General features: G+C 36.1%; 1 protein-coding gene across 1 annotated transcript; it reads right to left on the bottom strand.

Annotated features, from left to right (window-relative positions):
- Nucleotides 1-28,298: 28,298 nt before the first annotated feature.
- On the bottom strand, nucleotides 28,299-112,664 carry LOC131062778 (F-box protein SKIP31). The gene is made up of 9 exons (XM_057996509.2): nucleotides 112,220-112,664; nucleotides 85,229-85,536; nucleotides 84,968-85,046; nucleotides 58,265-58,375; nucleotides 57,940-58,114; nucleotides 57,663-57,781; nucleotides 57,435-57,501; nucleotides 28,802-28,862; nucleotides 28,299-28,623 (listed from the first exon to the last, which is right to left on the bottom strand). The coding sequence occupies exons 1-9, from the start codon at nucleotides 112,358-112,360 to the stop codon at nucleotides 28,590-28,592; spliced, it is 1,095 nt and encodes a 364-aa protein (XP_057852492.2). The 5' UTR covers nucleotides 112,361-112,664; the 3' UTR covers nucleotides 28,299-28,589.
- Between the last annotated feature and the right edge of the window lie 31,515 nt (nucleotides 112,665-144,179).

Here is a 144,179-nt window from a genome sequence, read left to right as displayed (position 1 = left end):
ATCATAGATGACTCTCTCACCATGAATAGGAATATGCAGGATACACTAGACATCCTCTAATGTGATAGATGCCTTACTGGTAGGAAGATGAAAGAAACAAGTCTCCAAATGCCACCACTCAATTAACGCGGTGATCAAGGCCCTGTTGGTCGTAATCTCCGGAAGATGCAAAACATGATATAAGCCAAGATGTCTAATAAGTGCAATATCCTCGGCAAGTAACTAATCATGAAGATTGAGATCACTGGGTCTGTCTTGTCTGCAACCGAACATGCCAAGATTCTCCTGCAAGCAAAACATGATGAAAATATCAGATATCCTAACTCACGAGAAAAAATGATAATATGCATAAGAAAATATCAACATCCTCCAACGCTTGCACAACAATAATTACTTATGTGTGACATTAATTAATAATGCACTACGTTTATAACAAATGTGATACAATTAATACTTATGAGCAATAGTTATGCCCAATGTGAAATTCACAGTCTTATGTGCAATGTTTAATACTTTTGAAATACATTTATACGATTGTGTAACAATTACTATGAATGCAAAACAATAAGCACGCATGCGACAAAACTAAAATACGAATGCACAAATGTTATGAATTTGAGGTTTGAGATTTTTTTTTAAATTGGACAAAATTAGGAAAAAAAATGAGCAACATTTTCAAAATTTACCATGTCTCTCGTCCTAGGTGGTCTCTGATATGAGCGCACTCACTCGGACAAGTGTTGAGGTGCTCTAAAGCCAAACATGATGATCAAATACTTGCAAGAATGCTCTGAAAACTCACAGAAATCAATGAACTCAAAAGAAAGCAAATGAAAGGGTGAAATTTCTATTTATAACTCATAAATTAAGGTTTTTTTCTTTTCGACGGTCATGGTCCCCCTGAATTTCAATGCCCTTGTAGGCTAGTCAAACAAACTTGAAATCGCACAAAAAAATGATTACTTAGCAGTATTGTATTGTTAAATTGGCCTCAGTTCCATAATTTTTCGACCACTTTTTTTAGGGACCATATTTACACCCTAAACGTCACCAAGTTATACTAGCGTAGAAAAATTTTTGTTTGCTTTCAACAATGTCATTCCAACATTGTCACAAAGAGAGGCAAATGTAGACACCTAAAAATGTCTCATTAATCATATACTAATAATTCATCTAATTTATTAAATAATTATTTAATTATTTAATTAATTTAATTAATCTTATTCTTCTAAATTCATATTTCTTCATCTTATTAATTATTCAATTTCTATTATTTCATCAATTAATCATTTAACCCTTTCTAATATTAATTAAATATTTATTAATTTATTTTGTGATATTAATCCTTTAATTAAATAATCTTTACTATTTAATTAAATTCAATTTCTAATTAATTAAATAATTTCTTTCAATTATTTAATTAGTTAATTAATTCTTAAATTCCAAATCCCCAAATTCTAATTTTGTTTAATTTCATTAATTCTTCTAATTCAAACTCAAATTCATATTCTCTCAATTTCGTCTAATTTCAAATATATGTGCATTTCAATTTCATGATTTCAAAAATCAAATTGAATTCCTCATTAGGTTTGCATGAATTCAAAGATCAAGTTGAATTTAAATAAAATCAAAATTCAATGAACATTCAAAAATCAAATTGAGTTTCTTAGTCAAGTTTTAAATATATTCAAAAATCAAATTGAATTATAAAAATTCATTATCATGCAAAGATTAAATTGAATTTCTAAATCAAGTTCAAAAGCATGCAAAATGGAATTGAATTTCAATAAAATATCCTAGAACACGTGTTAAATTAATCAATTCAATTAATTGATTAATTAATTCCTATTTCTATCTTCCAATTTGTTTTTTTTCCCAAAAGGCTATTAATCAGTCATCTCTAGTTAACAATTCAATCTATTTAATTGATCAATTCAATCAATTGATTAATTAAATCATTTATTTAATATTTCCTTCAATCATTCTTTTTTTTCATCATTCAATCAATTTTTTTTTCGATCAACTAACTCATTTATCTATTCAATCTATTCAATTCCACTCACAAATCATCAGTTCAACTATCAATCATCTTTTGAGCTCACTTGAGTTCCACCTCTTAATCAATCATCTCAAAAAATCTATAAATTCAGCATCAACTCTCCATTTTCAACAATCACGAACTTTGAATCTATGTGTCATGTTTATGTAGGTTAGTAGTGCAATATCTGAAAGCCAACATCAATACTCAAGGAAGAGAAGGAAAATGGATGCTATATGTGATAATGGAATAGCAAGTTTTGATTTATATTACACATCTTTATTGTCGTGTTTGTCTTATTCCATTGATAATTATTAGAATTCGTAGCTAGAAAGGGGATTCATTATTTTCCTATTATTCTAATTGACAATGATGAATTTTACTGAGTTACATTCCCAACACACTTCACAACAACTGGATTCTTTCAACCTCTCATATCTTCAACACAATTAGCCATTCACAAGAATGCCACACTAACTCATCTAGATCATACACATACATATATTTTCTCTGAAAAAACATAAACTTCCAAGTCGACCAAGACAAAGATCTAAAATAGGTCAGTACTAAACATTCCAGTGGTGGGAAGGAATGATAAGTAGACCACATCACAATGTTCCTCGTCGAACATATCAACATGTTGTATGTATTACCAATGTCGAACCCAAAATAAAAATGTCATTACACACCCTCGACTTTTGGATCAAGCCGGACTATAATGCCCCGCCAGGAAACCCGAAGGGATAAAGCTAAAACACAACAATAGAGTGCAAATATATTATTATTTTTAAGTTAAACACAACATAATGGTACAATGAGTTATCATAAGTTCAGATACTGCAACGGAAAACTAAATAGCACCTAAAGAGTTTCCCAATGTGATTACTTAATTCAACATTTAACTCAACTCACATTAATTAATCCCGTTAAGTTGATTAACTTAATGTCAAGATAATACTTAAACAAGGATAATTTATTTCGATAAAATAAAAATATAGATCACATGATAAGGTTCATCCATTGAGGTCAAAAGTATAGGTCACATGATTAAGTTCATCCAATAAAATTTAACCAAGCATTATGTACAATCTTACATTAAACATATGTCATGCATCTAATTTCATAACGTACTTTAATTCCATCATAAACTAATGAATACTTTCCATGCATACTTAATTCCATAATCAATAACTGAATACATTCCATTATTCAAATCTACATTCTTCATGATCCAATTTACTGCATTTAATAAAATGACTACATACATGCATTGAAGATTAACTTTATCTAATACACATTATACATACTAACATAATGTCATCCATACATGATAAATTAAAAGGAAAAATAAAAATGTAAAACACCACATAACACCGAAATGATCTCGGAGTTCACCCCTAGTGGGCTACATCTTTGGGTTTGCTCAATTGCAAGACCCCTCTGATAATTAAATAATAAAGAAGAATACATAAGGTTCACATCATATACAATCCTGCCATCAAGGCGAACATAACCAATAATACATACGGCCCAATTGGTCAAATAAATACATGAATGATCCCTCAATAGGAAAGGATCCAACTGAACATAATAAGAAGCAATTGCAAAAGATCAACTGGAGCATCCACGAAACTAAATCTTCGCAGCCCAAGGTCTAACATGATATCAGATTCTCACGAGGGCATAAACATCAGGGCAACTCCTCAACAATGATCCTATCAAGACAACAAAACAACACACTAGCGAACATAAGGGACAAGTGTCATCACATAACCTGGTATGGTTACCATGGCAGATCTTCATAGGTTCTGACCCCATCCACTGGTTTACCTCGTGAAGACAAGGTTGATGGTTTCCATTTCAAGCCTTCTCACTGCATGTCGAGTTTGTGCTAGCACTCATCCCATGCATGAGGCACAATTATCTTACTTAGTGATTCATTAACTAACTCTCTAATATGCTATTACATTATAACTTATTTAGACACACTTTTGATGGGTTACCCAGCAACCACTGTGGGCATGACCCTCAATCGAAAGCCACTTTCCCAAATGACACTAGACTATACTCAAACGAACTCCTAAACCAAAGAATACACAAGGTCAAGTAAACAAAGTTCAACACAGTAGGAATACCTACTTGGTCAAACAAGACTTCATACGAGGTGTACTGGCTGACGGTACTCTAACTAAAGACCTGACCAGCTATGGTCAACCAATAACCAACATTCAACACCCACATAAGGGACATGACCGGTTACTACACCACCACAAGACAACAGTCAAAACTCGAGATCGAGGACAGAAATAGGTTCCAAATTCAAACTTACGACAGGATCCAACAAACAAAATCAAAGCCAAATACAAAAAATTAAACATGAATAGGGATAGATTGGAAAAGACAATCTTCTTTCCTATTGTTTTCACACAACATTCGATCCAGTTTTCTAGAGGATCTAAGTTTTCAAAAAACAATAACAGAAAATCAGCATACAAGATAAATTCAATACCACAATTGGAATAGTACAATTTTGCATATTTCCCAATAAAAAGAGAAATATAAATTAAACAGTTTATTTTACTGAATGAAAATATCATTTACTTGCCAATTTTCCAAACGATACATTACTAAATTTCCAATGTTTCCAAATTATACATTATTTTATCCTTTTCCTAAAAAAGATACTTCCTGTGATAGAAATCCTGGATGAATACCCTATAAACAATCTGAATCAAACCTCCAAGCTCCAGTTCTGGTTTCCAATCTAGCCTCCAAAATTTCTCCAAAAATATGCATTTTTTCTTTTTCTTTCCCGTGAACTCACGGGCATAATATAGAAAAATATTCAACCTAAACTTTTAGGTTGAAAAATGTTTTCTAATAAATCATAATATTTAATAATAAAAGAAATTTTTTTTCTAATTTCCAAAAAGTAAACGGAAAAGTTATTTATAAAAATCATTTCTTTTATTTCTCTTTTCTCGTGACATTTAATTAACTTTTCTAAAAGTAATTAAGGCAATAGTTTTAACTCTATTTTATTTTTTATTTTTTATTTTTAAAAGGGGCAAAAAATTAAATTAATTCTATTTCAAATAAATTTAAATCTTTCATTTCCAAAAGCATAAACGGAATAAATTTATCATTTAAAATTAACAATTTAATCGAACTTGCAACCAACTTGAATTAAGCAATTCTAATTAACGATTAATCACATAAAGGGAACCTATTTAATTTAGTCCCTTAATTACTAATGTGTAAACACACATTAAATCAATTTAAACATTTAAAGATTAATTACTCAATTTAATCATACACAAAACATGCAACCCAAGAAAGCCAAACAGACAGACGACTCACATACCCCACCAAAGGGGATACTGACGGACGATTGACGATGCTCACTTGAGTACGACTATGGTCAAACGAGGGTCTCACGACCACCTAATCCAATTTCTAAGGGTCAATGAGGAACACTCAAACCTGTGAATCTAGGTGGAGACAAACCTCGCACCCATGCGGTACGGTACCTGCAATCTCCTACAACCATGAATCACACATGCATACATATATTTATTTAATAAAAATGTTAGCCCAAGATTAATAATACGAATCGAGAGAACTAATAAGCTTACATACAAATTGATGCAAAAACAACATTAACCGGTACACACTATAATCAAAACATCTGACTATAACATTATAACATGATAAACTAACCAAGGTCAAACCGAAATTAGAATCTGATTAGGGCAGGGGTACTACATTCTCCCCCCAGGTTCCGACTTACTCCTGGAAGTCGTAAGGCTAGATGGAGAACATGTCGCACGCATTAGCCCTGAAACTCATTCAACAAATATCAAATTGCACATAGGAATCTTTTCACAAATAAATGAAACATTATTGCTAAATCCTCTACGAATGTCATTATCCATTGGCAAGATACATCTAAATCCATACTTTTCTTAAAATATTCTAAGAACTATCTATAAACATAGCAGAGAAACAAGAATTTTCTCCCTTTCATCATACTAAATTAAAGCATAAAAAGAGGTAACCAACAATTACCATACTCATCTACTAATATGACAAGAAAACATGTCATCATGATCGATTTCCTTTACCAATCCATCTTTTCATAAAACTTTATCGCATAGAACTAGCTTCAAAATTCAAATTCTACAACCAATTTAGCTTTCATGGAATAAGAGCAACATATAGAACACAATTGCTTACACTTGCCAGGCATATAAGAACCCTTCCAATGACTATGTCCCATAACATAGTGACAAGATAACACAATTTTACTCCATGATTACACATAATAACCATCCACATAACTGGAATGCACAACTCAAAAGGCCACATGTGAGCATGTCTAATGCTCAGTCAAAGATAACATACACGATCGGTATCTCTATGCCTGATCTCAGAACAATAACATGATCATAAATATCCAACATCTCACTCAAGGCTCGATGGTGCTAGGGCATACCATAGCGGTGCTACCTTCTATACAAGACCTTCGTGAACATCCCTTGTTGAGTAAGGTGGTTAGCCTCCAAGAGATAGTCACCACACATAGGTAGGTAGTGGATCCTAGCTACATCACAGCCTCACATACCCCCATCCTCAAGGTTCCCTACGTCTACTTCCTCGTACACACTCAACCAAGACCGTCTCATACATCCTTGGAGAGGAATTCACATTTCAAACACAAGACCAACATACGAAAACAATAAAGATAAACCGATTTAGCCACCAAGGTACAGATGAATAAAGATAATAAACCATCAATTTCAACAATAAGGCAAGCAAATAATCTGGAATTTGCAACACCAAATCAAGAAACCAAAGATCACAAGATCGTGGCTAAACCTTCAAAGTCAAAGTAGAATAAATTGCTTGTCCACAAAGAAATAAATAAGAATATCACAACTGCACATAGCATCAGTATGTGACTAGCATCTAGCCACCAACGAGGAAGGAGGGAACAATCGTATAGCTATCGTAGTAGCTCATCATGTGGTGCGGCCTAGTCACACATCCACACGGCATGGCAGTGTGCACCTCGACATCACCTTGCATCACATCATCACGCGGCATGGCAATACTCCAAGCAGAGAAGACACGCAATGGATGTATCTTGCATGGTAGTGTACCTCGCGAAAAAAGGCACGTGCAGGTCATGTCCCGCATAGCGACGTACCTCTCAGGATACTCATCGTAAGCCAGCGGTATACATGGCTAAGGTCCACCCACATGTCTACCAACACCTACTAACTAGCAACTCATGTGGACAAAACCTACCTTTCATGAAGACAAGGCAAAAGATCCTCCAAAATACACCATCACAATGCTCAAGAATTGCCATCAATATGCTCAAATAAAGGAGAGAAATAGGTTGGCACACATAAACCTTATAAATTGGTTCATCAAATAGGGAAAATATTGAGTACACCTTTAATACAATTTCATTATATAACTATATTTTCCCTCAAAATAGAGAAGTTAAATTCGTTTCACGTCGACATTACTCGTACGTCGATCCATACTATTCAAGGAATTGTGACTTCTAATACTACCCCTTAACATATTGAATTATCAACAACTCGAGGTTTGGTACTCAGTAGGGTAACAAATAAGCAACATCTCATAAATAGTATGGTTTTCCCATACTCATAAGTAAACATATCCTCCATGGTTGATTATTTCACCATCCCATGGGCACATAAAGAAAGCACAAGTTTGTTACATTACACAAAGAAAGCACCAGTACTGGTTTAGTCACATTTACGGGAAGTACTTTTCAGTACGCTATCATCTACTCAAGGAAGGTTTTAATTATGCTTTCCACATGAATAACTAAAAAAAGTTTATTCTAGATACAAGTACTGAAATTATAAACGATTCAAAATTACTTAAGGAAGTAACGTCATTCCTATATCTTTCACTAATTCCACTAAGCATTCATATTCACATTACTAGACATGCAAATTTTCTTTCCGAAGCTTAAGACTTTCATCTTTCAATAAGAAGTCAAAATGCAAAAATACAATTTCATATGTTTTATAAACATTCTATTTAAATCAATACATCCTTTCTTTGAAAACCTAAGGTACGATAAGAAGGTAATGAGGAACTATCAACTAAATAATATATATTAATGCATGCACATCAAACAAGCTTTTTCATTTTGCACTCTCTAGTCAAGCTAAGTCATTATATATATCCAAAAGCAAGTTCAGTGTAGCAATTTAAAAATGTGTCCTCAATCAAATCGGTATAATGAAACACATAAAACAATCTTTCATGGAACACATTAATATATTCTTAGCCACTATAACATGTTCCCTTTTTATACCTCTTTTACCAAAAGACAGTTTCACATAACAACTATTCACACATTAATGCACATTACTTAAGATAGAATTTAATTATGTTACTCCTACAATACACATGGAGAATCCTCTTACAAAAACATAAAAATTTTCCTCCCAATAACCATTATGATCTTTTAAACCCATAGCCCTCTTATTATCTAGAAGCACAAAAGCATCATAAGGTTCACACAAAGGTTCAAGAAGTCACAACCTTTCTCTTGCAATAAGAAAACTCACATAAGAGATAAATATACATATAACAAACATTTTAATTTCTAAAGAGAAAGAGGAGGAAGGGTGATAATCGTTCAATTTGCTACCAAATAAGCCTTCAATGTCTATCATACAAGTCCTTCAAGTGGACAATACTAAGCTAGATCATAATCTTAATACAAGCACATTTTGTACTTTCGTATTCAAGACAATCACATATAATCACTCAAAAAGCACCAACATCAAGAAGGTGAAAGCAAGGTGTGAACACACATGTTACACACAATTAAGGTTTGCTCAAAAGAATACACAAAAGAACAAAACACGATTCCTTAAGATCTTCAAGATCCTATGCCTCAATCACACACATACAAAAGGTGGACAAGCATACAACATAAGGTCGATACACCTCACACCAACTAAGGACACAAGCGACACCAAAGATCTCAGTGTATACAACTTGGCTCTGATACCAAATGTAATGCTCCGCTAGGAAACCTCAAAGGGATAAAGCTAAAACACAAGAATAGAGTGCAAATATTATTATTTTTAAAGTTAAACACAACATAATGTTACAACGAGTTATCATAAGTTCAGATACTACAACGGAAGACTAAATAACACCTAAAGAGTTTCCCAACGTGATTACTTAATTCAACATTTAACTCAACTCACGTTAATTAATCCAATTAAACTGATTAACTTAATGACAAGATAATACTTAAACAAGGATAATTTATTTCAGTAAGATAAAAATATAGATCACATGATAAGGTTCATCCATTGAGGTTAAAAGTATAGGTGACATTATTAAGTTCATCCAATAAAATTTAACCAAACATTCCGTACAATCTTACATTAAACATATGTCATGCATCTAATTTCATAACGTACTTTAATTTAATCATAAACTAATGAATACATTCCATGCATACTTAATTGCAGAATCAATAACTAAATACATTCCATTATTCAAATCTACATTTTTCATGATCCAATTTACTGCATGTAATAAGATGACTACATACATGCATTTAAGATTAACTTCATCTAATCCACATTATACATACTAACATAATGTCATCCATACATGCTAAATTAAAAGAAAACATAAGAATGTAAAACACCACATAACACCAAAATAATCTTGGAGTTCACCCCTAAAGGGCTACATCTCTGGGTCTGCTCAACTGCAAGACCCCTCTGATATTTAAATAATAGAGAAGAATACATAAGGTTCACATCATTTACAATCCTGCCATCAAGGCGAACATAACCAATAATACATACGACCCCATTGGTCAAATAAATACATGAATGATCCCTCAATAGGAAAAGATCCAACTGAACATAATAAGAAGCAATTGCAAAATATCAACTGGAGCATCTCCGAAACTAAATCTTCACAACCCAACGTCTAACATGATATCAGGTTCTCACGAGGGCATAAACATCAGGACGACTCCTCAACAATGCTCATATTAAGACAACAAAACAACACACTAGCGAACATAAGGGACAAGTGTCATCACATAACCTGGTATGGTTAACATGGCAGGTTTTCATAGGTTTCAGCCTCATCCACTGGTTTACCCTGACAACCTATTCCAAACCTCCGGCCCATCCAAGCATCATGTGGACCCAACACAACCTTTCGTGAAGACAAGGTTGATGGTTTGCCATTTCAGGTCTTCTCACTGCATGTCGAGTTTGTGCTAGCACTCATCCCATGCGTGAGGCACAATTATCTTACTTAGTGATTCATTAACTAACTCTCTAATATGTTATTAGATTATCACTTATTTAGACATACTTTCGATGGGTTACCAGCAACCACTTTGGGCGCGGCCCCCAATCGAAAGCCACTTTCTCAAATCACTAGACTATACTCAAACGAAGTCCTAAACCAAGGAATACACAAGGTCAAGTAAACGAAGTTCAACACGGTAGGAATACCTACTTGGTCAAACAAGACTTTATACAAGGTGTACTGGCTGACGGTACTCTAACTAGAGACCTGACCAGCTATGGTCAACCACAAACCAACATTCAACATCCGCATAAGGGACATGACCGGTTACAACACCACCACAAGACAACAATCAAAACTCAAGATCGAGGATAGAAATAGGTACCCAATTCAAACTTACGACAGGATCCAACAAACAAAATCAAAGACTTTTCATTTCTTAAGAAAATGTGAATACAGAAAATTAAACATGCATAGGCATAGATTGGAAAAGAAAATCTTATTTTCTATTGTTTTCACACAACAATCGATCCAGTTTTTCTAAAGGATCTAAGTTTTCAAAAAACAATAACAGAAAATCAGCATACAAAATAAATTCAATACCACAATTGGAATAGTACAATTTTGCCTATTTTCCAATACAAAGAGAAATATAAATTAAACAATTTATTTTACTAAATGAAAATATCATTTACTTGCCAATTTTCCAAATGATACATTACTAAATTTCCAATGTTTCCAAATTATACATTATTTTATCCTTTTCTTAAAAAAGATACTTCATGTGATAGAAATCCTGGATGAATACCCTGCAAACAATCTGAATCAAACCTTCACGCTCCAGTTCTAGTTTTCAATCTGGCCTCCAAAATTTCTCCAAAAATATGCATTTTTTTCTTTTTCTTTCCCGCGAACTCACAGGCAAAATATAGAAAAATATTCATCCTAAACTTTCAAGTTGAAAAATGTTTTCTAATAAATCATAATATTTAATAATAAAAGAAATTATTTTTCTAATTTCCAAAAAGTAAATGGAAAAGTTATTTGTAAAAATCATTTATTTTATTTCTCTTTCTCATAACATTTAATTAACTTTTCTAAAAGTAATTAAGGCAATAGTTTTAGCTCTATTTTATTTTTTATTTTTTATTTTTTATTTTTGAAAGAAAAAAGAAATTAAATTAATTTTATTTCAAATAAATTTAAATCTTTCCTTTCAAAAAGCATAAACAAAATAAATTTATCATTTAAAATTAACCATTTAATCGAACTTGCTACCAACTTGAATTGAACAATTCTAATTAACGATTAATCACATAAAGGGAACCTATTTAATTTAGTCCCTTAATTACGAATGTGTAAACACACATTAAATCAATTTAAACATTTAAGGATTAATTACTCAATTTAACCATACACAAAACATGCAATCCAAGAAAGTCAAACAGACAGATGCCCTGCATACCCCACCACAGGGGATATTGACAGACGACTGATGACGCTCACTTGAGCACAACTATGGTCAAACGAGGGTCTCACGACCACCTAATCCAAATTCTAAGGGTCGATGAGGAACATTCAAACCTGCGAATCCAGGTGGAGACGGACCTCACACCCATGTATTACTGTACCTGCAATCTCCTGCAACCATGAATTACACATGCATACATATATTTATTTAATAATATATATAAATTGATGCGAAAACCACATTAATTGGTATGCACAATAATCAAAACATCTGATTATAACATTATAACATGATAAACTAACCAAGGTCAAACCGAAATTAGAATCTAATTAGGGCAGGGATACTATACGGACCCAAAAATAGCACTAAGTAACATCAGCAACACATCTTCCAAGAAGCCAAGACTTTGGGGAAATCACCAAACGCCCAACGACATCACATACATTCCAATGTTCCACTACTACTTGATATACCACATTCGGACTTAACCCGACCACGGAATTTGATATCAATGACAACATATAACATAATGCTAACAATCCCCCCTTTTTGTCATTAATGGCAACATCCATCACGACAATAAGCATATCAACACACATCATACCCTCTCTCCCCCTTTGACAACAATGAAAAAGGCAGGCAAAACTCCCTCTATGAAACTCGCTCATGCTCCCCCTAAGAGGAAGCACTCAAGCATCAATCTAGAAAAGAATATATAGGTTGCTCACTGGACCAATGCACATCCAAATGCACATTAGTTCCAACTGGAAAGGGGTAATACCCCTAACTTCTACCAGAGATACTCTAAAGTATCTTTACACAATGCCTTAGTGAAGATATCTGCAATCTGTTCTTTTGTAGGTACAGATTCAAGGCTTACTTCATTATCCACACTTTTTCCCTTAAGAAGTGGTACCGAATAGATATGTGCTTTGTTCTGGAATGTTGTACCAAATTCCTTGAAATATTTATTGCACTCGTATTGTCATACGTGATTGAGATAGGGTCATCAAACTTTACACCAATGTCCTTCAGAGTCTGCTTCATCCATAAAGTCTGTGTGCCACATGAAGATGTTGCAATGTATTCTCCTTCAGCTGTAGATAGAGACACAAAGTCCTACTTCTTACTCGACCAAGTAACTAACTGGGAGCCAAGAAAGAATGCTCCTCCACTTGTATTTTTCCTATCATCAACACTTTCGGCTCAGTCTGCATCTATATAAGTTGTCAAGGTAAAATTTGAGTTGTTGGGATACCACAAACAAAACTCTTATGTGCCTTTCAGATATCTGAAGATCCTTTTTACTACCACAACATGTGATACTTTTGGTTCTTGTTGAAATCTGCCTGCAAATCAAACTACATACATGATATCATGTCTAGTGGTGGTAAAGATATAATAGTCCCCCAATCATTGACTTGTACTGACTTGCATTTGCCTTAAGAGATTTATCATCTTTGGTTAACTTACATTCGATGGTCATAGGTGTAAACAATGCTTTGGAGTTCTCCAATCCAAACTTTTTTAACAACTCTTTGATGTACTTAGACTAAAAAATGAAAATCCCTTTATCATCTGATTAACTTGCAAACCATGGAAGACTTTTAACTCACCAATCATGGACATATGAAACTTCTTTTGCATCTCATTAGCAAAACTTTTGCACATACCTTTATTTCCTCCAAAGTTTATATCATCAACATATACTACAATTAAAAACAAAAAGGAAATGATGTCTACGACTCCCATTCCCGCAGTCCCCCCCCAGGCTATTTCAAACTGCCCTGCGTCTGCAACTCCCACGGTTCCTGCCCAAGCTCGTCCAAACAACCCTCGCTCCTATGTCAATGTGAATGGTGTATCTGTTGGGGTTGTTGTTGCTGTTGGTAGCGGCGGGGGTTACTCTGCGTCGTTTACCGTTGCCTCACCTCTTCTTTCTGTGGAACGTTTTGTGCGTGATGCTCCCCTGGTGGTGGGTTATGCTGGGTCCCCCACGGTTGGTGTCCCGGATCCGGTTTTGGACTTGGACGCCATTGTTGCTGTTGTTGATGCTCATGTTAATGGAGACTCTCCTCTTACTGGTGGGGCTCCTGATGACCCTTCTGTGACTGCTAATGCTCTGCCCAGACCTCCTTTTGCTGGGAATCGTAGCTTTGCTCGTGTGGCTAGATCTGCTGCCCATCCTTCCAAGGGGGTTCATCCTCTTCCTTGTGCCAAGATTTCTCTTGTTGTGGTCTGTGGCCAGGAGGTTGTGAAGAATATCGATTTCTACCAACACAGTGCTTTGGTCTGTAGATTTGATGGGTTTTGGCCTTCCCTTCTAGACCTTCATCATTGGGTGAGTGATTCTTGGAAGCCTTTAGTTGATCATGGCATTGAGCTTTTCCCGTGTGCTAAAGGTTTTTTCATTGCTTCCTTTACCTCTACTCTTGATTGTGATTTGATTCTGGGAAAGTTGTGGTCCTGGGGGAATTACTCTCTCTCCATTAAGTTGTGGTCTCCTTCCTTTAACCCCCTTACTGAATCTCTATCTATTCGTCCAGTTTGGGTTCGCCTCCCCAATCTCCCCCTCCATTTCTAGGAGCCTTCTTGTTTTGAGGCTATTGATAACTCCATTGGCAGTTTCCTAAAGGTTGACGATGCCACGACCTCCATGGGTCACTCTACCTTTGCTCGCCTATTGATTGATATTGACATATCTCTAGCCCTCCCGAGGGATGTGGTGCTTATGGTTGGGGATAAGCCTTGGGCTCAACCACTGGATTATGAGGGCCTCCCCTTTCGCTATCGATGATGCTTCTCAACGGAACACTTAGCTTCAGCCTGCTCTCTCTCCTACCGCAGAGGCACTGCTACTTGGTGGAAGGACACTACTGAAGATCACTTGACAACCAATGCTTCTGACTCTGTCTCGGTTGAATCCTCTCGAGATGAGGTGCCCCTTATTGTTGATGATGCCTTTGCTAAGGTTACTATGGTTGTAGACTCTTTCGTCCCCTTGGCTCCTTCATCTGTTGCTCCTGATCCTCAGCTTTGCTCTTCTCCTGGCAATTTTGTTCTTCTTTAGCAGCAGCCTATTGTGTCTCTGCAGCATCAGGCTGCTGGTGTATTGTTACAACAATCTAGTAGTGTTTCTACAGGGTCTCCCCCGCCTGATTTGTCTTTGAATATTCCTAATGATAGTGTTGCCTGGACGGTTGTTTGTCACAAGCGGAAAGGAAAATCTACCCCCCTTCCCCAGCCCCCCCTTCGTCAAGGTGTGGATTCTCCCCACTCTTGAGTTGGGTTGGTTTGTTGACGGTTTGACAGTGGGTTTGTTTGCCCTGTCTAACTTTGTTTGTTCGAGGTTTTCACCCTTGCTTGGTCTATTTATTTCTGTTAGCCGTTTAGCTTTGTAAAGGGTCAGCGCCCATGTTATCGCTGCTTTATTTATCAAAAACATATACTACAATTAGGATTTTACCTTAATCAGTCTTGAAATATAAATTATTGTCAGTCGAACCAATCTGACATCCTTGATCAATCAGGTACTTGTCTAGCCTTCCAAACTAACTAGGGGTTTGTTTTAGTCCATACAAAGCCTTCTTCAATCTGCAAACAATGTTTGGATCATCTTTCAACCTGAAACCTTCTAGTTGTTCAATATACACTTCTTTCAATTCTCCATTCAAGAATGTTGATTTCATATCCATCTGATAAACCTTGAAATCCTTAAATTTTGCAAATACCAAGAACATCCAGATTGCTTCCATCCTAGCAACTAGGGCATAAGTTTCATCAAAATCAATGCCTTCAATTTGAGTATAACCTTTGCAAACCAACCTTGCTTTGTTTCTTACAACCTTTCCATCTTCATCCAGTTTGTTCTGGAATGCCCAATTAATTCCAATTACATTCTTGTCTTCTGATCTATTAACTAATTCCCATGTCTGATTTTTCTCAATTTGATCCAGCTCTTCTTTCATTGCATGCATCCAATTTTGATCATTACAAGCTTCTTCTATTGTCTTTGGCTCTACAGATAGTAAACACAACAAGACTTGTTCTTGAGCTGTTTTGCTTCTTGTAATGATAACTTTACTCTTATCTCCAATAATTTGATCTTCTTAATGATTCTTCTGAACATATCTTGGAGTCTTGGATGTAGATGTCAAAGCATCTTGATTATTTTTTTCTTTACTTTTGATTTCCTCTTCCTTTTTTTTTTCACTGGACTCATCATATTCATATCTTGCCAATATCTCTGAGTCTTTTGAAGTACTTTCATCAACTTTCACATTTGCACTTTCAACAATCTTATTCAGCCTCTTCTTGTAACACCGGTATGCCTTGCTCTTTGTTGAGTAGCCTAACAATATGCCTTCATCTACTATGTTGTCGAATTTTCCAAGATTAACCTCATCTCTCCAGATATAGCACTTGCTCCCAAACACTTTGAAATATTTATCTGTCAAAGTTCTACCATGCCAAATTTCATAGGATGTCTTTGCATATTTCTTTCGATATAAAATTTTGTTAAGAGTGTACGTTGTGTGAATTGCCTCTCCAATAGACTTCTGGTAATTATGCTTCTTTCATCATAGTTCTAGTTGCCTCTTGTATAATTCAGTTCATTCTTTTTACCACACCATTCTGTTGTGGTGTTCAGGGGACAAATAACTATCTTCTAATGCCATGTTTCTCACAGAAATCGTTAAACTCATCAGAAATAAATTTTTCTCCTCTATCAGACCTTAAACACTTGATTTTCCTATCAACTTCTTTCTCAACTTTTGCCTTCAATATCTTGAATTTCTCTAATGCCTCAGACTTCTCTCTTAAAAATGCAACCTAAGTCATTCTTGAATAATCATCAATCAATAGCATGAAATACCTCTCACCTTGCAAGCTCCTTGTTCTGGTCTGACCATATAGATCTTTGCATACCAAATCCAGTAATCTGATGGATGAATAGTCTTTTCCTCTAAATGTGCTCTTTGTCTTCTTTCTGACTTAACATTCCTTACAGATGTTGTTATTTGGTTTTGCCAATCTTGGTAAAAACTAACATGTACAAGGTTATCAAAGTTGATATGACATATCCTCCAATGCCATAGCTAGTTGTCAACAAGTTGGGATAACAAACAGTGTCTTGTAGCTCCTTCTAGTTGATACATATTTCCATTTGTCCTTCTTCCAACCACAATAACCATTCTGAACTCCTTCGGGATCTCACATCAATTATCCTGAAAAACAACATTATATCCATTTTTGCACATATGTCTAACACTCAGCAGATTATGATGTAAACCCTTCACATAGTAGACATTGTCAGTGTTATACTTTCCATCAAAAGTAATTGAACTGATCCAAACAATTTGTGTTGCCTGATCATCTCCGAACCTAAACAAACCTCCATCATATTTTTCAAGTTTTATGAACTTACTCTTATCACCAGTCATGTGATTTGAGCATCCACTATCAATCAACCATTCATTCTTATCTCTTCTAGCAAGAAATGCAGTAGCAACAATCTTAAAAATATCAAACATAGGTGCATCCTTTTCTACCAGAAACAAACAATCACCTTCTTCATAGCTTGATTCATCATCTGAAATGTCAGCATCATCTTTAACATAATAGACTTTCTTATTGAATTTTCATTTGTTTTCCCTAAACTTTTGTCTTTTTCCGTTTTCTGGACATCTCATAGCTATATGACCAATCTTTCCACATCTAAAACATTTAAAGGGTAACATACCTTTGTACTTGTCGGTGCCTTTCATCAAATTTCTCACAAAATTTGCTTCCATCTCATCTGGGTTGTCATCATCATCTAGACCATCTTCAATTTCTTTGAATGTTGTATTTGATTTGTCTTTGTCCTTTCCAAACTTTCTCACTTCAAAATACAGTCAAGGTACCAAGTACTTTCTCTCTAGTGAACTTCTTCAAATCATAGGTTTCTTCAATAGTTGAGATCTTATCACTATAACTCACTGGTAGAGTCATCAACATTTTGTCAATTACGTCTTCATCATTCAAAGTGCCTCCAAGTTCTTTGATTTCATTCACTGTGTTGTCAACCTTCTCAAAATTGCTTACTATATCTTCTACTTCCTCCATCTTCAAGTTTTCATACCTTCGCTTAATTGTTAGCCTCTTTGTCAACTTAACTCTTTCATTTCCTTCATAGATTTCTTTTAGCTTTTGCCAAACCTCATAAGTAGTATTCAAGGAAATAACTTTTGTCAATTCAGTTTTTAATAATGCATTGAAGATAGCATACATGTCTTTTTTCATTTTCTTCATAGGCTTGAATCTCATCTGGAATAGTAAGACCATTTGCTGATTGTACATACTTAGTCTCCACCGCCTTCCAAGTGTTGTAAACCAGAAAAACAAGATAACCTCTCATCTTCACTTTCCAAAAACTATAATTAGATCCTTCAAAGATAGGGATAGATAATTTTTGTGTCATCGGATCATGATCTACCTCAAGTGGTTAAGCTCTATATCAAGGAACCAAAGCTCTGATATCAATTGTTGAATATCCGGGCAACTGAGAGGGGGGGTGGAGTGAATCAATTGACAATTAAAATCTTCTTTCAAAACTTTATTCACACATCCGGAACAACTAGCAGAATTAATCAAGATAGATAAAACATGAAAGCATAAATCAGACACAAAGAACACCAGAATTTACGTGGAAACCCAAGAAGGGAAAAACCACAGAGAATGCTAATTCTCAATATAAAAACATCGGTTAAGGTGATTTTTACAAAGGATGGATCACTACCAAGAATGTTCATTGCAGAAGGGCTCATTGCCCAGAAAGGCTCACTACAAAAGAAAGAAAGATAGAAAAGAAAATCCACCATTGAAACACAATCTGCATTGTCCGAACTGCTTCCGGTAACTATCTACAACACACTTCACAACAACTGGATTCTTTGAATCTCCCATATCTTCAACACAATTAGCCATTCACAAAAATGTCACACTAACTCATCCAGATCATACACATACACATACTGTCTTCGGAAAAACATAAACTTCCAAGTCAGCCAAGACATAGATCTAAAGTAGGTCAGTACTAAAGATTCTGGTGGTGGGAAGGAATGAGAAGTAGACGACATCACAACATTCCTCATCGAACATATCAACACGTTGCATATATCACAATTTTGGTGAAGTGACACTCCACAAATTTGATCCAAAAGATCTAAGGGGATGCATATTTTTCACTAAGACTTTGTTAAGTGTTTGGTAGTCAATGTAGAGTCGCCATTTATCATCCTTTTTGGGTGCAAGCACAATTAGACTCTAATTTTCCTTGATTGACCAATTCTTGGAATTGTCATTGGAATCATCATTCTCCCATACTATTCGATAGTATAAAAAAGTATTTGGAAGAGAGGGTCTAGGAATCAAGTCAATTTTGTGTTGTATTGAATGATGCATGAGAATTCTTGTATAGTTGGCAGACTTCATTATATTCATACAAAATAATTTTAAGTTGTTGCTACAATGTGGTAGGCACAAAATTGCATGATGCAAGAGCATATTTGCCTAATTACATAGATCTATTTGCACAAACCAAAGCACAAACTTCTACATGTGGACAATTGTTTTAATACATTGTTTAACTAATATTGGAGTTAGTCTAGATTGTGGCAACATTTCATGTAGATTGAAATACTAATCACCTATATTAACTCTATACCTTAGGGTTTCGCACTATAACTACCTTCACAATGATACACAAAAGATGTGTCAAACAAAATATCACATACTTATAGAGGTGCAGCATCACAAGTGTGTATCACATATAGGTTTAATTAACGACACATTGGTGACTTGTATCTTTATCATCTTGTAATCATCCCAAAGAATGTGGTATTTGATGAGTGTTAGTGTGGAGTCCAAGGTAGTGATGATATTCTTTGACTACCACTATTGATAATTACATGTGTAGACTTGCCATTTACCCAACACTTCATGTGAAAACTCCTCTCATTACTTGAAAATATTTGCAAAGTTGGTTGCATGAGCTTCTCGGTTAGATTCCTCATATCAACATGATTTGGCATTGCATTGTAGCCAAAGTTTGTTGTTCATAGAAGTTGGTCACTATACAGGTGAGAGTGATGATAGTTTCTCCATTACAAATTTTGTGGCCACATCTGTTTGTCATTATTTGGTACATTCTAACTTGGTGTTTGGTGATGACAATCAAAAGCTCTTTTGTGGTTTTTGTGCAAGCACATTCTAATCATCTATATGAATGAAACTTTTAATGTGTAGGTTTGCCTTTGCATGAAGATATTCATTGCTTTATTTTTTACTTTGCTTCAATTTTGGATGTGTTGTGAAATGCTTGACCCAAAATATGTAATGTATAAAAGTTTATATTTGCATGAATGAGAGGCAAACACTCATAGCATGTGGAGCAATAATGGTATAATCTCTCTATTGGTGTAGCTATTGGGATTTCATGTACTTGTCTTCATAACTTTTAAGGGGATACTATTCATCTTGTAGGGCAATAACATATTGATTCCAAGTTATGATGGGAGTGCACTCTCATGCACTAATTACTTGCCACCAATGATGCATTGTAATTGACATTATTAGCCCCAATAATGAAATCTTCTCAATGGCATTAAGTTTATTAATAGAGAAGTATAAATCAAACTAACAAATCCAATTGCCCAATGTCAAGGTCAATCCACACTCTAAATGGATTATCACTAGTGTATGGTCGCAATTGCATTGGGGCTAGTTCAAGTTGAGTCATTGTAATTTCCCAAAGTACATTAAATGGTGGATGTTAGTGTGATCAATGCAACTTAGTGGAGTACTTTGACTAAACTTTGGTTTTTAAGAATGTTTTAAATTTTATTTTTCTCATATGGTTAACCCATACTTTTTCCAACTGCATTCACTTGTATAGCATTTTTATTTATTCACTTGTCATTTCTATGTCCAATCCTTACTATGAACTCGGGAAAATTTGGTTATCAATTTTGTATTCAATTTGTAATTGGCTTCATTTTGTTTATCCTCTTATAGATTAGTAATTTTTTCATTAACAAGGATATAATTTCACCTTTGATACCAAATAAGTATTGCCTTGTTTAATCCATTTAAGTTGTGTCTTAAGGAAGATTTTAAAACTCCATAAAAATTGTCTTCGCAAATCCATTGAATGACCAATGTTGAAGTACTACTGTGGGATACATGCCAAAATGTAGGTCATAGAATGTCGATTCTTCTTATGTCAAGTTTGCAATAAATAAAAAATAAATAAGGGGTCATGTTTCCAGTTATATCCATTTTGGGTTATGCTTCCAGTAATACCCATTCTTTCACATTCATATTCATTTTCTTCTATAATGAGTATTTTGTGATATGATGTCATGTTGATTGTATATGGTGGCACTATCCATATTGTGATGCTCATGTTTTGATGTATCAAATTTATCTTTCCCGTGGTCATGGAATTTTGCACTTATCATATCACAAGGTTATACATGGCCCCTTTAAACCGAAATAGACTCCATCAATCTTGTATTGATCATTTTGAGGTAGTTGACGAATTTTATTTAGAAGATTGATGATCATGATATTTGAGACAAACATCAACTTCTATGTCAAATGTTTCTTAGATCAATTATTGTCATTATTTATACTTGTATTTCTTGAGTACCCCTATTTTAAGATATCCCCCATAATTATACTTCCATTTTAGAGCTATGAGTTGTGTTATTGTTGTCCCAAACATTGTTTGATTCTCGTAGATGTAATCAATGCTAGAAAGAGCATGTGAATATCTCGACACCCCTGCCTAGTAATCACTTATACAATCATCTTAATTTTCTTCTACCAAATTTGTATGGGACACGACTGCAACCTCATCTCTTATGATGTCAAAACATTGCACTCAACAAGACCTGATCCCTAGTAGGCTCATTAAAAATATTTCAACTTCACCAATAAACCAAGGGCATCATCTTAATTTTCAAAAATAGAAGTTTGGTGATAAAAATGTCTACGACTTAAGTTTAGTAGAAAAACAATAATCATGCTAATGGATGCCTTCCATCTAATTGCTAGAATTTACAAGTCACAAAGACAAATGCTAAAATATGAAAAAGGTGATGAAATAAAATATTGCATATAAGAAAAATATTTTTTCATCACAAACTTGATTCTAAATAAAATGTTTTAATATTTTTCAAATCAAAAAGTGTGATTTGTTTGTGTCCGTTGGAAATACTAATGCACCATTGTAACTTGGGAGCACCTAAATATTGTGTTCATTTTGTTTGGCATGGTCACATCATGAATTTGTTCTTTACCATATGGAGGATTCGTTGTTCACGTCACTATTGTGTCAAGCAAATGAAATACAATATTCAAAGGCCTTTAAATTTAAGACACACACCACTAATATTCCTACAACTAGAAAAAGCACCAATGACACTATTTAGCTTTGTCATTTACAACATACACATCTAGGTGTACCTCCTAGTATTGAATGCATCAAGATTGCTATGCCAAGGTTGCAATGACACATTAGTATGCCATGTCTCTAATGATTGATCTCTCTGCTGAGAAAATTAGTAGTATGTCTTAACCATGTCAATGGACCATATACATTCTTGTGAGCTTTGTCAACCATAGCACTACCACATTATGTTACTTGGTTTCCACCTTTGCACACCATCTGACAAACAAAATGTCTCAAAGAGCTTGAATGTTTTGATAGAGAACTAGTAGTCAGATTTTCATTTCATTTTATTTTTTGATTATTCAAGTATCAGTGACCCAACAACTTGGAATAGTTACTTGTGGTGTTTTAAGAACAAGGCAAAACCACTAGTTTCTGAGATATTCCTATTGTATACTGTAAAATTTGGAAGCTTAAACTATTGTAAAACCAACAAAGATCCAACCACATAAACCCTAGTTCTACAATCAAGAATCCACCATACACCAATGAAGAACCTAAAACATGCAAATCACAACAAAATAGAAAAATTATACCACATGCTTGTAGGGTTTGATCTCCATTAATCTTGTTTTGATATGATTGCTCTCAAATTTTATGTGTGCACAAGAGCTCAATAAAGAATGAATTATGGTTGTGAAGTTGCTTAATCGCATGAAGATTGATTGATCGTTGATTAGTTAGGTTGTTGGATTAGTTAGGGTTGTGAAAGGATGAAGGAATCCTCTTATATAGACAACACCTTAGAGGTATAGGATTAAGAGGTGAAAGGATAAAAGGTTGGGTAAGATTAAAGGGTAGGTAGAGAAAAAGATAAAATTTAGAAACGTGGTTAGAATAAAATCAAGAAATAAATGACAAGTGTCATGGAAGGAAAAAGTTAATGAATTAATTAAATAAATAAATAATTCATTTAATTAATAGAGGAAGTGGGACCAATTAAATAAATAAAATATTTATTTCATTTAGGGAGGATAATTTTAATAAATAAAAATATATATTTAAATAAGGAAAGGCTAGAAGAGGCGTAGTGAATTAATTAAATAAATAAATAATCTATTTAATTAATAGAAAGCTTAGGAAAAAATAATTAAATAAATAAAATATTTGTTTAATTAAGCTAGGACAATTTTAGGTGTCTACACCTTCTGCCCACCAACCTCGAGAAAACCTAGCCTCAACTGAGCCATAAAATGTGGAAGCACTAGTTGAAGACTCAAACCTAGGTCTCACCTATGAGAACCCAACAACTCTACCATTGCATCAAGGCCAAGTGGTTTTTTCTATTTTCACATTGATGCCAAATACGATGACATTTTTAGGCATGGTCAAAATACCTAGTATCAACCCTTTAACTAGCAATTACTAACACTTCTGTCGAAGCTAATGTCGTAAAGCTTTTATTATTGCTACAAAATAACCTTTCCAAGTTGCAATGTTGGAAAATAGATTATGTCGGAACCAAAGATGTGAAGGGGCAAGTAGCTAAGTGGTAGAGCACCCTAACAACAAATGGGAGGTCATAGGTTTGAATCATAACTAATCCATGAAAATTTCAGCATAATATCAAAGTACAAGTGAACAACGTCAAGACAATCAGGGATCTCCAAGCACTTGCAATGTGGCTCAAAGAGACTTGTTGAAAATTAACCACACCCAAACCAAAGATGGATTGGCCACCAAAAAGACTAGTAGCTTTGTGGTAAAGTCCCCTAACAGCAAATGATAGGAAAATTTAACACCCAATATCATTACCAAATGTGTTATTTTAACTATCATTATTTTTTTTTAAAGCTAAATAAATATTTTTCCAACAACACTGTTATTCTGTAAGTCCAACCTACTTGTTAATGCTTGAAAATTAAAAAATTGTTTTGATATTATTTTTAAATGTTTTTTTTCAATAGATAAAAAATTTAAGTGCCTTACCGAGGGTCAGGCAATTGTTTTACCTAACACATTGAAGTCTAATTATGATGTACTTCTAACTGTTTCTAGCAATTAAATTAAAAATTACAACTGCAACACCAAAGGCCATGGTTTTGTCATTTACTCTGGCCTTTAATAATTGGAGATACAGAAAAGCTATTATCAAGCATAATCAAAATAGACAAAAAACCTATTGTTAGTTATCGGGCTTTGCTTCTGTTGGCAGGGGAGCGTGATCAACCTCTAGCTTTGGATCAATATCTACTCATGTTGGTGCTGGCTAAACTACTGCTTCTGCTCGTTATACCTTTGAAACTGTGGCTGGTGTCGCTACTGCTACTTATGATGTTATTGGTACTATTGGTGATGTTGTTGATGGATATGAAACTAGTAGGGCTACTGGATATATCTGCTACTGGTGGATATGCTCTGATGTGCTAAATCAATTGCTCGAGACGGCTAGCTTTGCCCCTACGTAATTCATTCCTTGTCGGATCATGGTGAGCTTTCTGGCTTAGCTTGCTTTATGGCTATGGGTATATATAATCTACTGAGTCGACTGCTTCATCAACTGTATAATCTGGATCATCAAGAGAATCTGGTACTGGTGCTTGAACTATTGCCATTGGTCCTACTCCCGCCACACCTTTCATTTCTAGGTCTCAATCTCGTCCTGGAACTGCTCATGCTTCTTTCATCATCTATCAGAAACATTCACATTTTACTCCCACAATCACATAAATTGATTGAGTAGTTTACCCGACCCCTCTCCTATAGTTGGTGGTGAAGATCCAGATCGAGATCTAAAGCGAACTGAAGATTCATACCGATAGCCATAAGCAGCAAAAGTTGATCTAGTACCAACAATTGAACCAACAGCTTACTCTGTTGGGTCATTCGCTGGGTTTTGATAGTGTGTTTGGGCTGAGTTTGGTTTGATACCTAAGTGCTACGAAGGTGAACTCTTCTCGATTTATATAAACCGGTAAGAAAAAACTATAGTGGTCATGGCCTCGACATTTCAAAAATTAACATTCTCAAGGTTAGTCCCGATAGAAGTAGTTCATTCATTAGCCAGATTCTATACGTAACATGTTGGCTCTCCACCAATAGATCGATATGTTCCTTCCAACAGCTAATCTTGCTAAGAGACGGATAATCGACGTCTATCTGGTAAGCAGAGACGCCTCTTCATCCTAAGATCGACGAACTTTTTCGACAACAAAGATAGGCAGATCGTCTTTTCGAGAGGCGGATATTTCTTATCGATCGGCGGTACATATAATTAATTAATTAATTAATTCTAATAGTTATTATTATCCATTATTCATGTTCCTGTGAATTCTTCAAAGTGGGCACGTAATTGGCTACCCTACCTGGCAATAGATATAACCCTCCCTGGTAAATATTTTGCAATATTTTAATGTTTGTTCCAAACAATATGCTACATCCCTGCTTGACAATAGATATAACCCTCCTTAAAGGAATTGCAATGAGTATAAAATAAATATCTAGATCCCCGTATCTATTGACACGTCTCACGAGTAGATTTGTTCAACACAGAACTTGTACCCACGAGTAGATTTGTTCGACACAGAACTAGTACCCACGAGTAGATTTGTTCGACACGGCAGATACTTGTACCCATGAGTATTAGAATGGAGACAACATAATTTTGAAAGAAAATTAAAGAAAGTGAGTATAGAAATGACCTCCTATTTTGTAGGTGACACCCTACTTTCCTGCCTTGTAGGGTAGGTTACACCCTACTTAATTTTGAAAGAAAATGAGTATAGAAGATTTAAATGACCTCCTATTTTGTAGGTGACACCCAACTTTCCCTCCTATTTTGTATATTTTTCGACACATCGAATCTTTTGTTCAACACATTAGAATATTCTCTTTTGTTATTTCCTCAACAAGGTTATTGTTAGTAGAAATGCTAGTTATTGAAAGTAGAAATGTTTTGCAGTTATTGGAAGTAGAGTTTAGAGTTCAACTAAACTTGTCTCAACTTTCTTACCAAAACAACCTCAAAAAAAAAGATGTCTGACAAATCTACTAAACCTAGAATAAAGTCCCTAAATTTTCAATTTATATTTCTCGTGGTCCTCAAGCCTCCCGGCAATAGACCATATAAATTGATAGGGGTAGGGGCCCTCCCTCCCTATATGGCAAGTTGCCCTAACTGACTGTACTCTGAACTGCCCATTGTAGACTGTACTCCAAACTGTCCTAATCTTATGAAGAGGCCTACTTCTAATTAATTCTATTGCCAGTTGTAACCTCCACTGGGCTTCACCTTCACTTCCACATTGTTAGTTGTCCACCTTCGACTTAAAATATCTTGTCCCGGATAAGTAATCTTACCTTCTAGTTCAAATATCTTGTCCCTTGTCCTAATATTAGCAATTAGAATCAATTACTACAAAATTGAATTCTACGAAATGTAGGTAAATTCCACCTCTTTCCCTTGGAAATGGAAATTCAAAAAACCATGCGTGGGGGTATGCATTTGGATGAAACTCAAATTCAAACTGAAAAAAGGAATTTCCAAAAAATGCCCTACTAAAGGAATGGGTGGGGGCATGAAAGCAAAGGCCCATAGAACTATAGGGCCATTTAATGTCCTACTCACAGATGATTTGGAAAATTCAAATGAATTCAAACTGAAAGCAAACAACTAACAATCTCCCCCCACATGAAATTGAACCTATCTATCCAAAGCTAAATTACGGTCAATTCCACCTTTCTCCAAGCTAAATGGAAATGAAAAAAACCATGTCTGGGGGCATGCATTTGGATGAACCCATTTGAATGGAAAAGTCATAATTCATTCAAACTTCATAATGCCCTTACGTCATTTTCTCAACAGGATGATATTACTTATGTGAAGGCTGGAACAATATCCTAATATTTGAAGGTTGAAACAAACAAACAAGATAATTTTGGAAGGAAGGAAGGGACAGCGCTCATGGGAGACTCTTTATTTACTAGTTGGCTGATAGGTAAGGGACCCCTCCGCCCCTATCGGGGCTCCGGCCCACTCAATCAACATGAAGGCTGGAGATAGATGAAGGCCCCACCCCCAACTGGGGAAGGCCCTATCTTTACAATGATGATATTACATATAGAGATTAGTAGGGTCACCTTCCATCTGAAAGTTTGGGTTCGAATCCCATCTAATCTGAAGCATAGAGCAAAAGTGACTCCCCGGGTGGTAGGTAAACACCAACCGGGGATAGTTCTATGCACGTCTCCAAGTTAGGCTATCGTTTGTCTAACTTGGCAACTCTGGCTATACCCAACCAGACCTGGTAGTAAACTGTATGAAGGGACCCACGCCTCTAGATTGGGATTAGGGACTGGCGGAAACACAAATTCCCAACCAGCCCAAAGAAGACATCATCTTGAGTCACCCCCCTTTGGGGCACTCAAGAGCATCCTAGCCCCAATCTAGAGTGGGGGGAGTTCCGGCACCAACCACGGGAGGGTGGGGCAATTAGTGAACAAAGACAAACTGGGGGGTGGGGTTTTGCTAACATATACCTATTGTATCTGCACCTGGCTTTGCTTCTGTTGGTAGGGAAGCGTGGTCAACCTCTAGCTCTGCATCAATATCTACTCCTCTACTGGTGCTAGCTAAACTACTGCTTCTGCTCGTTATACCTCCGGTACCAGTTGAAGGATGAGGTGCTAATCAGATTAGGATATGTAAATAAATGTATAAAGAGATGGTTATATTCTATATAAATCTAGTCACCAGAAACTATGGATATATATATTTATTAGAGGAATTCAAGTAATTTTTAAATCTTCTTAAAATTTGATTACAATAGAACTTTTGGCCCATAAATTTTAGATCAATATTAGTTCAGATCATTTGTTATACAGAACGCCATAAACAGTGAAAAGTATTTAGTAACTAGTAACAGTACTAAAGTATTACATCGTTTTATATTTGCTTTGGATTTACATTCAAGAATCAAAACATATGATACTAGTAACAAAATGCATTCTGACTATATCGTTTTTAAGTATTAACGAAACATCCCCATGGTGAGATATACATAAATAAAATTTTCAAAAAGAAAACTGCTATAAATTATCAACAGATGACAATAGATTACAACCTGGGTATTGAACTGCTCTTGCATATCTAAGGTAATGATACAAAGCTTAAATTCAGGCACTTTAAAAAAACTCAAGGTTTATAAATATAACCGGCATTGAAGAAAAAATTTTGACGAAGATACTTTTGCCAGCCCTGATACATGCTAGTCAATTTTTCCAATCTTAGTGATCCCTCATATTTTGTTGGAGCCAGGATATATAACCTCCCTGATTAAATTAATCATATCAATCAATATTAAACTTCGCAAATAACCAATTGAAGAAATTACAAAAGGCTAGCACCGACAAATTAATTGATATTATCATTCTAAGAGGCATTTTTTGGGCAGTTGTCACAAAATTCAGAAAAGAAGCAAAAGATGTGATAAAGGAGGCAGAACTTTACCTTAATGCCAGTTCAAGCTCTTCTTCATCATTACAATTATATCCCAACAAGTATGCTCGTGCTGCACAATATCACAAATGTGTAATAAAATTATAAAAGTGATCAGCTGACAAAAGAAAATCAACAAAGCAACAAAAGTTGATTGCAACAATACAAATATTAACACAAATCAACAATATGAACGAACACTGAAAAAAGGAAATTTTACTGAGTTGACTCCCCAAATAAGTATGAAACTCCTAATCAAGAACATAAATGAGACATGCAAATGATTGATTTGCTTGATTGGAGAGGGTTGGGAAACATCTGTAGTTTGCTTGCTTGCTTCTGTGACTTGATCAATGCCAGGTCAAAATATCTACTTCCGAATTCCCTTACTGTGTGTTATAGACAATGATTTTGAAAGGTTGGGAATCACTATTACGACTGTATACTTGACTTGCTTAATATAATGCTTTGTATGATTGTGTTTTCATTGATGTTGTATCTCGTTCCAACCTTAAAAAGGAAAAACTAGGTTTTCAGTTTATTAAATAAAGGATGGAGCTATTGTATTTGTCCTGGTTGGAAACATGGGAAATAGAAACAATGTTGACTTTATATTGATCATATTACAGTCTCATGTCATTTCAACCCTATTGGAAACAATAGCATGAGTTCAGAATTCCTTGATCCTTGCAGAGGCACCTGAAGCATGAGGATTGTGAGATTTTACTCTCCTCCAATATACAACTTTGAATTTAGTAGAATGCTTGATTAAAAGTTGTATTTATGGGTGAAAGAGCATGTTGGATGATGGAAAGAAAAGAGAATACAGAGAAATTGTGAGGATTACCATTAAGCTTACTCTATTGGATGGATTCCTTATGAGTTTTTAGCTATTGCCTCATCCTCTCTGAAAGGTAAACAATACTATTAACTAACTTGATAACTTGTATCCAGTTAAAATGAAATGATGTCAGCACTCTATTATTATTTAGCCTTCTAGCTTTACCTTGTAGTGATTGACATACAACCTTTTGGTTTACATATAGGAGACTTGGCAAACCTATATGATTTCAATCTCACTTTAGGATGGGTGTAGACTACTGACTTCATTGTGACCTAATTAAGCCCATTAGCTATTATATATTATTATTTGTTGTTTTGAAGTTCTTGAAGTGATGATGTAGATCAAATAATGAACAAGCTTGAAACGAGAACAAGGATTCCTTAAGCATAACTGGAATCCAAGGCTCTCCACAAAGAGAAATATTTGAGATATCTCATGGGTTTTGTAGTTGTGATATACTCATAGGTGTAATGTCCCCATTTTGAAATAGGAATTAACAATAAATAATAATAGACAAAATATAATGTACTATAACTAAAATCTAATTAAGTTAATGAATAGTCAAAAGGCATGGAATGAAGAGTTGTGACTCTCAAACATGAAATATAATAGAGAGAAGAGATCATTTGAAAAGGGATAAGGAAGAGGGAAGAAATGAATGAAGCATCGGAATCAAGGAGGGATTAATGGAGAAAGAATGAATGGGAAGTAGATAAGATTGTCTCTTTCAAAGGGCAAGAATTATGAAAGGTTGTACTATTTCAAAAGGTGCTAATTGTGAAAGGTTGCGTCTCTTGTCAAGGAGCAGGCATGATGAAGAGATGTGACCTCTCCCTTGCATGGGAAGATATAAAGGGAAGAAGGTTCATTTGAAAAAGAGATGGAAGGGAGATCAATTTGGAAAATGGTGACTTGATTGTTATGAAAGGTGGTTCCCCAATTCCTATAAAAGGTGGTGCCCCAATTCCTATGAAAGGTGGTGACTCTTCCACCAATAAAGGAGAGATCATTTAAAGGGCAGGAAGAAAGAGGGAACAAAATATATAAGGCATAAAAAGCAGATTTAGGAGCAGACCTAAATCAAGAAGTCAATCAACATCGATCAGATCAGGTTGAATATTAATAATTAATATACAACAGTTTGAAAGTACTTGTGGTTTGGTATGAGTTATTTATGCATAGCATGATGAATGTTACTTATATCTGCTCATTGATGATTAATAATATGTTGTGGTTTATGACTGATTTATATATATATGTACATATAGAATACATGCATAATATTGGATTCTTTATATGTACTGATTGTTGATTAAAGTCATCCATGGTAGAGAAATTGGGGAATTACAAGTAGGGGAACGGTGATGGGGTTATCTTCTAGGTATGCCACCTCATGGTATAAGACTTGGGAGTCCCATGGGGCCAAAGGGGTACAAAGGGTACTGCCTTTGGGCTTAGAAAGGATGGACTTTTGGGGTACCCTATTGTGAATGCTCCTCATGCTCTCTATCATGGTAAATAAATGAATTTAGAATGTTCAATCATGGGAAGTAGGATAGAAGTGGCAAGATCAAGGCGAACAGTTATAGGACATCTCACTAGGTACATAACCTCATATGGATGGCAAGGGCCATATGAGGCCAAGAGGGATGGTATATCAGCTCTTGGGCCTAGGGTAGAGGATCTCTAGAGCACCCTATTGAGTCACCTTATCTTAGTTCTTTATGGTTGAATTTCCCCAATAAATTAGAGATATCTTATGATTAAGTTTATGTTCCTAACCCTAGTAGGAAAGTTACTTGAAATGGTGATTTTAGGGCAACAAACCAGCACATTTACAAAAAGGGGCATTACAATAGGTCTTGGGCTAAAGGATGTTTGTAAAAATTGTAATATGTTGTATGTCTTTGTGTTTTCACAGCTTGTATGATTGTCAGGTGACTGCATTGATATGCATGGGTGTTGGCAATTGAACACGTCATCTTTTCCTTGTTAGTCCCTAATGTTGAAGTCCCTCATGTAGAGAGGAGCTATCTCACATTGACATGATCAGTTGGGGAGTCTATGTCTCTATGCTTGATGGAAAGGTGCTTCCATGATGTTCCTTCTCCTCCTCTACAGATGACCAGATGGACACCACAAAGATCATCACTCTAATGCACTTCTAAAGACCTTTGTTTTGATCAACTCTTGACTCAATCACCAAACGGTAGTTCCTTTATGATACTTATGGCAGAGGAAATTAATTGTACTTGTGATTCTTTGGTTTGAGGCACCATGTGTTGGATATTTTGTCATTGATGTCAAAAGTTGATGATCAAGGTTGTGTAAATTTCGGAGGATTACTCAAAGTAATAGAGAATTGGAATGAGTTATCTGTTTGTCTACTTGAGCTGCTTGGTTGCGTGGTTGCTAGGTTGAGCTACTTGGTTGCTTGCTTGAGCTACTCAGTTGCTAGGTTGAGCTACTTGGTTGTGTGTTTGAGTTACTTGGCTATGTGTTTGAGTTACTTGGGTGTCAGCTTGAGCTGGTTGCTTGTCCACATCACTTGCCTGCTTGTCTACTCCTAAGTGACACATCACCAGTGGAATATTTATTAATGCGATGGTCTGATTTCAATGTTGAATCAGACAGTCTTAAAGTTTAGTCAGTACGTGGTATAGTTGTGGCTTAATTCTTCCTATGCGATGAATGTTAAAATAAGGTTGGGCGGCTCATTTAAATTTCTGACTTATAATGTCTTTGCAGCTTATTAACAGAACTGACACATTTATCAGAAATCAGTTTAGGGGCTTAATAAAGGATATTCTTCAGCAAACATAGGATGAAGTTTATCAGCTGAAATACGTGGCATTGGGATTTTCTTTTATCAGCATAGTGGGCTGTGAGACTTCTGACACGGCAGTCTTCATGATTTCCTTGTTTTGGCATTGATGTTTGTGGCATGATATAGACTCGCCTTGCCTTATTCTTTGGTGAATTTTTTTTTGGTGTATGGTATTGTTGAGACATGGACCAGCTAGGACTCAAACCTAGGACCTTCCATACGCTGCTGGAGTGCTCTACCACTGAGCTACTGGCCCCTCTTGGACCAGTCCATCATCGGTCCAGGTGTCGCTTATTTCCAACACCAACACCCCCCCTTAAGCCACACCTCTCGTGTGCTTGGGGCTCCTAGCCTGGACCTGGCTCTGATACCATGTTGAGACATGGACCAGCTAGGACTCGAACCTAGGACCTTCCATACACTACTGGAGTGCTCTACCACTGGGCTACTGGCCCCTCTTGGACCAGTCCATCGTCGGTCCAGCTGTGGCTTATTTCCAACACCAACAGGTATGCTCACGTTGCTTCATATGCATCTTTTTGGTCTGCTGCAAGTTTATTTTTTGATATTTTAAATACTGTGGATATAAGGACCATACAACGAAGTGAAGTATAGGGTGTGTAGGAGATGATTGTGCTGAGTGCAATACAGAGAAGGATCATGCACAGTTTCTAAGGAGTCTAGCATTATTTTCAGAGTGAGGAGCTTATATTTGAAAGATACTTAATGGAGCTGCACACGTGAGAGTTTTTTAATGTAAAATGTGAAGATCTTTCTAAAAGTTTCAGTAATTTTTTAGTATGATATCTATCGTTGATTCATTATAGTCAGTGTTCGAACAGGGAATAATTGGATTTGATGTTGTTTCATAGAATAAGTGCACTCCATGCGAGGAATTGTAGTAGTAATGTGATCAGTTCATTTGTGTTACTAACTTTATGTCCATGCAACTTTGAGGACAAGAATGGATTCAGGCTTCTCTTGTTGCAAACCCTAAATGAGGTGGTATATAACAGAAAATTGGATCCTTGTTTGATCAAAGATTAATTAGTTGTTTGATACAATATCTTTTAATGCCTATACCTTTGCATCAATTAGGCATGTCCAGTTCCATATGTTATATTGTAGTTATGCCCACTTGGCTATAGTAGGAGATTTAAAATCAATACATTAAGATGTCTATATCCATCTTTTTTCTATTTAAAAATAGAATTTATGAGTTCTAAATACATGGGTGTTTCTTAAAAACTGATCACAATTGTTGCATATTCTTCATTCAATATCATTACTACAAATAAGTTTTACTAATTGTATTGAATGAATAGATCATGCCTTATTGATCACTTGGCTGCTATATTTATGAGCTAGCTTGTCTTAGAGACTGATAGGGAAGTCTTACATGATCATAAGGATCACAATGTATTTGTTATTGTGTTTATATCATGAGCTTTTTTCAGTCACCTAAAAGCTTTGGCATTGATGGACTTTTGACACTGATTACCACCTGTGTCATTGAGCGAAACTACGAGATACTGCGCTTGTTATGACTTAAGATAATTTGTTAGCTAACTTGATCTCCTCCCTGTTCATGTTGAGATTGACCAAAATAGAGCGGTTGCAACAATACACTATAAGACAACTGTGATTGTCATTGTAAGTTGCAATTGACTTGATAAACTATGAGTAAGGATGGAAGTAAATTACAGCTTTGGAGTTTGTGGTTCAGCTTAAAAAGCTTACTGTGGTATGAACTGTAATATGTATTGCTGTATTTAAGTTGATAATATACAGATTATCAGCTATTAAGTGGTATTAGCTCTGACATGATGAGACTATCACTAGTAGGCAGTTTGTGAATGAGACATGCAATGTCTTGTAAATACAGTATGATTGAATAAGGTATTCCTCACTGTGCCATGAAGACAGACCTGCATTTTGGTACATCTTGGTGTAAAGTCCCCTACTAAGTTTAGGCTTGTCTTAACCATAATTAATCCATCTCAGCATACTTATGACTTAAACTAAATTGATTAGGAAACAAAACTATCTTTAACATGAATCCAATCAGTGATAACATAGGCTTCTTCTTGATATTAACTTAAGTATTCTATCTGATTTATATCCTAATATACATATATCTTCATATATATATTTATATACGTTATTTATTCTCAGATATTATCATTAAATATTACTGCAGAAGCAGTTCTTATAAAACATTATAATAATTATAATTATATTATTATTATTATTATTTTTTGGTAAGGTCTGCCTAGGGGGGTGTTGTGACGTTTTCACACATCGCCCCATTGCCAATGGGGACCCATGTTTTTTGCTTTTTAGGGTTTGTTTTTTGGTCTTTTAGGGTTTTGTTAGTTAGCCTTTGCATTTTGAGTGCTGTCGGGGAGATCAATAGGATAGCAGGTCCTGAAAATTTGGCTAAGTCTGAAAGTCCTGATCCTGAAATTTGGCTAAGTCTGCAATGCCCTGAAAATTTGGCTAGTCTGAAAGTCCTGATCCTGAAATTTGGCTAAGTCTGGAATGTCCTGATCCTGAAATTTGACTAAGTCTGGAAACTGAAAAACCTCAAAAAACTAGATTTTGCAATATAACTCCTGGAGGTCTGAAACCACTCTCAAACATCTTTCTTCTTTCTTAAACTTAAATGTTATATTCCATTAAAATTGTCCTGATAGAGAGTTCGAAAAGTCAAATTTCGCTCCTGTCCTTCACTGAGGATCCAGAGCGAATTTCGCTCATGTCCCTCACCAAGGGACCAGGGCGATAATACTTATTTGAGCCATTCCTGACCTTGTTTGGACAAATTGAGACATCAAAGGCATGGTGAAGGGCAAAATGAGCATGATAGAGCATCCAGACTTGATCAAAAACAATGAAATGATGAAGTTTTTGCCTAGAAGGTCAAATTCGCTCCTGTCCCTCATTGAAGGACCAGAGCAATTTTATTCATATACACATTTTTAGACCTTGTTTGGACTCGAACTTTTATTCATAGCATGAAGCAGGATGATATCTTCCCTAGCAAAGACATTTCATGGTGAAAAGTGAAGCATTTGGGCCTGGAGGACAAAAATCGCTCCTGTCCCTCACTGAAGGACCGGAGCTTGAAATCCAAAATTGCCTTGTCCTTGAAAGATTTGAACGATTTCGCGAATTGAGAAGATCAAAGGAGATACATTTTATCAGTTGAATATAACTTGAAAGCGCAATCATGAGGAAAATTGACCCTAGAAGCAAAATCGCTCCTGTCCCTCTGCCAAGGACCAGGGCGAATTTAAGTGATAGCTCCCGTCCCTCTCTCAGGGACCAGAGCGATTTTCCCTATAAGACAGGTTTTGGGCGAAGATCAAGTAAGTGTTAAGTTTGAGGCAAGCAAAGGAGGCGTAACGAGTCCGTTGAAGATAATTTGAAGATTGCAAAAACGCCAAGTGAAGCCCATATTGTCCTAGGCGCTCCTGTCCCTCTCCCAGGGACCAGAGCGATTTCTTCCTTAGACAAATCTCTCGCCAAGATGAAGCAAATTACATGTCAAGGATGAGTGAAGGGAAGCATAGCGGATCCATTGAAGATGGTTTTAAAAGTTAGCAAAGCATGATTGAGCCTACAAGTGAAAGTTCGCTCCTGTCCCTCAGCCAGGGACCAGGGCGAACTCAAGGTTATTTAATATTCCCTCCAAGCTTAAATCACTCCAAGCTAAGACACAAAGGGGCAATGATGTTTGGAACGCCTCGGAGAGAAAATAAAGTATCAAAGACCGCAAAGGTGATGGAAATGCCCAAATTCGCTCCTGTCCCTCACCAAGGGACCAGAGCGAAATGTTCAAGTGTGTCCAAGTTTAAGTTGCCACTCACATTTCAAGTGTTCAAAAGGGGAGTAAGGAACATCATTTTACACCGTGAAGACAGTTGCAAGTTGATATAAACAAGGATGAGCATAAGGAACAAAGGTTCGCTCCTGTCCCTCACCAAGGGACCAGGGCGATATTCACTCAAATATCAAATTCCAGAAAACATTACCCTTTATATTAATTCCAGAAAACATTATTATTATTAAATTATGCATAAGAATGTTATTGGGCTTCATATATTAAGCATTCGTATTAAACACATCCCCATGCATACCAGCAAGAACAAAGATGTTACTGCTTGTAACTTAATAACAGTTCTGATCTGATCTGGACTACCTTCCTGATTATTAATATCTCCTATCTTTCAGTCCTAATCCCCCCCACAAATTTCATTTACAATCACTATATATATGGCTAATTAATTCTGAAGAGACATATTGTATCTGAAAATAGATATCTCTTTGAAAAGAGACATCCTTTCCTTTTTCTGATCGCTTCCATATCATGATTATTTGTTTTATATATGACGGTGTTCTTTCATGTAATCGCACCTTTCTGTTTGGTTTCTTTTTCTTAACAAATCGGTTATTATCCCTTTGCTTCTTTTGCAAACTGTTATTAACAAAACTTATTAACTAATAATTTCGGTGTGCTCATTAACTAATAATTTCGGTGTGCTCATTAACTAAAAATTAACAAAACTGTTATTAACAAAACTTATTAACTATAAATTAAAAGAGTTGTAGAATGACAAGCAAGGAGAAGAGACATCATGGAGAAGACATTTTTATTTAAATATTACTCCTTGTGGAGCAAGAATTACAGTTCAACCAACAGTACAAAGCCCCTCTAGGTTTGGAATGGAGGATGAAAACCAACAATTCTGAAAAGCAATTTCACATGAAGATTGTCATTGTGCAAATCTGAGTTTGTACTAGAATACCCTTACAACTGGCAACGGATTGTAACTTTCTAATCACAAATAATCAGGCAATTTTAAAGGCAGAAAATTAGACATAAATAAATGTAGAATCCGGACAGATGAATAGCCACTCCAAAGGAATTAATTTAGTCATTCTGAACTATATTCTGAGCATTAAATCTGATTTAGAGAATAAACTTTTAACTGTAAATTTGAGATCAATATCATCAAGATAAAATAAGGATTCCATGTTTATATTTAATTGTGTAAATTATAGTAATTGTGAGCTAGGGTCTGTTATATTCAAAAAATAGAAATAAATGGGATATTAGAATGGTATTAGAGCTGGATCTTCCCATCTTGCAGGATTTCCTTCCTATGCAATCAAGTGACAGAACTACCAGATATCATCTAAGGGAATATATAAAAATTCAACATCAATTTCCTAAAAAAGAGAAACAAAATCTCCTTTGGATTTGAGGCGGAAGAAGTAAATAGAGAGAGAGAGAGAGAGAGAGAGAGAGAGAGAGCAGATATCATCTAAGGGAACTTAGAAAAATTCAACATCAATTCCCTAAGAAAGAGAAACAAAATCTCCTTTAGATATGAGGCAGAAATAAATATGAAGAGAGAGAGAGAGAGAGAGAGAGAGAGAGAGAGCTTCGAAAGACCCTGAAAATGGGTTTGAAAGGAAGTTTGACCTTATGATAGATATGATGGGGATATTGTTACATATGATGAATAACACCCAGAAAACACCAAATTACAACAACTAAAATAGTGATGCAAGCTCTTTTGGAGCCAATAACAGGATAAGAAGAAAAGTCAAACATATAGAACCATGATTGGGTCTATTAGACCTCTTCGTTAGAGGGAAGAAGTTCCCATAAGGGAAGCACAAAATTCGATGCAAGAGGATGTTACTGCCTATCATGGAGAGTATAAAAATCTCTTTTTAGAGATTCAAGAAGCAATGTCTCTCACAAATTACATGAATATAAAGTGAAGAGAAAATGGATCAAAAATTGAGCCTAGACCCCAACCAAGACAGAACAATCATCAGCAAGCTTTGGGTAGGTTAACATTATCTACATTCGATGGTTATAATCAGTGTACTGCCTGTTCGTGGGTGTATAAGTTATACATATCTATTTCTGAAACCTACAACCAAGAATGATGCCATCGAATTCACCACCTTACATTTAGAAGGAACAACTCACAAATGGTGATACCATGGGTTGGTCACCCAAGGTCATAATCTAATTGACACATGACGAATTTCCCAAAAGGTTGATTGAAAGGTTTGATCAAAAGGATCCTAAAATTCATTTTAGAAAGTTGGCCTAGTTAAAACAAGAGGAAACAATGGAGACAAAGTAGAGGAATATTGTCTTTTTTATCAAAGGATTTACTGAATCTCTTGAGGGTTTGGTTGCATTTGGTCCATTGACCCTTCAAGAGACTATTAAAAGAGCTTTGAACCTATTCAATGGCCAAGAATAAGTTCTACCAAAAACCCCTCCTATATGGCAAGATAAGAAACCTTCTCAAAAAGGGTTTTCTCAACAAAGGGCATTACCACCAAAAAGTGGTTTTGATGAAGTGACCAAAATTGAGCTCCACCAAAGCAAATTAGGTTTTCTTGTCGAAAACCATGGGACCCTGGGCACAAATGTCATGTAGAAAAAAGTTAAAGTACATTACAAAGAGGTAATATTTTATGAGGATTCAGAGAAGAAAGAACTAGGACCCAAAGTTGAAGAATGTAAACCTGATTCAGAAATTAAAAAGGAAGGCGAATATCCAATGGGTGCACTTGCAACATTGTAATGTGCTCCTAAATAACATCCTTTCTGAGTAGGAGTTTTGTAAGGACGCAAAGTCACAGTTCTAATTGATAGTGGAGAAACACATAACTACGTTGATGAAAGGTTGGTTGCTAGAAGAGAATTGCAAACAAAAATTTAAAAAATTCAATGGATTCAATGTAATAGTGGTTGATGGTTTTACCATTCCATGTACCAAGAGAATTCAACAGTTGGAAATTGCCCTTGGCAGACACAAGGTGCAAGATGGCTTCTATGTGGTGGGCATAGGAGAAACTGATGTAATTTTAGGAGTGCAATGGCTACAACCATTAGGAGAGTTTTCTCAAAATTATCAGAGTATGGAGCTAAGGTTCAAAATAGAAGGCAAACAAGTAGTGCTACCAGGCATTACTAATGGAACTCCTAGAATAATATTAGAAAAAAATGGATAGGAGTTTTAGGAGTGGACAAGTAGCATGGGTGGCACAATGTTTAGTAACTTCTACAACCACTACAAGTAAAAGAGCTTATCATGTAAACATGCAAACACTCCTAGACAAGCATGGCATGGTTTTCAAGGACATTCCTCCAAGATTGCCTCTTGATAGAGGATTTCAACATATAATAGAACTAAAAACCAAATCAAAACTAGTAATTACTCCTTATAGGCATCCAAGAAGATTTAAGGAAGAAATTGAAGAAATAATTAAGGGAACTCCTAGAGATGACTTATATCGGGCCAATTTCTAGCCCTTTTTCATCTTCAATCGTCCCAGTGAGAAAAAAAATGGTACCATACAAATGTAAATAGATTTCAAAACTTTAAACAATAAAACTAAAAAAATTGGCTTCCAATTCCTAAAATTGATGAGATAATCAATGAATTGCATGGAGCAATGTGCTTCTCAAAAAGTGGCATAGAACTGCATAGAACTGCTTTTTTATATCATTTTGGACATTTTGAGCTTTAGTTATGCCCCATAGTTTAACTAATTCTCCTACTACCTTCCAGCTATGTAAGAAACATGTGTTTAGAAATCATTTGAGGAAGTTTGTCATAGTATATTTTGGTGATATTCTGATCTACAGCAAAAATCTACAACATTTGGATGAAGTTTTGGGAATTCTGGAGCAACTGTCTTTTTTGCTGAGGAATTCAAATGCAAGTTTGGATTAATAGAGATTCTATATTTAAGGCATATTATAGTGCTAAAGGAGTGCATATACATCAATAAAAGATATAAGCTATTTTAGATTGGCCTCCCCCGACTAATTTGACTTAGTTAAAAAGGATCTTGGGGCTATGTAGCTACTATAGAAGATTTGTCAAAGGATTCTCACAATTAGTCATTCCCTTGACAAATTAGACCATGAAGGGAGCATTTGTCTAGACAAAGACAACTCAATAGACTTTGGATAAACTCAATAAAGTAGTTTCATGTTCTATAATAGCTATTACAAACTTCTAACTTCTTTTTGTTCTAGAATGCGATGCCTCATGTGAAGGAATTGGAGCAATGTTAATGCAAAAAGGGCACCCAATAACTTTTGAAAGCAGAAAGCTAAAAGACACTGAAAAGAAATATTCCATTTATGATAAAGCAACGCTAGCTATAATGCATGCTCTTGACAAATTTTGAAAATATCTGGTTTGCGAAAGGTTTGTGGTCAAAACAAATCACAATAGTTTGAAGTTTTTTCTTAGCCAAAGAGATTTGAACAACCAACAGAAGTGGGTGAGTGAGCTTAAAGCTTTTTCTTTGACATTGAATATGTCAAAGGTAAGAATAATGTAGTAGCTAATGCTCTCTATCAAGGAGGCCTTAATTATGTTCATTGTCAAAAATTTCTTTTGATTGAAAGGCTAACATAATAGTAGGATATGGGAAGGACACATTTTACCACTGATTCTTGCAAGAAGATAAAAAATGATAGATATAAGGTAGTAGATTATCTTATTCTTTACAAAGACGAAACCCGTCCTACCCCAGGATTGAAGGTAAAGGGTAAAGTTTTTAAGGCCACACATGACACACCACTAGCAAGTCATCAAGGTTGCTTCAAGCCCTACTAACAAATTAGGGAGAGTTTTCATGGAAGGGTCTCAAGGAAGACATTCTTAAATATGTTAGGGAATGCCTTATCTGCCAACAAAATAAAATAGAACATGTTTTCTCTATAGGATTATCATAGCCTTTACCAATCTGGAGCCAAAAATGGAAAAGTATATCAATGGATTTTGTTACAAGACTCCTAAAGTTCAAGTTCGGGGTAAAGATTGTATATATGTTTGTGGTTGATAGACTTACTAAGTATGGTCATTCTTTGCCATATCTATAGAATTTAGGCACCTCAAGTGGCCAATTTGGTTTTCAATGAGGTTTGAATGCTTAAATAGATGGTAAGTGATAGAGATAAACATTTCCCCAACTTGTTTTGGCAAGAACTCTTTTATTTATAAAGAAATGAATTGTCTCCAAGTACCAATTATCACCCACAAGCTGAAGGATAGACAAATAATCAACAAATGGATTGAGGGTTATTTGCAAACTTATGTAGCAAGGCATCAAACAGCCTAGATACAATGGCTTTATTTAGGGGAAGATTGTTACAATTCTATACATCATAGTTGAAAAACTCGGACTCGCCACGGACTCGGCAAACCAAAAATTTGGACTCGGACTCGGACTCGTGAAAGACTCGGCAAGGACTCGGCAAAAAAAAAACCGTAGTTTTACAAAAAAACATAAAGAAATTAATGCATTTAGAGAACATAAAAGCCATAATTGAAACATTACACATATCACATACTCAGTTTCAAACTTTCAACTCTAAAATGTATAATACCAAGATTTCTTCAACGCTAATTATGCTTTTATATGGAGCCTAATCAGACTCAGAGGTTAAATTTTCCCTACTTCCATCGGCGCAATTTCCCCCTATATTTTTCAACGGGGGTTTGGGGGCAGCACCACCAAGTTGGGGTCAAGGGGCATCGCCCCTTGCGGGGTCAAGGGGTCAAGGGGCAGCGCCCCTTGCGCGCTCCCCCTTCCCCAAAAATACTTTTATTATTTTATAAAGGCATCGAGTGTTATTTTTCACTCCCTCAGTTATGCCAAATGAAGGCAATTTAATTAAAAAAAAAAAAATTTAAAGCTTGCATGACTTTTTTTCTGGGTCACGCAAGTCCATGCAAAAGACTCGCGAGTCTTTCAGATGGCGAGTCGACTTGTGGCTCCCATGGACTCACGAGTCCGTGGCAAGTCCACGAGTTTTAAAACTATGCTATACATATCATATGTTCATTGGGATGACACCCTTCAAAGCCTTATATGGTTATGATGCTTTATTCTCTGTGGATATGGTTGTCACTGACAGAAAAGTCCCAAGGGAAAAGGATTTAGTCAAAAAATAATTGGAATCACTCAAGGAGAGCTTACCTAGAGCACATAATCAGCAAAAATTATATGCTAATCAGCATCGAATAGAGTGGGAGATATGGTCTTCTCAAGGCAAGAACCTTATAGAATAGAACAAAGAAATTGGAACCAAGATTCTAAGGCCCTTACATAATCAAACAACAAATTGGGGAGGTCGCATATGAATTCAAATTGCCAGAGAACAGTAAGATTCATATTGTATTTCATGTCTCTTGCTTAAAAAGAGCTTTAGGGGGTCAAATTATTCCTTCAATAGAACTACCCCACTAGATGATAAAGGGAAACTTATTCTGATTCATGAAGCTATTATAAATTTTAGAGAAATAAAGCTAAAGAATAAAACAATGACAAAATATCTAGTTAAATGGAAAGATCTTCCCAGAGAAGATGCAACATGGGAGGGTGCAGAGATTCTTTATCATCACAATTTACAATTGCTAGAGGACAAGCAATCTTGAGAAGGGCAGACTATAATGTCCCCACTTCAAAAATAAAACCCAATGCCCATATTTTCCACTAGGCTTTGGATTTTCTATACTAAAAGAATGGACTTTGATTCAAATTGTTAATCATGTCTATAGGAATTAACCTAATTAGGAAGAAAGAAATCGTTCAATTACATTTTTGTATCAACCAATACTTAAACTACAATCATAAGTGATCCAATTACTCGGTTTTCTCTGTAGAACAATTCTATAGACTACCATTAATATCAATGACATCCACGTCAAGGGATTGGCCTCCAACTACTAGCTTTTGGTCAATGAGATAATTGTTTAGGCACCATCACCTCTACAGGCTATGAAACTCTTAACAATATGCAATTTCCAAGGATTAATGAATATCAAGAAGAAGCTATAGTTTAAGAAAAATTAAGAAAGTTGTGGAGTGCCAAAGGAAGAATTAAATGATGTTACTATTTTAATCAAAAGACATTTGAGGAGTGGTGACTCTTGGGGAAGATAGCCTATTTAAGAGAGGCCAAGCGAGGAGAAGGGACATTGTGAAGAATACAATTTTTATTTTATTATTATTCTTTGTGGAGCAAGAACTATGGTTCAAACCATAGTTGAAAAACTCAAACTCGGCAAGTCCCAAAAATGTAACTCGGCAATATTCAGAAAAAAACTCGACAACTTAAAAAAATGCTTAAATTTCACTAGAAACGCATTTTTTTTGCAAAAAAACAAGGAGATGCATCTAATGAGTCAATAAATGAGTACATAAACGAAACAAGTCAAGCCTAGTTATATTTGATTGATTTAAATGCAAACTGGGTACAAAATGGCATCCTCGTGTGGAATGTTGACGGCTGATAGTTTGAAACAATGAAAATAGAAAATCATTTTTGTAAAACTAAAAGTAAATACCACATCAAAACAATTTACATCTTCCTCTTCCCAGCTCTAGTGAAAACTAGGGGAGAGGTAGAACTAGAGGGTCTAGTCTTAGGATTCCATTGTGGCTCCTCCACCTCGCCAAAACTGAGTTGAGGGTAGCACCCCCCGCGAGGGTCTGGGGGTGAGAGAGAGAGAGAGAGGTAGAGAGATAGGTCTAGATCTTGGGGGAGAGAAGAGAGAGTGAGATAGAGAGCGGTAGAGACAGGGGATAGAGGAAGAGTGATAAGGAGAGAGATAGGTCTAGAATTCAGGGCAGACAAAAAGAGTGAGATAGAGAGAGCAAGAGAATACTGATAGGAGCCTACTGATTACTCAAATTTGACTGTCTAAAAATTTATAAGATCCACTAAAACCTAGAATTTGCATTATAACTCCTAGAGATCTGAAACCACTCTCAAACATCCTGTCAATATATACATGAATTTAACTTAAGAATAAGTCACATTTCAATATATGTATAAGAAAGGAAAAAGACATATTGAAATGCGACTTATACTTAAATGTTATATTTCATGTATATATTCTGATGAAGAGAATGAGAGTGACTTGAAGAAAAATTGGTGTGTTTGGGCCTCTTTTTTTATGCAGCCGAGCCAAAAAAACTCCGCACGTTTTTCACAAAAACTAGGCGTGTTTTCTCTACCCGTTTTTAGCTAAAAAACTCAAAGCAAAAAGAAACTCGCGAGTTTTTAAAACCTCGCCGAGTACTCTATGAGTATTTCATCAATGGTTCAACCAACTTGACAATGAAACTACTCCAGGTCTAGAATTGGAGGATAAAACCCCACAATTCCAAAGAGTGATTTTATACGGAGATCACCATTGTGAAAATCTGAGTTTTAATTAGAATATCCTTACAATTGGCAGCAGATTGTGACTTTTTAAGGACAAATTATCAGGCAGTTTTAAAGGCAGAATGTAATGTCCCCTTTTGGGAGGACACTAAATCTTGCCCACTATTCTTGTAGAATTAATGCAGGTTATGTATTTTCAATCTAATGTGGTAATTTGGACAGATTCAATTCGATGTTGTTTCCCTCTTTGAAAGCTGAACACTGCTCTCTTGGATAAGTGCTATTGCTGAATGGTTCAATCTGTATTTGATTACTAAAGGTTCTCTACTCTCTTAGGAGAATTGATGTTAATTGTATTGATTTCCTCCATTGATTAATAAGTCCCATTCAATGCTTGGAATGAATTCTCCTTTATACTTTATTGGTGGAAGGGTCACCACCTTTCATAAGAATTGAGTCACTACTTTTCATTATTGCCCTTGAGAATAATATATTATTCCTCAAATTGATCTCCCCTTTTTTATCTCCTCAAATGAAAAATTCTCCCCTTTATATCCTCCAATGTGAGGGAGAGTCACACCTATTCCTAACGGTCACAACCTTTCACAATTACCACCCTTCAAAAGGGTCACAACGCTTCATCATTGCTGCCCCTTTGGAAGAGTCACTTCCTTATCTTCTTCCCATTAATGCTTCCTTAATTCCTTTGTTCCCTTCTTTCTTCCTTCATCTCTTTTCTCTTCAAATGAAGTTCTCTTCTCTCCCTTTTATATCTCATGTTTGAAGGAGTCACATCTTTTCATTTCATGCCTTTTGACCATTCATTAAACTTAACTAAATTTTAAATATCTTAAATTTTATTTTTATTCTTTTATATTTTAATTTATCATTATTATTTATTAATAGTCCTATTTCAATAAGGGGACATTACAGTATGCCCTTCCCAAGATTGCTTGTCCTCAAGCAACGTAGGTTTCAATGGACTGAATCATTAAGGTCCCAAACCAATCCTTGGAGATTTGTATTCCTTATTTATTTTGGTTGACACAACGATTGCAGAATATCATGGATATCTCTTTGCACTAAAGCATGGGTGATCTTAACATATATTAAGATGAGGATTAGTAGTATGGCACATATCTATTACCCTAAATAAATTCATATCTTTTAGGTTTACTCTTATTATTCTCATATTCTAGATCAACCCAAGGCAATAATCATAGAGATTCATGGAATAGACATGCTGTGAACACATCAGGCATGAACTAAACACTGAGCATACACATGAAAACACGAAGCATACACATGAATATATATAGACATAATGAATATGCAAATTACAATAAATATTATGACTAGCTAATCAACCTATAACTAATCATTGCTTAGTTCGATAGGAACTCGAAAGGGTGCCAGTAAACTGCCCAACCCAGCTAAGATCGATAGCATGCAATATCCAAGTCATGGCCATTTGCATCACATCCAACAAGCAGTAGGAACGTCCAACCAAGACCAAATCCATCCCTTGGGGTAATCAACTCATCACTTAGACCACAAGAGGCAAGAACATCCAACCAAGACCATATCCATTTCTTGGGGTAATCAATTCATCACTTAGTCCACAAGAGGTAGGAACATCCAACCAAGACTAGATCCATCTCTTGGGGTAATCAATTCATCACTTAGCCCACAAGAGGCAAGAGCATCCAACCAGTACTAGATCCATCTCTTGGGGTAACCAATTCATCACTTCACCCACAAGAGGTAGGTGCGTCCAACCAATACCAGATCCATCTCTTGGGGTAATCAATTCATCACTTCGCCCACAAGAGGCAGGAACGTCCAACAACCAAGACTAAATCCATCTCTTGGGGTAGTCAATTCATCACTTAGCCCACAAGAGGTAGATACATCCAACCAGGACCAACTCCATCTCTTGGGGTAATCATTATTCCACAATTCACAATAAATCTCTTCCACAAATCTGCATATATTCCTCTTATATTTTGCTCCAATATTCCTCACAACTTCATAAAATCTGCAAGTAATCTACTTAGGAACTGCCCTTTATCTGCTGGTATGTATTTGTTTTATTATTCACATTAAACACACATTTCCCACTTCTTCCACAGCATATTCTCTACATGCCACAAACTTAATTTATATCTTCATCACCGAATGGAATGATGCATCTCTTCAATAGAGAACTCCTTTTGAAAATTCATGACTTTTAGTTCCAAAATGATTTATTATCCCAAGTGCTGCTATATTTCTCCTTAATTATAATTTTATTCTCTTGAACAATTTGTGCACATTATTCACTAATTGCTGTCTTTTAGTCATATTATATTTCTATTAACATCTCTTCTATATCTGCATTAACTCCTTTTCTAATATGCAGATCTGATACACCTTTATTTCTCACACAACATCTACTTCTTCTCCTTGCTTGCTGGAGTATATATATTATTCCTTGTATTCTTCAAACATTTCTCCCTTAAAAGATTTTCCATTTTACTTCACACTACTCTCTTGCTCAAATCTGCTTACATATATTCATGTATCTGCAGTTATACTCAGAAACCTGCTCTTAAAACTGAGTTTTCATCTTGTTTTCTTATATTTTCTTCATGCATAAATCTGCTGTTTATAAAAATATTTATCTTTTGTTCCTTATAAACTCTTCATATATCTCACTTCAACTCACACATTGACTTATGTTTTGATGATATAACATCTTATTCTCCCTTTATGGTTACTCGAGCCCTTTGGAAAGGGGAAACTTTATGGAAGGATACGTTTACTCAAGGAGAGGCGTCCTCAACGTTAATGTGTCTTCAATTCACTGATATGCATGTAACTAATCACTTTGTTATTAATCTTCTTAGAGATAAGTGCTGCACCTTATGACTTATTAATCACTTTATGTTTGGCATTTCTCCTTTTAATCAATAATGATTCATACTTGTAATGGTATGATTATAATCTGCTGTCAGTTCCCTCAGGCTGGCAGGAACAGTGCTCTGATGAAGAGAATGAGACGGGCGTGAAGACAGGGATGCCATTTTCACAAATTTTCCACCATTTTTGCTTAGTGTTTGAATTTCTAAGCTGGGGTCATGGGAGACTCCTAGGAGTCCCTGAGACTATTGAAATATGACTTATACTTTAAGTTATATTTCATGTATATATTGACACGATGTTTGACAATGTTTTCAGATCTCTAGGAGTTATAATGCAGATTCTAGGTTTTAGAAGATTTAAAAAAATTCAGACTTGAGTCAAATTTCAGTAATCAGCAACCTCCTATCAGTATTCTTTCGCTCTCTCTACCTCTCTTTATATCCCTTCAACTCTAGGCCTGTCTCTCTACCTATCACTCTTCTTCTAACCCCTCTCTCTACCTCTCTCTATAGCACTCTCTTCTCTTTCCCCCAAGATCTAGACCTATCTCTACATCTCTCTCTCTTACCCAGACCCTTGCCAGGGGTGCCACCCTCAACCTCGTTTTGGTGTTGCCCCCTGTTGTGACGTTTTCACACATCGCCCCATTGCAAATGGGGACCCCTGTTTTTTGCTTTTTAGGGTTTGTTTTTTTTAGGTCTTTTAGGGTTTTGTCAGTTGGCTTTTGCATTTTTGAGTGCTGTCGGGGAGATCAATAGGATAGCAGGTCCTGCTGGAGTGAAGTCCTGATCCTGAAAAATTTGAGTAAGTCTGGAATGTCCTGATCCTGAAATTTGACTAAGTCTGGAAACTGAAAAACCTCAAAAAACTAGATTTTGCAATATAACACCTGGAGGTCTGAAACCACTCTCAAACATCCTGAAAGTATATATGGAATATAACTTAAAGTATAAATGTCACTTATACTTAAATGTTATATTCCATAAAAATTATCCTGATAGAGAGTTCAAAAAGTCAAATTTCGCTCCTGTCCTTCACTGAGGATCCAGAGCGAATTTCGCTCATGTCCCTCTCCAAGGGACCAAGGCAAAGCGCTCCTGTCCCTCACCAAGGGACCAGGGCGCAAGGGGCTTATTTGAGTCATTCCTGGCCTTGTTTGGTCAGATTGAAACATCAAAGGCATGGTGAAGGACGAAATGAGCATGATGGAGCATCCAGACTTGATCAAAGACAATGAAATGCGGGAATTTTTGTCTACAAAGGTAAAAGTGCTCCTGTCCCTCACCAAGGGACCAAAGCGATTTTCTTTATATACACCTTTTTAGACCTTTCTTAGACTTGAACTCTTATTCATGGCGTGTAACAAGATGATATCTTCCTTAGCCAAGACATTTCATGGTGAAAAGTGAAGCATTTTGGCCTAGAAGACAAAATTCGCTCCTGTCCCTCATTGAAGGACCGGAGCTTGAATTTCAAATTTGCACTGTTCTTGCAGGATCAAGACAATTTTATGATTTGAAGAGACCAAGGAAAACATGATTTATCCATTGAATATAATTTGGAAGGCTAACAAAGCACAGATAAGTTCATAATTGCAAAATCGCTCCTGTCCCTCTCCAGGGGACCAGGGCGAAAGATCTAAAGGACTATCTCTTCTCTCCAAATTGGGAGGAACCTAGGCCAAGGCACAAGTTTGGAATGATAATTGGTGTGCTTCGGGGTGAAATGGAGTTGCAAGGACCACAAACTTCGATGACAATTGGCTAAAGCGCTCCTGTCCCTCTCCAAGGGACCAGAGCGAGGGTATTGACATTCGTTATTTTTTACCATGCTTGGGCGTTAATATCCTCCAAATCGCATTAGATGCCAAATCATCAACTTCGAAATATTTGAAAAAATTAAAATTAAATTGGCATTTGATAAATTAATTTTTAGCCTCAGAAAAATCGAATTTCTATTATAAAGGCATTTAAAATTAATTTTTGTGAAATTAAAATTAAAAAAGATGGAGCGCTTGAGGTATCATTTTTTTTATATTTTATCAAGTCGGCCTCTTCTTTTTTTTCAATTTTATTTATTTCGGAGCCTATTTTATCAAGTCGGCCTATGGGGAGGTAAAATGGTGAGCGCTCTATATATTTGGGGCATGCTTTCATTATTCAAATCATTCACTCATTGTTTCAAGTGCGATTTGGAGAAGCAAGGAAGGAGGTGCGAAATCTAGCTTGTGTGGAGCGAATTTCTACCAAGTGTGGAGACTAAGGAGGGCGAAATTCATCTTGAAGGCTATTGGAGAGGCGTATTTCTTGCTAGATTGGAGGATAAATTCCAGATGTTTTGAAGGTATTTGAAGGCGAATTTCCAGATTTTTGAAGAGGAAGGTGGAGTTCTTTTCCAAGCTAAAGGAGGTGCATTTTATCCAAGGGAGAGCTTTGATCTACACTTTGCCTAGCAAAATTCATCTATTTTTACATCATTTCTTAGAGTTTAAAACTCAAGAGGAGGTATGGCGAAATCATCTTGACACCCTTATTCAAGGTTTGATTTTTTAGACATTTTTTGGAAAAGTCTAAGTATTGCATGGTTAATTAGGAAATGATAACTCAAGATTTATCATGAAGTTTCCTAATTAAAATCTTGAATCTTCCTTTTAAAGTTTAATTTTTAGATTTCAAGATATATTACTAATTTTGAAATGTTGTGTAGGTATCAAGATGGCGACTCCAAAGCCCGGAGGATCTACAAGTCGGCAGGTTCTCATCTAGGACGATCAAGCAAGGACAAGGGCGACCTCCTCCAGCCTAGCATCGACAAGGACAGCCTTCTTTGGACTAACGTCATCAAGGGCGACTTCTCCAATCCAGTATTCCAAGGCGAGGTACAACAATCATCCTGCACATCAAGGACACAAGAAGTTAGAACAAGGGTTCGTTGAAGAAGCAGATAGTTCCAGATGAAGTAATTAAAGCTAGCTTCTCAACAACATCAAGTTGAATATTTACCAAGTTACAAGTGTCAGACGAGGTGGCATCCTAGTCATCACTTCTCCAGTCAGTGTGGTCCACCTCAGCATTTCCAGATTCAATGTACCTAACTCATGGAAGGTGGCACAAACTCCGATGTACCTACCCCAGCTATCCATTGGTGGAATTTTCTAGAGAGGACATGTGTCCAAGCAATACAATTTTATCATTGGTCAAGCATTAAATGTTATGTAATGGTTGTAACAAACCCTAATTAGGGTTTTCATTGTTGAATCTTGGCCATTGATCTCGAATTGATCTAAGCCATCGAATTGTATTGAGGGCACTATATAAGCCCTGGCATTTCATTTTGTAAAGGATATAGATAAGAGTTAGAATATAGTTGGAAGCAGTTAGAAGACAGATAGAGAGTAGTTAGAAGGTGATTAGCTAGTTGATAGAATAGCAATTAGAGTAGAGTAGAGAGAGAAGGCAAAGATTGTTGCCAAGATGTTGTTGTAAAAGACTTGTAACTTCATTGAAGAAATGGTGAAATTTATGGGTCGATTCGACAATTTGCATGGTCTCTATACTTCTCGTATTTGATTTCATGTTATTAGATGAATGGAAGAAATGTGCTTGATTGATGGTGGAATTCGTATATCCATAGTACTAGCAGTTTGTTGATTGCAAACTTGCCTTGTGTAGTCAACTGGAATCATTCAGCTTAAGCTTAACTTCAATTGTCGCTTCTTCATTGATATGCATCAACCTGATGGTGTCTATGCCTGCAGTGATGATTTGAACATCATAAAGCTTTCCTTCGAAGATCGCACTAGCCTTGTGGAGATGGTCCTGGGATGTCAAAACAAGACTTAGTTAGAATTTCATCAAAGATCATTCGTTGCTCCTACATTCTTAGTATTAGAATTAGATCCTTTCCTCACCCTCCTCTTTTTTTCCTTTTTTTCAAGTCTAAGCTAGTAAGAGCCTGTGTTCCAGCAATATTCAAAGCAGATCAAACGTTCAATCATCAAATGTAAGTCCCCTTGTGATTCCAGCAAATCACATCATACCACAGAGAGCTTATCCACACGTAGAGACCCTACATACAAGAACCTTGAAGTCATCCCAATTGATCCTTTTCGCGACATCTTCAGCATTCGGAGGCTTTACTCAAGAGAGGATAAGGTACCTTTAGGTATTTTATTCTGTGTTTGATAGTGTACAAAATACACGTCAACACCCCCGAACCCCCATCAAACTATAATTCTAAGGAAGTAAGAACTAACAAGACAGTGATGAATCATGATCATAAATCATATTTTCAATATAATAGAAATCTCCAATTTCATAATTTCATTTGTCACCTTTTATTTAGTATTCAAGAAATCTTATTATTTAGTATTTGCAAGTTTGCTATTTTACTAATTTGCCATAGTTTCATTTGAAATATAATTCTTCTACATATTTTCATAACTAGTTTTTCAAGTACTATATGTATATCAGCACCACCACCCCCCCACCGTCGTGCCCAAACTTAGGCCCTTTGTCCCCGCGTCCCCAACAGCCGTGGAACACTAATGCTTCCTTAATTCCTTTGCTCCCTTCCTTCTTCCTTCATCTCTTTTCTCCCCAAATGAAGTTCTCTTCTCTCCCTTTTATACCTCATGTTTGAGGGAGTCGCAACTTTTCATTACATGCCTTTTGACCATTCATTAAACTTAACTAAATTTTATTTTTATCTTATAGATTTTAATTTATTATTAGTATTTATTAATAAATCCTATTTCAACAAGGGGACATTACCCAGAAAAGGAGTTTCACTTAAAAATAAATCACTGCAGAATTAGAACAGATTGACAACTGCTCCAAAGGAGGTAATTTAGTCATTCTAAACTATATTCTGAGCATTTAATCTGACTTGCAGAATAAACTATTAATTATAAATTTTGGATCAAGATAAAATAAGGATTTTATATTTAATTGTGCAACTTATTATAATTATGAGCTAGGGTTTGTTAAATTTAAATAATAACTAAATGGTATACCACAGCTATTGGTACTATGACCAAGTGTTTGAGAGTGTAGGTTGGTTCTTAGTATGGAATACTTGTAATTGTAACTTAGGATAGAGAATAGACTAATTTTGAACTAATACACTAGTTCATTGTCTTAGTAATGATAATCTATGATCTTACTATCATGTTTTGGTTGCACATTTATGCCTATATCTAGAAAGTTCTTATTAGGAAGCAACTGAGTATCAATATAGATGGCCATTGTAGACTTTGTTTGACTAATTTAAAACAGGAGACTTCATTACAATTGAATTGATATAGTGATGCAATCCATGCTGGAGTGCCTGAAAGGTTAGCCAATCTAGGCAACCTACTTCACCAAAATTAAAGAAACAATAAACACAAATTACTGTCGACCATTTACTAACAATGAAAACTTAAATTCAGACAATAGCAACATGCATGCCTTTTTTTTATTTGGAATTTTGTTCAAAAGGAAGCATTAGCGCATTATTGGCATCTGGTCCTACAACTGAAAATAGCTACCTACAACAAATTAAAAACGAAGTTACTCTAAAAACTACAAAACAAAATAGAATACTAGGTGCTACTGGTTGCTACAAATCTATTGTTACTTCCCATTCTCTACATGACTAGAAATCACTGCACAACTCATCAAACTTTATGTCCTTTACTTTCTCTCTACGAGCTCCTCTAAAAATCACCATCTATATATGAGCTATCACTAAGACCTAGGGCTCACAGTCAACAAAACAAGACTGACATCACAAATTAGGCTTGTCCACATACTACATTCTATAACTGCCAACTGACACAACCGTTACAATTGAAGGTCATAAAAGGGCTGCTACAGCTCTTATAAAAGGTAATCACGTCCACTCCACACTCAATTAGCCGATATGTAACTGCCATGCTAAGTTTAGAATGTGCCAGAGAAATGCCTTTGAGGTGTCATTACTCCACAGAACTGCCAAGTTTAGCATTCCAACCTACTAGGTGACCAGTGGAACACTAAAATAGGTCAATAATCACATCCTACGCCCACAGTAGGGACCTTTTAGAAATCCAAGTGACATCCGGAACTTGCAACACGAGAAAACAACAAAACAGATTTTGGTCAAAGTAAGGTGAGTACTTAGGATGATCATTACATTTGTAGAGGTACTTGAACTTATTTATAACTTGCCATTACCATATATGATCAGATGTTGATTCAAGGATCTTTATAACATTGTTGTAATGGAAAGGTACATATTATCTACACCTTTACTTATATCAATTGATCTCCTTTAAGAGCAGGTAAACTGAATTTCATGTACTCATTTATTGTTGATTACATGGGAGACCATAAAATTGCATGAAAATGACTACATGCCATCCATATACCTAGAATATATGAAAATACACTTTTATTTGATTGACTTGCCTTTCTAGATGATTAATGAAATATATGTAACCTTTGAGATATTAAGATAGTTGTTGCACTAGATTCTTTACTGGGTATGCCAACCACAAAACAGCTAGTCTCTTATTACAGATCTTTGGGAATCATGACTAATGCTTCTAATGTTATTATATTACTTAAACAATAGTTAAGAAGGGAGTTAATTTGTCTACTAGCCTTAGAACCTTAATATGATTTGGTAGATTTATGCGGAGGATTCAACATTCAAGAATTGGAAATTACTTTATAATGTTGATAATTAGACTTTGGGATTGCGAGTGTTACATAATGCAGTAGATTCCCTTAATAGCAATAGACATTAATATATTTATACATGTTACTTTTGGATGTTAAACTACATATCTAGATGTTATTTTTAGAAGCTTAGGTATTACAATTGATTGTCCGAGCTAGGTTTAGCATCCAACCACTTTCTTGGGAACATCTTTAGGCTCATCTAGCATTTCAACTAAATCAGATCCATGAGTGATCTTGCCTCAAGTTGGGAAAGAGATAGCCGTTTTAGCCCTTTGAACTTGAAGTGGGTTGCTTCCATATTCTAAAACTAGTTTTCTTCTCCAATCTGATTTTGTTTCTATATAGCACTCCCTCCCTTTACATACTCAATGAATAACATTCCTTGTCCACTTTAAAAAAAGGATATGATTGATAATATTGTTGGGAAGCACATATAACAATAATATTTTCAGATCACTTGGATCCCTCCCTTGTAACCTCTCAACCATATGATAGTATTATATATGTTGTGGGGTACGCTCATCCCAAACCCTGTACCTGGCCCAAATGGATCAAGAACCCAATTCACAAACAACCTCTCCAATGCACTTAGGGAACAACCCAAGAAACCAAGTACTCCCAAGTATCTCTAGGTCATTCCCTATGCACACCCAAACCTACCCACTAGGTGTTCCATAAGTGAACATAAATATTTTTAAACAAACACATTTGCAAAGAAAAATTCCCTAAAACTTGAAAGGAAATTCTTAAAGGTGACCCACAAACACAAAACACAAATTCTCCCTTATATCATTCCAAATTTCCAAAACTCATTATTTGTCATTGCTTAGGGTTAGTAGTTAAGGATTGCAAAGAAGTGTTTGATAATTGCTATGAGAACCAAATAGATTACGTCAAAAAGATTCATTATTCAATGTAAGTTTTTTAATGTTTTTTAAATTTTTTTGCAACTTTTTCATAATTTATTTCCAAGCTTCCTATGCTTTTCTTTAACGTTTTATTTTTGTTTCTTGAATTATCATTCATTTTTTAATGTATCTTAGGGTTTTATTGTTGTTTTATCCTTGTTTTTTTATTTTAATTTTTTTATATTTTAATGTGGCCTTAAGTTATTATTTTCCCCACTTTCCTTATATTTGTTTGTTTTTAAACTAAGTTGCCGGTTCGGGTTCGAGCATTGGTTTGGGGTTGAAGAACCGGTATGTCGGTACGGCAAAATTTTGAAAAGGGGTTTGGGTTTGTTAGTACAAAAAAAATGTAAAAATTATATATATATAATTTTTTTTGTATTAAGTATCATAGAATCACAAAGCTCATTTTTTGCTCATTCAAGCATCCACGTTACAAACTTATTACAAATACCAGGTCCTTTCGAGAAAACTTATTACAAATACTAGCTCCTTTCGAGCACCAAACTAGAAACAACAATTGGAAGACCAAGGGTCACAACTTAGAAATCCACTTTAAACAACCAACGGAAGACCAAGAGTCACAACTTAGAATTCTACACAAAGGTGTCCCTCATGGGAGTTGAACTTGGGTCTCCACATTGAGAACTCAATGCTTTAACCAACTAAGCTCAACCCCTTGGACTATATATATATAATTTATAATATAATATATTATAATAATATCATTATCATATAATATAATATATTGTATTATATTTTATAATAAAATTATAAATCAATAATATTATAATATTATAATATAATATATCTATTATATTATATAATAATAGTTGATTTATAATTTTATTATAAAATATATCTATTATATAATATAATATAATATATATCATTGAATTTCAATTTATTAAAATCTTTAAAATTAATAACTAATGAACATAGTTTAAAACATAAAACATAAAATATAAAGATATGTTTTATTTTAAAAAGAAAAATTTATAATAAAGCAAACCTAAAGATTAAAACTGAATGTTAATTATTAAACGAGTGTCAGCATTCATTTTCTCCGTCCCTGGGGTAGATAGAGTAGACACACTATGTATCGTTCCCCCTCGAATCAATTGGACTTGCAACTACAGCTGTTCGTGGATAAAGAACCAGCCTCACTACTAGCCACCACAAGATATTTACGAATCATTCCAGCGATTCTTATCCTTCGACGTGGAAAAAAAAGCAAAAATAAGGGCTTTTTATCAAATATATTTTTACAAGAAAAAAATCCTTTAAAACCCATACGAATTTTAGGCAAATGTTGTGACTTAGCATATAGCTACTGGAGTCGCCGAACCGAACTTCATACCGTATACGAACCACGAACCACAAACCATATTCAAGCAATACAGGGGCCTATATAGGCAAACCCAGTAACTTAGTTTTTAAAGATGTACGTACAACTTTACAAGTATCCATATAGTTTGTACTTTGTAATGGCTGCTAATCTAGTTCAATGAGCCTAGCAACATGACAATTCAAATTTGAACAAGCAAAACCTCTCGTGTCATCATGGTTGAGCATCTTTTGGAGGCGAGAATTATCTTTGGTGTTGTAGTCAACACCATAACAATTTTATGAGCACATATAGTCAAGAGAAAACTGACATGTGTAATGGCTAGTCAAGGAACCAAACTTTTTCAAAGTCGAACAAACATGGCTTGCCAATGAAGTAAGTTCTCTCTTATATCAACAAGCAAGAAGAAGTTAATAGTGCAAACAAGTGAGCAAAATTAAGATCTCATCTTATAGCCATGAAAGGATCGCACAAGCCACTTGTAGGGTCATCTTCTGCTACTCCAATAATGGCTGTGACACATCCTTTCATTGTGACACTATTTTCCTAAGAAGAAAATACCCTCTATTGTTATTCATGTATAAAATAAATTAAATTTGTAATCTTGTCTGAAAATCAAGCATAATTACAACATTGATAAATTAACAAAATACTATCTTTGTAAAACAGTTCAATGATTTTTCAAATACAGATGAAAGTTGGAAAGGAAATGAAAAAAAATTGAGAAACAGAAGTAAAAGAAAACAAATTTGCTCAAACTTGCATAATAGCATAGAATTTGAAATTTGTGCAAATAAAGAATGTAATAATAATCAAAGAATCCAATGTTTTCCAACTCAAAGAATGCAATTGACATATTAGTAAGTGTGTCTTACTAAGTTGCGCAGCTGTTGTCAGAGGCTCTGCTTCATCACTGGCAGCAATATCATCTTGATGATGTCCCTGGCATTCAAAAAACAGGTTAATATGCCAATCAAACAATTAGATTCAACAAGAGTATATCAATTTTACTTTAACCCTTGTACTTACAGATCTTAATAGAAAAGAAACCATCCAACCAACTTAGCAAAGTATCACAGAAAATCAAATACTCGTTTTCTTACAGGGTCCACTTCCTCTTCTGATGTTGAAATCCACTGTTGAGAACAACGACCAGATATGGTACATACTAGAAGTTGGTTTGATGTATCATACACTGTTTCTTGGCAAGTGTGATCACAGACTGCAGCAGTAAAGATAGATAAATTTTCTAACCCCCAAACAACTTGCATGTACCAGATTGAACAATACTGCAGACAATTCTCCCAGATCAAAAATACTATGGAAAAAACAGAATAATCTGCAAGACAAGAACAATTTGAAAACAAGGCCCCAGCATACCATGCACACACCCGGTGTTTTCACATAGGAAAAAATTGCCAACTTGAGAGTATGTACAGGTGCTACCAGAACATACATGGTCCCCTGTAAAAACATCAGGCAAACCACAACTCTGCTTCCATTGACTTATTTGGTCATCCACTGTTGTAACAGCAAGCGTCAGGTCTTCCTCTAGCTGCAAGGTAATGACAACACATAATATTACCAAAATGAAAAAAACAAGGTACTCATTTTTAAACTAGAAAAGGCTGTGACATTTTGTAAACTTATTCCAAATTTGAAACTGAAATAACTACGAAAAAATAGTATTGACTGAAAAATTCACCTTTGTGGGACTTGGAGCTTCACTACGCTTGGCAGCTTGAATTTGTATATAATACTTCTGAAACTCGATGGGTGAATCCCGAACAAAATCATTCATGTCAGCACTGTCTTGCTGATAATAAGAAAAACAAGCTAAAACGTTAGGTAGTCTTACGATTGTTTCAAATATGTAAAAATACATTTTTCCTTAAGGATGCAAATTATCTTTTGCAACTCTAGAAAATTCCTGACTATTGAGATTTTATTTCATATATGTAAAGGACAGTGAATTATCATCATTGCAGATGATTGGTAAACAGTATGACACTCACATTCCACAAGATGCCACCAATTAAACCACTGGCTTTGTATATCAAAGGCAAAACATTGCAAATATCATTCTAAAAACTTATTTACAACCTCAGTTTGACAATGGCAAACAGATGATAAATATAACAGTTAATTTATTGTTAAAGACATTCCAATACATAAACATTTTTCAAAATATCATTCACCATATCCTAAGGATCATATGATTTCATCATTTTCATAATATGGCCATACTTGAGCAATATAATACAAAAAAACTATTTTACCCATTAAAGACAGGTAGCACATCAGTAAAATCAACCTCATTCACAACACTTATTTACGACCTAAGTCTTGTTGTGACCTTTTCACACATCGCCCCATTGCTAATGGGGACCCCCTACTTTTTAGGCCCTCCCGGTCCTTTGGCTTGCGTTTTTGGGGTCTTTTCACAGCAGTCCCGTCAATCTCTCTAAGCTTGCAAGTGAGTGGGGTCAATTTCATCAAGTCTACTTTTCGTTTGAGCTAATTTGGTTAAGTCTAGGGCATGTTTTGGTCATTTTCGGGTTTTGTCCTTCAGTCCTAGTTTTCAAGGGTTTCTTTTAGGGTTTTTGAAAAACTAAACTTAGAACTGGAATCAGGACCCTTCAATGTACCTCCCAGTAAAATTTGAGCGAATTCTGAGCACTTACTATTTTTAGTAAGTTTCATTGCCTCCCAAATTGGTCTAATTTTGCTAAAAATCAAACTTACTATTTTTAGTAATTTCTATTTTTAGTAAGTGCTTTCCTGACCTGTTTTGTCCAAACCCTAACATTTTGAAACACTTACAATTTGGGAAAATCTATTTTGGCAGGTTCATCCCTGAAGACGCTAAAGACTGAACATTCCTGAAGATCATTTTTAAATCCGGAAGAGTCAGAAGGTAGACAAGTTGGATCAAAAATTTGGCGTTGTATTTCAAGTTGCATCACAATCAACTTGAAATGCTTTGTCAAAATCCAATAATGCTAACATTGGTTGTTTTGTTACCTTCTACTTCAACAATTCAAAACTTCTTTGTGCTCCGGATGTCCACTTGAAGTCTTTCCTATCTCCCCTCATTGTCTCAGCCATAGGTGTACAAATACTATTGAAATTTCTAAAGAACTTCCTATAGAAAGTAGCCAATTCATGAAAAGATCTTACCTCTCCAATATTTATAGGTGTAGGTCATTCAATAATTTCTCTAGCCTTCTCTGGATCCATCTTTAATCATTCTACCGAAATGACAAATCCCAAGTATACCAACTTTGTTTTCATGAAACTACTCTGTTTTCATGAAACTACACTTCTTGATGTTTATCAGTAACTTCTCTTCCCTCAACCTCTAAAATACTTGTCTGATATGCCACAAATGCTCTTCTCTAGTCTTACTGAAAATTAGAATGTCATCCAAGTAGACAATAACAAACTTACCCAAGGATTGCTTCAATACTTCATTCATCAACCTCATGAAAGTGCTCGGTGCATTAGTCAATTCAAAAGACATCACCAACCATTCATATAATCCCTCATTTGTCTTAAATGCAATCTTCCATTCATCTCCCTCTTTGATTCTGATATGATGGTATCCACTCTTCAGGCCAATCTTTGTGAAATATTTTGCTCCACTCAAACAATCCATAATGTCATCCATCCTCGCCAATGGAAATCTACATTTCACGATGTTCTTATTGATTTCTCTTGAGTCAATACACGTCCTCCATTCTCCATCTTTCTTCGGTGCTAGTATAGCAAGTACCGCACATGGACCTAAGCTTTCTTTGATCAATCCTTTTCTCAGCAACTCCTACACCTATCTGTTCAGCTTCGCATTTTCATTTGGTGTCATCTAGTGTGCCGCTTTATTTGGCAAACTAGCTCTAGGTATGAGATCCATGTGATGACTGATACTATGAACCGATGGTAGTCCATTTGGCATATTCTCTAATATGATGTCCTGATACTCTATTATCCCTTCTCCGAAATGCATTCTGCCTCTTTGAAATCTTCCTCTTCCGGACCTGTCTCTACTCAAACTTCTTGATTCTTCAATTTGGTCACCATCCTATCCCATTTTGTGATTTTCTCCTTTCCTTCCTATTCCTATCCAACTGAACTTCTTCAACCATAAAGTAGCATGACCTTTCAACTTAGTTTTTGCAAATCTCACTCCTTCCAGATCTTCAATTTCCTCATATTCGAAGTATTCCTCCATATCATTTATCCAATCAATCAATTCCTCAAGGTTTAGATTTCCCACGTAATTTTGAACCTCAATTTGTAGGTCTCTTGGTGATCTTTGGAATAGCTTTCATCATCTTTATCTGATCTGATTCTTTGTCTTCTTCTCCGAAATTGTCTTCAACTAGGTTTTGGTCTAATTCATCATCACTTTTGCCTTTCGGTCTAGGGTTTAGGCCTCTCTTTCTATCTTCTTCTATAGCATCCAATCGGACTCACATTGCTCTCATCATCTCCATCATTGTATCCATTTTATCAGCAACATTTGTTACAGCACATATTCTCCTTGGCCGCATCTCTTCCTTGGCTCCGATGCAACTGCCTCAATTCGACAATTTGGCTACAAGGTTTCAACTACCTCATAGTCGACGATCGATTGACAACACTTGTAGTCTACCTCAGGTCGACGATCTGTTAACCACAAGGAATGCCTCTACTCCACAATGACTTGAAACTCTCTCCAATACAACTTGGTGCAATCACAGATGGAGGGTCCAGATAGGACTGTCCAACCATGCAGCATAGAGATCAACACAACTGAAATAACTCAAGAAATGCTTAGCAAACAAGAAGATTGATATATTCACCATTAGCAACATTCATTACATCATATGCCTTCATATGTGGAATGACAATGGGCTCACAGGTCTGCCACAAGACATTACAGGTTACACAATGAGCGCATTAACCTGATCACGACCCCCCAGACTAGCAGATCGAATCTAATGATCAAACTTACTACCTAACTAATTCCCTATCCTTTGAATGATTACAAAATGATCTCATATATGCTTCTCTAGCTTCAACAAAGATTCGCGTCAGCCTCAAAGGTCTCAATACCCAAGAATGATGAAACATGTGAGTTGGCCTCAAGATAACAAATCATACAACGTGGAGGATGAAAACGTATTGCAGACCATAGGAATGGATTTGCCTAGTGTTGTGACCATTTCACACATCGCCCCATTAGGATGGGGACCCCCTCTTTTTTCTTAGGTTTTGATTTTCCCTTAGCTAGGTTTTCTCTCTGCTTGCTAAGTTGTGAGTGAGTGAGTGGTCGCCTGGGCTGGGTAGATTAGGGTTTCTTTCAAAGCTGAGTGCAGTCTGGATTTGGGAAGTCAGATATTGTCTACCTTGAACCCTAAGATTGTCGCAAGAGGTGTTTTACCTTTCAGAGGAATAAGGATGGATAGATTGAGCGAAGCAGATGGTAGGTCTTAGGTCAAGGTAGGTCTGGATTGTTGGTTTTCTTGTCAGAGTCTTGTTTTCCTCCAGGTCAGAGCCTATTAAGCAGAGTCAGTGGCCAAGGGGAGATTCAGGGGGCGATTTCAGGAACTGATGAGCAAATTCACTTGATGATGATTGAAGAAGTCTTGGAAAGTTATATCCAAGGCAAGGAAAGGAGGTTTGAGGTGTAAAATGAGCCAAAACCAAGATTTTTGCTCCTGACCCTTCCAAACGGTCCAGGGTGAAATTCATATTTCCTCTGCTCTGCTCCTTGTCTTGACCAAGTTTGAAACTTCTACTGCATGGTGTCGGGGACTGGAATGCATTTTTGCCTTAGGAAGAAGGTTTGAAGCGATAAAATGATGGAAGTTAGCCTGGAAGAGGAAATTCGCTCCTGACCCTTCCAAAGGGTCCAGAGCAAAATCCTCATTTGACCCTCATTTTGGCCTAAGACATGGAAAGTGAGGATTTTTGAGTCAAGTGGATGGCAAGTAGACATGATGGTACTAGGGAGAGATAAAGTTGATCAAGTCTGGAATGAAAAGGAATGGAATTCAGTGTGAAATCAACCTAAAATAGGGAATTCGCTCCTGAGTCCTGACCCTTCCAAAGGGTCCAAAGCGAAATTCCAAGAAGGCACCCTTTTTCTCCTTGTTTGCACTAAAAATCTTGTTCTTTAGGCATGTGGTGAAGGTTTTTTATGTGTTCTTGCCTAAGAGGTGATCAAAAGCATTAAAAGTTGAGGATTTGGACCTAATGCATGGATTTTCACTCTTGACCCTTCCAAAGGGTCCAGAGCGAAATCCAATTTTCCTCCACTTTGCTCAAGGATATGACCAAAATTGTAGACTTTTGAGGCATAATTGAGAAGGTTTGATGCACGTTTGCCTTAGAGAGGAGGTTTTAGACCTTGGGATGATGAAAATCAACTCAAAAGGAGAATTTCGCTCCTGACCCTTCCAAAGGGTCCAAAGCGAAATCTTCCATTTTGCCTTCCTTTGGCCTTAAAAACCTAGTTTGACCTTGCCTAGACCCAGTTGGATGATGGATTGTCTTGATTGCGATTGAAGGAAGTTGAATTGATCAAGTTTGAAGGAAAATGAAATGAACCTAGGTGAGAAAATAGCCAAGGATAGGGATTTCGCTCCTAACCCTTCCAAAGGGTCCAGAGCGAAAATCCCCTTAAGCCTCAATTTCTCACTTATCAAGGCCAGGTTCATAGCTTTTAAGGCATGTATGGAAGTGTTTGACTTGTTCTAGCCTTAGGGAGTGACTTGAGGTGGAGGAGATGAAGGATTTTAGCCAAGGAGGTGAATTTCGCTCCTGACCCTTCCAAAGGGTCCAGAGCGAAATTCTTGAAAACACTCATTTTCCCATTAGCCAAAGTCAGGACCAAGATGGAGATGAAAGGAGAGTGGTCTATGTTTGCTCCCAAAACAAGATTGAAGTTTGAAAAATGAACAATCAAGCCCAAATCATGATTTTCGCTCCTGACCCTTCCAAAGGGTCCAGAGCGAAAATCTACCTAGACCTCATTCCCTTCCTTGTTTGACCAAATTTTGATTTGCAAGGCATGTTGAAAGGAAGAATGGACATATTTTTGCCTTTGGAAATGTTTGAAAGCAGTGGAAAGTGAGGATTTTGACCAAAAATGGAAAAAATGGAAATTTTGCTCCTAACCCTTCCAAAGGGTCCAGAGCGAAATTCCTTACAAACCTATTCTTTTAGCCTTGCTTGGGCTTAAAACTTTGTTCCTTGGGTGAGAAATGATGAGGTTTATCTTGTAAGGGAGAATGAGACTGAAAAGATGAAGGATCAAGTCAAGAATGAGAAATTCGCTCCTAACCCTTCCAAAGGGTCCAAAGCGAATTTTCTCAAAACCACCTTTTTTCCCAATTTTGTGCCAAGCCTAGTGCAGACTAAGGTGAATTTAAGAAGGAGAAGTCCTTAGGAATGACTTCAAATTGCCAATGCTTATCAAATTTGAAGGAATTGAGCCAAATAGGGTTTTCGCTCTGGACCCTTCCAAAGGGTCCAAAGCGAAAATTCTTCAATCACCTATTTTCCTTGCAAAATCAAGTCAAACTTGGGTTTTTATAGCTTGGATGAGTGAGGAGAAGTGTTTTCTTGCCTTTTGAGGTTGATTCAAGTTGAAAGGATGGAGGAAGAAGACTAAAAAGTGATTTTCGCTATTGACCCTTCCAAAGGGTCCAGAGCGAAAACCCTAAAAACCACCTTTTTCTCCAAAATTTGAGTGAAATCAGGCCTAGACAAGGGTGAGAGAAGCCATTTGGATTGCCTTGGAAAGACTCTTGATCACCAAAAATGCAATTTTTGAGCTCAAACTAGAAAATCGCTCTTGACCCTTCCAAAGGGTCCAGAGCGAAATTCTGGATAGGTCCCGTCCCTGGCTAGGTTTTTGAGCGAATTTTCCTTTTTAGGCCTTGTGAAGATCAAACAAATGTTGCCAAGTTGAGAAGTGGATTCAAAATGAGGGAGTCTAGATGAGTTCAAGTGAAGGAGATTGAAAATTGAGCCTAAAAGGTGAATTTCGCTCCTGACCCTTCCAAAGGGTCCAGAGAAAAATTCACAAAATGTCACGTTTTCCTCCAAGATAATGTTGAGTCAAGTAAGTGATCAGGGTGGATTTGCCTTAGAGATTGCCTTAGAAGAGATTGTGAGTGAAACAAAGATGAGTTTTGAACCTAAAAAGTGAATTTTGATCCTGACCCTTCCAAAGGGTCCAGAGCGAAATTCTCATCATCACCTAATTTGCCCATGTTAGATGCTAAAAAATTGAATCCCTAGACTTTGTTGAGTTAAAGCTAGCATATGCTCACCTTTAGGAGAAATTTGGAGTAAAAAAATGAGACAATTGAGGCCTAATCAAGAAAATTGCTCTTGACACTTCCAAAGGGTCCAGGGCGAAATCCTTGGAAAAGACCTATTCTTCACCTTGTTTGGATTAAGACAAAGGCAATGATGATAAGAGCATGAAGTGGTGATAAATCAAGGATTGTGAAGATGTTGATTAATGGAGTAAATGAGCCTAGATTAGGAGTCCAAGCAAGCCTCCTTGGGGTGATTTAAGCCTTCCTCATACTTTGAGCATTCTAGTGCCCATGGAAAAAATGTCCCTTCATCAAACCTTGAACAAACTCTAGAATCCACTAGGTTTATCTATATCTTCTCACTAAGTTGCTAATCAAACCTCATTTAGGGGGCTAAGACAAATTCGCATGAGCTAAGGCACTTATAAAATAAATTATTTAATTTCTTTCATACCTTCAAAATTAAAAAATTTCATACTTTAGCGCTCAACACATTTTTTTTGTGTTTTATCACCAAGTCGGCCAGCTTGTAGAGGGTTTTATTTTATTTTATTTATGCATTAACCAAGTCGGCCTAGTGGTAAAATGATAGGAGCGCCCTATAAAGGAGAGGTGTGTTTTGAATTTTTTAATCACTCATTCATTTTCTCCTATGCGAATTTAGAGAGCAGACCTAAAGGTGCGAATTCCAGCAGACTTGGGTGAAATTTTTGATTAAAGAAAATTGGTTGAAGGCGAATTTCTTGATTGAAGAGCTGGTTAAGAGCTAGTTGAGTAAGAATTCCAGCAGGTTTAGGCAGGCTGATTGAAGGCTGGCTGGAGGCTGATTGAAGGTTAAGTCATCAAAGGGGAGGACCTGAAATTCAGATCAAAGACCTTTGTCCAGCAGATCTCCATTTTCCTTTATCCATTTTCTCAAGGTTGATAGCTAAAAATCAAGGAGGAAGTACGTATAATCTGATTTTTGAAGGCATCTTGAGGATTAGATTTGATTTTCTATATTAATCCTTTGTAAGATTAAGTCTTGCATAATCTGATTTAATTCATAAGTAATATCAATTTGAAAATTCATAATTCCAAGGATTTATCACATTATTTTCAAATTGTAATCTTTTTATTTCCTTGAAAGGTCTCAAATCTCCTATTTTAAGATATCATGCTCAAACCTAACTTAAGCGTTTCTTGTAGGTATCAAAGGACGACCCCCAAAGCCAGTGGATCTACTACCCGGCAAGCTCTCATCAAGGAGGATCAGAAGAATGATGATTTGGAGACCAGGATCATGTCCAAGTGGAGCAATATCGAAGACACCAATCTAGGAAACTTCAATGTGAAGAAGTTTCGGGAAGCGCCCTACATCGGCAAGTCGTCACATGTTGCCAAGAGAATAATTGAGAGTGGCATCATCAAGGCCGTAGGTTTCCCTCCTGCAGTCAAGTGTCACGAGTTGATGATTGAATGTGCCCGGCACTATGATTCACATTCAAGGACGGTCGTAGCTGAGGATGGAACTATCTTAGCCTACCTTTCAGAGGAAGCTATAAGTGAAGCTTTTCATCTCCCGAAGCAGAGAGACATGATCTACAAAAGTTTGGAAGGAGCTAGGTCTATCTATGAGGATGATCTTGATTCCTGTTTGAACTTCATCAACAAGAATTAGTTACTCAAGAGTAGACCTTGCTTGAACAAGATTCCCAATACGCTGCACAGAATTGATTTCCAAGAAGAATTCAAGGACTTGATAACCATGCTCAATCGGGTTACTGGTGCCTCTCAAGCCTTTTTCTTCGACAAATGGATGTTCTTCATACAAGTGATTGTCCAAGGAAAAGGAAAGCTCAATTGGGCTAGAATCATTAGTAATAACCTGGACGTGCAGTTGAGGAGGCTAGCCCCTACCAAGTCATTTCACATGAGTTCATATGTTATATATTTCTTAGTCAGAAATTTTGAGTATGCAGGGCTACCACACAGAGGAGTTGTTGGGAGAGGACCCAAATAAATAAGAGTTTGTGATTCTTATGTTCAACTACATCATCTGCCAAGGAATGACTACAAGCTAATCAATGACACCTTCACGATTTATATCACCAGGACATTGCAAGGAGGGATTCATCATCGATTGTCTCCAGAGGCACAGGACCTCGTGAAGAAGCATGGTGCATGGTTCATTCAATTTCCAAAATTCACCTATATCAGGGTCCATGGATGTCCTTCACCTCCCTATATGTTGCCAAGGTATCCTACAGATAGGATAATATTACTTGAGGTGACCAGACAGTTGGCAGCCTATGCTAGAGCATCAAGACATAAGCATGGAAATGGAATCCCTGTACCCATTCTACTAGGGAGTTCAATTGAAGTATGCCCTAACTCTCAAGCCATGGAGGATGCAGAAACGGAGTTATCTCTATATTCGTTCACATCCTTTGCCTCAAGGGAGAATTTTGACCCACATGGTCACATGGAAGAGACAGTCGGGAAGAAGTACAAGCATGAGTTTCAAGTAGAGGACTTCTAGATGAATATTCAGGATGATATAGAGGTGAAAAGAAAGATGCATTCCAGATTATCCTTGGATCTCATCAGGAAATGTAAGGTTTATAGAGTAGCCGATCAAGCCCAGGACAGTGGAAGATATCTCCAATCTTCCTATGAGAAGGAGGATAAAGAGGTGAGGATAGATTGGAACAAGCCTGAAGTTGCAGACTTAAGAGCATTAATGGACCCCGTTTTAACTTGCACTCGCAGATGGGTGGACATACAGCATCAAAAGTTGAAAGAGCAGAATGTATCTATGACATTCACCCTGGAAACAAGAACAGAGGAAGGAGAAGCAAGTGTGAGTGACAATGAAGAGCACACAGTTATACTGAGAGGGGGGGTGAATCAGTATAATGAAACTTTTCAATTCAATATTTTATATGATAGAATCAATCACTAAAAATAATTTTGCATATGAACACAATAACACAAAGATTTAAGTGGAAACCCAATGCGAGAGAAAACCACTGAAAATGAATGCTATATATTTATGTTCTTTTACAATTTTGTGAGCACCAACCCACTGGAAGCACCAACTCTCTCTGCTGAAATTGTGAGCACCAACTCACTCTTCACAAATCTAATTTTCCATCTTGAACATGTTGCCGTAACAATGGATGATGGACAATGGTAACACTCTTTAAATCTGCATACACATCTTCATACAAATATGTCACAATTTCTTTCTTAAATCTGTTGTAAGCTGATCATAAATCTGCCTTACTCTTCATTTCAAATCTGCACGTGCTAAGTTTATATATCTGCTATTATATTGTAAACTTATGCTCTTTTAGGACTGATTGTTCATTTTTCTCTTTGCACACCTCTTACTTCACCTACGTGAGGTATATTTTCAAAAATCCACAGTTTTATACAAAGTATATATATCCAGCATATCAACGTCCTTCTCAAAGCATTTTTAAAAATTCATATATATATGTGCTAGTTCCACCGGTTGCAAACCAACATGACTTTTAGTTTGAAAAGTCATATCCTTCAATATTTCAATAACTTCTTTTTTTTAAATTCTATTAATAAACTTTTTACGGGAGTATTTGTTTGCCAAACACTTTTGTTTATATTAATAAACTCTTATGCCACTATACCTTAGACAATACTTTTCATAATAAACAAACCACTGAACTTAATGAAGCCCGATAATATGTATTGTAAAAATAAGGTATGTAATTTATTTACGATATTATTTTCTCCCAGCCGGTATTAAGTAAGTTCCGCAAAACACAACGTTTAATAATTTTTGCTGTGGAGATTTATTTTTCACTTTTAATTTTGCCGCTCCATATCTATCTCCACTTTAATTAATTTAAAGTGTGCCGCCGATAATATTGTTCAATATATTAACGCTCATGAGGTGCCGTAAAAAATACTTGGTTAATACATCCGCCATCAAAACATTTTTTCGCTTTAATAAACTTGCCGCTATATTAATATATTTGCCAATAATTATAAAGTCTTTCCATATTATATATCGGGTAATAAATATATCGGATTATTTATAAAGTCTTTCCATTAATAGTTTTCATTTGATTTCTATTTTTGCCTTCAGATAATGATATAGATACGAACCATGCTCACTGTAATCTTCTGCTTCATCGTGCTGATTTGCCAGGAAACTTCCAAACCAACACCCAACTCTAGGATATATTTTAGATACTTTCATTCTTTCTGTGATGTCATTTTAGATGCTTCCTGCTTTCAATTAATTTGACATCATAACAATACTTGCATCAATCTCCCCCTTTGTCATTGATGGCAACCTTACAATCCAGATTGCTCCCCCTCAAACCAACACTCCCCCTGTCTCCAATTTACCCCCCTTTGACATCAATGGCAAGGGATTTTCTGTTGTTTGTAACCTGCCCCTTTTTAATGTATGCTTCATACGAAGTGCTTACTGAGAGGATGAGAGTGATATTACTCCCAATTTAACCCTTAGGTACTCAAAAGTCTCTTTTGGAAGAGGCTTTGTAAAGATATCTACTAACTGTTCTTTTGTTGGAACATATTCCAACTTTACTTGCTGCTCAAGAACCTGGTCTCTTAAGAAATGAATTTTGATAGGGATGTGTTTTGTCCTAGAGTGCATCACTGGATTCTTTGACATACTGATTGCACTTGTATTATCACAATAGATATAGGATGATCATACTCAATCTTAACATCTTGCAAGGTTTGTTTCATCCACAATACTTGCGTACAACGTACAACATGCTGCTGCTGCAATGTACTCTGCCTCTGCGATAGATAGAGCTATTGAAGCCTGTTTTTTGCTCAACCAAGATACAAGGTTGTTGCCAAGGAAAAAGGCTCCTCCACTAGTGCTTTTGCTATCATCCTTGTCACCTACCCAATCAGCATCTGTGTATGCTTTGAGAGTGAAATCATCACATTTTGGGTACCACAATCCAAAATTCATTGTACCCTTCAAATACTTGAAGATTCTTTTAACTGCCTGTACATGTGTTTCCTTTGGTGATGCTTGATACCGTGCTGCTACACCAACAGCTTGCATTATATCTGGCCTAGTAGCTGTTACATATAAGAGACTTCCAATCATGGATCTATATTGAGTCTGACTCGCATCAGGGGATTCAACATTTTTACTAAGTTTGCAACCAGTGACCATAGGAGCACTGACAGGATGGCAATCCTCCATTCTGAATTTCTTCAACATCTCCCTAACATACTTAGTCTGTGAGAGAAATATCCCTTCATCTGATTGTGAAATCTGCAATCCCAAGAAGAAAGAAAGTTCTCCAAGCATAGACATCTCGAATTCTTTTTGCATGTTAGAAGCAAATTCTTCACACATTTGATTCTTACTACCACCAAAAATGATATCATCTACATAAACAACTACAATCAACAAATGATTACCTTCACATCTGAAGTACAAATTACTATCTATTGCTCCTCTTTTAAACCCTTGTGTTTGAAGGTAGTTGTCTAATTTGGAGTACCATGCTCTAGGGGCTTGTTTGAGACCATAGAGTGTCTTCTTTAATCTGCATACATAATCTTCCTCTTCTGACAGGATAAATCCTCGAGCTGTTCAATATACACTTCCTCTTCTAAATCGCCATTTAGAAAGGCTGATTTCACGTCCATTTGATAGACTTTGAAACCCTTATGACTTGCAAGAGCTAGAAACATTCTGATAGCTTCCAATCTAGCAACTGGGGCAAATGTTTCTTCAAAATCGACTCCCTCCACTTGTGCATAACCCTTATACACAAGTCTTGCCTTATTTCTTGTAATTTCACCATCCTCATTCATTTTATTGCGAAAAACCCACTTGGTCCCAATGACATTTTTGTTTGAAGGTCTTGGAACAAGCTCCCATGTGTGATTTATTTCAATTTGGTCCAACTCCTCATTCATAGCATTTACCCAATACTTGTCTTCACTAGCTTCATCAAAATTCTTTGGTTCTATCTTAGAAAGTAGACAGAAATGAGCATGTTTTGTGGTGGTAGCTAGTCTCCTCCTTCTCTGAATGTTTGTATCCAACTCTCCAATAACCAAGCTTTCTGGATGATTTTTCTGAACAAACTTTGATGGAGTTTTTGATGGTGTTTTTAAAGGTTTCTTTGATGGTGTTTTTGATGGAGTTTTAAAACTTTCTTGTTCCTCATTTTCACTTTCTTCTTTTAATTCTTCTTCATCACTTTGTTCCTTAGGATGATCTTCTATAGATTTCTCAAATTGCTTTCCTTCATCTATCTTCACATTAGCACTTTCAACTATCTTGTGAAGTCTTTTATTGTAGCATTTATAAGCTTTGCTTCTGGTGGAATATCCAAGAAAGATTCCTTCATCTGATCGGGCATCAAACTTTCCCAAGTCCTCTTCATCTCTTCTAATGTAGCAAGTGCTGCCAAAAATTCTGAAATAATCAACAATTGCAGCCCTTCCTTTCCATAGTTCGTATGGTGTCTTGTCATCGTTTACCCTTATTTGCGCTCTATTCAATATGTACACTGCTGTGTGAACTGCTTCTTTCCAAAAAGTGTCTGCAATCTTTGATTCATTCAACATAGCTCTTGCCATTTCCTGAACTGTCCTATTCTTCCTTTCGACAACTCCATTTTGTTGTGGAGTTCTTGCTGCTGAAAGTTGTCTTCGTATTCCATGATTTGTGCAAAAATCTTCAAACTCATTTGAAGTGAATTCCCCTCCTCGATCTGATCTAAGACACTTAATTTTGACATCCATCTCATTTTCAACTAACTCTTTGAAGGCTTTAAATTTTGCAAGAGCTTCAGATTTTTCTTTTAGAAAGGCGACCCAAGTCATCCTGGAGTAATCGTCTATGAGTAGCATAAAATACCTTTCCCCTTGCAAACTTTTTGTTCTGGTTGGTCCGCATAAGTCTGTATGTATCAGCTCTAGAGGCTTTGAAGACGAGTATTCTTTGGATTTAAAACTTACTCAAGTTTGTTTCCCAAATTGGCATTGTTTGCAAATGACATTAGATGGTTTTGTAATTCTAGGCATATCCCTTACTGCTTCCTTTTTGCTGATCTTGACAAGATTGTCAAAGTTAAGGTGGCCTAGCCTTTTGTGCCATAGCCAGTTTTCATCCTCTTGAACAAAATTACACGTTTCTTCATTTATTTCATTTAGAATATATAAATTATTTGCAGTTCTATGGGCATTTGCAATGATTCTTCCATTCTTTTTAATCTCACATCTCTTAGACAAAAATGTCACACTATGTCCTTGATCACAAAGCTGGCTAACACTTAATAAATTTTCTTTTAAGCCTTTGACATATAGCACATTCTCAGTTTTAGTCTTTCCATAGTCTAAACTAAGTGTTCCTTTACCTTTTATTTCTCTTTTTGTGTTATCACCAAACCTTACTGATCCTTCATCTGCTGGTTCAAAAGAGATGAATTTGTTTTTGTCCCCTGTCATGTGCCTTGAGCATCCGTTGTCTACATACCATCTATCCTTCTTGTTCTTTGCATGAAGAGCTATTTGAACAAATAAGGATTCTTTCTCTTCTTGTTGTTTTTTTCTTCCAAGTCATTCTAGATGTTTCCTCCCTTTTGATAGGTACATCTCCCTTTCTTGGTAAACTAGGGAAGACAGTTCGGCAGAATCTGGCTGTGTGTCCAAAATTGTGACACTTATAACATATTACATCATAATTCATTAGAGGAGAAAATGAATTATATTTCTTTGGAGTGAAGTTAGAAATATTTCTAGTATGACTTCTACAATCAATTGCTTTATGACCAAACTTATAGCATGAAAAACAATGTCCTTTGAATGGATAATAATTATTAGTTACATGTGATTTCTTTATGTGAGATGTTTTCAACATATTTGTGGGAGGATGAGATTTTTGACCATCATTCTTCCTTCTTTTGTTTTCTACTGTCTTCAATGAATCATCCAAAGTTTTTGACTTAGTAGCATTTGCTGTTTGATCCTCTTCATGTCCTAGACCTGATTTAATGAACGTAGGTCTTTGTGCCTTAAGAAGTTGATCCATTTTCTTGGTGCTGTCTTCAAATTTTTGAAGTTTCCCCAAGTCTTGTTTTAAGGAGACAATTTCTAATTCTAATTTGTTGCATCCTTCCTCTTTTCTTTTAAGCTGATCCCTTATTTCCTTCTCATTCTTCTTTGCTTCCTCCAAGTGTATTTTTAAGTCTTCAATGAGCTTGCTTGATTCTTGTAATTTTGTCTTATATTTTGAGACCCTTCCTTTTAGCTTTTCATTTTGTTTATATGCATAATGTAACTCTTCTTCAAGATCTACATCTTCTTCATCACATATAGCCTCTTGTCCTTCTTCCTTCTCATCTTCATCATCTTCGACTTTCATTGCCATAAAAAGAATCTCTTCTCCATCACTGCTAGACATATCTTCAGAACTTTCCTCCGATGAACTGGAACTTTGCTTAGAGTAGAAGCTTTTCTTATGTTTTGAGTAGTTCTTCTTGAAGTATTTCTTTCCTTTCTTCTTTGAATAGCTTTTCTTCCCCTCTTCACTACTATCACTTTCATTTTGAGGACACTTTGAAGCATAATGCCCAACCTTGCCACAATTGAAACATTTGAAAGGGAATTTGCCTTTGCCCTTTTTGAACTTTCTCATGAAGTAAGCTTCAGCCTCATCTGATTCACTGCTTGTACTCTCTTTTGGTGTATGATTTTTGTTCTTGCCCTTCTTTGATGCTTTCAAAGATACCTCCTCATTTCATAGGCTGTGAGGATTCCAAACAATTCATCTTTTGTTAATGTTTTCAAATCCTTCATTTCTTCTATTGCTGATATCTTAGGATCAAATTTCATTGTCAATGTTCTCAACAACTTTCGAACGAGAGGTGTGTCTTCAACTTCTTCTCCTAATGCTATGATTGCATTTACGATTTCATCCACACGCAAAAAGTAGGTGGCGATATCTTCATCTTCCTTCATGTTAAGGCTTTCAAATTTCATTCTAAGTGATTGAAGCTAGGCCTCTCTTACCTTTTCATCCCGTTCATAGATACTTTTCAGTTTGTTCCATATCTCTTTTGCTGATTTGCAATGCATGACTTTTGTAAATTCAGAATCAGCCAAGCTACATAGGAGAGCATGTTCTGCTTTGGCATTATTCTCACTTTTCCTCTTTCTTGCTGCATCAGTCGGAGGAGTTGATGGAGGTGTGTATCCATCTACCATGGATTGCCAAACATCATAACCAAGTGCGTTCAGATAGGCTTTCATCTTGATATTCCAAAATGCATAATTTGTCCCATCGAAAATTGGATTTCTAACTGCATAGTTATCTACCATTGTGCTCTCTTGAGGATCTACCTTCAAGCTATAAGGCTATCTCCGAAGGAACCGGCTCTGATACCAATTGAAGAGCACACAGTCATACTGAGGGGGGGGGGGGTGAATCAATATAATGAAACTTTTCAATTCAATATTTTATATGATAGAATCAATCACTAAAAATAATTTTGCATATGAACACAATAACACAAAGATTTAAGTGGAAACCCAATGCGGGAGAAAACCATTGAAAATGAATGCTATATATTTATGTTCTTTTACAATTTTGTGAGCACCAACCCACTAGAAGCACCAACTCCCTAACTCTGTTTTGTGAGCACCAACCCACTGGAAGCACCAACCCCCGAACTCTGTTTTGTGAGCACCAACCCACTGGAAGCTGAAATTGTGAGCACCAGCTCACTCTTCACAAATCTAATTTTCCATCTTGAACATGTTGCCGTAACAATGGATGATGGACAATGGTAACACTCTTTAAATCTGCATACACATCTTCATACAAATATGTCACAATTTCTTTCTTAAATCTGTTGTAAGCTGATCATAAATCTGCCTTACTCTTCATTTCAAATCTGCACGTGCTAAGTTTATATATCTGCTATTATATTCTAAACTTATGCTCTTTTAGGACTGATTGTTCATGTTTCTCTTTGCACACCTCTTACTTCACCTACGTGAGGTATACTTTCAAAAATCCACAGTTTAATAAAAGTATATATATCCAACTTTCAAAAATCCACAGTTTTATACAAAGTATATATATCCAGCGTATCAACGTCCTTCTCAAAGCATTTTTAAAAATTCATATATATATGTGCTAGTTCCACCGGTTGCAAACCAACATGACTTTTAGTTTGAAAAGTCATATCCTTCAATATTTCAATAACTTCTTTTTGTTAAATTATATTAATAAACTTTTTACGGGAGTATTTGTTTGCCAAACACTTTTGTTTATATTAATAAACTCTTATGCCACTATACCTTAGACAATACTTTTCATAATAAACAAACCACCGAACTTAATGAAACCCGATAATATGTATTGTAAAAATAAGGTTTGTAATTTATTTACGATATTATTTTCTCCCAGCCGGTATTAAGTAAGTTCCGCAAAACACAACGTTTAATAATTTTTGCTGTGGAGATTTATTTTTCACTTTTAAAATTGCCGCTCCATATCTATCTCCGCTTTAATTAATTTAAGTGTGCCACCGATAATATTGTTCAATATATTAACGCTCAGGAGGTGCCGTAAAAAATACTTGATTAATACATCCGCCATCAAAACATTTTTTCACTTTAATAAACTTGCCGCTATATTAATATATTTGTCGATAATTATAAAGTCTTTCCATATTATATATCGGGTAATAAATATATCGGATTATTTATAAAGTCTTTCCATTAATAGTTTTCATTTGATTTCTATTTTTGCCTTCAGATAATGATATAGATACGAACCATGCTCACTGTAATCTTTTGCTTCATCGTGTTGATTTGCCAGGAAACTTCCAAACCAACACCCGACTCTAGGATATATTTTAGATACTTTCATTCTTTCTGTGATGTCATTTTAGATGCTTCCTGCTTTCAATTAATTTGACATCAATGACAATACTTGCATCAAAGAATGCTTCTCATTCTAAGGGATCAAAGAGAAAAGAAGGACCTAAGAAGAGAGAGCCTTCCAAGAAGAAACAAAAGGTGAATCCTGATCGTCCACCAAGTACATCTTCTAGGCATGAAAAAGAAACAAGTCAAAGAGATCAAAGACAGATAGTGTATGAGATTGATGAGTCTATGGAATCAATGGTGCAGAATGATAAACAAGGTAAAGGACAAACACCTCAGCATTCATCAAGCCAATCTCTCCAGGTTGGGGCTAATGAGCAACAAGAAGGAAGGAATGATGATGAAGCAACATTCCCCTTCAGAGAAGATAGACCTCTGCCCAAGGAAATACAAGTGAGGGAAAGAAAGTCTTCTATTCCAAATTGGCTAAAAGAAAGACTGACAAGGGTAGTTGTGGTCGAAGAGGAAGAACAAGTGTTCAACTTGGAAAGTCTCATAGGAAGTTCCCATGAAGAGGTCGAAAAGAGAAAGGCTACGAAGATGTCAAAGGTAATTAGAGATGAAGCAGGATCCAGAAAGGTACAGATAGCTATACCAATAGTAGACGAGTATGAGGATGAGATTCTAGCAGAGGAATATGATCTAGAGACATTTGATCTTGGTCCACTTACCTCCAAGCAGACTATGGAAGAAGCTATTGATTCAGTGAGAGCACTTAATGACAAACTCAAGGAAGAAATGGAAAAGAATAAGAAGCTAGAAAGAGAGGTTAGTGCTTGGAGAAATTACTTTAGTCATCTTAGTCAGCCTTTGAGACGACAAGATCCAGCAATATCACCTTTGCAGGCACTTCCTCCCGAATCGGTAAATGAGGCAGAAAGGACGAAGAACTTAGCCCAACTCATGAATTCTTGGATTGATGAATCTTACAAGGTCGCCATTGAATTTGCAACAAGGATGATGAAGACAATCCATCAAGCTATCCAGGTTCTTGAGATCATTCATAATCTATTGATAATTGTGGATGCATTCGCTCACACTAGAGATGTTGTCATCCTGGTCTTGCAAGTGATAAGAAAGACATCGAGACAGATTCTAGCACAAGAGAAGATAATGGATGGAGAAGCCCATAGCCTTCTACAGTGGTGAACTTTGCTCCAGATGAAGTAAGTTCTTTTCGAAGATGTCAATACCAGATGCAGCCGAGTTGAAGACACCATCCACCCTATTCAAGACAAGGTGTTTGATGTGTTGTGTACGATCCTTGACAGAAAGATTGAGATTTGGAGGATAGGATCAGGATCATTTTTTGCAAGGAAGAGAACTTGGTCACAGAGGAGCAACGAGGTCGGATGTATGCTACTATGTTCCTGATTGAGAAAACAAAAGAGCTAGAGCCTGGATGGGAGACAACTCTTCTCACTGCTTTTCATCAAGTCCTCCACTTGGAAGAACGAATGAAGAATCTTCATGAGATTCCCATTGCTGAGATTGAGGGGATTATGTCTAGATTCATTGAATATGCTAGAAAAGAGCATAGGAAAGGGAACAAAGTTCTAGATGAAAAGTTGTTATAAGATGATGTGGCAACTTAATTCCTATTGGGCTATGTCTCCTCGTTATTTGTGCCAATTCCTATTGGCTATGGATTGATAATATTTATCTAAATGGGGACTTTTTTGGAACAAACCCTAATTAGGGTTTAGGTGTTAGAATCTCAGTCATTGATCTTCTTTTGATCCAAGACGTTCATTGTATTTGAGAGTGCTATATAAGCCCTCACTCATTTCATTTCAAAGAATTAGAGTTAGAGAGAGAGAGTTAGAATTTATAAGTTTAATATTGTCAGCAGCAGAAAAATAAGTAGTGAAGAGAGAAAGTTGAACAATTGTTGTTTTATTTGGCTATGAGATCAATGAAATATTGAAGTTATGGTGTTTTATTGCAATCCTTGTGGCTATTTTCATGGTTGTTTATCTTCTTGAATCACTCTTAGTAGAGATAGCATTTAAGTTTTAAGATTGAAAGATGAATGTTGTGCTTGATCTTTGATAAAACTCAGAATCCAAACCACTAGCTCCTTACTGATTGTAAGTAAGCTTTGTGTGGTCAACTGGAAGCATTAAGATTGTTTGAAAGTTCAATCATTGTTGTGGTATTGATATGTATCTTATTGATAGTATCTATCCCATTGATGATTTGAAAATCATTGAATCCCCTTAGAAGATCGCACCAATTCCAGTGGAGTTGTAACCTTTGGCAATACTAAAATTGGTAGAATTTTATCAAGACCAGTCCTCATTGAGTCGTTCTTTAGGATTAGTTTAAGTATCACCTCCTTAAAACCTTTATCTTTTGATCTTTTTTGAAACGTCAGTTAGTATTAAGAGAATCATGTTTCCTCGTTAGAAAAGTAATTGTACGAACAAGCTTTCCTTGAAAGTACGTAAGGCCCCTTGTAAAACAACAAACACAACGACCACTGGTGCTTATCCACAAGTAGAAATCCTACATAATAGAACCTTGAAGTTCTTCCGATTGATCATTCTACGATACCTTCAGCATTCGGGAACTTTACTCAAGAGAGGATAAGATACCTCTGGGTATTTTATTATGTGTTTGGTCGTGTACAAAAGACACATCAACACCTAGGTCCCAAATGTCTCGAATGATGTTCCAATTAAATCTGCATGCCACGAGAAGGGTCCGCAAGTAAATGGACTTCACCACAAATACAAAATGTTTTCACAAATGAATGAACTTCCAGATGCGATAACTTGATGTAGATCAAAAGATCTCTGGATATGATGTAGATGACCACATGTAGGGTGTAGATCCAGATCCAATGAAATGCGGAAGAAAGTGTTGAGACAGTTACAAACTGAAATGCAAGGAAAAGGAAATGTTTTAGTTGATGCGGGATTGCTTGATAACAAGGGATGCTCCTGCATCACATCCTCATAGAATACATTGAGTTGGTGGGGCCTTAAAACATTGTGCAATTCATAATGGACAATGCTGAAAATTGCAAAGTTGCAAGACTGCTAACTACAAGAAGATATCAGCATATATTTTGGACGCCTTGTGTCATTCATTCACTCAATCTAATGATGCAAAAGTTGGCCAGCTGAATCATGTGGATCATGGATGGAAAACCCAATGGAGTACTTGCAGGTTTGAAAACCATGCGCGCAACTCGCAAGTTAACTTGCCGGATTCTGCAATAAAAAACTCATTGTGGAATCCACCATGACTCGCCAATCACTCACCCAACTCATAGGAAATCATGGCATGGCTCAAAAAAGGCCAAAACTAGAGTCAAAATGTGATGAAAAAGCATGATAAAAGTGTGACGTAGTTTAAATGTGAGTCAAACGCGATTTTGAGGCCAATATAAAACATTGCATTCGACCACTCTTCAACACACAATGAATTCTTTAATGATTTTCACAACAATTTTGCCAGATAAGTTTTGATTCGTGTTTCCCTTTAGTCAAGAATTTAAAAAAAATTACATTTTCATACTGTGACTGTTCACTGTGTCAAATTTTCTATAACCATTGAAAATATAAGAATGTTTTACAGAATGCAGCATATTTATCCAGTTTTAAAAAATTAGAAAGAGCAACTAAAATCTTATGCTTGATTATCATTTTAAATCCTCAATCATGCCTTAGAACAAAAATCGCTGTAGGGTTCATTTTGTATGAAATGCATTAAAATGAGACAATTAACTTGAGAATATAAGAACTGTTGGGGTAATTAGGACACATTATCTAATTATTTATTAATTAGGTCCTTTAATTACTTTTTCACTTAAGCTAAACTTAGGTGCTTTTTCATTTTATTAAATTAGGCTAATAATAGCATTAGGGTTATGCATCTAGAGTTTCATTCATCCTTTAATAAGGCTTCATTCATTCATTGTAATGTATCTCCAATATTCTTGTGTGCAATAATAAAGAATTCTCAAGTTGTTATGGAGCATATTATCTTTGCTTGATCTCTTTTGTATGACGTGTGTTTTGCTTGCAAATGATTCTTGGCTCATGTGGTTGTATCATCAACTTCTACAAGAACATCCACTTCATGCCCTTGAAAACCACCAACAATATTAATCAATAAGCACGCTCCACAATACTAGATATCCAACAAAACATAACATTGATACCCTTCTTGCAAGCATTTTTGGTCATGATACCCTTCTTGCAACACTAGATAAAAAGAAATTGGAGATGGCAAAGGCACAAGCAGCCATATAAGAAGCCATTGCTCCTAATTTGTCAAGAGAATCTGATGTGGATACGCAAGGCATTGTGGGCTCTAGTTGCAGCCTGTGTATACATGTCCCATCCTCCTCATACACTTCAAGAAAAGTTGGTTTACAAGGGTTTTTTGTGCCTATAAATGTACTAAGATCTCAACTTTCATTAGAAGCTACTAGGCGGAATAGGGAGCAAAGAAATAAATAAGGCTTGTGCAAAATTTTGGTATTATAACAACCTTCCCTTCAACATGGCAAGGAGTCCATGTTGGGAGTGTTCGGTGACAACATTGACAGTTGCAAGGAGATGGTACAAGGACCCCACTAGAAAAGATATAAGTGGCAAGTGGCTCCAAGATGCTATTGTAGATGTAAAACAAACTGTGGAAGATCAAAAGAAGTGATGGCAAAAGTTTGGATGCACAATTCTTTTAGATGGGTGGACAAATGGAAGGACCCACATTCTCAATTTTTTAGTGGCTTCAAATGGTGAGTTGTTTTTTTCTAAAGTAAATTGATGCCTCCAACTTAATAAGGAAGCATAAAAACTAAGCTTGATGTTGGAGGATGTTGTTTTAAAGGACGGCACTAAAAATGTTGTCCAAGTTGTTCCGAACAATGCAATAGCATAGGTGGTGGTTGGAAGAGTACTTCAAGAGGGCATCTAACACTTTTTTGGACCCCTTGTGTAGCTCATTGCCTTGACCTTCTTTTGGAGGACATAGGAAAAATTATTTGGGTAAGACCATTTGTAGAAAAGGCAAGATATATATATATATATACACTTTTAAAGTTTAAAAAGAAAGGATTCAATTTGAAAATTAAATTAAGTTGAAGTTACCTTGACAATCCCTATAGCTCTAGTTGCAAAGTCACAATCAAAAACTATTTTTTCGATCCTTTTTGCTTTAGCCTTGTTTGAATAAAGTGATTCTACTCATGGCTGACTCACAAAAATCTACTTCAAGGGAATCAATAAACTAGAAATTCTACGTGTGGCAATGAAGGTCCTAAAGAGGTTTGGACTAATGCAAAATACATTGTCTCCATCATTGCTCCAGTATTCCCAAGTCATCAGATATGGGGATGGGGATGCACCTAACCTTGGAGATGTGTATGAGTGCATCGATTCTATGCTTGACCAGATGAGGGTTGTTGTGCGAATGAAGGACCCCATTTTAGCATTCTACAATGAGCACATTCGGCCAATCATTCAATGCAGATGGGACAAGCTCAACACTCCCTTGCATATGGTTGCCTATGCCTTGAGTCCTAAGTGGTACAAGGATAGGCCGGGTAGAGTTACACCGATTCAGAATGATGAGGTGAAGGCAGGATTCTTTAGGTGCATAGAGAAGATGTACGATGCTAGAAATGCTAGCATAATTCGCACTGAGTGGACGAAATTTGCCACTCTTAGGATTTATTCAGACGCGGCAAAGATGGATATAGAAACTATGGCACAAGAGGACCCACTTTTGTGGTGGAATTGTCATGGTCAAAAATCTTTGACTACCACTCTAGCTATCTATATGCTATCCCAAGTTTCTAGTTCTTCTGCTATTGAGAAGAATTGGTCTACATATAACTTCATCCACTCTCTTAAGAGGAACAAACTTACCTCTAAGAGAACAAAGAAGCTTGTGGTTGTACATAGTGCTTTGCGTCTCATTGACCACAAGACACTTGTGTACAAGGAGAGTCCAACGGCACGATGGGATGTAGAGCCAGAGGATCCAGCATAGATTGATGAGGATGATCCTACCACTTCAGATGCAAGGCTGGTTGGTGTTAGCTTGAGGGATCTTGATCGTGAGGAGTCCAGCAATTCCAATGATAACGAGTTTGCAGATGATTAGAGGCCTCCCTTCACTATATTTTGAGTTTTGAGTTTCAACATTTTGGCCTCTTGTCTTTTGTAATGCTATTGCTATTTGCTACTAATTGTAATGATGTATCATGTAATCATCTTTATAGACTTTGTGATATCAGATATTCATATTTTCGATATAATAGAGATCTCCAATTTGACAATTTCATTTGTCAAATTTTATTTAGCAATTAGCATTCAAGAAATCTTCGTATTTAGATTTAGTATTTCAAATTTTGCTATTTTATAATTTTACTAATTTCCTATAGTTTCATTTGAAATGTAATTCTTATACTGTTATACATCTTTTCACAACTAGTTTTTCAAGTACTATAAGTATATGTATAACTACGTACTATAAGTATATGTATAACTACATCAGCACCACCACCCCGCTGTCCCCAAACTTTAGCCCTTTGTCCCCCCGTCCCTGAAACCCGTCCCCCCATCCCCAACGGCCATGGAACACACAGAAAAAACTTCTTTGGCCTATAAGTTGACAAAGTTTCTAAATTGATTACATGTATGGGACAGATTCAAACACAAGTTCGAACAATTTTGCAAAACAATAAGAACAAATTCAGGAGGTGTGAAGATCAACATCAGATCCTACAACAGTACAAGACTTGTAACAAACCATTGCTTCATTTGCAGAGACAGGGATTCAGAAGTCCTTACTGAAAGATCAAGCCTTTCTAATATGGGGAATACGCATCACAAAGCAGGTAGGACATAACAACTTTAAACTTATCTCCCATCTTACCTTGGTCTTCATTTAGTTTCAACACTCAACTTCTACATCCATGCCATCCATCATTGTTAAATACATTAGTAGCAGCAAAAGAACTTTAAGTCAAAGATAAACCTTGATTGCATTCTACAAGATGGAATGGATCAAGTTATGGATCCGAAGGACAAACATACAAGGAGCCAAGTGATCACCATCTACAAAAGCAACAAAAAAGATCAGATAGATCGCCTAGGGAAACAATTCATCTGAGCACAAGCTGATAAGATTCTGTAATGGATTTCTCAAATGGAGACGGGGTGCAAAATTACTTCTAAAGCATGAGAAACTAGTCTAGGACTCTCGGTCAATTGAAGCATCTAGTCACCAAGCACCATGACACAAAATATCTGCCGAATCATCAACCAACTGCAAACATTGCTAAGAATCAGATAGTCTCATGCATGCTTCTGTTAGCACTAGCTCTGACACTGGTGCCTGGAAGATCAAACAATAGACCGTAAAATCATCAGAAACTCTGTAACAATTCTCCTTCACTTTCCTAACTGGAACTTATTGATAACCATGTAGATGAATAAATCATGAAGTGGGAGTATTCATTTTTCTAGATTGTAGCAAGTTAATTTACATCTAATCTTTGGGATACGGTTTGATAATAATAAAATGGGGCATTATCATACAATTGCTTGTATTTCTGTGTTTCATAGTTCTCATTTTAATTTAATTGTAGCTGGTTTCTCTTGGCAAGGCATTCTGATTGTTGTCCACAAGCAGAAAGTTAAAGCAATTTCCATTCATGAGACATTAAACCCTGGTGTATAGTCCCCCTCAACATCAACACAGGGTATCAAATCAAACATCCATTAGATGATCAAGCATATCCAAAACATTCAATCTTTAGCCTCTAGCATTGAGCATATGTCACACAATCCTGTCTATCAATCAGCCTGTCGACCATACATTTTACTGGCCTTAGTTTCTGACAGAATGGAAAATCTATCAATCCAAACATTGCCACTGTGCCCTCCTAGGCCATGAACAACAAGAGACTGAATAATATGGAAGTAGAAGATGAGACTAGATTTTTGGAATAGAAAAAATTTAGAGCACGGTAGTTTTGTACAAAAGGTTAAATGTACTGCCTACATGAGCACGAGCACATTTGATCGTCTGAAGCAGATAAAGTGTTATTGAATGAATAGACAGAAAAAGGTCACGAGTTTTGCATCAGGAATTCAATACATATTAAATCCAAGGTTGTCCCTTTGGCATAGGCACATGCAATGGCAGGGAAAAGAAACAAACTCTTGACAGAGGCTGCAGATAGGCAGTTCAACTCAAAAAATGTAATTCTTGTTAAAAGCAACAGTGATATAAATTCATGACATAATACATAAATGAAAGCCCTTTCAGATATGACAAGACAATCACAAAGATTGAAATCTTTCATTTTGACAACCAAAAGTGCCCACTCCAAGCATGTGTGGCTCTAGTTTTAAGCCTCATTAGAAAAAACTTGGTGGTAGGCCTCCTACAGGAGCATCTAACAAAGAAAGAAACTGTTGTAAGAGATTTGCTGTGGTACAAAGGAATATGGACCACCATTCCAAATCAAGCTAATCAAGCTGAATGATGGTTTTTTTAATAAATCAATGAGAATTTCTACAAATTTTATGAGGAGCGTGTCCCCAAGGTCTGTTACATGAGCATTACTCCCATATGGGGGACCCTGCTAAAAAGAATACTACTGCAGATAATAAAGAATAATTGCTTCAAGTCCAGGTTTCTTATCTTTGTCTCAGTTCATAGCTTAGACAGTTGTATGGTCACTTAGGACATCAGTTCTTTAAATTTTGTAAGCAATACTAGATAATTGACAGGACACTTTCACAGGAACAAACACTCCATTTTTATTATTTGATAATTTCCCAGCTAAATGTTGACAGTATATCTGAGTAAAAATTCCATAGCACTACCAAAGACCAACCTTTCGTAGCCAATATACTTAGCATGGTGTTGGATACAATTGCACACCAAGCTCTTCATTAGTTTTCAGGAAGCAATGTTTTTTAATAATTCTTTTCTCTTAATGCAAAAATAAAAGGTTTTCTATATCATAAAAATCAAGCAATGTAATATTGAAAAGCATTCTACATTAATCTTGTGAATTCTTTTAATGTTAACAAACTGTTAAGTCAGTAACCCATTTTACTCCCAAGTGAATATTGGGAACCATTAATAACAAATTCAATAACAACAAGTAGGGCAATGCCATATACCTCAATATAGAGATTCTTCCATGAACATAATTGCAACTTCCCATTATCTGTCTCAGGGAAACCCCACCTCATATGATACCTACAACAGTTTAGGGAATCACAGTTCAGAAGGGTAAAAACAAATGAGAACAAAATTGTGATAAATTCTGATAAAATGAAAACCAGCTACAAACATCTGTATTTAAGAAGCCTCTGGCCAGCAGTGAATAGTTGAAGCCCACTGAATTATACATCCAACATCAAGAAAAGAAAATAACTTACAATCGATGCCAAAGAGATTCGTCTGATGCTGCAATCCTCATGAACTTACATACCAGTGAACAATTAACCAGATCTGCTGGAGAAAGAAACTTGAAAATATTTGGATATAGTTCCGAAGGTACCGTACTAAAATGGCAATTCTGTGTACAATGCTTTGGTATCAAATATCCACAGTAGTTTCTCAAGGCTCCTGCATTCTGTCTTTTTTCTGCAAAATCAATATTTTCTGCACATTCAGTTGCAACAACCTCCCTTTTCCATTCTTTCCCTAAACAAACCCGCTTAGAGGGCCCCGAGGTTAAATCTTCCTGAAACCCATCAAACACAAATCAGAAACCATCATATTTAGAGGAGATGGAAAGCATAAGCCATTAAACATAACCGAAGCCATCATAAGGCAATGAAATGATAGTTATTCAAATATATAATAAGATCATATTTACAATAATCACAAAAATAAGTGGTACGATTGCAGCAGAATTGCTGAAACAAAGAAGTGTGCATTAACAAAAAATTATAATACATACACAACTACTGCTGGAACTGCTGGATTGAAGAAATTATAAAGGCTACAAAATCAAACTCGAAAAAGATGATTGGGTTTGTCAGGTCTCAAAACCGCTGCTCCACTTAATAGAAAAAAATCCGCTCACAAGGCTGGTGTTGTCGTCATGGAAATAAAATCAGCTCATTGACACAACATGGAGGATTAAAGGTCAACTCTACAAGAGTGGGTTATCTCTCCTATGCTCTGAGCTCAACTTAGACTTAGGAGGGTGTTCCTAGAGGGATACCTTAACAGGTATTTGAATCAAACAAAATGGACAACCAAAAATAACTACAACCAAACCCAATTGAACACTTGACCCAAAATAATAACATGAGGTCAAAGAAGATTGGGTGCATAAAACCGCTATTTAGTGGATAAACTTGTGCAAGCATGGTCCACATGAAATAAACTGAACTCACTAAAGATAATTTCCTTGGTTATATTGACAATCATGGATGCACAAAACTACTTCTACTTGTAAACTACTGATTAATGTTTTGATCTGATGGTGTGAGATTGGTAAAATGGTTCTAGACCAGTGCCTATTCCTTGGGTGTCATGGCCCGACCAAACAATGAGGCTCAATAAGAAATCATCTGATTCATAAGACTTCACGATTTTCCTATCAAGCGTCCAAGTACAGCACAGAGAATAACATGTAGAAGTGAAGACAAGAATTCACATAATCAAGGAATGAAAACGTTAAGAGCATACCACATACTGAACCCACATGATGTCAAGTATGATAACCTGGCTGATAACCCATCTTACATAGATCATGACCCTGCCATTAATTACAGTAATCCAATATGATCAAAATAACCAACGGTAAATATCTGATGTCCATAAGATGGTATCCCAACATCATCATTAAGACAACATGGAGGAAGTATGATGCATACTGAAGCTGTGAACATAATATTGATGTTACAGAGAAACTCATGGAGTTCTCTTATGCATTGATCATATATAAATCCATATCGATCATGTATGAAGACCATTTCTTCTCTAACATCCATTATCACTGTAATAAGCTACTAGAAAGAGTATTGATTATCATCACTGTGTGACCTCGATCATATAAACAAAAGACCATCATATGTGGCCATCAATTATTATCGTGCCAAGAAGACTTCTAATATCTGAAGGTAATTCATATTACTTGCATCATATCGATAAGGCAAATTGTCCTCGCGAGGGAGGGAGGATTAGCAGGTCAATGAGCATATTTTTCATTAACCAATCCAACCAGCAACTAGTTATTAGACAGCTATTAATTAAGAGGCATGATTTGGAGATGCAATCAAGGAATTTATGTGTCCATCTCCAAGCAAAGGGGTACAACCATTCAAAACCAAAGATATATAATGTGGATCGGTACTCATTCCAAATATCATCAAATTCGGTCTTTACTTCTTACCTGTATCCATATTTGGATCTGCTCAATGAAGCATTTGCCCTTGGCATCAAACAGGTTGCATACTTCAAGAGATAAATCAGAAATAGCACCACCATAATTGCATATTCCCAAAGACCAATCAGACACAGCAATATAGCATTCCTGCTGTCAGCAAATTAAGAGGAGATCCAGAATAATCATACAAGCAGCAGAGTGATTGTGCAATAACATCTACACCACTGTGATTACAAGGCAGTCCAGGAAAGGGACATTGCAAGTTTGAGATTACAAACAGATTTAAGGAGGATATGAGAGTACCCTATGAGCGGAAAATCTTCGACATTCATGTGCAGAAATCAGACACATATTTGGAACAGTCCTAAGGCACAATTTCGTGAAGATTTCTTTCAGATTTGAGAACGATCAATTGGAAAATCTGATCTGATAAAAGGAGCATAATAGACTGAGTTTGTTGCACCCTAAGATACAACAGTCCATTCCAAACACAGAAGCATGGAATAAGAGCAGATCTGATAAAAGGGCAAAAACTAGGGCATTTACAAAAAGGGGACATTACATTGGGCAACTGAAACCAAAAGACTAGTGAGCTATGTATTTGCATACAACAAAGATCACATAAATTGTAACAGAGAATACTTATAAATCCGTAACAAAGCTGCATTAAATCCATCCATAACAAGAGAAAGATCACCACAAAGCTTGTGATGTTTTTAGAATGTTGTCATATTTATCTAGCTCAAAATTACATTCGTGCCAACAAATGTGGCGAAGTAAAATCCCTATGAGCGACTCAGAAATCCTCTTGGCTATACACATACCGTCATGGAGACATTCTGCAACAAAAGCCACTTACAATACTAATCTCATTTGATTCCATAGGCTTGTACTCTGCCCAAAAGAATTGGAATGGTGTTTCTAGTTACTTTGCAACACACTAACAACTTTTTGGCATCTAGAGACCACCCAATAACCAACCTCTCTCAAAACGAACTAAAAATCTTCTTTTATACCACAAGGTGTCAAACCCTAGCCACTACATTGTAGCATCATAGAAACCAACAATGAAGATGCCATCTTGCCAGAATACACACCCCAGATTGAAAGGAAAGCATTTGAAATCATTGTGAGGTAGCTGGGATAAGACACCACCATTAATGCAAATAGGTGAGTGAGAAGAACTTAACACCATTGCATTTGGTACTTGAAACCCTTTCGAAATGCCTTTTGAAGAAACAAAAGTTGCCCTTTTGCAAATATTTTTCCTTATCACAATCTTTCGCCCATGCACATTGAAGCTTTGAGTGACTATCGACACTATGGACAAGGCTCACAACTCAAACAAGATTCCCGATGAATGTTGCAAATCTCCACTCTAGTTCATCAAACTTTCCCTACTATCTCACTAAGCTCTTCATAAGTCAGCATTTGGGGAAGGCTATAGAACCACCTAAAACAAACTCCTCCTCCTTGTCAATACTTGGCTTTCATGAGCAAACCAATGTCATCAACACAAGGTGGTTCTAGAACCACCCTCAATCTCCACCACATAAAACATTTCCTCCATTATCCTTTGTTGGAGATTAGATGAGTTATAGAAACCTTGTCAACTCTCAATAGAGGTTTTAGAACCTCCTCAAAACTTCGACATAGAAAGTTGTAAGACTTTCAAATGAAAACAAAGTTAGAAAACAAATGCCAGGCCCCAAGAAGGTTAAGAAAACCTTGTCGGCTCTTGACACAGATTTATTGAGTTGGGCGTCGATGAGGTTATGAAAACCTTGTCAGTGCCCTACACCAATTTTAGAACCTCTTAAAAATACTAAAAACATAACACTTAGTCAATTTAAGATTTTGCTAACTTGGAGGTTTGACATGAAGCAAAAGGTGCATGCCATCACAAGATGAGGAGGCAATTTAACACAAAGGCCCACCTAAAGTATCTCAAATCAATTATAAGGGAAAAGGTCAAAATTAGAAGGGAGTCAAGCAAAAAATAACACAACCGATTTGAGTCCCAACAAGGTTACTAGCTCAGAATTTGGCTGAGCGCAATCATGAGTTTCAGATTTGATAAGTGTTGTGACGTTTTCACACATCGCCCCATTGCAAATGGGGACCCTTGCTTTTTTTTTCTTTGTTGTTTGTTTTTTAGGGTTTGTTTTTTTTAGGTTTTTAGGGTTTTGTTAGTTAGCCTTTGCATTTTGAGTGTCGCCCAGGTGATCACATGGATAAGCAAGTCCGGCTTGAGTGATGTCTTGATCCTGAAATTTGGCTAAGTCTGGAATGTCCTGATCCTGAATTTGACTAAGTCTGGAAACTGAAAAACCTCAAAAAACTAGATTTTGCAATATAACTCCTGGAGGTCTGAAACCACTCTCAAACATCCTGAAAGTATATATGGAATATAACTTAAAGTATAAGAAAGAAGGAAATGTCACTTATACTTAAATGTTATATTCCATTAAAATTGTCCTGATAGAGAGTTCGAAAAGTCAAATTTCGCTCCTGACCTTCATTGAGGGTCCAGAGCGAAAAGCGCTCATGTCCCTCACCAAGGGACCAGGGCGATAATACTTATTTGAGCCATTCCTGACCTTGTTTGGACGAATTGAGACATCAAAGGCATGGTGAAGGACAAAATGAACGTGATGGAGCATCCAGACTTGATCAAAAGCAATGAAATGATGAAGTTTTTGCCTAGAAGGTCAAATTCGCTCCTGTCCCTCACTAAGGGACCAGGGCGATAATACTTATTTGAGCCATTCCTGACTTTTTTTGGACATTAACTTTTATTCATAGCATGAAGCAGGATGATATCTTCCCTAGCAAAGACATTTCATGGTGAAAAGTGAAGCATTTGGGCCTGGAAGACAAAAATCGCTCCTGTCCCTCACTGAAGGACCGGAGCTTGAAATTCAAAATTGCCTTGTCCTTGAAAGATTTGAACGATTTCGCAAATTGAGAAGATCAAAGGAGATACATTTTATCAGTTGAATATAACTTGAAAGCGCAATCATGAGGAAAATTGACCCTAGAAACAAAATCGCTCCTGTCCCTCTGCCAAGGACCAGGGCGAATTTAAGTGATAGCTCCCGTCCCTCTCTCAGGGACCAGAGCGATTTTCCCTATAAGACAGGTTTTGGGCGAAGATCAAGTAAGTGTTAAGTTTGAGGCAAGCAAAGGAGGCGTAACGAGTCCGTTGAAGATAATTTTAAACATGGGCAAAGTGTGATTGAGCCTAGAAAATGAAGTTCGCTCCTGTCCCTCTCCAAGGGACCAGAGCGAAATGTTCAAGTGTGTCCAAGTTTAAGTTGCCACTCACATTTCAAGTGTTCAAAAGGGAGTAAGGAACATCATTTTACACCGTGAAGACAGTTGCAAGTTGATATAAACAAGGATGAGCACAAGGAACAAAGGTTCGCTCCTGTCCCTCACCAAGGGACCAGGGCGATATTCACTCAAATATCAAATTTGCATTGTAAAGGACGAGTAAAGTATGCATGGAATGAATAGATAACATTGTTACCTGCCTTGCGATATAAATTGGTGATTAAAGAGACAAAGACCCAAGGAAAAGGGCAAGTTCGCTCCTGTCCCTCACCAAGGGACCAGGGCGAAAGTACTTTAAAGCGCACTCCTTCCACAAAAGGGACGAATTAAGCTCAAGGTTCCCGTTTAAAATGCCAATTTGGACGTAAGGGAAGTGACTTTGAACGTAAAAGGCGAGAAATTCAAGAACAAAATGCTAAAGCGCTCCTATCCCTCTGCCAGGGACCAGAGCGATGAGGTTAAAATTCATTATTCTTCCCATGTCTAGGCGCCAACATCATTTTCAAATTGCATTAAATGCTAAATTTCGATGGACCTTGATATTTTTAATTAAAATTGGCATTTAATGGGTGCGCACAAGGCATTTAATTGATTAATTTAGCCTTTTAAAAATCATTACTTACGAAGGCATTTAATTAATTAATTATTAATTTAATTAAATAAGAGGGAGAACGCTTGGGTTTTATTTTTATATTTATACAAAAGTCGGCCTCCCTTTTATTTAAATTTGCTTATTATTGGCCTTATTTCTAAAAGTCGGCCTTTGTGAAAATAAAGAGGTAAGCGCCTATATAGTGGAGGTGTGTTTGGCGATTCTAATCCATCATTCATCCACTCACACAAGTGCGATTTGGAGAAGAACAACAAGGTGCGAAATCTGGTCTACGGAGGAGCGAATTTAGTTGAAGACTAAAGAAGGAGCGAATTTTCCTCAAAGCGTTGAAGGCTAGAGGTGGTGAAGTTGATAGAAGAAGCACATTTTGAGGACTTCGATCCACATTTTGCCTAGCAAACTTGCTTAATTTTGCATCTTTTCTTAGATTTAGTTCTCAAGTGGAGGTATGGCGAGATTCTCCTAGTCTCAATTTTGAATTTTGAATTTTCAATTTCAAGTGGCTTAGTTAGATTTAGGAAATGATAATTCAAAGATTTATCATGAGGTTTCCTAATTTAAAACTTATTTCCTCTTTCTAGTCTATATTTCCACATTGCAAAACATGTTACTAATTTTGAAATGTTGTGTAGGCATCAAATGGAGATCCCGGAGATGGAAAATCAAGCAAGATCAAGGACGGTCTCCTCCAAGGACAATCAAGCAAAGATCAAGGACGGTCTAGGACGATCAAGCAAGGAGAAGGGCGACCTCCTCCAGTCTAGCGTCGACAAGGACGACCTTCTTCGACCCAACATCATCAAGATAAGGGCGACCTCTTCCAATCCAGCATTCCAAGGCGGGGTACATCATCATCCTGCAAATCAAGGACACAAGAAGTCAGAACAAAGGGTTCGTTGAAGAAGCAGATAATTTCAGAAGAGTTAATTAAAGATAGCTTCTCAACAACATCAAATTGAATATCTACCAAGCTACAAGTGTCAAACGAGGTGGCATCCTAGTCATCACTTCTCCAGTCGGATAGGTCCACCTCAGCATGTCCAGATTCAATGTACCTAACTCATGGAAGGTGGCACAAACTTCGATGTACCTACCCCAGCTATCCATTGGTCAAATTTTCCAGAGAGGACATGTGTCCAAGCAATACAATTTTATCATTGGTCAAGCATTAAATGTTATGTAATGGTTGTAACAAACCCTAATTAGAGTTTTCATTGTAAAATCTTGGCCATTGATCTCGAATTGATCTAAGCCATCGAATTGTATTGAGGGCACTATATAAGCCCTGGCATTTCATTTGTGAAGGCTATTAGAGAGAGTTAGAGTTAGTTAGTGAATAGAGAGTAGTTAGAAGGTGATTAGAATAGCAATTAGAGTAGAGTAGAGAGAGAAGGCAAAGATTGTTGCCAAGAGGTTGTTGTAAAAGACTTGTAACTTCATTGAAGAAATGGTGAAATTTATGGGTCAATTCGACAATTTGCATGGTCTTTATACTTCTCATATTTGATTTCATGTTATTAGATGAGTGGAAGAAATATGCTTGATTGATGGTGAAATTCGTATATCCATACTACTAGCAGTTTGTTGATTGCAAACTTGCCTTGTGTAGTCAACTGGAATTGTTCAACTTAAGCTTAACTTCAATTGTCGCTTCTTCATTGATATGCATCAACCTGATGGTGTTTATGCCTGCAGTGATGATTTGAACATCATAAAGCTTCCCTTCGAAGATCACACTAGCCTTGTGGAGATGGTCCTGCAATGTCAAAACAAGACCTAGTTAGAGTTTCATCAAAGATCAATCATTGCTCCTACATTCTTCGTATTAGGATTAGATCCTCTCTTCGCCCTCATTTTTTTTTCTTTTTTCAAGTCAAAGCTAGTAAAATCTTGTGTCCAGCAATATTCAAAGCAAATAAGAAGTTCAGGCATCAAATGTAAGTCCCCTTGTGATTCCAGCAAATCACATCATACCACAAAGAGCTTATCCACATGTAGAGACCCTACTTAAAAGAACATTGAAGTCACCCTAACTGATCCTTCTTGCGATATCTTCAGCAGTTAGAGATTTTATTCAAGAGAGGATAAGGTACCCTTGGGTATTTTATTCTGTGTATGATTGTGTACAAAATACACGTCAACAATAAGCTATCTTCTTTTAAGTAGTATTATGTAATATGGTTCAAGAAGATCTTGTTAGTTGGCATATTATTTTAATTTTAATTGAGAGAGTGGGATTTTCGCTGCCGCTTACTAATATCACTGTTTGTATTGACTGGATTGATAAGTCCCAGTAACATTGTCTAAATAAAATTGTTTAGTGATAGGTATGCCTCAACCTGTTGGGTTACAATAGCATTCTGTTCATTGCTAGTAGAAAACCTTACATGATTCCTCTAGGAAGGTGTTAAAAGCAACAGGAAAGAAACTTCAACCGAGATCTAACAACAAAGGGAAGGCCAATGCTTTGCTTCTTAACCTTCAGATGGTCAAAGCTTGCAAGCTAGATAATGTAATAATCAAAGACGATTCAATGGTAGTCACCTTGCATTTAAGAAACTGGCCTAGCATCAATGTTACCTGGAAACGCATTTCCGGCCTAAATGCACACGTTTCGGAAATGGAAACGGTTTCGGAGACGGGGGGAAGATTGGAAACGTTTCCAAGCCGTCCCCGATCCCAAAAAAATCGGAAACCATCCCGAAAACTCGAAAATGGTCAACCTTTTTTTGGGGACCGTTGACCATACCTGGGACGTCTAGGGATGCCCAAGCCGTCCCCTAGCCGTCTAAATATTTTTCATTCTCTGGATGCTGCAATTAAAAATTAAGGAAAGCAATTAAATTTTTTTAATGAATATCGCTGATAGAAAGCAATTAATGTTTTTATTTTTAATAATTATTAATTATTAATTAATAAATATTAAATAATATAAAGAAACTCTGTAGACTGTAAGCGATTAAATTTTTTTTACTTTCACTATCGATATCAATATAATATTATACCAATATCATATATGATATCAATAAAGTCATTACATGGTTTTGTGAAAGAAATAAAAATTAAAAACATTGGCGGACGAGAGGAGCTTTCACGGTAGCACTCAGCAAGGGAAGAAAAATATTGGTGAAGATGTGAAGTCTGAAAGCCGAAAGGGTTTTTTCATTTTGGTCTAAGCAAGGAAAAAGAAGATTGTGAACTGTGAACTGTGAACTGTGAACTGTGAACTGTGAACTGTGAACTGTGAACTGTGAAAATTTCAGATTTCCCATATATATATATATATATAACCGTCCCCTGTTCCGGGGGAAAAAAAAGTCCTGAAAACCCGTTTCCCCACCCCCTAGTCCTGGAAACTTGAGGTAACATAGCCTGGCACTCTTTGAATTGGAAAATCATGAATATCTTGAAGGAGGCTTGTGCCATTTCGGATAACATTTTAAATTTATCCATACAATATTGTTTAAGAGAAGGAAATGTGGTGGCAGATTTTTTATCTAACATTGGCATTGATCAACAGAATGTGCTAAAGATGGTCAACAATATGTCAAGGTGGCTAGAGCTGCTATCCTTAATTGGTAATGATTTCTTCCTTGCTTGTCATTATTTCAATTGTGGGGATGGCAAATTGTGTAATGTGATGATTTAAAAGTGTATATTTGCATTCATTATCACTCAAGCAAACTCCATTTTTGCTTGGGGCTAGCCTTTTCTAGATTATTTCTCTCAAGGCTTTTGGCAAGAGTGTTTGATGTGTCATGGAGCATCATATATAGCTATGCTCTACTATGAGATGGATAGCTTTTTACAAGGAGATGTCTTCTTGATAAAAGAAGACAAGGTGTTGGAGGCTACTATGGAGATCTTGGGGACCGATTTGGTTAAAGGGGCCACCAAACACCGAATAAACATCTAAAGCCTCCTCAATGTTTCTTGAAAATTTGCTACTGCTAATGGGTGACAATGAGATTTCTAAGGCCCTGGGCTGGTATTATACGGTATACCTAGGAAAGCTTTAGGGTTGGCATGGGTGAGATGATTGATAGAGTTTTGGTGGAGCATCTTGTGTCTCTTCACATCATGGGCTTTGAATTTCATGGGCTTGCTTCTATCAACTCGATGAGGATCACTAAAAGGCATTTGGAAATGTTCATTCAGGAAGTGGCTGCTATTCAAAAGTTTCTCAACTTTGATGGTGAAGTTCAACCTACAATTTAGGTTTCAATGTGCTCGAGCTCCTCAAGCCAAAGGATTCCTCTCCTCTGCAAGAGAGATTTAATGTTGCTAAAGTTGAGAAGGCTATTAAGTTTAAAGTTAAGAGAGCTGCTCTAATTAAATTGGAGGATGGACCTTATGTATCAGACTATTTTGGTATTTTCTATCTTTGTTGGGTCATGTTGATGTGTGTTTTATGCACATGCGAACACAGAATAAAATACCAAGGTATATTATCCTCTCTTGAACAAAGTCTCTCAAATGCTATGCTTCGTGATCAAATGAGACAACTCCAAGGTTACGAAATGTCAAGTCTTGACGTGTGGATAAGCTCAATGGTTGATGTGATATGCTAGAATCACAAAGGGGACTTACGTTGTACATGAATGCTTGACTACTACTGGAACTTGATCATCTAATATTGCAATCTTGTGATGCTTTCTTTCCTAAACTAACTTGAATTGGAAAAAAGGACAAAAGGGAAAGGGTTTAGGAATTCTATTCTAAGGCCTAGAATGCAAGAAAATGGTGAATGATTCAATGGAATCCTACTAGGCAAGATCTCACCATCAAGTCAAACAATTTGACACAAGCTTAGTGCAATCATCTAAGGTATATTTCATGGATGTTCAAATCATTACCATCAAACATTGATACCATTCAAGGCAATGCATAACAATGGGCGTATAACAATTAAAGTTAAGTTCATATAAATTCCAGTTGACCATGTAAGGCTAGCTTACTATCAGCAAGAAGCTAGTGGTATGGATTAGATGGATTCCACACAAATGCATTCAACAAATTCCTTCATTCAATCTAAATACTTGAAACAAATTTTAAATCTAAAATTCTAATCTAACTTGGAGGCAATGAGAACCACAAATGCATGCAACACTTACACAAAATCACCATCAATGGAACAATGACTTGTATTTAAATCTGCAGCAAATAGCCGACAATTCTCAAAAATCTCTCCCTTACAAATGAGAGGCAATGGGGTTTATATAGAGCCTCAAAAGAAATGAATGGCTCAGATCGATTCAAGATCAATGGCCAAGATTAAAAGATAAAACTCTGATTAGCGTTTGTTACAACCACCATTACATTGGCCAAAGAGAAATGAGGGTAAGATAAATAATATTTCATGTAGTGCTATGTGTCACTTATTCCCTCCTTGAATGAATGTTGACTTGGTACCCTTTGATTGAACGAATGGTGATTGGTATGCTACCTCAGCTTGCATTGTAGACTTGATTAACTTATTCTTGAACATTCTACATGATGCTTGGAATCCCTTCTGATACTTTGCATTCCATCCTTATGTTAAGGAATTCCTTGGAGTATTTCCTCCTTAATGTTCTTTGACCTTGAAATTCCTTGATGTAGTTCCTGATTTGTTGATGTGAAATCCCTTATGCTCATAACTTGAACTTGCTTTCCTTCATTTGTTTACCATCAAGGTGTAGTCTTATTCATGTTTGTTCTAGTCCACATCTTTGCCTTTGGAAATCCTTGTCTTGAAGTCCCCTTTCAATCTTTTAAGTGTTGATCTTCCTCATCCGCCCCATTTGAGTTTTCTTGCAATATGCATCCTCCTTCACCTTAAGCCTTGATCATCATGCTTCCCTCCCTCGTAACAACCCTGCAAAACAAACAAGTATCAAATCGAACACCTATGGGATAAACTTGATTTCAACCTTGGTGGGACATCCATTTGCATTATCCTTGTTCATTTCTTCACTCGGTGGGAATTTGATGCCTATCTGGGCAACTTTGTTATTGATCTTCATTTGAATTAATTCGTCCCTTCCTTTGTAATTCCGCGCTCGTGTGGAAATTTGACCCTCATCGGGACTCATTGTCCTTGAAATTTTTGTTTGATTCAAACATCATTCGATGGAGTGGAAATCCAAACCTCATAGGGACTTTGTTCCCAACATTTGTTCCAACTTGTGATAGGTAATCTGAACAATCAATTTAACTTAGGTTTTGATTAGAAAATTGAAACACCAATTCTGGAAAATGTGAAGGTCTAGATTAAAATCTGGAAAAGTCTCCTTAAGGAAACCTGATTTTCAGACTTAGGATAAGTCTGATTGCAATGAATAAGTCTGAAAACACCCCTGTAAACTCGAAAAACGTATGATTTGGTGCCCAAAAATGAATGTCCAGGTCTGGAAATATCACTTGGAGGTCTGAAAACACTCAAAAAGTGACTGGTTTTTTATATCAAAGTTGAAATAAAAGTCGGATTTTCTTAGGACTGAGTCTGAATGCACCCTTCAATGTCTGAAAATACTCAGAAAATGGTGTATTGAAGTCTCATTTTCGGATGTTAAAGTCTAAATACTCCCTCTGAAAGTCTGAAAATGGCTCCAAAAGAGTCTGAAGACATTCAGAAAATGATCAATATTAATGACTGGAAGTGATCACAGCCCTGTCACATGCTTGCACTTGAATTATTTTGCCCCTCAAAACTCAGAAATGATCACATCTGGGCACAACTATGCGGCTGGAAGTGAACTTTCAGTCAAAAATGGGGTCCGGAAGTGTACCACAAGCCTGGAAATACTTGGAAAGAAGTGTAAATAAGTCAGATTTTCAAATTTCAAAGTCTGAATACACTTTCCAAGTCAACAATGGTTGCCCAAAAGTCTGAAGACAACCTGCAACTAACATGAATCAGCATTTTGAAGTAGTTGCAGCAATATGAAATGTTTGCTTTTGATGTACTTTACATCTCCAAGGTCAAAATGGCCAAATCTGGGCGCAAGTAGAGGGCTGGTAATAAAAATTTAAGTCTGAAGACAAGTCTGAAAAATGGAGTTTCAGACTTATATTAACAATGGAAGCTTCACCAAATGTCTCCAAAACTTGCCAAAATGAGTGCACAAGTGAAATTGCTCAAGTGTGGAGGAGTTGGAAATGGAAGTTAGTCTGAGGACAGCCTGCAACAATGGACTTTCAGACTTATAGCAGCAATGGTGAACCTCAAAAAATGCTCCAAAATGACCCTTCGATCAAATCGCCTAAGTTTTGAATGGTTGGTAAGTTGAAAGGTCAAAGTAACTTCCAGCAATGGCGCCCAGCTCTGATCTGAATAAAATGACAGCCACTTAGCATCAATGGTGTTCAGCAATATCATCTAAAATCCAAAGTCTGAAATTTGCACCATCTATCAAAATCGTGGTCTCTCCAATGGTGGCGCCACCTCTCAAAATTGACAAATATGGCTCAATCAGCAACAAAAGCTTCCTGTAGCTTCCTCCAATCACAGCGCCTAGGTGAAATTATCCTCCAATCTGCAACTCCAGCTCAAGAATGGTGTCCAATGGACACTTAGTCAAAATCACCTAGCTGGGAAACCACTAGCTTGCCTTCAATCTACCACTTAACTGTCACAATCAGCACTTATAATATTATTTTAATGCTGGGCAGGCTCTTGTCAACTAGTTTTCACCATGTCAACTCACCAACAATGTGGGATAAAACTTTGCCCTTCTAAACTTGCCTGGGGAAAACGATTTGCATTAAGAGAATATTTAATCATTAAGAACTGTTGCAAATCATTAATAATTGCTTTTGTTAATTAAATAATTGTTTGTCATCACAAAAACAATTAAATTTGGGCCATAATATATGTAATAATATTTTACATTAAAAACCATAAAAAAGCTCTGCTCTGATTTATGCGCCAAGATGCGAATAACTATGTTTCCAAGGGAGGTTCCTCCTCCCTCGAACCCATCTGCAGACAAGGGCTGGCAGATTGTCCGCTCCAAAAAAAACTAGAGGGAAAGGAAAAGACGAAACAGTTTGAGGCAATCTACAGGGCTCCCAAATAAGCATTCGACATATCCTAGGGCGGGCAAGAACAATCGACATGCAGGAAAGGTTAGGGCATCAGGCCCATCAAACAACCCGGCCTCAGGTGCAAATGCAAGACCTATTTCAAACGGCAAGACATTCAAGCAGCAACAGGCTTGTCCTTTGCTCGCCCATCAGGATCAAATGCCCAATTAAATTCCACTAAACTTGGACCCCTGCAATCTTTGAGTCGATAAGAAGCCGATTCAAAACTCTTGGGGTTCTTGCGGTGCGGAGCGGCAACGGCCAGCCCTTAGAAAATGCAATTGAATGATGGGAAAGATGCTATCACAATCAGGTAAGTATTGCTGCACTAGACTGTAACTTCCTCTCAATATTATGTAAAAATGAAGAGGTTAAGAATGATATTCTATTTGGAGAAATTAAATTCTTTAAAGACTATTGTTTTCATTGTTTCAATTGGGTTGCAATTTTTTTTCCCAATGCTTATCTCCCGGTTCTTTTTCCTAAATGGATTGATCCTGGAAAATTACCCATAGAGTATCAATTTCCGATTATTTTGGAAGCCATAGGAAACAAAATGAGTACCATATTAATATGGACACCCGCATTAAACATTTAGAACACATTGAGATATGCACAGATAGAGGCCCTTGGTTAATCAAACCCTCCTTCTATTCGGGCCCCATAGAGGAAGATGATATCATCCTCAAAACCAAGATTAAGCATGTGAATAGATATGCATCCCCAGTCAGTTTAAACCCTAACCCTAGGGTTAGAATAAGTCTCAACTCAGAGGGAGGGAGTTTCTCAGTGGAATCGAAGGAATATGTATCTCATCATAAGACTGAAAAGGATACCCCTGCTTGCGATATCCCCTCAAGCCAGACTTCAACAGCAAAATCCATTAGTTCCTTAAAAAATCAAGTACATGAAACTAAGGCTCTATAGGAGGAAGTAGTGGTTCAAATTGAGGCTCTAGAGCATTCAAGCCCTAATAAGATCAAGGTTGTGGAAGATAAGGAAACAATGACTCTGCCTCCAACAGAGGTTGAGGAGGATTGTCATGGGAATCAACAGGGTTTGGATATCCCCCTAGAATTGGACGCTGCATATGATCTGTTAGGATTCAATGATGAGGATGAAGGCGATCAGAAGACTGTAGTAGCAGAGAAACAAGAATTAATTAATAAAATCTTAAATATGATGGAGTCGGAAAATAGGGAAGAAGTTGGTGAGGAGGAGGTTGATATCCCAGTCATGGTTAATGAGGATGGCATCCAGCTTGAGCAGATGGAGGAGAAGGAGATGGTAATCAGTAAAGATTGGGCACCAAATGAGAAGCCTCGAGTGTTAGGCATCAAGCAAGATTGCCAAAACCAAGACAGCCCTGATTGCACTAAAGAGAACAAGAGAAGAGGCAGGAGATCTTTGAATGATCTAAGGGCAAAGGATGGCTTGGCAGAGGACCAAGGAAAGTTAACTAATTTCTTTAATGCCGGGAAGGGGAAGGTCCTTCCCAATGAGCCATGAAGATCATAACTTGGAATGCCCCTAACAAACAGTGCATCATCAAACGCAATATATCAATCTGGAAAGCAAAAGTGATCTGCATTCAGGAAACAAAACTAAACTCAGATGAGGTAGATCTATTCAAGAAGAAGTTGGGAGTTTGGCAAATGGATAGCGAGCTAGCTGATGGAGCTTCAAGCGGCCTGGGTATCATATGGGACCCTAGGAGAGTGTCATTTACTAGGTTAGCCACCAATAAACATTGGTTAGCAGGGATACTTCAAAATCATCAAAGCAACTTCAGTGGTATTTTGATCAATGTGTATGGACCAACTCCATCAAATAAAAAGAGAGAGATATGGATAGAACTAGAAAACTTCTGCTTGCAACATCATAATAGCAATATCATACTGGGAGGAGACTTTAATGCTATTCTAAACCTTGGAGAAAAATTCGGTGGAATTAGGAGAGAACCACAATCTCTGCAAGATTTTATAGAGCCTGGGTGCAAAGGAATAACCTTTTGGAGATCAAGGCCACCAATGGGAATTATACCTGGAGTAATAGGAGATCTGGATTCTGTCAGATAGAGGAAAAGCTAAGGTCGCCTTCCTCAATTCCCCTTTAACCTGAGCTCAAAGATCCTTGCATTTTCTGGATCGGATCACTTCCCGGTATCTCTTCTCATTGAAGAGGATACGGGTCCAAAGAAATGTCCATTCAAGTTTGAGAAAATGTGGATGATGAATGAAGGCTTTCTCCATAATATTGAAAGTTGGTGGAATGAGGAACAGTTTACAGGATCTAAATTGTTCTACTTTATCTCAAAACTAAAGGCAATTAAAAGGAAATTATTGCAATGGAACAAAGAACAGTTTGGTGCCATCTTTGAAACCAAAAGAAATATTGAGATGGAACTGGAAGAGCTAAATGAGAAGGTTATTAAGGATGGAATGGATCAGGAGAAATACCTAAAAGAAAAGGAACTATTAGGCTGCTATGCAGATATACTGGCAAAGGAGGAAATCTTCTGGAAACAAAAATCCAGGGAAACATGGCTGGAGGCAGGAGATAAGAACACAAAATTTTTCCATAACAACACCAAACAACGTAGGAATATAAACAGAATTAGTAGCATTAAGAATGAAGTAGGGATAGTGCTAGAGGACCCTAAGGAGATAGCATCAAAAGTGGAGCATTTCTTTAACAATATATACAACAATTGGGGAGCTTCTAATTTAGCAGCCTAATTTGAGATTCTAGCTAATATCCCAAAGCTGATAACTCAAGAACAGAACCAACTTCTGGAGAGCAAATTCTCAACTATAGAAATCAAAACTGCTCTATTTCAACTACATCCTGACAAAGCTCCAGGACCAGACGAATTCCCAGCATGTTTCTTCCAAAAGTGTTGGCACATCTTAGGAGATGAGCTAGTAGAAGCCTTGGAAGCTGCTAGAAACTCTGGCAGAATTCTTAAAGAAATTAATAACACCTTCATTGCATTAATTCCAAAAATTGAAAATATCTGAATCATTTGATAATTTCAGACCAATCTCGTTATGCAATACTATATATAAAGTCCTATCCAAGGCATTAGTTAATAGACTAAAACTAATTCCCCCTCACATTATATCTGAAGAACAAACAGGCTTTGTTCCAGGCAGATCCATTTTTGATGGAATTATTATTGCTCAGGAAGTGATTCATTCTTTACAACAGAACCATAAGCCAGGTATGTTAGTCAAACTTGACATTAAGAAAGTATACAATAAGGTAGACTGGAGATTTCTATGCAAATGCCTTGAGGCATTTGGATTCTCCAGACAATGGATCAATCTGATGTTTGAATGTGTATCTAGTCCCAGAATCTCAATATTAATAAATGGAACTCCGAAGGGTTTTTTTGGAATCTCAAGGGGGCTTAGGCAAGGGGACCCCATCTCCCCTTTCTTATTTATCATTATGGTTGAAGCATTGGGGAAAACTATTGATAAGGCACATACGAATAACCAGATAAAGGGTATTAAAATAACCAATGGCATAGAACCTATCACACATCAGCAATTTACTGATGATACAATGCTTCTGGGAGCAGCAAAAAAACTAGAAGCTAGGAACTTTAAGAAAATCTTGACTAAATACTCAAAGGAATCCGGACAATCGTTAAACCAAGCTAAATCTGAAATCTTCTTCCTTAACAACCCTGCCCAATTAGAAATAGAAATATGCATCATCCTAGGATATAGGAAGGGCAATCTTCCTTGCAAGTACCTAGGTCTCCCACTAGATAAAGGGCAAAGAAGCAAAAAGCTTTGGGACAACATATTGTCAAAGGTAGACAAGAAAGTAGCATCTTGGAAGAATAAGTGGCTCTCCATGGCAGGGAAAGCAACTTTGTTGAAAACTGTATTATCTGCGATACCCATATACCAAATGTCTTGCATGCCTCTTCCAAGTGGGGTCAAGGAGAAGCTAGATAGGAAACTTAAGCACTTCTACTAGAATGGGGCTTCTGAATAGAAGAAGTTGGCTCTTATAGCATGAGATAGAATATGTAGACCCATTAAGGACGGAGGATTTGGATTTAAAAACTTGGCTAGACAAAATCAAGCATTAGGAGCAAAACTGATATGGAAAATGTACAAGGAGCCCAGCCTTAAGTGGGTAAGAATCCTCAGGTATAAATACCTTTCTGCCAATGACCCTTTGAGTGTTTTCAGAACTGCTAATCCCCCTAGAGGGTCAAGGCTTTGAAACCTCCTCTTGGACAATAGGGACTTAATTCTAGAAAAACTATCCTGGGACATTGCTAGAGGAAATCAAGCACTTTTCTGGGAAGACTCTTGGGGTGGATATCTGGCCTTGGAAGGGCAGATGAACAATTCAATTGTAAAAGATAGGTTGACAGCTCTATGGGGAAGATATGTTAAAGATTACATAGAATTTCCAAATAATGACCTTGCATTGGGGTGGAGGTGGAAGTCATTAGACAATCTGAATCTCCCTAGACAGAAAAGAGAGGCCTTTAGAAAACTTTTTAAAAATAGGAGAATATTGATAAGGAATGGGGACAAATTGGTCTGGACGGGTTCTAACACAGGGTCTTATAATGTCAAGGAAGGTTACAAGCTTCTAAACAGTAGACTCCAACACCCTGAAACATCCCTCCCGACACAACTTTGTTGAAACAATCTATGCCTGCCAAAGGCCAAAGGCATGCATATTTGCTTGGGTTGCTCTCCAAAAAAGGATCTTAACAGCGGATAGATTTACTAAAATGGGCTTTGAAGGTCCATCTAGATGTCCATTATGTGAACAAGCATCAGAATCAACAACATTTGAGGATCCCCTTTCCTGAAGACTATGAGTTGGAAAGGGGCAAGAAGGTCGAACTACGAAAGGAGGGAATTGTTCGTCGCCCTGTTCTGGTATTAAAGGATAGGAAACAATTCATAGAGAGGAAATCAATAATGGAGCGCAAAATTGATTTCCTCCAGAAGTGGTTGTATCTGAAGCCAGCGGAGGGCACCCAATGGTGGGTTGAATACATGAGAGCTGAAGGATTTGAGCCCCCATCGAAATTTCCAGAGGCGGAGCTGGGCAACTTTCAAGTTTTACCCCCTGTAATAATCAGGGTTTCTCACCTTCGGGATGCTAGGAAGTGTTCAGGGGCGGCGCATAATAAGAAGGCTAGTGAAGACAAAGTGGAAGTAGAGTCTTCAAGGACCGCGACTATGACGGCTGCCCAGTTCCATGGTTCGAAACCTAATTGAGGTTCCCACTTTAGGTTATAGTAATCTTTTGCTTTTGCAAGAGTATGCATTTTGTTAAGACTGGTATAACTCCTAGAATCTGTCAATTATGGTTGTTAGGGTACAAACTCCTCATTTTATTTTGGACCTATGTGTTAGTTTAACAACTTCATACACAGTATCTATCAGTCTTTCTGAAAATGAGGCTATAGACAAGCTCTAAGAGAGTTTTATGAGCATTATCGGAATTATAATCTTGTAGATATGTTAATCTATCAATCTGGTATATATCATGTTATGTGTTTGTGCCCTTTACACATTTTTGAATGTTATATATATATATATATATATATATATCTGTGTGTGTGTGTGTGTGTGTGTGGATGTTTTTTCACTCATTTGTGTGTGTGTGTGTGTATATATAGATATTCTTTTATATTTATAGGTGTTACTTTATATGTATATATATATTTTGAATTTAATCTCTTTTATTTTTAGATTGAATAAATCTGGTCACAGAAATTCTTCGTCTGGTCTGATTTTATATGCAAAGGCAGTTATTCATCCAAAGTTTGGTACTCACTGGCAATATGCTCTGTTAGCTTGCTATGTTCATTGGAGTAGAATTTCCTTTTGTTCCGATAATTTTATTGCAGGGACAGAGATCGGTACTTTTATTCAGAAAGTTTTATGAACATGTCATTTATCAATATTCACCTGCATTGTTTGTGATATACCGATGAGACGATTATTCTTGCTCTTGATTGATGTCGGTGGGGAATTTAAGTTCTGCTTAAATGATTAATCAGTGCCCTTATGAAATACAGCCTCAAGATGAGGATATGAAGGTCTTTCAAATTTAGCTTCCCTCTCTTTTGAGCATTTTAAGATTGAAGATATCAATCTATGGTTGAGACATAATTATTCACTATCAACATGATTAGGATCTTTATGCCTTCTATCTTTCAAATGCACCATTAAGGGGCAGATGATCTCTTCTTTTTGACGTTGAACTTTTGCAGGTAGGATTCTTCTGAATAATAAGTTTACTTGTTGTTCTAAGGTTTAAGGGAAGAAATTCCTTAAGGTGTGTAGTAGAAAAGAGGGCAGTAGTTATTATTTATTGCATTCTAATCTGTCTAACAAGTTCTGGAGCAGTGTAGTGGTTTCAGCATTTCAGGGCAGCATTGCAAGTAGGAGAATGAGTCGTATGGGTGCTAACTCGGGGATGAATGTGGAGACAAGGATAGGAGAAGATGGATGAAAGGAAATTAGAGGCCGACAAAGAAGTAATTGCTTCTGTAGTAGGAGATGTATTTAAGGCAGAATACAATGTAGTATATGTATTTCTAATGTTGTATCCGGGGAGAAATTCCTTGGTAAAGCCATGGATTATCTATACTGGTGTTAGGCAATAATGCCTAAAGCAATTCATGCATTATCTGTAAATAGCTCTACTAGGAAGAAATTCCTTGGGCAAGACCGGAGATTTTCTTTACCCGGTTCTTTCCTACCAGTGCCCACACTGAACCAGATTGTAAAATATTTTTAAATTAATAAAATTATTCGGCTACGGCTTATTACCTATCAAAAAAATAAAATTAAATTTGGGCCCACTTGCATTAAATTTAGTTTATTTTCGACAAAATTGAGCCGATTGGGGAAAATCGCCCCATATTTAGTGTGATGTCCCCTTCTAGTTGACATCTATTAGCTGAGTAGATTAGCCTATCACTGACCCTCGTAGACTGATGAGGTTGGGTAGAGGGTCCTCCAGAGTTTGATTCACCTCCTTCAGAGCAAGCACTCCAGGTCTGGTCTTCGTTTGAGGTCTCCAGGACTCCGTTTGAGATACTTTCTATTTTTAGCAGTCCTACTATTTATAGCCAGTAGGTTGGGCAAGGACAGATTATGGGTTGGCAGTCTCCAGTTCAGACGGCAGGCATTTCTGATGAATACTTAGAGAGATATTAATATTTAATTATTTTTAATTAAATATTAAATGGCGAATTTTAATGTTTTAATGTTTTAAAAGTCACTTTAAGTTATAACTTAAGTAAGGGTCTATTTCTCATCAGATGGGGCCAGTTTTTATATTAAATGGAAGATGATTTATTTTTTGACACTTCAATAGTCAAAAATAAATAATAAAAGTTAAAACATCATTAAAGGCCAAATCGCACCTTTCTTGGGAATCGCGCCAACCCTAAATGGAGAAGATTAAAGAAGATTTTAGGTCTTCTTTTCATTATGCTAAGTTTTGATATTTTTGTTTGGAGCTCTGAGAGGAGTTTTTGGCCAAGGGTTTCAGCAGAAGATTCTTCTGCAGTGATCAGAGGTATCGGTACAGGAAAACGTGGGATTCTTGTACAACAGCATCAGAGGCTGTGAAATATCAGTTGATCTTTGCTCTTACAGTTGGTTTCATTCAAGAGCCAAGTTTGTGCTTATTAATCAAAGAGGCGCCGCCTTTTCTCCAGTATTAGGCTGCAGCAGCAAGAGGGAAATAGAGGCATCCATGAGAGATTGTTTATCAGTGGCTGTACGGCTGCCTGGGGAGTAGTGCCAATCACCTAAGGGGCTGCGATTTGCATGTTGGAAGGATCCAAAAAAATAAACAAAATAAGGAGAAGGTGCGCCTAGCCTAGAGTCATCCATTGAGCTACCATGCAAGCTCTTTGGGTCAGTCTGGAGTGAGTTATAGCATGCTGTCATAATGGACTGTGTATGACCAGCAAGGAAGAAATAAGGGTTTCCAACAATTCTTGGTATTTTTCAGTTCCTATCTTTTATTGTCTGTTTATGTATTGAGGGTAAATAAAGGTTGAATACATGTAATAAGGGTTTGATCAGTTTATTACTGAATTAGAATTGATTTCTAGCGTTTCCCTATAGTTGCTTTTTGTGCTTACGTTTGTCAAAATTATATTTGCTGCTACAAATTGGCAAAGAACACACTTGAAACGCAACAGGTTCAGTTAAACGTCAGTTGTCTCAGTTGAGGACCTTTTAAGGTTCTTACATTTAGATAAAAATCCAGATTCAAAATCATCATCAATCACCTTAATTGCTCTTTGGGGGAAAATCGCCATCCATCTGGACTCCAAAAATCAGTTCAATTTATTCATTAAGTCCAAAAATTCACCTTGGGGGAAGATCAATCCCCATCTGGACAATTATCCAAATCAAAATTCATCAGAAGTCACCCTTGGGGAAATTCACCATTCATCAAGACAATCATCTGCACAAAAATCCATCAAATCCGTTCACAAACTGTCCTGGGAAAAATTGATCTGCATCAGGATAGGAAATTTCATCCCGCATTAAAGTTCATTTGCATTCCAGGGGAAAAACGTGGGTCATCGGGAATATTTCCAACACTTAGTCAAAATTTTGGCCATCTGGTGGAAAATCGCCCTCAAAATTTTGGTCGCCTGGTGGAAAATCGCCCTCCATCAGGAACTTAAATCGGGGAAAATAGGGTCCATCGGAAATTTGGGGGAAATTCATCTCCCATCCGGATTTTGAGTTGGGGAAATCCATGGGTCATTGGAAATGTGGGGAGAAAAGCACCTCCCATCAGGAATTTTGACCTTTAGACCACTAAAACATGGATTTTCATCGGGAATTTAATGATTTTTCCACTCAAAACAATCTGGACACTTCAAATTTCATCATAACGCATCAGGACTTAGCCAAATTTATCAAAATTTGAGCGAGGAAAATGGGATTCCATCAAGATAAAGTGCAAATTTGACTTGAATTACCTCCTAGGAACAAGAAAATAACTCCTAAAGGACCTCTTAACCCTTGGGCACAAAAAATATCACCGACTTAGACACATTAAACTCAATCACGCTCAAAAGTCCACACTAAGACAAAATTAGGATCACCTAGACATCTGACATTTTAATCGCATTTGATCCTATTCAAAATTCAAAACCCTAATAGCAATTAGGCAAACACTAGGAAATTACCACTAAACCAAGGCAACCTAAGCAAAACATCTACCCTAAAAAGCAAAAAAGTGGGGGTCCCCATTTGCAATGGGGCAATGTGTGAAGACGTCACAACAGGTCCTCAAATGATGTCTTTTTTTTTTTGGTGGGGGGGGTGTTTGATAGTTTCCAGCGTCTTTTATAACTGGTAAACTTATGGTTTTTCTGTTGGCCTGGATGTTCTCTATTCTTCTAGCCCTGTTTAATTTTGTGGATATTCTAGAGTTGTCTATTTAGTATTTTGGTTTCTGCTCTTGTGACAGTCTCTTTAACTAGTCAATTCACTACATGGTTAATCAATGTAATCTTTTTTATATTAAATATATATAAATAGGAGAGGCCCTAACCCTCACTTGGTGAATAAAAAATAAATTAAATAATTAATTATATATTAAAAAATTAGATAATATTAAATATTAGAGAAAAAAATCAGGTATTTAGCCATTAGATACACCAAAGCCAACCAAATTTTGAATGGATCATATTATAATATCAATCAGGAGCTTCAGCATGTTCCCAAGGGATTCACTAGAAAATAGAACTTGACAAAGAGGTCCACGACAAGTTCTAGTGCAAATGTACGTGTGAAATCCAAGCATTTTCACTAAGATTATTATGTTTACTTTCGTAACCATAGATCATCAGTCAGAACCAGGGTTAACTCGGGAAACCAAAAGTATAAATAGAATTCGATTTATTCAGGATTTAATCCAACACAGCCAAAGACACTTTTTATTTTTTGCTTTTTAAAAACCATAGTGGATCTGGGGGCAACAACATGTAGCAGGGTGAGGGGCAGCGCCTGTCATGGGGTTTAAGAGTACCTCCTGTTCAGGGGTTTAGGGGCAGCCACAGCCATCAAAGCCAAATTAAAGCCTTCAAGGCCACAGGGACTTTCATGGTGCACGCACCTTTTTCTTTTGTTTTTAAAGTTAAATGACTTATTTCTACAGTTTGCCAGGGTCTTCCTCTTCCTCTTCGTCTTCCTCTCTTCTTTTGGTGATTGTAAAAAAGCATGAAGTAGCATATTTGTAAACTTTTTATGGTGGGGGGCACCCTCTTAAGTTTAGGATTAAGGATTTAGGTTTAGTTTCTTTTTGGCAATCTACTAACTGTTATTCTATTGCAGAACATGGGGGCGATCTGCCATCCTCAGGGCAGTTGAGAGACATTTTGCAAATCCACTGATCACCCAAGGGCAACAGAGTATCGCCCCACAGAGGAAGTCTCCTGCTTTGCAGGGTCCTCCCAGGCACAGACCACTATGGTCAACCCCCAAGGCAAAGAGACCCCTTTCACAGAAACAACAGTTATTTTTATCTTACTTTTTATTTTTTAACAGGATACAGCACAAAGGGCATAAATGTTGCATCTAAATGAATCGAGTGCAGCCCAAAAAGGCATTTTAGTTACAGGCAAGCATGATATCCACACTATATCCATGCCGCACCACATCTATGCCCATAACAGCTATGTCAATTCACGTATCAAGGCAAAGAGAGTTGTCAAACCTTGCAACTCTTCTTATAAGGGGTAACTCATCTTTGGTTATTTTGCATTTAGCATTTCCAGACCTATTGGAGGTATTATTGTGAAATTATATTATTTAAAACATGAACAAGCTTCTATTTTTCTTAAGCTTGGTTTTATGTTAAGAGAAAAAAAAAGAGAGAAACTATTGGAGGGATTGTGGAAACTTGATATCATTAATTTATTCTTATCCTCTCTTAGATTGGTCATTGAGACCACAAACGATCATGATTAGATCAGAAATGCAGTTTCCTTTGTACTGTACTAGTTTATGTGCAAGAGGCCTGCAAATCAATCACCTTTGTTTAACTAAAAAATATGAAAAGTTAGAGATACGAAAAAATAGAAACTGCTATTTGTAAAGCCAAATTCTTCCTGATGATTGCGGTTGGTTTTGTGCAGAGGTTCCCCCTACCTCCCTCTGAGTCTCGCTCATAATTTTGAGTCTTTCAGAAACCCTGGAGACCTCCTTGTGATCCAAGGAGCCCATTTGTGGCTACATCTCAGTTTTTCAGACAGACCCATAGTGCCACCACCCTTTGCCATGTATGACCATTTGAAACAACCGTTTGGATTTCTAATGCACATAAAGGCTAGTTTGGACCCAATGTTGACTATATCAGCACTCCCAGCCCTCCCTTTTCCATAACATTACATTCCCATACCTAAATGCTACTGGAATTTCTACTCGTTGCTGCATTCAACTCCCTTCTTGCTCACATCTGTTAACATATTCCTCCGTTACAGCTTCACTTGATTGCAGTCACATTCTTATACCATCCATCATTCAGCCTCCTGCACACCATAGGTCATTCTGCAAGCTGGACAAGAAGGAGATGCAAGGAGTCACAACACGTCTGTCTCAGATTGTGAGCTTTTCATCCTTTACCGCTATCACAGCTAGAGGTGTGTAGACCAAGATCGGTCACATCTTCACATGCTTCTCTTAAAGCTAGCTATAAAGGGCTTCTTCCTATATAAATAGGAAGTTTGTTCTTTTATCCTACTATCTAATTAATATACTGTATGTTAGATGTTAAATCCTTCTTGCTATGATCTAATGTTTCATTGTGCTTAGCTCTAGGTTTGTTGCATTGTTCTATAAAAATAGATTAGATCTCCCTAATCTGGATCACTAGTGATGCAGTTAGGTAATCTGGTCCAGTTGCTTGTGGTCGTGATGAACCCCATTTGTTGTGTTTGTATAATTGAGAATTTATATGCATCCTGACTCACTCAATCAAAGGCCTAGAATTATCTAGAAAGATAGCTTAATGTATGAAATATAAAACAACTTAATGAAGTTCTGTAAATTTTCAATTTGGAAAAAGGCAAAAGTTGTTGACCAGGACTTAGGAGGTGTAAAAACCATTTCAATATTGCACAAGGCGACGCGTATTAAAGATTCGTATGCATTAACTATTTCATTGGATCATTTATAACTTATAACTTATAAGGCCACCGCCTTAAATTATCTACAAATATAGCTTAACATATTAAGAATCATATATAGCTGAAATTTTAAATAAGGTTTAAACAGGACAAGGGGAAATATCAGTTCGGAACAAAATCAGCCCAAACGATGCCCAAACAATAACAAGCAATTATAAAGATTGCATGTATTAAATATTGAATTGAACCAATTAAATGAAACGCGTCTGTTAAAACATATGGTATTACTCAAATAAAGGTTTTAATCTGTGAGGTCTGTATAAATTAGAAAAAGAACTAAAATAACGGTACAGCTAAACTTATATAATTTAAAATTAGCTTCAAAATCTACCTCATGAATCCGTACTAACATGTGATGCTACTAAATGAGTTTTGAGTCTATGAAATCTGACTGCAAATTAAAAACAAGAAAAATCAAATGTGGATATAACTGAAATTCTATAAATTTGACAGTGGTTTAAGAACCTGCTATATGGATCTGCACAAACATATGGGTATCACTGAAATATGGATCTGTACAAGCATGTGGGTACTACTGAAATTAAGATTTTAATTTTTGTTTCAGTAGAATCTGAATGCAAATTGAAAACAAGAAAAATACAATGGAGTATAGCTAGACTTCTGTAATTTAAAATTGGGTTATAAACTACTTGATGTAAAAGCTCAAACATGTGGGTATCACTGGAATAAAAAATCGTGTCTGTACAATCTGAATGCAAACAAAAAATAAGCAAAACAAAATGTGGGTATGGCTGAAAACTATATAATTTTAAAGTGTAAATACCAACCTGGTTTAAATCTTGAGTACTTTCATAGACATCTTCGGCAAGCACCTCTGCTTCGAGAAACTGAGCAAGCAATTCTTCGTCATCATCTTCGTCATCTTCACTGCCCTTTAATATAATATTATCAGTTTCTACCGAAGACATTGTAGATACAATTTACATGTACAGCGTCTTTATAGTGCACGTCTAATGATCCGCAAATAGAAACCGGACTGGGCGCAAGAAAACCATCAGCATATAAAGGATCTCTCTAGTTATCTTTCTTCGTAATTTAATGATCTTAGAACCACCCTAATCAAACTAAAAAATGAATAATCCTCTGAAAGACGGTCTCGATTGGACTATAATACCCTGTGCGGAGTTGCTTAGGTTCTAATATTATGGGAAGACAGGAAAAACTGGTAGGTTTAATTAGAATTTTATGGGGAAGTGGTTTTTTTGGATTTTTTTGGGATTTTTTTGAATTGAGAGAATGGAATTCAGCATCTACATTAGATGGTATTTCGTGAATTACTATTTTTTTTTTGGAAATTTTATATTTTTATTATAATTCTAAAATAGGGCATTATATTTATTAATGAAATCATAAAATTATTGAAAATAATTAAAATCTTTATTAATTAAAAATTTTATCATTAATTATTTTTATAGAATTTATAAAATCATATAATTGTATATTTAAATTGATTTCTTATGATAAAAAATGAAGGATCAATCCACATCTAAAGAATTAACCCTACAACCATTTTGAGAAATTATAAACCTTATTTTTCTCTTTTCTTACACTCTCATTCATCTCCACCAAGCATGCAAATAATGAATAGCACCCGCAATCCGAAGGAAGAAGGGATGAAGGAAGGCCAAATGCCCTAACCTAAGACAAACCCAAAACCCCACATCAAAATAACCACAATTTTCTTTAGACCTCACTGCCACCTTAACTTTGTTTGCTACTCTACTACCATCAAAATATAGTCCTTTGATGCTGGCAATGAACATAGAGGCAGTGTTTATGTTAAGCTAGTGCCTATGGTTCATCGCTTTATTCTCAAATTTACTATGAGACACATAATGGTATCTATTTTCCAATGTCTTGGTCATTGCATCCTTCCCATTTTAAACAAACCTCGCCGCAAAAACGAGAGTTATTCTCATCATTTTCACTAGTCCATTCATTTACTTTTGTAGGGGCTTCCCACAAGTGAAAGGATTGAATGACTCATCTAAAATGTACTATAATTTAATGTATCATCATTCAAAGGGAAAGATATTCTCTAGCAATATTACACCACATGTTTGCTTCATTGTCGTTTGGAAGTTCTCCAACCATCAATTGCCACAATAGATATCTTCAACCTTAATGTTTGCCATGTGATATATGCTTTACTTGAAACTCATTGAATTTATTCATCAATTCTTGGTAGCAATAAAATATGGTATTTATTTGTAGTTTGGATCTTTATTATTTCTAATGGTATTGATGGTTATAAGAGAATCCACCTCAATAATGAAGTGCTTTAAACCAAGTTTAACTTCCATTTGAAGACCTAATAAAACTACTTGGAATTCAGCTTTCTTATGTGTTCCTATTAGAAGCATTTTGTTGTTACACCCACCATAGTGCCATCATAATTCCTGATTAGGCAACTTATTTCTAACAAACCAAGATTTCCTTTAGTTGCTCTAGGGTATGTGCATGGCAATGGGAGGCCAAAAGGGAGTCTTTAAGTGACCATTTTTTTTCGAAAATCAATGAGAATTGATCTTGGATGAGAAATTGAAGATAGTTATGCTCAAAATTTAAAGATATGATAAGAATAAGAGTCGTAGTGCTCTGAGCCTACTTTTTAAAGTACTATTTTTTTGAAATGGTGGAGATTAAGAGATTCAAATAGGGGGAGCACACAAAGTGCTCATGTTTTTTTTCAAAAAAAGCTAACATAGTGTTTGGTGTGCTCCCCCTAAACTCTTAAGTTGATTTAAGTATTCCAAAAATCACTTTAGTGTGAAAATTAGCTTTAATATCATTTATTTTATGCTTTATTTTTTTGTTATTTTTTTAATGAATATATGATTTATTATTATTTTTTACGTAGACACATCTTTAAAAAACAAAAAATAAGCATGCTCCCCCCTATTTTTTGGAAACTAATAAAAAAAATATATGTGTATAGAATAGAGTATAGATTGTAAAAATATAATTTGTTTTGAATTTCAATGAGTGGATAAAAAAATAAAATGAAAAATATTATGCATAGGTTTTTGATAAAAAGGGAAGACACTACAAAAATAAATTAAAGATCAAAATCTTAAAATATAGAAAAAAAATGTATGGTTAGAAAGGGAAGAGAGAACTTAACGTTAATGTGGTACATTTTAGCTCAACAATGAAAGATATACAATCCAATGAAGAGCACGCTCAAGATTTATAATTGGTCTCCACTGTATACATATGGTTGGTGAAAAATTTCATGCACTTAGCCCGGTTGGAGTGCCCAACAAGATAATTGAATGTCCTAAATGGAGGCTCATCTAATTATCAACTAGGGACATAACTTTAGGACGATGTTGGCACTATATGTGCAACAAAGGTTTCTCAATCCTTCTATCTTTGCATGAAAGAAATGTTAATTAAGAAAGCATAATGATATAGGTTATGGAAATCATGTTATATAGTGAATACTGCAGGTTACTTGAAGACTAACTTAGTTGTGGTTGCGAGTAACACTATAATAATTTGGTTGCAACTAGGACACTATTTAAATGACTACATTAATATAATTCATGAACTAATTAACAATAGTAAAGAAAGCAACAGTAATCCAGTGAATATATAAATTAATGAAACCAAACTAACTAAAAGAAAATGAGGAGAATCACACTACCTCAAGTGGTTGGCTTGAGAAATGCGATCTCTAGAAAGTGATAGTACACTTAACAAGATGTAATGATCATTTTTCATTCATGAGTTCGACAATAATAACAGTAATCACGGAGATTCAAAAAATCTAGTCTACAATATCATACTAATTATCTATTAATTATTGAAGAGAAAATTGTATATTGTAACAACAAACAAAACTTGAACAAAACTCTCCCTTTTAAATGATTTAAGAGGGAGTGGAGAATTTAAGCTCTACAACTAATCCTAACATGTGTTGTCCCTCCCTATTGTTGAGGGTGACTTATTTAAACTATAACAACAACTACATTAGTAGGAGTCTTGTTCTGAAATAGATTCTTTTATTTGACAGTAACACAAAACAGGAATGTGCACAAACATACTAAATTGTATTTATGAGACATGGCCTCATCATCCTCCACGATGCTAAAAATTCTCCATGTTGTTGGGTAGATAGATTCATTCAAGGACTCCACATGACCACACTTTCCTTTGCAACCTTTGACTACTTCCATGTGGATCAATAGGATGAACCTACTTGGTTGCAGGTGAACAGTGTTCTCTTAGGCTATGGGTTGGTTGAAGTTCCTTCAAGCTACATGATAGTCCTTTACAACAAGCATCTATCCAAATAATCTATCATATACAACATATTGACAATATTTCAATTATAATAACGCATAACATAATTCATATCAACATGTCATGTATATACCATTAACTAGGTGATAATATAGTTTAGAGGATAATTGATGCAGATAATAAGTCATACATATCTAACTTGTCACTGCCACATATGTATTGTTGGATCATTAGAACCTTGAATCTGGTTCCAATGACTAAAGAAACTCTATTGATGGGTTTTCCATGTCATCTCATTTCTTTGCATAGATGGATCATTGGAAGAAAAAAACACTTATGGTGATCCCTATAGTTATAATAATGAAGTGATTCATCATCCACCACGTCTCATGATTGGATCACTGGAACATGCAAGGGGTTTTGACGATAGACAGGGGCTCCATCGAGACATTGAGTCAAACCAAATGTGATTTCTCTTTCATTTTGTTGGATCATTGGAGCCCATAAATGCTTCAATGATAATATAAGATCCAACGATGGTACTCGCGACTTAAAATGCCTAAAAAGGCATGTGAATACTTAAGGCCAATAAGGGACAAAAGGAGGCACCAAGGGGGAGTGAAAAGTAAGGTTCGAGAAATATTGAACTTAGGACTTAGGGATTTAAAGGCTAACTGGGGAAAATTAAAATCCCTAAGGCATAGGGACAATTTATAAATGATAAAACGCCCCTAAGTCACAACTTAAATGACCAATGACCATGAAGCATCAATCAACTTCAAAATAGAATGAAAGTCATGACTAAGAATAGGGTTAAGGGTTTTGTAGGATTTAAAAGAGAGAATCAGACCCCTAAACTTAAAAAATATTTTCAGTAGTCCCAATAGGGGTATTCCCTTATATCAACTACATTTTGATTCATCTTCCATTAACATTGGGTAGATATGTTCTAAAAATACAACCAAGATATGTAAGATCACCCAAAACTTGGTAATGTTCTTGATTTATCTCACGTTTTAGCTTAGAGAATATACAACATCTAAATCTAACAAAATAGAAAACAAAATTGATTCAAATGAATTGTCTCTAACTTTAATGATTGCTTAGACCTTTGGGCAAAAAATTGCAGATCGGTGCTTTATCCAAGCAGTAGAGTCAAACTTAAACAATTCAAAGGATTCCTTATAACACCACAACTTCATATTCAGGGGGTACACTTGTGTTAATGCATTATAGAGACACGCCCAATGATAGATATCTCCTAGATCCACAAATGAATGCACTCTTCTCCACATCCCAATTTAAAAAAATTAATCCATTTCTTGAATGAATGGAATAAGTAAAACCTACAACTCTGAAAAATTGAATTGATAAAAAATAAAATCCTTGATCTCTCTACTTAAAAGAAAAACACACACAATTGTGAAAAATATTACTCAAAATATGTACAATAATGTTTTGATCAAATTAACTTGAATAGAATAACATCATTCAAAAATTACATTTACAATGAAGAAATATACTCACTGAAACCCAAACATAAAGTCACTTTTCCTACAAAAGTTTGATTCCCCAAATGTGAACAACTTGTATCTAGAATATGAGAACAAATCCCTCAAATTGAATTAAAAGTTTTATTTTAAAGAGAATAACAATTAGACCATCCTTTGACTCTAGATAGAAATATTTTGCATACTATGCCAAAAATTAAAAAATTGCCAAATAAGGACATGCACTTTTTTCTAATTACTTAATTAGAAAAAAAAACTTCAATTAGTTTCTCATTGGATGATTTACAATTCTTTCCTTTCTATAAGAAAATAAAATAAAATTATGTGCCTCTTGATTGGCTGAAAATTATTCATTCCCTTGAAATTAAAATTCTCACGTACTTGTTAAAGCGACAATCATTCTAGGAATTTTAAAATTCACTGGAAAAAATTCATATTTGATTGAGACTATAATTTTTCTCTTTTTAATTTTCAACTTTCCTTTATTTTATTTGCATCAAAATTATAGATAATACCTACAAAACAAAATACTCATGTTAGTGAAAACATTGTTGCACTTTGACTATTGTTCTGCTCTTTTAGGTTCTCTGCTCTATCTCCCTATTTTAGGTTGACTTCAAATATCAATTACATCCTCCAATAACTTCAGGGGCTCTTAATTAATTCAATTACAACAACGAATTGATTGCTTAATCCTACAACTAATAATTGTAGAATGCCTTATCAAAAGACCAAAGACCCTCAAAATCCCAACTATCACAACCCAACCAAACACATACCTCATCAATTTTATCCATGACACATGGAGCACTAGGTGCATCTCTAGTAGCCATTTCATTTATGAAGGCCCATTTCCAACTTGCAAAGCACTTTTACTTCAAGATGAAATCCATGACTTGAATGTTGTACTATATTATCAATCTTTAAATCATACTATGAGATTAAAATAAGAATTGACCTCATGATATTTCAAATTCTCAAATACCATGGACATATTTGCATGCTTGTGGCTCTTTCTATAATACCAATGAAATTCATATTGGTCCTTTGATATTGCAATGAACTTGTGATATCTCATATCCTCATGAAATACTCTTCCTTTGTTGCACAAGCATATGCAGTCTCATATTTTCACCATTTTGTTCTATATATTTGTATCATTTTCTCACGAGCATTAAACATATCACAAAAACATTTGCACTATATCTGACTGAAGGCAGTGTTATAACCTGAGACCTCGGTATTTTTACTACATAGCCACCAATAGCTTATCAACCCTTTCTTTAATGCTTGTTGCAACACAATACTAACTTCAATTGATGTGAAATATGGAAATATTATAACCATTTCATACAAACTTCATTGCACAATTAGGCTCATGGATACTCATTAGTTCTATTCCATAGAATTTCTCATCAGACAAACTCACTTAACCTTAATTCCATTTAATGCATCATCAAATGGCATCCCTTCATCATTTATGAGAAATCAGCTGAAATGAAACTGGTCCTTAATAATGTCAACTTGGCATCAAACATTTTAAACTTCACCATTCATGTATGATATGAATTTTTTGTGCACCCACACAAGCTCCTTAAATTTTTTATTGATTTGCTTTGCATTGATGCACAAACTTACGAGTTGTCATCATCTTTCACCTTTTGAATGTAGTCGACAAGCATTAGACTTCATCTTTTATAAGAGTTAAAATTGGGTGGAGCTATCTCGCAGATGCATTGAATATCGAGCATTTCTTTTTCTTCAATATGTTGATGCACTTTCTTGACACGTGGCCCACCATAAAAATATGCCACTTATTATATTTAACTAATATCCCCATTAAATTTTGTTTTTACACTTGATTTTTTATTTTGCCCTTGAATAATGATAATGGATTTTAAACTTGGCAAAGTAGTGAATGATTGTGTAAAAGTTTTTTGGGCCACTAAAAATCTAATATTTGATATAATATAGTCAAAATACTAAATATTTCAAACAAATAAATGATTTAGGGATATTGTTTAAACAAGTGTCACGTAGTGGCTAGTACTTGCCCTCGTAATATTGTAATAAAAATATTTGTTCTAAGTTTTAATGATTATAATTTTGAATTGTAATAAAAATATGTGTCTAATTTTTAATTATTATAATTTTGAATCATTGTTATTTTAAATTTACATTAGTATAAATATATTTATGTAATATTAATTATAACTTCTTCTTTTTTTTAAATTATTGTAATGCTCGCCAAAATACCCTAGAGAAATTAACCAACTAACTAACAAATGGAAATAAAAAAATATAAAAATACTTAACTAATGAAACACTTATACTCCAATTCACATATGTAGTTGATCAAACATCTACCAAACATACACATGATCAAATTTAACATAATCATATGAACACAATACACAAGCGAAATAAATGTCAACTCATCAATTACAATTCCCTAGGGTATCTCAACGTCGTCACTTAATATAACACTAAATACATGAACATAACTAACATCATAGAATTTCATCGCATTCTACATCTTCACTTGAATCTATATCCATATCCTAACATTTACTTCTAACATAAACATAAGAGACCATCTATTTAATTAAGTCGTGATATTTACATTCCATCATATCCAATTACCAATTCATTTCCTAAGGGTTCATTTTAAATCACCAAAATCCAAATGTTCCTAGCTCCTTCTATTATCAAAACATAATGCATACTAAATACCCCTTTTCAGACATAATCATTATTCTCTCCATGTCTTAATGCATCACACATGACTAGGATATAACCCTTATTTCAAGGCCATACAACACATGAATACTAACCGATAACATCTCTTATCCCATTATCTTAGTCATTCAATATACTATCATTATCCATTTACTATACCATCTCCTACAACATGTCTAGTTCATTTCCATCAATAGAAATAATCATATATATCCAACATAACTCTCATACACAATCACATTCAAGAGACAAGAGCATTAAGGAGTAACTTCATGTACAACTAAGTTCGTATACTCTAAACCATTCCAGACTAATCCAATGTCTTCATTACATCATAAAACATCCATATCACCAAGCCAATAGAAACCTTTAATTTAGCCACGAATCTAATTCTATATTTCCATAAATGTACTACATCCAAGATACAACATAGAATCAACTAGGATTACAATAACATAAACTACTACAAGAACATTACACACAACTATTACATCAATTTACATTACATAGGAATACAAGATCCTTTAACATCAAGATACATAGTCTCCATCAACAGATACAACTATCTCTTAATACATGACTTCTTATCCTACTAATATAAATGCCACATGAATCACTATTACATCATTAGTTTACATTACACAAATGCATACAACAATATGCTACAAGAATCCATCCATAAGCTGAAGAGATAAAGAATCCACATCCTCACGCAAAAGCATCCAATGAAGAGCATCCCAATGGAAGAAGGCATCAAACCACTTGACAATATGGAACCATAAGGAACCACCCCCCAATGCTAGGAGATGACACACAAGGTCCCATACACACTCTAAACTTAGGCTGACACCTAACAACCAAAGGACATGAACAACAACAACTCCTTAAAAGAGAAATCCACATAACAATAATCAAACCACATCACATGGCTAACCAAAATTAATAAAATCTCAGAGGCTAATAAGAACCATGGCATAAGGAACAAGGACACATGTAGGGAAAAGTGTCATCAAATGCTATCCTCACATTAAGGGGATAATGTCACACCCTAATAGACATGTTGTCGTATGCTATCCTCACAAAGAAGGGAATAATACCATACCTTGATAGACATGTGGATCCATCTCAACCTATGAGAGAATCAAGGGAGTTTGGCTTACCGTCTCCATAGTCTTCCCAAGCTCATTTCGAGTCTCCACTCAAGGGCCATGAGGTGAGGTACCAAAATCCATTTAATTATCTTATTTAGGTGAGTCCTAATTACCCAACCCAACTAATTAAGTATTATGTTTATTACTTGTTTACAACAAGAAAACCCCCAACATGTTCCTGGTGGACTAGACTTCAAGCATCCTTACAAGGAACCTCTTGATAGCCTATTCTCTCATGACCCCAACCATCACGTGGAAACCCACTCCCCCTAACCATGTTCCAAGACCTTAGGGTAAACACAACAATAACATCAACAAGGAGGCTCAACAAGAACATCATAAATATCCACATACACATATACAATAAGAGCAAGGCCAATGCCACAATGCCAACAATATGAATCAAGAGCCTCAACAATAAGTCAAATCAAAACAATAAACAAGAGCAAGGTATAATTCCTTCTTGCTCAACCATGCACAATCAAATCCTCAACAACGAGGCATTGATCCTCTCGTTGGAGCCATAATAATGTAAACCTCTACAACAAGGAATATTCATCTTGTTGGAGTCATATCAATATACATATACATCCCTCAACAACAAGGTATTATCCATCTTGTCGGAGCCAAAATAATAATATAATAGTCAAATCTGAACAATAATCAACTCTAAGATACACAAGAATATCAACAAATGCCTTTGGTACAAAACAGACCTAAGAGAATTGAAACAGAAAGCCAAAAATGGTCAAAACACATAAGGCAGAGCATTCTAACACATTTATTAAACAACATTGCGCATCTACAAAATAGTTCAATGACTCTGTCCCATAGAGTAGACCGTACATTAACAGTTCAATATTTTTTATAATTATATTAGTGCATATGACAAAAGAAACAGTGCCTTCGTTCCTCAGATCGACGCATGCATCCGTAACAATAGTGCATTTACCAATACTTCCAATGCATATGACTAATATAACAATGCATACACTGTTTCAGCACATTTGTTAGAAGATTTAGCGCTTTTGTCTTTAGAATCAAAATAAGAAAATACAGAAATATAATAAGTCTTGAAAACACATAAGTCTAACAAATAACGTCAGAAACTCAACAGATAAGAGCACAATGATAAATGCAAACCAAGTAACTAATCAAAATGCCCAAAAGTAAATCAATTCACAAGAGCACTCTCGTAATTCATAGGTAAGACTTCCCGACAGAGCTCAACACGACCACTCATAGGGATCGGCTACAAAACTCCCAAAACATTGTAAAACAATGCATTAAGACCCTCACAACACATATACAATACCCATGAAATTACACAATAAAGAGATCGAAAACATGCACCGAAAACACATAAAATAATTGCCAGAAGCCATATACGATAAAACTCGCTAAATAAAATCATAGAAATATAATCCCAAACTATACATTATAAACTTTATAAATAATAATATTTCACAATTATTTCCCGCGGACAATCTTTTGGAAGACGCAAAGAAGACAATCTTTTCAAAACAAATGCAATAGAAGGAAGAATTACTCCAACTTGGAAATCAAAGTTATGGCAATGAAATTCGAAGTAGAGCAATCCAATCCACTATCCAACCAACCCAAAAATCAAACTCCAAGCAAATCAATATTCTTAAAAATACTAAAAATTCTCCAGGAAAGCCAACCCGTGGCAAAGCTCAAAAAGCCAAATAAATAATATTTCATTCAAAACTATACAATAATCTCCATCAATCAAAATAATCAATAATATAATATCTCTTACCTACCATGCACAAAATTGTGGTAAGAAAATATAAAATAATATTACATAATTTACCCAAATCTCTCAACCAATAATAAAATAGGGTAGGTAGGATAAATAATAAGTTAATAATACAAAATATTAAATAATAAGAATGACCCAATAGTAAAAGAGGGTAGGTAGGCTAAATAATTAAATAAATAAATAAATAAGGGGTAAATAGTAAAAGTAAACCAAATACCAATAAATAAATAAATAAATCATAAGCACAAATAAATATAAACACCCAATAAAATCCACAAACAAAATAAATAAATAATTAAATAATATTATCTCACAAACACAACTCCCAAAAAGGCTAATCATAACAAGGTGTAAGTAAATAAATAATAACAAATAAATAACCAATAAATAGATGAGTCAACAATAAATAAATAAACAATAAATAGTAAGTTTTGTTGCTCTACAAATTTTCGCTCATTATGGGCGACAAGGGAGGTGTTGGTGTGTGGGTAGATGTGGGCTGGGAAGACCCACCACATGTTCCGCAATGGGTTTTCAGGAAGGGAAATTGGGTGGATATGGCAGTAATGGCTAGGCAGAGGGAGAATGTAAACTTTTTTAGGCCATCCTCTAGGTATTTTCGGGGTTTTTGGAAGAAACCAGAGGGTTTTGGTTCTGGTCAGTCAGGAGTGTGGGACTCCACAAACTAGGGTGGTTATCAATGTTTTCATAGTCACTTTTGGCAAGGGTTTCGTGGGCATATTCACAGCTACAATGGGAAGGTTCTTAATCATAGGTTTTTTCGGAATCGTTTTGTGGGTCGCCAGAGAATAAGGACTACGGAGATGGGGGGTAAAGTTTCTTTTGCAGAGATTGTTAAATCCTCAAAGGTGGGTGAGAAGGTGGGGGTTTTAGTTCCTTCAAAAAATGCAGAGGAATTATTGTCAAAATAGGCAGATAAGGTTTTATCGACGGTTTCTCCTGATTTATGTCTGTAGGGGGATAAGGTAAGTGAAAATGTCACTAGCCCTAATCCGGCCAATGGTTCCTCTCCTCAGGTTTGGGCTCCTATTCCTTGTTTGGATCTTGTTGGGTCTTACATTGCTAATAAAGCAAGTAGCTTGCATTCAATTGCTATCTTTGGGGTTATCAAATATGTTTGTCTAAATTACATCATAAATTGAAGAAACGTTGGTCGGGTATGTGTTATTTTCAATTATTGTTTGCTAATCTGTTCATCGTTGTTTTTTATTCTCCTTCGGTTAGAGATGAGGTTCTTAAATCTGAATATCACTGGTTTGGGAACAATGTGATCTCTGTTTTGGCTTGGAAACCTTTTTTTGTGCCCAATTGGTCTAAACCTAAAATCTATCCAGTATGGTTCGGTTTGCCTAATTTTCCATTCGAATTCATGGATCCGGAGGTGTTGAAATGATTGGTGATAAGTTTTGCACTTTTTTAACTTCTAAATCAGATATGGTGGATGGGGTGGTTTTGGTAAAAAATTGTGTTCTGATTAGTCCTGATTGCGTTTGCCCTAGGACTTGTAATCTTAAATCTAATGATGGAATTTGGTGGCAACCGATTGATAAGTTGACTAATGATCTCCCTTTGTGTTCTTTAATTGTGGATGCACCTTTGTTTATGGATTTTAAAATAGGCAAGTCCAATAACCCAGAAATAGTGGTAAATCATTCTGCTATGGCCAAGGATGTTGGTCCTAAAGCTTGTGAGCATTTATTGAATTCGACAACTTTGACTTTTGCTCTCCTAGAGCTTGATGTTAACATGTTAGAACATCCTAGGTCTTCTCTAAATTTTAATGGTGTGGAATCTCCTGTTAAGCGCAGTAATGTTAACTCTGTAGAGTTTCTAGATAACATCCCGAATATGAAAAATGATAATTTGGGGTTGGGATTTAGGTTTGATAATGAAGCTTTGAATAAGGTAACTTCCTCAAACATTTTCATGGGTTCTCCAAATGAGGAACATCTGTTCCAACAAATTCAGAATTTAGTAAAGGATAAAGATAGGAGGGGTAATATTTTGCCTTTAGATGAATCGATCATTATCGCGGATGTTAATGCAGTTCTTCAGGTTAATGAGCTTTTGAATACTCATCATCTCCAGTTGGATGAGCATGTAACTGAGCGGGTTGTTAACTCTATTGAGTGTGATTTGGGAAATATTAATAAGTCTCTTCCTTTATCTGCTTCTGAGAATCCATTTGAGGTGTTAGCTTCTAAAGATTCTGAAGAGATTGTAGGAGAAATGGTGTCGCCTAATTCGAGTAAGAAATTACCAATTGTCCAATCAAGTATGATTTTGTCGTCTTCGGTGGTTTCTCCTCATAGGGGGAGACCTCCGAAAAACCGTAAAACTCAAATGGAGATTGATGCGGGTATTCAAAAGACCCTGTCTGCATCTCCTGGTGATAGGCTAGGGAAACATTCTTTTTCTTTGGGTAGATCTAAAAAGTTAGGTCTTTTTTTTGAAACATTGGCAAAAAGGGCGAAGAATCTAGCTTCTAGCCCCCTAGTTACTAGGTCAGTGACTCTTAAGAGGAATTTGCAGAATTCTTTTGGAGATAGTAAAATTTCTCCAACCTTTGGGAAGAGGGGAGCTTTTGCCTCCCCTCGAGGACAATAAGAATCATTTCTTGGAATGTTAGGGGCTTAAATGCCCCTAACAAGAGACGCTTAATTAATTTTTAGATTGACCTAATTAAGTGTGATGTTTTTTTGCTTCAGGAAACTAAGTTGTCTTTAGAATCTGCAGATGTGATTTTTTCTTCTTGGAAAAGGTGGAAGCATGTTTCTATTTCTTCTTCAAGGGCCTCAGGTGGTTTGGCTCTTTTGTGGAATAGTTATAATATTGACCTACAACTTGTTGCTTTTGATACTAATTGGATGTTGTCTTTTGTCAAGAGTAAGGCCTCTAGTGTTAAATTTTGGCTTTTTAATATTTATGCTCCTTCAAGTATTCAAGATAAATGTAAATTGTGGAGAGAGCTTGGAAGGATCTCCTCTCCTTTGAGACAAGGTTCTTTTGTTGTTTGGGGGGGAGATTTTAATGCTATTACCGATTTAGAGGAGAAGAGTGGTGGTATTCTTCCTAACAAAAGGATTATGGATGATTTTGGGACCTTCATGGTTGATGTGGGTCTTTTTGATCGTAAGACTCAGAATGGCATTTTTACATGGACTAATATGAGAAGGGGTTTTTCTCAAATAGCTGAGAGATTAGACAGGTTCTTATTATCTGAGAATTGGATTGATTCGGATGTTGATTTATCTTCTTCTATTCTTCCTAATTCGGGTTCAAATCACTTTCCAATCTCCTTCTCCATTCTAGAGGACAAACCTTTTCACAAGTCTCCCTTTAAGTTTGAGCCTATGTGGTTTAGAGATCCCTCTTTTCTACCTTTACTTAAAAAATGGTGGGAGTCTGCTCCTTTTGTCTCAGGTTCTAGAATGTTTCAAATTGTTAGAAAGCTTAGTTTTTTAAAGTTGAATATTCGAGAATGAAACTTAATTCATTTTAAGAATATTTTTGAAGAAAAGCAAAGAATTCAGGATATGATAGAATGTTTGAATAACCATGTGATTCAGCATGGGATGGTTCCTAGGGTCTTTGATGAACTAAAGTCTCTCAAATCTCAGCTTGATGAGATTTTGGCTAGGGAAGAAATTTATTGGAGACAAAAGTCTAGGGAATTATGGCTTTCAGAGGGGGATAGGAATACAAAAAAATTTCATTCCTCCACCAAGTTGAAGAGGAGTAGGAATAGGATTGCTTGTATTAAGGATCAACAAGGTCTATTATTGACCGAGCAGGATGATATTGCTAAGGAGGCTGTTAGGTTTTTTAAAACCCTTTTGTCATCAGAAGCAAGAGATGTTAGCAACTTCGATTCTCGTGTCCCTTCTCTGGTAACCATGGAAGATAATAAGATGTTAATGACACCTTTTTTCTCTAGAAGAAGTTAAACATGCAGTTTTTGCTATGAACCCTAATAAAGCTCCCGATCCTAATGGTTATACACCTTTGTTTTTTCAGAAATGTTGGGACTTTGTGGGTAATAATGTTTTATTGGCTCTTGAGGAGGCTAGGCAGAATAGGTTTATTTTGAAAGAACTGGATACTACTTTGATTTCTATTATTCCTAAGAAAGAGGATGTAAAGTCTTTTGTTGACTTCCGGCCCATTGCTCTGTGTAATAGCTTATATAAAATATTCACTAAGGCAATTTCTATAAGGTTAACGAAGATTTTACCTAAGATTATTTCCTTGGAACAAGGGGGTTTTATTCCAGGGAGGGAAACTGTTGAAGGAGCGATTGTGGCGCATGAGGTGTTGCATTCTATCTCCTCCCAGAAGTCTTCGACCATGATTCTTAAGCTTGATATGATGAAGGCCTATGATAGAGTAGAATGACAAGCTTTGTGTAAGGTTCTGTTGAGGTTGGGTTTTTCTTATGCTTGGGTAAAATGGATTCGCTCATGTATATCGTCTACAAGATTTTTAGTAATCCTCAATGGTTCTCCTTGTGGTTTCTTTTCTTCTTCCAGAGGTTTGAGGTAAGGAGACCCCCTTTCTCCTTTTTTGTTTATTCTTCTTGTTGAATCCTTTAGCTGGGCAATCAGGGCTGCTAGATCGGGGGGTCTTTGGTGAGGTATTTGGATTCAAAATTATCTTCAAATCATTTTTCATTGTCTCTTTGCTGATGATACTCTATTGTTTGGTCATGCTTCTTTGTCAGAGGCTAAGATAATTTCAGGTATCATTCAGGAGTATGCTTTGTTTTCCAGTTAGAAAGTCAATATTGATAAGTCTAAAATTTTCTTTCTTAGTACTTCACTGATTGTGTAGAAGAGGTTGCATTCCTTTTGGGGTTTTCATATTGGTAACCTGCCCTGTATATATCTTGGGATTCCTTTTTTTGTTAAGCAAGATAAGTTTGGTTTTTGGGATAAGGTTATTTCGGCCATTTCAAAAAGAATTCTTTCTTGGAATCATAAATGGTTGTCTTTAGCTGGTAAATTGATATTAATTAAATTCGTTCTGAATTTTGTCCCTATTTATTTAATGCCGGTATTAAAATCTCCTAAATCTGTTATTGTAAACTTGCAAGATACTCTAAGGTCGTTTCTTTGGAATAACAATAAGGATGGCAAAAAGAGGCTACCTTTGGTTGCCTGGGATAAAATATGCCTTCCTCAAGATTCAGGTGGCACTGGTGTTTGTAATTTGGAGAATCAAGATTTAGCCTTAGGGGCCAAATTGGTTTGGAGATTGTATGAGAGGGCAAACTCTTTATGGGCTCAGAGTATGTTTGCTAAATATCTAAATAATGGTCCCAAAGAGAGTATTTTCAAATTCTCAAATTTACCTTCTGGTTCTGTCATTTGGAATTTCTTATGTAAATGTAGAGCAATTGTTATTCCCCATCTCTCATGGGTTGTTCATGATCGAAGGAAAGCTAGGTTTTGGGATGAATCATGGAATGGACATTTCTCTTTGATTAGTATTAGAGATTGGTCTCCCTTGATTGGTCTCCTCAGCTCTCTTTGGGGTATGTTTGTGGCAGATTATTTTGATATTGTTCAGAATGGTCCTCTAAAATTAGCCAAATGGAAGTCGATTGATTTCCTGGATGTGGATCTGCACTTGAAAGCAGAGTTTGATAAGATTATGAGTGAAAGGTTTGTTACTCTCTCAGATTCTAAGGATGAACTTATTTGGACTAGGAATGCTTCTGGTAAGTACTCTATTAAGGATGGTTATATCTCTCTTTTACCTGCAAATTATTGCTCTTATTGGCCTTACAAGTTGTTCTGACACTCAACTTGTTTACCTTAAGCCAATGCCTTTTCTTGGTTGGCCTTCCAGGATAGAGTTGTAACAAGTATGAGGTTGGACAAATTAGGCATTACTGTGGTTTTTCCATGTGTTCTATGTAATAAGAACCTCGAGTCTTCTTCACATCTGTTTCTTCATTGTGATTTTGCTTACGACTGTTGGAATTGGTTGTTGAGTAAATTGGGCTTATCTTTTGTTATTGGTAAGGATCTTGCTTCCCACTTTTGCTCTTGGCCTCTCATGTTTGCCTCTTCTTTCTATGCATGCCTTTGGGTTATTTATCCCTTGATTGTCATCTGGAATATTTGGCTTGAACGAAATAATAGGATTTTTAAGAAGGTGAGTTCTTTTGTATCGGATGTTCTGTAAAAAATAGAAGCCTTTATTTCAGAGGTTGCTTTGTCTTATATTTATAAGAACTTGGGTAATCAATCTTCCTTTTTGCATTGGGATAATATGGTTAACAGGGTTTGGGAAGCCCTCTCGATCTTACCCTCTAATGGCTCAGTCTCCAAGAGTAACAAGTCCTTTGCGATGCGGTTGTTGGCCAAGTGGAAACCTCCTCCTTGGGGACATTTCAAACTTAATTTTGATGGTGCCTCCTGGGGAAACCCTAGGAAGGCGGGGGTTAGGATGGCTATTTTTTATCATAATGTGCAACTCATCCTTGCTAAATGTCATAATATTGGTTTTAGCACTAATAATTTTGTGGAGTATAAAGCTTTATCCTTGGGTTTGGATATGGCAATCTCTTTAAAGATCAAAAGCATAGTGATTGAGGATGATTCTATGGTTATAATTCAGAGCATCATGAAGAAGAAATCAAATTGCTGGAAGTTGCAATATTTGCTTGATCATATTTTACAAAAGTTAGATTCTTTTGATTCCTTCTTAATATGTCATTGTTATAGGGAAATTAACACAGTGGTAGATTTTCTGGCAAATCTTTCCATTGACAGCAAGGCTCATTTCCGGTTGGTTGATTCTAATGAAATTCCTTCTAAAGTTTGGGAAGGAGTTCAAAATGTTTAAATTCTTTGCATATCATCTAGGTGTTTGCCCGCCCTCCTTGATTTGTCAGGCTTATGTTCATTTTCACTATATGGATGACTTTGTACATGTCTAGTATTTGATGCAGAAATTATATTTTTATTTTATGTATTTGTCATATATGATGTCATTCATAGGGTGAGGGTGTGGGTAATCATGATACATTCAAGGGTGGCGACATGTGTGATTTTAATGGTTTTGTTCAAGCTTTCATGAGAAATTGGCATGAGTGAGATTTTGTTATGCGGCACGTACTTGGGCTATTATTGTTTGATGATGTTTTGTACTACCTTGAAGCTCGTTATGTGTGAGTTTTGGTCGTGACAAGTTTGGCATTGTTCTATGATGTTTATAATCATTTGTTGGTGTTTGCATTCTCTCCCACTTGGCTTTTGTTGATGGCTGTCAGGTTTTAAATGTTGTTATTCAGTGTGAAATATCATATCATGGCAATTTGTAAATGATATTTTATCATAAAACTATTGTCGCCATGATGGTAAGTTGATGACAGCCTTTTGTTATTTCTTCCATGCGTTTTCATTTAGTTTATTTAGATTGTGGAAGGCTGCTTTTTGTTTTACATGTTCTGTGGGATTTTTGGAGTGTTTGCTTCTCCAAATGTTGACTATCTTGGCTTCTGGAATATGTAGAGTGGTGCTCGAATCAGGGGCTTTAGAGGAAGATAATGTGGATAATTATGAAAAGCTTGGTAAGGTTTTTAACTTGTTTTCTCCTGAGGTGGCTTTCGAATTCTACAAGCTTTTGGGGTGTCGTTGGTTGGAAATTTGCCCTAATATCTCTTATTCTGAGTTTTTGTCTCGATTTGTTACAATCTGTTATGATGTTTTACTTGATGTTGATTTGGTCTGCCTCCTGGTTTCCATGTTCATTTTTTCATCAGTATGTAATCGGGATATGGTTTTTTATGCCTTGGATGATTATCATTTTGATGTGGGGTCTTTTTATTATGGTGGTTTTCTTCCTCACCATGAGCTCTTGGGTAATGGCCGGTTTGGTCAATTGTTGTTTGAATTAAGAATGGGGCTGATATGTGATAACATGGATGATACACAAGCTTCTATGGATTTTCATCTGTATCGGGTTCCTGATCAGTTTGTGAACAAAGTTTGGGTTGTTTTTGAGGCTTTGCATTCATTACTTTCTTTGAGTTTCTTGTTCTCTGCTCCTGCTCGGTTGAAATTTCCTCTAAGGGTTGTTCCTCCTCCGGATGCAGCTCATGATCCTTTGGTTGGAAGCACTAGTTCTTGGTTTTTACATGTCTGACTACTATATCTTGGAGTTGTGGTATGGTTTTTTGATGCAGATATGGATAATTTTGGCTTTATTTAGTTTTGACATGCTGGAGATTTGGCTCCTTGGTACCTCTGTATGATCTTCTTGAGGATTTTCTCTTAGATATCCAACTACTCATTTTGTAACCAACTGATGCTCCCCAATTGGCATAAGTATATGGGCTCTTTGGTGTTTCTACACAATCTTCTCGAGGAGATATTTTTGTTGTTGTTATCCAGCTCTTTATTTTGCAGCTAGTTGGCTTTGTATCTAGACATGTCCTATGGGACCTCTTTGTATAGTTTCAGTTGTATGGGGTTGGGTGGGTTTTCTGGATATGTAACATATTATGTAAGGGTAGTTTTAGTTTTTTATTCAAGGCTATAATCAAAGGTTTTCTTGCGGGTTCTTTCCTGCCGGTATGTCGTTTGAACCCGTTGTAAAAATTATGAAATATAATAATAAAGTTTAGTGGCTTGCCCACTTTTATTGAAAAATAAATAAAAATAAACAATAAACAAATAATTAAATGTACGAATAGATAAAAATACTCTAGCCAATATGATTTAAACTCAATACTATAAAATATCTCCCACATACATATAAAATATAATATATAAATAAATAATCTTTAATGAATAATGATAAATGTTAAATATTATGATCCACGAAATAACATTAACAAATAATAACCCTCAATAATTTATTTTTTTAATGGGTAAACTCTTTTAATTCGGAGCTATGAACCAGTGGGATTTGAACCTTGATGGCAAGAACAACAACACAACAACTTAACCATTACAACATGCCACTATTGGCTCTAATAACCCTTAATAATTAAATTAAACAATAATATCTAAATATTATTGGCATCCATTAATTTAATTTACTATTTAATAAACTATATGAATCAATCAATTATTAATTAATAAATAATGACAACTTCCACAAGGTGGCCTATCATAGGGTTGAACAACATACCACACGACGACTACAAAATGACTCAAGCCAAGACACTAAATTGACATAGATATCAACTTAAGCCTAGAGTGCGTAGAAGGAACTCATGTCACCTCTAATCAACTTGCCATTGGGATAAAGACACGCTAAGACCTATGAGACCAGGTGGAGTTGATGTCTAGTACCTACAAACCTGCATCCACCAATATCCACGTGATAACATATACATTGCATTTATCATAAATAATCAGACAAGTGAAGAGAATTGCAACATCATATCATGCTCACAATGAGTGATATGACATCGTCTCTATCATGAATACAGTAGTAAGACAATCACGACAATCACATCATCATCTCATCCAATATAATCATGATGTGGGGTTAGCATTAGTAAGATGCCATAATATCCTCATAAGCAATATAATCCATACATGAATAACAAGTGCATATAGATAACCAGTATAAGTCTAATCATTATAATAGTCCAGGTTATAACTTCATCCACATAAATCATAATGAATGAAATGTAAATATGAAATGTATAAGATGATTCATCATAAATCCACTAATGTCAATGAAAATATCAATATTAAGAATGAAATAAGAGACATCCAAAATGTGAACAAATCTAAAAGTGTTTATCACATCCTCTCATAAAGGATGAGTCAGGGAGGGACACTACAATTATAATATAATACAAATTTTATATTGAAAAAATGTGTAGGGGAAAAAGTGAGACTAAGAAAACAAGTCTTAATCCCACTCTCACGTACACACTGTGGAATATGAAAGAGCCTAGGGAGGTAACACACTTTGGCTACTTCTTGTGAGGAAGAGAGAGCCAAGGATTACCTATTAGGGTTTCTATTCCTTTGTTGTAAATGAGGAGTAGAAGTGATGCAAAGTAAAGACTTGAATGATCAAGAATGCAAGTATACACAAGCAACCCTAATATGAAAATGCAGAACTAAAACTAACTGATGTGCAGCTAAAGAGTATAGATTAGGAAGTGAGTCCAGAGGTGTACCTACGCTAGAAATCTGAGCCAAAATATCTGCGACAGGGGTGCCATGCCCCTGTCCTAATTCTGCAAATAGGAAGCTGCAACTGACAGACTAGAATTTGAAGGTTCTGAATTGTTGTTCTGTTAAAATCCACCTAAATCTGGGAGGACCAGGGCACCACGCCCTTATCCTGGACAGGAGTAGGATGCCATGCCCCTGTCCTAGTGATTTCTGCTCAAATTTGATCCTCGGGACTGTGTTTGTGTGCTTTGTCAGACCTGAAATTTGCAGCGACGATCGGATCTTGTACCTGCACCTATGACTGAAAATAGGGTTTTGGGTGGCTATGTGGGGTTTTGCCTTAGTCAAACCCTTATTTGGTGATTTCCACCTCAACAAATAGTTGATTTGTATAGTAAAATAGTGTGTGCATGAATCTTGTGTGTGTGCAAGACCCTAAAATGACGAATGCAAACAATCTAGAGTAACACTATGCTTTAAAGAGTAAATCCTAAATGCTTGTAATTGACAAAGTAAATACTCTAAATCAATGATGCTAAGTGATCTAAAGCATAAATGTAAATCTACAAATTGATGTGATGAAGCTCATACAAAGACATGAAATCATACTCAACCCCAAGGGAGGGTTACAAGCCAATCTTCAGTTGGTGATCTCTTATTGCTTTCCTACATCTTCAAAAGCCCCCAATTTATGAAAGAATGCTTGATGAATGCTTGATAGATGTTGTTGAAGACTCCAAAAGACCCACTCTTTCACTGCATAGAAGTCTCCTTGTGATCGCTAGAAAACTTAGCCAAAAAATTCTTCGCCTTCAAATGAAGAAAGAGAGCTCTTAAATATGAAACCCTAGATCTTAAATTCATCTTTAGGCCGACCTAGGACTTGAATTTTCCGCCAATTTCTTGGGGTTAGGCATTATAATATCATAGAATTATGCTCCCGAAATTTTGGGAAAAATGTCGAGGACCAAGCATAACTTACACACAATTCAACCAAATTTTCACTAAATTTTCAAGGCCATTAGATATGATGATGTTAGAGTGAATCCCAAAGTTATAGCTGATTTCGAGATGTTTTGACATGCAAAATCGGGCCTTAAAGGTCGAAATAAGATGTGATTAGGGTTTATGATTTAATGATTTATTGGAGGAATAAAATAAAAGGGGCACACTCAAAATAAAAGGGCCCAACTTTATAATGTATGAAGTGATGAAATATGAATTTATATTTAATTAAATTAATTAATTAAATGCTTAAAGGGAATTAGAAATACAAGATGCAAAACACACTAAGGTGGGTGCTAAACCAAGCGTGGAATTGTACCACCCTAGCAAGGGTGTACAATTTACGACGCTACATTTAGCCCCCACTTTAGTGGTCATATGACACTATGTGCATATGCAAGCTAAAGTATAGAAAAGTAAACATTATTTGAAAAAAGGATATATCTTTAAGTTATCGAATGAAGCCCCAGTGGTATCTGCAGTACACAGTTAGGAACCACACCCTACAAAACCACATGTTAGATCACAAAATCACCTAATGCTTACTAAGGAAGGTGATGATATTTGCGGGTAGCTATATGCCCCCCTATTTCGGCTTGCTTACTAGTGAGGTGAAACAGGGTATCATGTTTACCATAGCAAATTGTGATAAAGACCTTGATGATAAATGTTCATAATAAGGCTTAATTGTACATCAAAGTGCTTTATAGAACAAATGTGGAGCAAGAGAGCAAATTCACAATCTCGACGCCGTCGATGGCGCAAAAATTGGCGCTCCCTAGCTCAAGCTATGATAGATTAAGTGAAAAAGAGCTAAATTAGGGTTTTTTACTTAAAATTAGAAAAAGTGAAAAATCGCATACCTCATAAGTATGAAAGCTTATGCTTTTATCTCAAACATGTTATTTTGATTTTTTAAACAATTTATGCATAGCTTTGATTAAAAGTAACATATTTGGTAATGAACATGTATGTCTAATTTAATTTCCATGTGATTGACTTATCAATGCTTCATGATTAAATTGATACATGTGTGATTTAACTAAATAACTAAGTATTTAATTAAATACTATCTTGGTGATGTAGAAGAAAATGTGTTAAGTTTAAGAACAATATGACAAATGTGATTTAATTAACTCTAATTAAACACAACATGATATAATCCTACTTAACACATAAGAAATTGTATAACATGCTAGCACATATAAAATGTAAATCTATTACAATTTACATAAATGAATCCAAGAAAAACCATAAAGTGAGGAAACATGCTTGTCAAGAATGAAGCAATGTAGACTAAACAATACAATATCATTTAATGCTACATACTTTATAAAAAAATACGCTAACATATTATCCAATTTGAAGAAATAAAAGGCACATGGAGAGAGAATAAGCTAGAGAGAGAGAGAGAGAGAGAGAGAGAGAGAGAGAGAGAGAGAGAGATTAGGCATAGTATCTATGAAGGTGCATAGCATTTATAGGGCCTTTGAGAGGCGTACCTTCCACATCTGCTATCTTGTAAGTACCTGATCCATAGATTTTGACAACGATGTATGGTCCAAGCTAATTAGGACTGATTTTTCCTTTTTCCTTGGGTAAGGCATTCATGTTGTGATGATTCTCATAAAGTATTAAATCGCCTACTGAGAAGGAACGTTGAATGACTTTACCATTGTAACTTTGTTGTAGAGTTTTATGATATGCTTGAAAATGCTCAAGAGCGTGTATGCATTGTTCGTCAAGCATCTCAAGTTGTTGGAGCCTTTGTTCTCTATAGGAATCATCATTCATTATACCCTTAAGAGAAACTCTTAAAGATGCAATTTCTAACTCTAAAGGCATAATAACATCAACACCATAAACAAGATTATAAGGAGTAGAACCCGTAGCAATACGCACGCTCGTTCGGTAAGCCCAAAGAGAGTAGATCAACTGAGTGTGCCAATCCTTACCATTCTTGTTCACAGTCTTACGAAGGATTTGTTCAATTATTTTATTTGAAGACTCGGCTTGACCATTTGATTGAGGATAGTACGGTGTAGAAAATAGATGTTGAATATGATATTTCTCAAGGAATTTCTTCACGTCTTTGTTTTTGAATAATTTTCCATTATCCGAAACCAAAGCAAAAGGTATTCCAAATCAGGAAATGATGTTATCTAAGATGAATTGATAGATTACTTTGGTGGTAGTAGATCGAAGAGGAACTGCTTCTACCCACTTCGTAAAGTAATCAGTAGTGGTTATGATGAAAGTATGTCCTTGATATGAGGGAGGAGATATTTTACCAATGAGATCCAAACCCCATGTAGAAAAGGGCCAAGACATTGCTTGAGATAAAATTTCTTGGGTGGGAGCGTGGATCAAATTGCTATGTTGTTGACACTGATGACATTTCTTAACAAACACAAAGGAGTCCTTTTCCATGGTTTGCCAATAATATCCCATTCAGAGCAACCTTTGAACTAAGGATCTGCCCCCAAAATGCCCCCCACAAGCACCTAAATGTGCTTCCTCAAGAGCAATAGGGATTTCAGCTTTGTTAAGACATCGAAGGAGGAGACCATTATAACCCCTTCTATAAAGAACATTAGAAAGGATAATTTATCTAGTGGCCAACTTGCGAATCCTAACCCTAGTATTCTTGTTTGTAGAGTCAGGAAAGGTACCATCACTCAAATATCTCATGATATGTGAGTACCATTCATTAGAATCTATAGCACAACAATATGCCACATCACTAGAATTGTCTACAATAGCTGGGGTAGTGAGGTTGTGAATAATAAATTTGAGATCTACCAAGAGGTCCTTTAAAGACATAAGAGAGGCCACACATGCCATTGCATCAGCATGTTGATTATCTTTTTGAGGAACATGCTCCATGGTATAAGAATCCAACTTTTGCAACAAGGATATAACTAAATCTCTATATCATGATAATTTATCTTGCGTATCTTGGTAAAATAGATATGTAGACGTTTCACATTTAATGCTAAGGTTGCTTTAATTCTAGCTATAAGAGCCTCATATTCAACAATGTTATTGGTACACAAGAAATAAAGGCGATATGATAAAGGGATAGGTTTATTTTTAGGAGAGATTAAGACAACACCTGCCCCCGATCTTGTATGACACCTAGAGCCATCAAAATATAATTCCCAAGTTTCATCAACCTCAGCAGAGAGAATGAATTCATTAGGAAAAGAATCTTGGTTAGGTAGAGAGAAAGGCAAAGGAGCCTCGACTAAGTGGTCAGTCAACGCTTGGCCTTTTATTGCCTTTTGCGAAACAAACTTAAGGTTAAACTCGGTCAACATCATAACCCACTTGGATAAGAATCTTGAAAGGTCAGTTTTGGAGAAAATATGCTTTAGAGGATCAAATTCAATGATAACATGAACTTCAGCATTCAAAAGATAATGCCTTAATTTTTGGGTTGCGAAGACTAAAGAAGGACATTGTCTTTCTATTGTAGAATATCGGACTTCGTAATCAAGTAAAGTGTGACTTATGTAATAAATTGGACATTCTCTACCATCCTTATCATGTTGTGCCAATAATGTTGCAAGAGCATGAAGGGAAGGAACTGTGTATAGAAGAAAACGTTTGGAAGGGTCAACAAATTGAAGAATGGGAGTATTGGCCAAATATGTTTTTAATTCTTCAAATGCTTGACGACAATCCTCATTCCATTGAAAGGTGATATTATTTTTAAGTAATTGGTGAAGGGAAGGGTACGATCTACAAGTTGGGAAACAAACCTACAAATAGATTGAATCTTTCCTTATAAACTTTTTAGTTGGGAAGCATTTTTAGGAGGTGGCATGTTAACAATAGCATCTATCTTCTTTGTATCCACCTCAATTCCATGATGTGAGACTATGAATCCTAATAGTTTTCCACTATCCACACTAAAAACAAACTTGCGGGGATTCAAGCGCATGTTGTACTTATGAATTCTTTCAATGACTTGACAAAGGATATTAACATGATCTATGCGAGAATAGATTTAGCTAAGATGTCATCAACATAATCTTCTAAGATTTTATACATGTAATCATGGAAGATGAGGGTCATAGCATGTTGATAGGTAGCGCCTGCATTTTTCAATCCAAAAGGCATCATAACCCAACAAAACATGCTCCAAGGGGTGGTGAAAGCAGTTTTGAATTGATCTTGAGGGTTAATGAAGATTTGATTATATCTTGAGAAACCATCCATGAAGGATAAAAAAGCATGGCTAGCTACATAATCCACTATCATATCAATTTTGGGGAGAGGGAAGTCATCCTTCAAAGAAGCCTTATTGAGATCTTGAAAAATTTGTACACATCCTAATCTTGTTATTAGATTTAGCCATGACCATAATATTTGAAATCCATGGGGAATAATCAACAGGATAGATGAATTCGACATCCAATAACTTTTCAATCTCAGCCTTAACAAGCAATGTTGTTTTGGGATTCATCTTTCGAATATTTTATTTCACAAGTTTAGCATTAGGAACTAAAAAAATGTTATGAGTGACAATCTTAGGATCAATGCCAGACATATCAAAATATATCCAAGCAAAGATTTCAGGGAATTCATGTAATAATTCATAATATTTTTTTTGTTCTTCTTCATCCAAGCATTTTCCTATCTTAATGACTCTGTCTTCAATACAAGGATCCATTTTGATATCAATAGTGTCACTTATGAGGAGATTGATTTGTTGAGGGGTGTCTTTCAACCGAGGGAATTCTTTAACTATCTCATCATTATTTCTTTCTTTCCCAAAGTAAGCTTCTATATTTAAACAATAGGGAAATCCACGATTATGGTGATAATGAGGAAGGTTGTCATAGGCTCCTAGGAATCTAGCTAAGGAATCATCAATAGGAAAAACATCCAAAGCAAAGACACTAGAAGAGTCACAGTCAATATACTATGGATATTTTATTGAGAGAGAAGTAGAGATAACAATAACACTAATAGATGGTCTCTTTGAAGCTTTAGCATGCTTAAAAGGATCATAGCCAAGCCCAAATGTTGTGTCATGGAAGTTATTTTCCATGAGAACTTTTATCCCTTGTTCTTGGGCATTGCAACCATTACCATTATATCCACACTTAGCTAGGATGTGAAAACCAGGACCATAAAGGTTAGCCATTTCTGAAAGAGAAGGGAGTTTTTCATGAAGTAAGGGATCAAAATCCTCTAAATTGGAAACAAGGGGAGATGAAGTCTGAGAAGCCACCACAAAGTTATTACTCTATGGCTTGGATAAAGTGGGCTGCTTTTTAGGTTCTTCTTCTTCTTTCTTCTTTTCAACCTTTGGTTCTCTAGGGGGAATTTTGTATTCTCCTATGAAAGTAGGATTAAAGTCAAGGGATCCCCAATCATCTTCTACAAGAATATTTTCAGGAGAGAAGACATCTTCAATGGTATAACCAGGTTGAGAAGGCTTTTTTTCAAGAACCTTAGGTTCATTTCAAAGAGTAGGATCATTTGAGGAATCAATGGGAGATGAACTAGAGGTAGGAGGTATACTTGAGGGAATAGACACACTAGTAGGAGGAGAGGTTTTGGAAGAATCATCTGAGATAGTTGGGGAAGAACCAGTTGAAGAGGATTTGGATGTTGATGTTTGTAAACAAGCTTGGAGATTGGTATCACCTAGCAAGGTATATGTCTTATTGTTGTAGATGAATTTGACTTGCCTATGCAATGTAGAGGGGACAACTTGCATGCTATGAATCCAAGGTATCCCTAATAACAGGTTAAATGTCAAATTTCTAGGAATGACATGAATAGGTGTAGATAAGGTAACATGACCTACCTTAACATGAAAGGTAATGATACCTAATGATGATTTAGCAACATTATCGAAGCCTCGGATAGTAAGAGAATTGGGCTTAATGAGAGACATATCGACATTTATTTTATGCAACAAGTTAATGCTACAAATTTTAAGGCCAGAGCCATTATCCACTAGTGTTCGTATTATTGCACTATTGTTTATGATAACCACAATCATTAAAGGATCATATTGATGTTGGATTTCACTTGTAGGTAACTCATCTTGTGTAAACACAATTTGAGCCTTAGGAGATGTTATAGAGTCAATCAAGGAAGCCATATTATTGGATGTCATTGCAGGTGGGACATTCAAAGTTTTCAAGGCATCTTGTAACATTCCATGATGAGCTGAAGAAGTTTGAATCAAATCCCAAAGGGATATATTGGAAGGGGTAGCTTTGAGCTATTCAATAAGATCATATTAATTACTAAGAGTTTGTGAAATGTGAGGTTCTTGAGGAAGAATAGGTTGAGGATTAGGAAGAGAAGTCGGGATGGCCGGAGGAGGATTAGGTTGCCTATTGTTTTTTCTGTTATAGGTGTGTTCAACTACATGATAACTCTCCTTAGTTAGTTGTTTAGCATAACTATAAGGACTCTTAGTGGGATTTACTCCTTGCACAACAATGATAGGTTTGTTAGGAGTACTAAAGGAATCATGACTATATCCACCTTGAATAGTGAAAAGGGGTTGATTGGGAAGTTGTGAAGTTGTGAAGTTGAAGAAGGATAACCACCTTAGACTACAAAAAGAGGCTTGCTATGTTCATTCACATTTATCATGTTGATTAATATTTTAGATGTATTGTTTTTGTTTCAAGAGTTGGACAAAGACACAAAGTCATCAAGAGGATCATCCAACAAGGCATGGTCATATCGGTTGAAAGGTTTATCTTTAGATTCAAAAGGAGACATCTCCTCATAGAGGGGATTGTTGTAGACAACCATTTTGCTAGATTTAGTGGAGTAGTTGATAGGAATGTACCCATGAGAGGAATCATTCAATTTATCTTTCTCATCACCATGAAATGGCATAGTAACAAGGTCAATTAGTTTTTGGCAAAATGAGGGTTTAGAAGGCTCAGGGTTCAAAAATTCATCTAGAGCTTCAATTAATTCATCCTTAATAAACTCGTAATCAACATAATTGCATACATCATCAAAAGTATGAACATCTTGTAAATAAAAATCTGACATTTTGAAATGGAAATTGAATGCAATTTAAACACACAATGCAAGCAAATAGGGGAATTTTTTATTTTTATTTTCTTGAATTTTTCACTTTTAATTTTTTTTTTTTATAAAACAAATGAAATATACTAAATCTAGATCTAACAATTCAATGCAATGAAAATAAGATTATATTCACCGAAATGTGTAGGGGAAAAAGTGAGACTAAGCAAACAAGTCCTAATCCCGCTCTCATGTACACATTGTGGAATACAAAAGAGCCTAGGGAGGTAACACACTTTGGCTACTTCTTGTGAGGAAGAGAGAGCCAAGGATTAACTCTTAGGGTTTCTATTCCTTTGTTGTAAATGAGGAGTAGAAGTGATGCAAAGTGCATATTTGAATGATCAACCTAGAATGCAAGTATACATAAGCAACCCTAATCTGAAAATGCAGAACTGAAACTAACTGATGTGCACCTGAAGTGTACAGATTAGGAAGTGAGTTTAGAGGTGCACCTACACCAGAAATTTGAGCTAGAATGTCCAGGACAGGGGTACCACACCCCTGTCCTGATTTTGCAAACAGGAAGCTGCAACTGACAGATTGAAATATGAAGGTTTTGAATTGTTGTTCTGCCAAAATCCACCTGAAACTGGGAGGACCAGGGCGCCACACCCCTGTCCTAGGAAGGACCAGGATGCCACACCCCTATCTTGGGTAGGATTAGGATGCCACACCCCTATCCCAATGATTTCTTCTCAAATTTGATCCTTGGGACTATGTCTGTGTGCTTTGTCGGACCTGAAATTTGCAGCAACGATAAAATCTTGTACCTGCACCTATGACTGAAAATAGGGTTTTGGGTGGCTATATGGGGTTTTGCCTTAGTGAAACCCCTATTTTGGTGATTTCCACCTCAATAAGTAGCTTATTTTTATAGTAAAATAATGTGTGCATGAATATTGTGTGTGTGCAAGACCCTAAAATGATGAATGCAAACAATCTAGAGTAACCCTATGCTTTAAAGAGTAAACCCTAAATTCTTGTAATTGACAAAGTAAATGCTCTAAATCAATGATGCTAAGTGATCTAAAGAATAAATGTAAATTTGCAAATTGATTTGATGAAGCTCGTACAAAGACGTGAAAACAACATGAAATCATACCCAACCCCAAGGGAGGGGTACAAGCCAATCTTCAGTTAGTGATCTCCTATTGCTTTCTTGCATCTTCAAAAACCCTCAATTGATGAAATAATTCTTGATGAATGCTTGATAGATGTTGTTGAATGTTGTTGAAGACTCCAAAAGACCCGCTCTTTCACTGCATAGAAGGCTCCTTGTGATTGCTAGAAAACTTAGCCAAAAACTTCTTCGCCTTCAAATGAAGAAAGAGAGCTCCTAAGTATGAAACCCTAGATCATAATTTTGTCTTTAGGCCGACCTAGGATTTGAATTTTCCGCCAATTTATTGGGGTTAAGCATCATAATATCATAGAATTATGCTCTCGAATTTTTTGAGAAAAATGTCGGGGACCATGCATAACTTATGCACGATCTGATCAAATTTTCACCAAATTTTCAAGGTCATTAGATATGTTGATATTAGAGTGAATCCCAAAGTTACAATTGATTTCAAGATGTTTTGACATGCAAAATTGGGCCTTAAAGGTCAAAATAAGACACAATTAGGGTTTATAATTTAATGATTTATTGGAGGAATAAAATAAAAGGTGCACACTTAAAGTAAAAGGGCCCAACTTTATAATGTATGAAGTGATAAAATATGGATTTAGATTTAATTAAATTAATTAATTAAATGCTTAAAGGGAATTAGAAATGCAAGATGCAAAACACACTAAGGCGGGTCCTAAACCAAGAGTGGAATTGTACCACCCTAGCAAGGGTGTACAATTTACGATGCTACAATATATTATATATATATATATATATATATATATATATATATATATATATATATAAAGCATAATCTTAATTTAATTTAATAAAATTATTTAATTAATGATCTCGGTGCTACGTATCAACTCCGGTTTGATTCTCACTAGGATTACCACAAACCCTTTTGGCCCATTAATGGGTGTGGCTAGGTTCAATCAAGCTCCTCACAATAGGAGGTAGTTTGGGAAAAGCCTTCAGAGGGTTGGATGAAGAAATTTTTGATGGTGCTTCAAAGAGTAATCCAGGACCGTCAGGTGCAATATTTATTGGTAGGGATTGGATGGGGAGGTGATGTTTTTGGGAGAAAAGAGACTTGGTTTAGGGACAAATAATGTTTCAGAAGTATCTACGACTTTGATGGCAGTTAGATTTTGTAGGCAAGTGGGGGTGAATAAGCTTCACCTGAAAGGGGTTTTCGTCGATGATCATACAACCAATCATGAAAGGGTTGATTGAGGCATGGCACTTGCAAAATGCAATACGCAATATTGTGGAAGAGTTAAATAAATTTGATGACTTTAAAAGTAGCCATGTTAAGTGGACGAGCAACGAGGAAGTTAATGTTTTATCAAAGTGGGCTTTAAATTTCAATGAAATAGGAGAAATAAGATTTGAAGACATGCGACATTTAAGTTTTGATGATTAATTTCTTGGTAAGGGGGTGATGTCAGCTATTTACGGTCTCGAGGCTCCCGAGTAATGGATGAGTACTTATAAGGTTGATGGATGGTAAGGTTGGCGGCACTACATTAATGAAGCTCAAAGCCATTATGAGGGAATGAGAGATGACGTTGATGAGATTTATTCTCATTCTCTTCTTTTTAAATCAAAGTAAAAAAAAAGTGGATATCGGTTGTGACGAGTATTTTTGTGTTTTTTTAAGTGTTGAGGTGTAGTTGTAGAGCAGTGGTGGTGGTAGGTTTTGAGCTGGGGAAGAGATGGAAGTGAACTTTACTCTCAAGACACAAAAATAATTGTGTCCATTTAATGGGGAGTTAAACGTTCGAAGGGTGAAGAGTTTTTTTATGTTTTGGGATGAGTATTTGGTGCCCTATATCTACTTGATTGTTGGTGGAGCTTTCGAAGGAATTAAACATCACTACAAGACCAGAATGGACACGTACTCGCTTGTGATGGCTTG

The sequence above is a fragment of the Cryptomeria japonica genome, chromosome 9 (genome assembly GCF_030272615.1).
Source record: "Cryptomeria japonica chromosome 9, Sugi_1.0, whole genome shotgun sequence".
NCBI classification, from domain to species: Eukaryota; Viridiplantae; Streptophyta; class Pinopsida; order Cupressales; family Cupressaceae; genus Cryptomeria; species Cryptomeria japonica.
This window is presented reverse-complemented; position numbering and strand designations above follow the sequence as displayed.

Coding starts and splice junctions, on each gene's coding strand:
- LOC131062778 (XM_057996509.2), bottom strand. CDS start 112,360: ATGTCTTCGGTAGAAACTGATAATATTATATTAAAGGGCAGTGAAGAT. Junction 58,115..58,264: donor AAGCTCCAAGTCCCACAAAG/GTGAATTTTTCA, acceptor ATTACCTTGCAG/CTAGAGGAAGACCTGACGCT. Junction 28,863..57,434: donor GACAACAGCTGCGCAACTTA/GTAAGACACACT, acceptor GATATTGTGCAG/CACGAGCATACTTGTTGGGA.